This window comes from Numenius arquata, chromosome 9 (genome assembly GCF_964106895.1).
Source record: "Numenius arquata chromosome 9, bNumArq3.hap1.1, whole genome shotgun sequence".
Lineage (NCBI taxonomy): Eukaryota > Metazoa > Chordata > Aves > Charadriiformes > Scolopacidae > Numenius > Numenius arquata.
Genome location: NC_133584.1, coordinates 51,224,860 through 51,342,764, shown reverse-complemented (window position 1 = coordinate 51,342,764; position 117,905 = coordinate 51,224,860). Strand labels below are relative to the sequence as shown.

General features: G+C 41.5%; 3 protein-coding genes across 4 annotated transcripts; all 3 read left to right on the top strand.

The window, feature by feature from the left end:
* The first annotated feature begins 1,305 nt into the window (after nt 1–1,305).
* Nucleotides 1,306–18,451, top strand: MATN3 (matrilin 3). The gene is made up of 8 exons (XM_074153880.1): nt 1,306–1,429; nt 3,843–4,412; nt 8,117–8,239; nt 8,675–8,797; nt 9,947–10,069; nt 11,856–11,978; nt 16,450–16,557; nt 18,396–18,451. Exons 1-8 carry the CDS (start codon nt 1,306–1,308, stop codon nt 18,449–18,451), a joined length of 1,350 nt encoding a protein of 449 aa, XP_074009981.1.
* Nucleotides 18,452–21,805: 3,354 nt separating this feature from the next.
* On the top strand, nt 21,806–64,029 carry WDR35 (WD repeat domain 35). Of its 2 annotated transcripts, XM_074153184.1 has the most exons (28): nt 21,895–21,918; nt 22,630–22,747; nt 23,561–23,632; nt 25,772–25,864; nt 26,959–27,087; nt 27,301–27,434; nt 28,893–29,058; nt 29,155–29,300; nt 31,368–31,493; nt 34,796–34,981; nt 35,597–35,629; nt 36,745–36,805; nt 46,032–46,176; nt 47,418–47,487; nt 48,234–48,287; nt 50,046–50,155; nt 51,699–51,909; nt 52,491–52,571; nt 52,702–52,838; nt 53,310–53,513; nt 55,417–55,563; nt 56,773–56,905; nt 57,860–57,970; nt 59,092–59,256; nt 60,270–60,410; nt 61,236–61,392; nt 62,012–62,252; nt 63,309–64,029. In XM_074153184.1, the coding sequence occupies exons 1-28, from the start codon at nt 21,895–21,897 to the stop codon at nt 63,454–63,456; spliced, it is 3,543 nt and encodes a 1,180-aa protein (XP_074009285.1). In that variant the 3' UTR covers nt 63,457–64,029. The 2 variants fall into 2 exon arrangements, with proteins under 2 accessions (XP_074009286.1, XP_074009285.1); XM_074153185.1 differs by lacking the exon at nt 35,597–35,629 and having other exon boundaries at nt 21,806–21,918.
* A 1,696-nt stretch (nt 64,030–65,725) lies between these two features.
* On the top strand, nt 65,726–68,580 carry TTC32 (tetratricopeptide repeat domain 32). Its single transcript, XM_074153343.1, has 3 exons — nt 65,726–65,994; nt 66,076–66,236; nt 67,364–68,580. The coding sequence occupies exons 1-3, from the start codon at nt 65,876–65,878 to the stop codon at nt 67,489–67,491; spliced, it is 408 nt and encodes a 135-aa protein (XP_074009444.1). The 5' UTR covers nt 65,726–65,875; the 3' UTR covers nt 67,492–68,580.
* Nucleotides 68,581–117,905: the final 49,325 nt, after the last annotated feature.

Here is a 117,905-nt window from a genome sequence, read left to right as displayed (position 1 = left end):
AGTAGGTACCTCCTTCCTGCCCCCGACGCCTTTAAAAATGCCCACTGTTATTATTACCACGCTATCAGTAATAGTTCCTTAGTTTTCTCCGTACCAAAGATGCCCTCTGCGAGGGGACCGTGAACTGCAGTGGTCTGAGAACACCCTGTGCCACCCTTGTGGCAGCGCCTTGTCCTTCCAGTCACTCGAGACACCAGGTGTCTTGGCAGCTTCTGAGGTTTGAGGAACTGCACTGGACCTGGACTCCCAAAGAGAGTCAAAAGACTGCTCCCGCGTTAGCCCTCTGACCATCAGCGGGCACCAAAGGAACCTGGGAGTGTTGGGTATGGGCAGAGAGCTCCAGCCACGGGGTGGGTGAGTCGTAGTTGGCAGCGGCAGGCACCGCTTGAAATCTGCGTGGTGTGTGCGTGTGCTGAAGCTCAGAGCTGCAGCCCCCCGAGGACATAAAAGCCATTGTACTGCACCGGACCCTGTCCTGTGGGGCTCCTCTGCATGAAGGGTGGTGTGTCCTCTAACCTGATTCCACCTGCAGGCTGTGGTGGTGGTGGTGACGACGGTGGCCTCCTCTTCGCAGGCAAGATGATACTTGCTGAAATAAGACTGTACTGCTGGTGGTGTGTGAGGATGAGGTGTTTCTGTTCTACGGGGGCTTCCTCTTCCCATTATGGAGGTGAAGAGCCTAAAGATGGTCCTGCAAAACAACGTGGTGACTGTAGGTTCGGTAAAGGTGTCTTCTGAAAGGCTGTGCTGGAGATGATCCTAGTGGACTGGTGCCTTATACTGTGTTTTCCCTTAGAGCTTGCCCCGGCCTGCCCCAGGATCCTGCTGGCTTTGCGGCGCCGGGGACCAGAGAAAATGCCCTGGGTCTGATTTGCCAACAGGGAGGGCGGTTTCTTGTGCCTTGTTGATGACGCTGTGACCTCTTTCTTCCATTCTTCGCAAACGGGGAAACCTGGAGGTACCCTGGAGATAACGCCTGGAGACCAGAAGTGCCAAGTGAGCCGGAGCTGGATCGACTAATCCCCGTGGAAGGAGAAAAGGCACAGTCCGTATTTCAGCTTCCCTGCCCGGGGGGGTTGAACCCAGCCCTTCACCGTGCGGCGAGTTCCCGAAGCTCAGCTCCGATCCCTACAGCCCTCCCCTCTCTCCGCCGGGGCCGCCAGCCCAGCCCGCGCCTTCCTGGCCGCCGGTCCCGGGGAGGAGGCGGCGGGGGGAGCCGGTGCCGCCCCGGTCCGTCCCCCTCCATCGCTGCCGCCGGCTTTAAAAGCGGCGCGGCGGGCCGGGGGGGGGGGTAGGCGGGCCACCATGGGGCGACCGCTCGCCATCCCCGGCTGCTGCCTGGCCACGGCCGTGGCCCTGCTGCTGCTGCTGCTACCGCCCGCGGCCCGGGGGCTCCCGCCCCGCCGCCCCGGCAGCCCCGCCGCCCCAGGTACCCCCGCGGGGCCGCGTCCCCCCGGGATGCGCTCCGGGACCGTCGCTCCGCGCTTCGCTCGCTGCTGCCGGGCACCGCCGGCCGGGGCTCCGCTCTGGGGGTCTCCTCACCCGCTTGGCTGCACAGTCGGCCGCTGGAATGTTGGGTACCCCCCGGGGGTAACACCCTGCTGTAGCTGCGGGGGGTCCGCGGACCGTTCGCTTGGAGGCAGAAGCACCAACTACTCTCTTTTTTTTAATGCAAAACCGGCCTCGCTAATCTCTGAAACCTAAATAACTCTTCCCTACCTGTGTTCTTTTCTCAAAACATCTCTTTCGGGCTCACAGAAGGATCAGACTGCTGGAAAGTTTCGGGTTTTTCTTCTTTTTCTTTTTTTTTTTTCTTTTTTTTTTTTTTTCCTAATCTAAAATAAGATAATTCTTCTACCTACAAGTCTGGGATCTTGGGTCTGGGTTTTTTTTTTTGTAGGATAAACATTGTGTCTCTTCTTCTTCCTTATCTTCTTTCACATCTTATGCTACCCATGCATCCACAAATATTTCTTCGCCTTTTCTCAGCTTTCCAAAGCCATTCTGCTAAACCCTTATGCAAAACCAGAGTTATGGGATGCATGTAGAATTATATATATAATAATACAATATAATATATATATAATATAGCTGGACAGGATCCTAGATGTACACAGCCCGTTACTCTTCAAACGCAAAATCAACTCTACTGCTGTGTTTCCTGATGGGAGGAAGATCTATCCGTGCAATTTGATTTTTTTTCCTCCCTTCCAACTTGCACAAGAAAAAAAAAAAAAGTTTTTAAATGGATCGGAAAAAAAAATGCTGTTTTTATCTCTACTTTTAAGAGATGTGTGATGAATTATTTTTTCATTTTTCAAATTGGAACGGAATAATGAAAGCCAACTTGATGGCAGCCGTGAAAGGTGTGTCAGGTTCCCAGAAGGGCTCCTCAGGGAGTGTATTCAAAGGGAACAGCTCACGTGTTGCTGTTGAATGCCCTGTTGAGCAGGAACGTCTCTTTTGTAGAAACACTGTGCTTTTGGGCTGTCTGTTTGTCGTAAATGAGCAGTACAAATCCATACCTCGACGGTATCCTCAGTGTCAGGGCAGGGTATCGGGACAGACAGGGGGTACAGATCAGGGGTCCTGCTGTTGCTGTCTTGATTGTTTTCATCTTCCTAGAAGCCATGCTTGTCTCTGATCTGAGCTATGGCTTTTCTGTTCCAGTCTAGATTTCTCTGTCGGTGAGGAATTTTAGAAGCTAGAAATATTTGTGTAAATGTTCATTTTTACATGCAAAATTACTTCATAAATAATAACTTCATTTATTTCACTGAATTTTTCACTGAATTTCACTGAATTTTTTTTTGAGTTGGAAGGGACCATAGAGATCATCTAGTCTAACTCCCCTGCCGAAGCAGGATTGCCCAGAGCGTGTCAGAGCATGTTACTCAGGACTGCATCCAGGCGGGTCTTGAAAATCTCCAGAGAAGGGGACTCCACACCCTCCCTGGGCAGCCTGTTCCAGGGCTCCGTCACCCTCACCGTGAAGAAGTTTTTTCTCATATTTGAGTGGAACCTCCTATGTTCCAACTTGTGCCCGTTGCTCCTCGTCCTCTCACTGGCAACCACTGAAAAGAGTCTGGCTCCCTCCTCCTTCAACCCACCCTTTAGATGCTTATAAGCATTGATAAGGTCTCCCCTCAGCCTTCTCTTCTCCAGGCTAAAGAGTCCCAGCTCTCTCAGCCTTTCTTCATAAGGGAGATGCTCCAATCCTTGAATCATCTCTGATTTTCTCTGCTCTGGAAACCTTTAAACTGTAACAACTTCTACAGAAACCTTTATCACAGTGTCAATTGCATCTTTTTCCTGTTGGCCTTTATTTCTTCTTGTTGTGTACTTTGGATTATGAATTACAAACAAGAAATAATTCCTAATCAGCAATCTATATTGTTTCTATCCTAAAAAATATTGTTAGGATCCATTCACTATGTAATCTAGTCAGTTGTTTTACCTTTTTATTGCTGTAGCTTATAAAAATGGCATTCAGAGGCTTTATGAAAATAAGAAGTAAGTATAAATTATTGCCACACTTCTGTGTTGCTGTTACATGTGAACTACAACCCTTTGTTTCAATGACAGTTAGATATTTTGTGGACTCAGATATGGACCTATCTTTTAATACTTAGAAGTGTTCAATTATTTATTACTTGTCAAAATTAATCTTTAAGAATTTCTAACGCGTTGCTCACTGTAATTTTAAGCCTCTTCCTAAAAAGTCAAGAGTGCCAACATTTATCTGGTGGGAGCAGTTCGCCGTGACGGCTCTCGCTGCCCTCCGGTGCGAGCTCTGGTCCCGTGCAGGAGATAACTGAAGTGTTTTCCTTCCTCCTTGACAGACTCTGCCTGCAAGAACCGGCCCCTAGACCTCGTCTTCATCATCGACAGTTCCCGTAGTGTCCGACCTGAAGAGTTTGAGAAAGTGAAAGTCTTTTTGTCAGAAATGATCGATACCCTGGACGTCGGTGAAAGAACAACCCGTGTGGCAGTCCTGAACTATGCCAGCACTGTCAAGGTAGAGTTTCCCCTCCGGACCTACTTTGATAGAGCATCTATGAAGGAGGCTGTATCTCACATTGAGCCCTTGTCTGCTGGCACGATGACTGGCCTCGCCATCCAAACTGCCATGGATGAAGTCTTCACTGAGGAAATGGGCACCCGGCCAGCAACCTTCAATATCCCCAAGGTGGTCATTGTTGTGACAGATGGACGACCGCAAGACCAGGTTCAAGATGTGGCAGCGAGCGCCCGGGCAGCTGGCATCGAGATCTACGCCGTCGGGGTAGACAGGGCAGACATGCAGTCCCTGAGGATAATGGCCAGCGAACCACTGGATGAACACGTCTTTTATGTGGAGACCTATGGTGTGATCGAAAAGCTGACGTCCAAATTCAGAGAGACTTTCTGTGGTAAGGTGGTCAGTCCAAGAGGGTAGTGTAATTTGGCTCATTTTGGCTTCTCCTGTGGTTCTGCTCCCTGAGAAAGAAGGTTTTCAGAAGTGTTATGTATCACATTTAAATATTTCCTTTGCCACCCGTTGGGCAAACAAGCCAACCCTTTTATTCAGTGGAGGCCAAGTAATGACCTTTCGTTCCGAATAGTGACCTTACCATGCAAGTAACAGACCTGGTTTCAGTGGACTTCCTTGTGCAGTTGGTCCCGTTTAGTGCAAGAGAAAGCAGGGCAACCTGGCTGGCATTCGGCTACGTACATTTACTGACTTGCCGAGAGCGCACGCTGGAGCTGTGCAGTCTGCTCCTTTCTTTTCCCATCTGGCTGGAAGCAGGGAAGGGTGGAAGTGTGGTTCCAAAGAGCTCCTTATAGATTCAGAGTCAGAAAATCGGTGTGGTGGGGGAACTGCCACGCTAGCTTGAGAAATTTGTTGCAGGAGGAAGAAGTGCCTGAACACAACGGCAGGTCATCTCGGGATGGGCTTTCTTTCTGAGCTGCCATTGCTGGACTTTTACATTATTCCAGAGTCGCACCTTTCTGTGTTTCTCTGCACCTTGATTTAGACAGGGAACTGTGGGATGGCTTGAATTAGCTTCGCTCTTCCAGGGAAGACGCTGGATGTATATTTGGTTTGGACTAGAACTCCACTAACGATGCTAGGCCAGTGTGGGTTCTTACTGTCATTTACAGAAAAAAGAAGATCACCTTTCTGGAGTATTTAGAACTGCCTATAGGTAGCTATGACACAGTCCTACTCACAAAAATCAACCAATGACTTTTTGACAGTTAAAAAAGTAGATTTTTCCAGTAAATTTCAAAGGAAATTACTTGTGAAATAATTCTCCAGCAAGTAATGGGTAAAATCAGGTGTAAAGAACATTTAAAGAGAATTAAAATTACAGCCATTGCCTTGGGCACTTGGTTGGCAATGTGTTAGTTTGTTATTTCAGAGCCTTACTAAAAATTGCCACCATACATTTTGAATACATTTAGAGTGAATAGACCTTTTTATTTTCTAGGTATGAAATAAATGTGTAGGACCATCTGTAGGCAGGACGCTTTGCCCAATAATTAACATAGGAAATGCCTTGAGGTTTGGCTCAACATCACGCTGTGTCGCTGATGTGACCACATCCTCTCTCTGGTATCTGGAAGTGGGTCCAAGTGCCCACCTACCTGGACAGGTATGTGAGCTGTGAACATAGCACTAGTTTTCCACCAATGTTCTCGCCAAAGCAAGTCCTTTCATAGCACCAAAGAAAAATCTCTTGTTCTTCAGAGTAAACCTACTGTTTATTGTGCTAAAGCATAGGAATTATTCCCCTATGAAGCTGGAGGATAAACCAAAGTGGGCTCACACATACACACTTCTGAGTTTCCTGCATGCAATTAGCCAGAATCTGTGGGATTCATTGACAAATGTGGGGTAAAGAGAATAGTTTTTCAAAAGGTTCCTACAAACCAAATGAATCTAAGAGGGCCTTGTAAGACAGTGTGGGTAAACTGGGTCTTTTCCAGCTCCAGACTGCTTCTTGGTCAGAAATCTAGACTCACCAGTGACAATCAGGATTTTCTTTGCTTTGGCCAAGGCAAATAAATTTGTTTGTAGGGTGAACTGAAAACAGGAAAACTAATGTTCAGGGGCAGAATAGTTGGCTAAGATCAAGTTCGTGATGCGTTGAGAGCATCATTCAACATGAGACCATCCTGGAGATGGAAAATCTTAGTCTTCAACTGGTATCCAAGTCAGTGGAAGCTTGACTTTCCTACCACAAAAATCTGACCACCTGAATCTGAGCTTCTCAGTTATGGTTGAAAATGTCACCCACAGATTTTTTTCATAAGTCATGGAGATGAATTCTCTTATTCCGGTGTAGCAGAATGAAAAGATGCTGTCTTGGTTTGCGATTGGTTTTTGCCAATGGAAATACAAGGCACTTTCTATCAGACTTAGTAGGGGACATCTAAAACTTCCATGTTTCAGAAAATGGGCAATGTTGCCTTGCCTTCAGAAGTACATGCGAAGATTCCAGCATTCTTGTTTCATAGAATGGTTCGGGTTGGAAGGGACCTTAAAGATCGTCAAGTTCTAACCCCCCTGCCACGGCAGGGACACCTCCCACTAGACCAAGTTGCTCGAAGCCCCATCCAGCCTGGCCTTGAACACCTCCAGGGATGGGACATCCACAACTTCTCATTTCTTATCTCACCACTATTGCTTTGGAGTTTGATCTTACCAGCAGTCAATAACCACATTGTAACTACTCATGTGAATAACATCTCAGGTAATAACAAACTTGTCTTTCCATTTTTCTCTCTTCCTCTTTCATTTTCTCCTTTCTTTCTTTCTTTCTTTCTTTCTTTCTTTCTTTCTTTCTTTCTTTCTTTCTTTCTTTCTTTCTTTCTTTCTTTCTTTCTTTCTTTCTTTCTTTCTTTCTTTCTTTCTTTCTTTCTTTCTTTCTTTCTTTCTTTCTTTCTTTCTTTCTTTCTTTCTTTCTTTCTTTCTTTCTTTCTTTCTTTCTCTTTCTCCTTTCCCACTTTTTTCCTCCACCTTCCCCCCCCCCCCCCCCCCCTTCCCTTTTTCACCTCATCTAAATTTAGTCATCTAAAAATCATCAAAGTTTAAGTGAGTAGCTAGGTTTGCTTTACAGTCTGTGGAGAGAAACAGGGCATCTTGAGGCGACCAAAGAAGCAGCAGATCCAAAGCTAAATACACTCGAGAAAACTTGGTCAGAAGTTAATTAGTTATGTAGTTAGACCATCTGTGAAGGAAACGACTGTAAGCACACACAGTGCATTGCAGAGACAGCCCAGCATTGCGACAGTCATTTTGCTTGCCACACTTCTATCAGCTGCCATCCATCACGCTGCTTTTCATGTCACTGCTTGCTGTTTTCTCAGACTGATGAAGTAGCCTTACTGTCTGCTGGGGATTTAGCTGGTCCCCGAAAATTGAATCCCATTGTAGTTTGTAGTTTCAGCTTCTCTGGACATTATTTCTGTACTGTCCTTCAATGAGGACGTTCATGTGCTTGTAAAGCTACTTTACTGTAGAAACATTTCTCCATATCCTCTTTTAGTCTTGACTGTTTAAACCTGATGGAACAAGGCAGCTGCAGCCCTCACATACCCATCTTGCACTGGTGGGTTTCTTTGCTGGCTGATGCATCTGGACCATCGTTACACAGACACTGTTTTCATCCCTGAGAAGTCAGTGTGTTACCCTGCTGCCTCCGAATCACTTTTCTCTTCCTCCTGGTCTCCTGGGATTATTTGAGCTGGTTGTCTGTAATAGAAAGGGACTGGATACAAAAAGCCAGAAGGTCCTTTTCATTGCCGAGTTCTCATTTCCAGTGTAATGTCACTGAAGGCTTAAAATCTCTCCCTGTTGCACCCTTTTCAATTCATCTTGTCTTTCTGCTACCTCAGGTGGTGAGTTATTTCAGTGCAGTTGTTCCAGTGCCATTTACAACCTCTTTCTTCTGGCTACAGAATGATGCAAAAGATGCCTGTAGCTTTTGGTGACAGTGACACTGCACTGACATTTACTACTCCTAATCCAGCAAACGGTGCAAGATGTACTTTTGTAAGCATAATAAATTATTAATGACTGTTTCTTTCCTTTGGGATTAAATGCCTTTTCTGTAAATGCCCTTTGTAGCTGCAAATGTGTGTGCGCTTGGGACCGATGACTGCGAGCAGGTCTGCGTGAGTAACAGGGGCTCCTACCTTTGTGACTGCTACGAAGGCTACACTCTCAATCCAGATAAGAGAACCTGCTCAGGTATTGCTCCTTTGGTAAATGTTTTCAACTAGAAAAAAAAAAATCACTTTTGAACACCATAATTGCATTTGAGAAGCTACTCGTGTACTTCTGTTGAAACAGCGAACTTCTGTATCTCCTTCAATAATAATAAATCTAATAATAAATAATACATAAAAGTCTGCTGCAGGTAATAGTGAGAAGTAGTTTGATTCCATCACCATCCTTTTTATTATGTCTACAGATCCATGCATTAGGGCCAGATGCCAAAACAAAGTCTTCAGATGTAGATACTGCATAGATATTTTCTCCTACCTCTTATTCTAATTCCTTCAGTTACTATTGCCATATCTGAGCTCATTCCAAATAAAAATATATTGAAAAATGTGAATATGCACTCCATCCCAAACTGCTTTGTATTAACAATGAATCTTTTCTCTAACACGGCTCTTGCAGCTGTGGACATGTGTGCACCTGGAAGGCACGAGTGCGATCAGATCTGTGTGAGTAACAACGGATCCTACGTCTGTGAGTGCTATGAAGGCTACACCCTGAATCCAGATAAGAAGACTTGCTCAGGTAAGAATTAATAATACAGGAAACTCACAGAGACATGTTTTCTCTGAGTTACCCTCATTATTTCTAGTTGAAGAATTGCTTACAGACATCAATTCTTAAAATGAGAAGTCACCTGTAGCCTTTCCCCTTGGTTCCAATAACAATAAAATTGCATTTTTCTTTAAATGTGTTGATTAAAAAAATGCAATTTGGCACTTAGCTACCATTTTATGGTCTTCACAGTACTTCATAAACATCACTTAGTGCCTGGGAGAGGATGAACCTATTTCTTAGATGCCCGCCAGCACTGTGTCTCCACTGGATACTGAGTGCCACGAGTCCATAGAGAACTTAAAACTTGATGATTTTCTCACGTCCTCTCTGTCCCTCCTGTTGAAACTCAGGGTTTTTTACTGCTCCCAACGTTGTGCAGGGCTCTGCTATATAGCAACCACAGGCTTTCACTGGCAGCAGCTTCTTTCCTACTCCTTGAATTGGCACCCTGAAAAGTTTGTCTATTATAAAAAATTTTTCCCCCCAAATACTTCTCTGGATTGTTTCTTTAAATCCAGAAGTTTGAAGCACCAGCCTTAGGGTAGCTATTTTATAACTAGTAAGTGCATCCCTCCCTTTGAGAGCTCATAAGCGTTCTTCTCACTGAAGTTTTCACTCCTTATTTCTGCTTATTTCTGAAGAGACAACATAATCTTCTAGTGCTCCTACTTTTTTGTTTGTTTGTTTTCTTATGAGGTTTTATATCTCTTTGCCACTTAATAGTATTTCTACATATCGTGCCTGGCTTTTTGTGCCTGCTTTCAGCAAGTTAAACTTGGATTCACCATAGTTACTGTTGATACTGCAAGAAACAAGTTCTGCCTGGGCACGTGGCAGGTTATTGCTCATCTCAGTATGGTGTTTTAGCTTCATCCTTACTGGGGATATCCAGGACTGTTAGAATTGCTGATGAAAATCAGAATTGCGTGAGATGTGGTATGGTAATGTCTTGCAGTCCCAGTATCTGCCTCCTCCATTAAATAATTAGTAACTGAATTCAGCTGTCTGCAGCATAATGTAATAATGCAGTAGGGCACTGGTTGAATCCTAATTAAATTGTTTTTAGAAATGTTGAAGCATTAAGAGGTTTCTTTTCTCAAACATGGTTCACCGCAGCCATGGACATGTGCACACCTGGAAGGCACGACTGTGCACAAGTCTGTCTGAGTAATGATGGATCCTACGCCTGTGACTGCTTTGAAGGCTACACTCTGAACCCAGATAAGAAGACTTGCTCAGGTAAGACCTGGTTAAGGAGGTATTGTGTTCAGCTAAAAGCATGTAGCTTTTAAATATCGGGTTAATTTATGTTATTTTTCTGATAAATTATGCAAGAGTTTCTGCACTGAAAACACAGCGCAACTTTATTTCTTTGTGCGTCCAGTAATAATTTGAGACCCATGACTCTTCAACAGTTGTGTGAAGCTTGAAATTGGTATAATTAAAATGCCACGCGGCATTTCCCTGAAGACTTTGCAGCATTTTCACACCCATGGAGCACAAATTGCCATATCCACCTGAGAGAGGAGAAGGATAATATATTTGGTGGGAACATGTGATGTGTAGTACCTCGTCAGAAAACTCTTTAGCAAAGCAGCACAAGGGAATGAGATGAAGGAGAGCAAAGACTCAGCCTGTACCATCATGAGCGTGATCACTCTTTCTGGTGGATGTGCTGGGATTGTAAAAAATACTCCAGCCTTAGAGCTCTAGAGGATGGAGGGAAATATTCTTTCCCAGTTCTGGCCTCATATGGCGAACAGGAACACAGATGTAGCCGGTACTTAAGGATGCATATATAAATATAGAGTACCTACAAATTAATATGCATTCTCTACCATTTTCATTTAATTAGGATTTGAGCTTCACTCATTTCTTTGGATGTCTCACTGATACTTTATTTACACAAAACTCTTTTTTCGACTTTCATCATAATCTCTTTCCTTACCACATTTTGCGTGACAAAGCACTGAACCTAGGCTTCCAGTTCCAGGAGGCTCCCAGGCAAATCTCTCCAGTTAAGTCATAGGTTTCACATCTCCAAGGGGTGAAGCCGAAGGGCCTCAGTATTACTTCCTGCCTAGTTTAGGAGCTGATTCTATAAATACAGTTCCTAAGATTAACTCTCACCTGGCATTATACAGCTGCATTAAAGATCTATGAGGGAATGTGAATTCAGTTAAGCATTTCCTTTGGGAGCCCAATCCTGAACCTCCTTTCATAGCACTGATTCCCCCCTGCACAATCAATTTTCAGATTATTTCCCTAACATGCTTCCTTTTTTTCTCTTTTGAATCTCATTTTGCAATAGGCTGCTGATTTCTCAACCATCCAGCTCTATAATAAAAATAGTTCAGGTCCAGGAGGGGGTCCTTTCTCTATTTCTCTCTTTCTTTCTCTCTCTCTTTCTCTCTCTTAATTTTCTGTCTTGCTTTGCCTGTGCCTGACTGAACCTCCTTACTGCAAAGATATCCAAATATAGGAACTCCTTCTCAGCTTGGCCTTTCAGAGTTGACGTGTTAAATTTGGCAGAAAACATCAGCCTCACACATCAAGTGCCCACTTTGTAACTGGCAGCGGGTGCCACGTCTCTCTTTTTTTTTGCAGCCATGTATACTCTTCTGTTTATGGTCTTTTCACTCCATAGAACAGTGTCTTACCCAACTCAATTAGAGCTGAAATAATGCCAAATACTGTCTTAAAATCCAGATATTTGTTCTCTGAAATTCCTTTGGATAATTATTTTGTAATTGGGTCACTGCTAGTTCAGTTCCTTTTGCAATCTGTTACAATTGCAAAAAAGTGTTGCCAGTGTTCCAAAAATCGTATTAATTTTGTGATGTGGATAGCCAGATAAAAACACACTCTGTATACCCCATACGGGTAATAGCGTGCTGACGTGCGATAAACACATCCTGGTTTGAATCCAAATGAAGGTATGTTTGCAAATGGGAATTACTAACATCAACCAAACTGAGGTTTGGGTATTGATTAATATTCTTCTCTTCTCCGATGCCTTTCTCAGCTGTCGACATGTGTGCACCTGGGAGGCACGACTGCGAGCAGGTCTGCGTGAGAGATGATCTCTTCTACACCTGTGACTGCTACCAAGGCTACACCCTCAACCCAGACAAGAAGACTTGCTCAAGTAAGAGCAGATTGCTGTTCCCTATTCCTCACACCCTCCCCAGCTAAGGATATGTACTGAAATTGCTCTCATTAGCAGGTTAATGTATTTTGATCTGTTTGAGAAACTTTCACATGCATTCAAGTGTTATAAGACAGTGCTATGTCACTCTGCCTTTTCTACTTCAAGCAATATTCAGAGACCTAAAGCACTTTATATGCAACAATGCTAATAACTGCTTACCACTTGGTCTTTCTTTATCATCTTATAACTAAGGCCTTCACTCTATTTAAAAAATATATGCAATATTCAGCAAACCCAGAACCGAGAAATAAATTAAGAGAGAAGAGCTGGGGTTAGTCACGTAGTCACACAGTTTGCAGTACTGTGGAAACTCTGTGCCACTGTGCAGGGGACAGTTTGAGGTGGTGTCCTCCCCTCCAGCCTGAATTTCATGTTGCTTTTTGTTTCTTTAGCTTCTCAGCTAACTTAGTGATATAGTAAAAATGTAATTTTAAAAAAAATGTTTCTTTTCTTTATGGTCTCCTTACTGTAAAGTTATTGTGTGCTGGAAACTTTTCCTAGCATGCCTTTGGAGGTGATCGGGCACTTCACATCTGGTGGGTTTAGGCAGCTGTGGTCAGAATGAGCGTGGACTGTACAAAATAAGGACCAAGGGAGACCCCAGTAAGGCAATTAGGTCATCTCGCTGCACCAAGGCAAGATCAGTTACACACCTCACTAGTTCCTGGTAAGATCCACATAGGATAGGCTCCCAGTATGGAAAAGGATTGCCATTGGGAAGCCTTAAAAAACCTTATCTTTCTTTTGGACAACTTTCTCCAAAATGCACTCTGTAGGAAGTGATGTATGTGCACCAGGAAGCCATGACTGTGAGCAGGTCTGTGTGAGCAATGGTGGATCGTATACCTGCAACTGCTATGAAGGCTTTACCTTAAATCCAGATGAGAAAACATGCTCAAGTAATCATTTAATGTTTGGGTTTTTTTTTTTTCCTGAATGTATCTATTGAAGTACCTCTTTTTAATCTATTATATCCTTTTAATCTGTTTGAGAAACGTTCTATGAACTCACAAACTCCCTGGAAGTATAAACCCTTCTCATTCTTTTCTGCCTGTGTCCACTAATATTTTGAGCTAGTTTGATCCTTCTTGTTTAGTTTTAGCAGTTATTGTATTTAAAACTACAGTTGATTCTTACCTATGACCACACATTTAAGGACTTCACTGTATTTAAAAAAAAAATAATCAGTTATAATCTGCATTTCCTTATGAAATGGGAATAACTGGGGGGAAGTGGCAAGGCAGGGTTCTGGGGCATGAGACACAATTGTGTACCAAAATTTGAAGGATGGTGGGGAGTCAGAGGGAAAGAGAACTGGTGTCAAAGAGCTACTGCAATGCTACACTGTATGTTCTTGTCCACTCCTTGAAGCTGAGTGGGGCACGCATGAACTCACCAACTGCTTTCCCTCCACATGGGCAATAACGGCATCAACTGCTGGCAGAACCTCTGCACCATCTGATGTAGAATCATAAGTAAAGTTGGGTTGGAAAGGACCTCAAGAGGTACCTAGTCTGATCTCTGGTTCAGAGCAGGAATAACTTGCCATCAAGTGGCTAAGGACCCTGTGTAAGAGCAAAGTTATAAAACACGTGGATATAGCCAAACACCATCTGCAAAAATAGTAATTTTTTTGTAGGTCTGGACTTAAAACATAAATGCAGTATAAAAACACAACCCTAGCGTGTTTTGTACGACCTGTTGGGCACCCCAGTGGCAACGGGAGTGTCCAGAACTTTGAATATCAAATACTGGAAGACTCTACATTTCACAGAAGGACTGTAGAAGACTTTATGGTACCCTTCGGTGGTTGCCAAAGTTGGTTGGAAAAGTAATGTCGTTAAAACAGACATAATCCAAGGAGGATCTGTATCTGTCATTGGAGAATTTAAATGCAAACATAAAAAATTAACTGGCAGTTGGTTGGAAACCAACAATGTTGGTGTGATATTTTGAACTGGCCTTCCTCCAGCTGAATGTCGAACAGCTCTTCTTTGTACATCGACCATAAAGCTGGCGGAGTGTTCCAAAAAAGGGAGCTGGACAATTACGGGTTCAGTGGAGTCAAGGAGACAACAGTTTCAACATTGGCTCTAAGACAAATGAATTTCTACACTGCTAGAAATGAATCTGTACATAGATTCTTTCAGTGAAACAATGAATGAACAACCTTTAGAAATGGATATATTTTAGTCATTTTCTATAATTCAAGCAGCCATCAGTTTCCTTGCAAAATCAAAATATCAATGTCATAACACAAAACGAAAAACCAAAACAATTCAGGAAAAAAGAGGAATTGTATCCAGGTATAACATTTCTATTATAATGCTGTTATAATGCTCACATAATTTGTTTAGCATTGATCAGCCAGGCCTTTATATATACACATAGAAGAGTAATTGAATAATCTGCTGCCCTTGCTTTTGCAAGCAATGTAAAAAAACATGTATAAAAAGACAGATACTATATACAGGTAATCCCTCTTGATAACTTGTTGAAAGAGTATGTCATATTTGTAGGCCCTTTTTAAAGGAGGCTCTGGTTTTGGAAGCTCACTGTTCTGGTCTCATACGTACACAGTAATCTCCGTGCAGTAGCTGTGCTTCAGTAGCTATTGATATGTTTGTTCTTAGCCTGCACAAGTGGGGCAGCTTGCCTTAACGCCGATTTTCTTTATGAAGTAGGTGAGGTTAAATTGCCCTTCATGTAGCTATAAACTCACAGCCATCAGCTGATGCCTGAACTTACTATACCACAATGAAATTATCATCTCTCTGAGCTCTTTGTGATCATCCCTGGTTTTGTGGTAGATTATGGAGAAAAAGGAATTCTTAAGGACAGCTGAGACTGGTCCCCTGTAAGTCTGGAAGACTGAGGGCAAGACCTAGGAATAGATTAAATGGAACCACTGTGGAGTATGGCAGTGCTTACTTTCTAAGAGATTGATCACTTCTCTGTTGTACTAACTGGCCCCTCCATTAATATTGCTGTGCCTTTCTACAACATTTTAGATTCATTTGGGCCTGTTTAAATGCTGTTCCCTCCATCCATATTCATGTGACATTGGAATGGACTTGTGTTCACACCTCCTGATGAATCAAAAATGATCCTCCCTGTGCACGTGTATTGCCAATGTCACAAACCAAGATACACATTGTAGGGGATACACATTGATGATTCACCTGAACCTTATTGCTTAGCATTTAAAATTAATACATGTGTTCCTGCTTTCATTTTTGTATTGTTTACCAAGTGGTAAATTCAATTCTTCTAATTCCTTCCCAAGCTGAGACTTAAGTATCTAAATTCCACCTACATCTCAGAAACTGATGCAAACTGACCAATTTCTGACACTGACCAACTCCTTATGTGCCTAAAATCACTATGTGCCTTCCTGCTTGCCTTGCAAAACTGCTGGAGGCTTAACTTTGGACTAAGGCATTCTCCTAAGTGCTGTGTTTCGGAGTGGTGAGTACCCAAAATGCCATTACAATCCAGCTTTGACAGGGCAGAAACCTTGATTTTGGATAGATAGATTTAGATTCTATTTAGATATATTTAGATATGAAGAAGAAATCCTTTACTATGAAAGTGGTGAGGTACTGGAACAGGCTGCCCAGAGAAGTTGTAGATGCCCCATCCCTGGAAGTGCTCAAGGTCAGGCTGGACGGGGCTTTGAGCAACCTGGTCTAGGACATCTAGAAAAACGTCCCTGCCCACGGCAGGGGGTTTGGACTAGTTGACCTTTAAAGATCCCTTCTAACCCAAACTATTCTATGGTGTTATCATTCTTGTGAAGAGAAGCCCAACAAGTTAGTCATGGCCTTAAATACAGCTAATTGAATACATTCTGTTTACAGTGATGCCAGTGTCCTGTGTGGACAGTCTGATGGTCAAAGTACTACTTACAAGACAGAGAACTGGAGTGCAGGTTCTTCTCAGTCTGCATCACAGTCTGCATCACACTCAATTTTCTTCCCAGGGTGCCCTGCCTCTTGGGGTGGGGGATATTCTAGACAAGAGGGAGAGAGAACAGGTGAAGGAAAGAGTCACTTTAGTCTAGCAGTTAGAGTTGATGGGGGAGGCTGGTTGGTCTTTGCCTCTTTTTATATTTTGTCCAATAATGGTCTAATTTAAAGAGTGCAGAGGATGCAGGTAGGCAGATGAGGAACTCCCAGCTCTGGCTCTTCCTCAGTTAGAGTCAAGCTTTTTCTTGCATGTCCTGTTTCTGGACTATGACACTCATATCTCTGGCTGACCACAGACCCCTGTTCATTGCCATTCCTTGTGCCTGACTGCCCTGGGTTGCAGCTTGCTGTAGCCTCACAGCATGAGTTCAACTCCCATTGCAGAATCAAGCATCTTAAATGTTCAAATATTGTCATAAAAGTTCTGTTTTCTCACTTAGGAGCCGTAACGAGCAGTCTCATAACAACTGAAGAATCCTGCAAGTGTGAAGCCATAGCTGCCCTGCAGGACTCAGTGACCTCACGTCTTGAAGCTCTGTCCACAAAATATATCCTTTTTCTTACATGACCTTCTGCATTCAGCTCTTCACTGGTATTTTAGAAGCAGCTGCTTTGATGGTAGCCAGGGAAGAAACACACCTCAAAACAGAATGTATTTTCCTGGTAATTTTAGACGTGTATTGGAGCAAAATCTTGGTTGTTGCAAATACCGTTATGTTTTCACATTTCATGAAGGGCTTTAGTATCAAGATACAGATAAAATGCACATGCCCACGTCACCTAGATGCTATGTTGAACATCAAGCACTTCTCTGTTTGTAATTCTTCCAGATGATTTTACTGTCACAGCAAATGCTTAGTTTTGAACCCTACCATTAGTAGTGTGTGTATGTCCCAAAATTTTCAAGACACCCAAAACAGGCAGTGTGACAACAGTCTGACCATTGCTGCGGTTATTCCTCTGCATCCCAGCTCTGTAGACAGGCACTGTCCCAAGGAATTTTCACGCACCACCTTCTTCTCCGTGAAAATGTGCTAGTCTATTAACATCCAGATGCTGGGATATATTAGAATGGGAGAGCTGTGAGGCAGGGTGCTGAGGCTGGAGGCACTGGGCAAGCCTCGGATCCGAGGGACATCTGAGGTGCAGGCTGGCTGGTGGCGCTGGAATTTGCCGGCTTCATTTGCTGCGCTGCGACGCCTGTGGCAGTGAAGAGAAATGTGGTCAGTCCCTGGATTAGACATTTCACAAACAAGTAGGAGAGAAAAAACAAACAAAAAATGAGAAAGTGGTGAACTCTGTGGTACCACAGCAAACCTGAATGCTAGAATAAATGCCCTCAGATGCCATGGCAGGGACTAATAAATGGACGTTAAAGTTGGGCAAGCTGTGATTCAACATAAGGCACAATTTTCAGAAGTGAGAGCTGTTGATCGCTGTGACAATTTACCAAGATTTTCTTCACTAGAAATTTTTGAGACTCCATGCTTTTTTTTCCTGTAAAAGATGCTCTTGTTCGAGTAGGAATTGATTTAGGGGAGCACTACGTCTGTGGTTGTCATCCTGATCCCAGCAGCTTCGAAATCAAGGAAAAACAGGGTATTTAGAATTAATCAAAGAAGGAGAGCAAAGCAGGACACTACTAAGTTTTATATGTTAACTTATTATACAGATAAAAGAATTTTTCATTTGACCCAAATTTCTGAAAGACAAATGAAAATTTCTGTCAAGGACACAAGACTTCCCCAGTTCTTGAAAAAATTCAGTTATTTTTATAAGGTGTAATTGCAAATCCCTCTTCTTGCAGCGTGCCTGGAGTTCAGTTTATCTGCCTGGGAAAGGTGAAGGGAAGACTCTGATTTTCCTTGGATTATAAAATATAATTCCAAGAGCCTAAGTATTGGATTATAATATATAATTCCAGGAATTGAAGTAGTTAAAACTGAACACCAAGATAATTAAACCTGTCATGTCAATAGTAACACACCCTTCAGAGAACAATCTTTCTGCCTGAAAGATCTAATGTTGAGCAAGAAAATGTGGTGGTTTGAAGTTATGAATATACTTTATTACAGAGAATTGAGGCTTTCTTTCAAAGTTATTCTTTGGTGTGGAATTTGTATCCCTAGCATCCTTCAAGACAACTTGGAAAAAGCAGCAGAGAAAATCACCTCAGCTCTGAACATCACTTGGTCCAACTTCTTCTAAGAAATTAGGGTTGTTGAGATCATTTGGCAAGTTGCTAGACCTTGACAGATCTCTCAAATGTTTTGAAATCCGATTCAAGCATGTATTTACCTCATTTAGAAAACAGACCGTTGAAAATGCAGCAAAGAGAAAGATTATAAATAAACCAAACCTTATATTGCCCTTAACAACCGACCACTAGATGAAGTGTCTGAGAAGCTGCAGGCGTATCAAAGCAGACAGCAGGTTGTCTGAGCTATCATTCTACTTAATTCTAAAATAACCTTTCAGAAGCAATCCTTTTTATTGTGTTCAGCAAGCTTTATTCTGTTGCACAGCTTACAAGGCAGCAGCCGGTTTGTTATTATTGACAAATGTCAAGAAGACTTCAGGAAGACAACAGTCTTGAAAATGCAGTGACCCTGAGGATCTTCATGTACCGTCACTTCATAACCGTAAAGCTACCTATACCTGCTGTGCTTCACTTCGTACTACGAGCAGTACAGCAGGTACTGCTTTTCTGCAGTAACTGTGTTTTTATTCACTTATTTGAAAGTAAATACAGAAAAAAATGAATGGATACAGTATATCACATTATATAAAACTGTGAAATGGCAAGGTAGAGTAAAAAATGTGCCTATGTCATCTGTTCATTAAATGGGAAAGTAATTTGGGGTCTTGTAACTTATTTTAATAAAATGAAGTATGATCAGCACACTGATGTTGGAAGTTTTTTTTGTATACAACTTGAAGTATGTGTGTTATGAAATAGTGTTTAACAAAAAGAAGGGAACAAAACCTCAAAGGAGGCAGAAATGGAAAAAATTCACATAATTAAACAGGATACTATCCCCAAGTCACATAGTTGGAAAAAGAACCATTTCATTTTAAAACCTACAAGTCTTTGTTAATACAGATAAAAGGTTTAATAGTAATTTCAAGTATTAATAACGTTGTTTAACACTCAGAAGGATGAAAGACGTTCTCCAGTTTAAGGTTTTTATCCTGCAAGATTTACTTATGTTATTAGTCAGTCATTCCTGTTGACATACCACGGACTTTACTGGGGCTACTTGTGTCGATTGGGCTTGTAGGACAAAACATACAAGCTAACAAACAATTCAAAAATTTAATTGTTAAAGGAACCCACTCGTTTTGCACACTTGGCATTTGTAATCATCCAAATGCTTTAGAAACTATATTTAAATAAATCTGAAGATGGAATCAAAACTATGATTATTATTCTTCTTTTTTTTTTTATAATTGAAAAATCCAACATATTTTGTAGAGCTTTGCAATATAATTACACAAAATATTTTATCAGTAGCCGGTATGCCAAGGAGATACTATAATGACATCCATGCTTGCTTCATACCCTGCAGATAATAGATACAAACAATTGGAAGGAAAATCAGTGGGCAGAAGTTCAGTTATGTTCATTGCATGTGTGAGTAACACTTCAGATATATCTAGACAGAAATGTTAGGTTAGAATATAATGCTAAATAGCACAGGTGAACATGGAACACAGCTAAAAATGAGACTATAAACTCTCCAAGACTGCTGGATTGGTCTGTGGTTGGTATTTCGTGATATTAATGATATTAATTTGCTATAGTTCAATTAAAGTTAGCGTGGGACAACCTAGCTATGCTACACTTGCTTCTATACAGTGCTGTGTATGCATATATTTTCTGTAAGTCATGGAGTTTTATATCCAGTACTTCTCTTTGCTTACTTTCATGTCCTCTGCTTAGACATGGGTATTATAAAAGGATTTATAGGGCCAGAAGTATGCCTTGGCCTCCGTAATTGGTAAGGATAAACAAGTTGTAAATATAATGCAAGACTTTTCAGCTTCTTGGCAACTGGGAGTGGATGACATCAGTCCCATTTACACTAAGGCCAGTTGTCAGATGAGATGTATAATTTTACATGATAGTGGAAAATTGTCCTGGAGGCCAGATGTGTCTTGCAAGCTGTCAGCTGGGCAGGCTTTGTTCCATGCATTAGGATTCGTAACTCCATTTTACATTAAAAATGATAGTATTTGCATTCAACTCCTCTGAGTAATTATCTTGTCTCACTTTGTGAGCACCAGATGAAATTCCAAGGATATAAGCAATTTCTTAAAAATAGGACACACCAGCATGTTCTATTGATTGAACAGCTTTATTTTAAATAAAGATACACTTGTTGATATGGAGTAAGTAATTATGCTGTTTTAATTATTGGGGCAGTAAAACTTTCAGAGAACTATTATTAAAAGAACTAAATTTAATCTTTTGGATAATATTTTTACATTATTTTTATTCTGCTTAAAATTAGAATATAATAGATCTAATATTTCAGTTGGAAGGGACCTACAACAATCATGTAGTCCAACTGCCTGACCACAGGCATTTTCTAATTATCTTTAGCTATCTTATTCAGCTCTAAGATGCTTACAGGGGTTCAGCCAGCTTTGCTTTACAGTTCCGTCCTATGTGCTTTGAAGTCGGCATCAATCAAAAAGCTGGATGCCCAGTGCTCCTCACTGTTGCATGTTCATGTAGCTTCAATAAAATTACGTGACGATGACCTCTGGCTGGCCCTATTTCTCCACATTTACAGCTAGCTTCTCTGAGCAGAGCGAATGCGCTAAATCTGACAAGACACAGGTTTGAGAACTTGGCTTCATCATAATCTTCGACATTGAACAAATTGCTTGTATTTCAGTGTTTGTGTTGTGGATAATTGCACCGTGGAGTGCCTAACTGCAACGAAATCAAGGGGGATGCCCTTGGAGACACAGCACTTCTTCCCACATCAAGGCAGTGAGTTTTTAGAGCAGGATGCAGAAGACACAGGACAGAATGACAGAACGAGAGGGAATGGCTTCAAGCTCCAACCGGGTAGGTTTAGACTGAACATTAGGAAAGAATTTTTCACAGAAAGAGTGGTCGGGCATTGGAATAGGCTGCCCAAGGAGGTGGTTGAGTCACCATCCCTGGATGTGTTTAAGAGACATTTAGATGTGGTGTTGGGGGATATGGTGTAGGGGAGAACTTTGTAGAGTAGGGTAGATGGTTGGACTCGATGATCCCAAGGGTCTCTTCCAACCTAGACGATTCTATGATTGTCTTCTGTACATTTCCCATGTTCCCCTTTTCTGTCAATCAGCAAAAAAACAGCTTTATTTTGCAGCTAGGTCCAACCGAGCTTGGCGTCAGTGCCGCAGAGCCCCGCTGCTCCCGAAGGCCCCTGCACCCCTCCTGTGGGCACACACCCAGGGCTTGATCCTTCCCCCAGCCCTCAGTGACCAAGAGCTTTATAAGGGCAGACACCGGGCTTGCTAACCCCCTCCGACCCACGGAATCAAGGCGTTATTCATCTGTGTATGTGACTGGCTGACCAGACGTGGCTGTGGGTGCCGACAGCACCCTCCGAAGGAGCGGGAGCAGCGCCGGCCGCCTGGGACCTCGGCCACCGCCGCCATTTACCTCAGGGAGCCCGCGCGCCTCAACCGCCGCCTCGGGGGGCGGGCAGCGCTCGCGCCTGGCCCTACAGGGCGGGTTGCTTCTCCCGCTCCCGGAAGTAGAGCCAACTTCCGGCGGCGGTTGCCAGGGTGACGCGTTTACCAGGGAGGCCGCGCCGGTCCCGCCGCGCCGCCCTGAGGGGAGCAGTGTGGGTCGGTACCCCTTCGCCCGCTCCGCCAGGATGTTCATCTACCTCTGCAAGAAGGTGCTCCCGGGGCACGGAGGAGAGTAGGGGAGGCGGGGGGTTAGGCATCCCTGCAGGCAGGCGAAGGTTCCGCTCCCCTCCCCCCGCACCGCCCCCTCCATCCAGGAGCCTCCGGGAATTGGGAGCGCGGAGGCCTCGGGGCGCTGAGGGGACCCTCAGGGCTCCCTCCGGGCTCCCTCCTGCTGCCCGCGGCTGCTGCGGCTCTGCTGGAGCCGGTGGTACGGCCGTGGGCCTGGTCCTTGCCCAGAGCGCTGCTCAGCTCTGTCCTGCCAGCTCCCCCTCGGCCTGGGCTTGGGGCTTGGGGCTTGGGGTTTCCTTGCTTTTTAACGGCCTCCTAAACAACTGCTCCCCCAGGAGACTTTGGGTGTAGCTCTTCTGCTGGAGACCAGCTCGTGGCAAAGCCCTGTACACTGTGTTATTCCTCTCACCTGTTGCTCGTGGCACTTTCTCTGCACACCTTTGATGATGTCCTGATATTATTTTTTACTACATATGGTAGATTTCCCTTTTCTCAAGTGTTGTGTTGCACAGTTTCACTAGTGCTTGCAATTCTATTTGTCTTGTGTCTCTTTTTGCATGTACTGATCTGTTGGTAGAAATAAGTTTAACTTGTGTGCTATCATAGTTGTCTTTGAGGTGTTCAAATAGAGTATTTTAAAATAAAACATAATTCTCACAACTATGTAGAGATGCAAAATATTTATTTTTCAGATTGCAATCCCTGGTAATGTTCGATTAAAATGTATTTCCTGGAATAAGGATCAAGGTTTCATAGCCTGTGGTGGAGAGGATGGGTTACTGAAAGTTTTGAAATTAGAAACACAGACAGGTAAATGAGCCTTTTGTTTGTTTGTTTGTTTGTTTTTTCTGTTTGTTTTTTGTTTGTTTGTTTAATTAAGAACAAAATCCACCACACTTCAGAGTTCTGAAAGCATAACTTCTTCCACAAGTTACTTGACAATATTGCATGTGTTTTAAATCTGTACATAGATAGTTATGTATTTGCATAAGCGTCGAATGTTCTGTCACTTTCTTTTGAACACTATTTTCCTCCAGCTTGTCTTACCTGGCACACATGTAATTTGTCTACCTGCTGTATCTGCTGAAGTTTTCTTCAGTATTTCTTTTTTTTTTTTTTCCGAGCATACATTCCATTCTTGTACTTTTTGTATAGGCTTCTAGTTTATTTTGGAACTTAGATGTTTCTTGATTTTGTTTGATTTTGAATGTTGTCTACCATCTTCGTTGTTTTAGGGAGAAAGCTGTGTATTTTCTTAAAATATAAATAACGTTCCAACAAAAGTAAAATGTAATATATTTTCAAATTCATTTAAACTTTTTTTCTGCTTGTAATGAAGTGTGATAGCCATGTTTTTTTTGTTGTTGTTGTGTTTGGTTTTGTTGTTTTTTTTCCTGGAAAACTGCTAGACCATAAAAGAGTGTGTGAATTTGGGTGATGGCTGGGAATAGCAAACCCATTGAACTTGAGGAGTGGAAAATTCATCCTGCAGTTACAATTTACAGGCTTTTAGGTGAATAATTTTGTCTGTGTAAATACTGATTAGAGCTGCAGCATTGATAGAGACACAGTAACATGTATGCTTTATTAAGTTGATTTTATAGCTGTTTTTGTTATTTTTAGATGAAGCAAAAATTAAGGGACTTGCAGCTCCCAGCAATCTTTCTGTGAATCAAACTCTTGAAGGTCATAGTGGTAAGTGTCTTTACATTTAATGTACTTTTGATTAGAATAAAAAAATACATGACTTTGTGAAGTTGATTGATAAGAGTAATTTTGCTATAACATTTTATTATAAGGCTGAAATAAAGATTGTCAGTACTCAACTTAGGTATGTAACAGCTTGGCTATCTATTTCTACCAAGTTATCTGATGGAAGACCCACAGTCAGTCTTTCATGATCTGTCAGTGAATTACTGGGTTGAGAATCAAAGTGATGTAGCTCGCCTCCATTCTCCTGGCTGATGTGGTACGTGGGATGTAGAATGTGTGCTCCCCAAACCAAGCTCTGCTCTGCCTGTTACAATTTAATCTTTGCTTATGGATTTTGCAAGGTTAAGTCCGTTAACTTTGACATCACAACCTAACTTGTGTTTTGTATTACCTCAGGTTTTGCTTTTGCCAAATTATTTCGTCCCCAGTCATTACCCTGAGAAGGAAGTATTGATTTCTCTTTAAGTGGATGGTGTTATTGTATGTGTTATATTACAGAGGGACTCTTTTTTTTTTTTTTTTTTTTTTTTTTTTAATTGTGCAGTGCTATTGGTATAGTACTTGTTATCTCTGACTTCACCATGGTTAATCTGGAAGTGCTAATCAGTTGCATGGGACTGGAATATATTTTTAGGTATTTACATAAAAGATCATGATACATTTGCTCCCATACATTTTTTCACACACTGCCTTGGTAAGTGACAGATAAAGAATGCTTTATAACAGAAGAGAAGAGCTAAATTGATGGGCAATTAATGCTGGAGTTGCTGAGTTAAAGAAACAATGATGTTCTAGTGTTTTGTTTTGTTTTGTTTTTAAAAAAAGAGAATAATTTTCTCTTACACTGTATATATACAGTTTTAAACTCTCTACCATTAGCTAAAGTGAGAAGTGAGACTAAAAGCTGCCTTAAGCATTTTTTTCTAGTAATAAGCCTGGGGATTTTTTGATCGTGTCTATGAGATTTGTTTATATGTTACAGCAGCTTTACATTTTCTTCTGCAGAAATTGAAGTTAGTTCAGTAAAGCTGATCTCTCTCTTAAATATATCTTCTTTTCCCCTTTATTGACAAATCACAGAATGTGTATGTATGTAGACTGCAGTATAGTATACAGACAAAGTTTAGAGAGGTTAGAAAACATGCTGGAGAAAGATGGTGTGTGAAAGTAAAAACTGAAGGCAGCGAAATTAGGGAGGAATTAAACTCTCATGATAAATGTTACATGGTCATCATCCATGAACAGTGGGATATGAAGAGAATGCTAAAATCCTTACATTATTTGAAGGCATGGTCTTTTTATGAGAATTTGTAGTTAAAGCCAACAATCAGGTTCTTCTAGGGCTCTGTTAGATATGATTGAAAAAATGAGTTGTGAGGAATTGATTTAGTGAATATTTTGAATGGATGCCTTCAAATTTGAACTACATTGCTATTACCTTCAAAAATATGCAATGTTCAGGATGTCTTTGATTGCATCTGTTGATAAAACTCATGATTGGAATGCTGAAAAATGGAAAGAATACAGAGAAAATGGATGACTAGTGGTGAGGGCATGAAAGTGTGATGCTTGAAGTGGCCAAATTCATATCCAGTGTTGAACTGAGGAAATAAGGTGCCTCTTAGAATCAGTTCCAAGATGTTTCAAGTCAAGTCAAATATTTATGGGTAGGATCCCATATGAGACTTGAGGGTCTGAAGGAATTGTGTGTAGAGTGCTCTTTTTGTTAATTGTGAGGGAGATCTTGTTTTAAAAGTACAGCACTACTGAGAATCAACTACTAAGAGTAAGTAAAAAACAAAACTTCTTACGACTGAAGTTTTATCAGCTTCCCAGACTAATATGTCAGAGGCGGTCAGAAACCACAAAACTGTGATTTGGGTTTTGTGTATTGAAGCAATGTTCTCTAGCAGAATTTGGAGAGGATGTTACTCAAGTGGGTGAATATGGAAGTAAAATGAGTGGTTTAACAGAACTTTGAGAGGAAATGAGTGAAAGATGCCTAAAACTAAATCAAAGTTAGCAGTGCGCATTTCTGAAAAGCTCCAGGTTGATTAAGGGTGTGGTGGTTTTATTAACTTATTTAAATGGTGTAAATAAAAAATGTGTATAATTTTCTAGGTTCTGTGCAAGTGGTGACATGGAATGAACAGTATCAAAAACTGACTACCAGTGATCAAAATGGACTCATCATTGTATGGATGCTGTATAAAGGTATTTTACAAGACAGATTTGAAATGGGATAGTATTTCACGCTGTGAGAAATCCTGTTTCTTTTTTTTTTTTTCAGCAATTTTTACAATTAATTTTCAGACTTTTTATTTTGTATTGCTGTAATTGGCTTTTATTGTTCTTGACCTTTTCATGCATACTTATACTTCTTTGGTACACTTAAATTCATTTGAAAGCCAGAAAACTGCTCAAATTAACCACTTTCCAACACGTGGGGGGGGGGGGAAAGAAAAGAAAGGGTATTCTTTTTTTCCTGGGGATTTTTGTTTAATGAAAAATAGAAACAAATAAAACCTCAGCTTCTCATTTCAGGAATAAAGAATATCACTTCATTAGTCTTTATGCCTGATATGCGGTGGCTACTGTCACATAAATCATCTCTTAGTTTTGGAAAAGAACCAGTAAATTACTTAACTGCCTTTGATAGGAATATGTATTGTTCCCTCCGTTTATGTTTCCTAGTGTATTCTTGTCAGTCTGAACTTAAGTACGCACAGATATCTTCCTGTAGGGCCCCTCTGGACTTTGGCTCCCCTCTCCAATTCCTCATTTGTCAGGTTCTTTTTGGAAATAACTAGCTCACATCTGAACACTGGGTTTCACGATAATTATTGTCTATGTACTTTGGGGGACACTGTAGCGTAGTCTGGCTAGAGTTTTACTGAGAAGGCAGAACACTTTGTTTTTACTTCCTTTCCAAAACTTACTGCTCCTGTAGCTTTTTGTTGTGTATTACAGTGTGGAGTCATATGTAACCTACTATCTCATGTTTACTTACAAGCAGACCATTCTCAGGTTTCTCCATTTCATTGAACACCTAATTTGATTGCTTGGGTAACTTTTATAAACTTTTTGTGTGTCTGTGTTATGTTGTAGGTTTTTTTTTTTTTTTTTTAACAACTTCAGGCATTCATATTGCTAAGAAATGTCATTGTCAACCTATTTGAATATCTTTTTAATTGAGAGTAATTTTACTCTGAACTCAGTGATTAGCATGTAGCATTTTTGAATCCACTAGAGGATTATGAAATCCACTTATGAAACGTGTAACTCAGTTTTTCATTCACTACTAATAGGTGCTTGGTATGAAGAGATGATTAACAACAGAAATAAATCTGTTGTTCGAAGTATGAGCTGGAATGCTGATGGACAAAAGATTTGTATTGTATATGAAGATGGAGCTGTGATTGTTGGATCAGTGGATGGTAAAATTTAAGCCTTTTTTTCAGTATTATGTACATAGTGGCTCTGTTCCTCTAGCTAAATGATAGAATCATAGAATTATAAATACAATTAATAGTTACTCTCTAATTGTTGCTTTGACTTTCTTTAGCTGTTTCAGTTTTTATGTTGGTAACTTGCACCCTATTTTTAATTTTATGGTATGTTTATTAAGTACAATCAATATTCTGTTACAGGTAATCGCATCTGGGGAAAAGACTTGAAAGGTACCCACCTGTGCCACGTGGCCTGGTCCTCTGATAGCCAAGTTTTACTCTTTGGAATGGCAAATGGAGAGATTCACATTTATGACAGCCAGGGAAATTTTATTGTAAGTTCATGGTGGTATAATAAAGGTATTAACTTCAATAGGCATCTAAAAACATCCTTTTAATTTATTTCATGTTTGTTTAGTTGGTGGACTTCAGTACTGAGAATTGGACAAGGTCTTGTGCACAAAGTTTTTATTCAAGATATATGCAGCTGCAGCTTTTTAATATAAATATTTCTTTCTTGGTAGCTAAATGAATAACACATTCGCTAATGCCTTTTTGCCTTGCAATAATTATTGGAAATGTAAAAATATGTATGGTGATACTAATTAAATTAAATGAAGCTCATGTTAAAAATACTAGTGTGCTTTTAGAATAAAGGAGTAGTTTATTTTCCTGTTGCTCCTGTCATTCTTTATTACTTAAGGAATGTTACATGCTCCAGAGAAAACCTGGTAATAAGTGGAAAAAAAGAAGGGAAGTAAATATAATATTGCTGCATTCCTACAAGTTCAGTTTACTTATTTATTTTTATCTGCTTATTTGGAATTTTGGAATATGACTATGACCAAATGCTAAACAGAAGTGCAATGCTGACTTTGAGAAGTGCAATGTAGCTGGAACCATGTTCTTGACTTTTAGATGCTTATTATGGTGAATTTTCTCCTTTTTGCCTTTCCTTCACTAAGAAAGTACCTGTTACCTTTCCCATTTTCTGTTGTCTAACCCCTCACTGGATCTTTCTTTCTTCCTACTGTGTGAGTCATAGGGTTTCTAACATGTGCTGTAAATTACTGAAATTCTTGAAATAAGTTGTTGTCACTCCCCCTGCTTCCTGTCTCTGCCCCAGTAACCTTTTATTGACCCTACACGTGGCTGCGCGATCCCCCTTTCCCTTCCTTCATAAGTTACCTGGTAGCCCTCCTCAAAGTGATCCAGGTGGACTCTTATTTTTCAGAAAAAGCCCTTACCTGTGTTACCAGATGTACAGGGCTAATTATTACAAAAGTAAACACCTTAATTGGTGTTCTAATTTGGACACTTATTTTGTCCGGTTATTATTTTTTTTAATATATATTATTCAAGAGACTCTTATTAAGAAAAAGCTGACAAAAGGTTTCTTTAAAAAAAAAATGCTGTGGCCAGGAATGGTTTGAAATTATTTTTATTTTTGCAAAGTTCCAGTGGGGTTCCTTGTGTGTGTGTGAATGTGTATATGGTGGGTTTTTTGTTTGTTTGTTTTCTTTGTTTTTAAGTTACTTTTCAAAGAGTGAAAATGCCAACATTAAAGTACTTCTTTGTAGTTAAAATACATAGTTTTCGTATGCCTGATCTGGCTTTGGATAAGGAGATTTTTCAAACTCTTAACATTTTAAGAATGTGAAAACTTTTCTTGGGACAGGAAAAAAAATTTTGCATGGACATCTGGTCTTTTGCAAGCTATCAGTAGAAATGTAAATTATTCTTCTAAATAGCATGTTGTAGATGACTTCAAATAATTAACCATTCTTGTCTAGGTGAAAATGAAACTGAGTTGTTTGGTGAACTTGACTGGAGCATTCAGTATTGCTGGAATACATTGGTACCACGGCACAGAAGGCTACATTGAACCAGATTGTCCTTGTCTTGCTGTCTGTTATGACAATGGAAGATGCCAGATAATGAGAGATGAGAATGACCACAGTAGGTACAAAATGTGGGGTGCTGATTACTGAGCTACTCTTGACCCAAAAAGTCTAGTTGTGTTTATATTCTTAATGTTTATTTCTTAAAAACTAGATCCTGTTTTGATTGACACTGGTATGAATATTGTATGTATTCAGTGGAACCACTGTGGAAGCGTATTGGCGGTGGCAGGCTCCCTAAAAGCAACTTCTCAAGATAAAGATGTAAACATTGTGCAGTTCTATACTCCATTTGGTGAGGTAAAAATATTTAATATACTTATGTGACTTAAATGTTTTTGGTTTTGTTTTTTTTTTTCTAATCTTAGTATGTTTTGTCTAATTGGTCATTACTGGTGGAATTTGCATGCCAAAATGTAGGTGTTGAGTGTGTTTAACGTGCTCTAAAGTGTCTAGAATATCCACCTGGATCTGGAAAGATGACACAGGACCAGGTACCCTTTTAGAACATCAAGTTAGTGGCCAGCGTGAAAATCCAAGTGCATCTCATAAAATACTAAATGATGGGATAAGTATAGCATCTAACTTAGAACACCTAACTCAGATAGGTGAGTTCAGACTACAGTCAATAAGGGGGTTGGAACGCTTAGGCAGCAATCTGTGTATCAGATCTGGAAGTACTTGTCTTTCTCCCCTGGCTGTGTAAGAGACCCAGGTGTCTCTAGATCAGGAGTGCAAAATAAGACAGTGAATACTCCCCTCTATTTTTATGGAATCAGTAAAACTAAGTAAGTGGCATCTGGTAACAGTAAAAACAATGGCTTAGAAACCTCAGAAAAGGCCAACTGTTTCTAATCTTCATTTGTCTGTTGGAGATGTTATTTTGTAAATGTGTTTTGAACTACCTGTCTTGTTTATAAAATGTTAGATGTTCAATATTTGAGAGACAACTTCCCTATGTGTTTTTGTTCATGACGCTACCCCTGCCTTGCAAGGTAATTTCAGGTAATTTCACTTTCCCTTCTAGTAATATATCTGGAAATTAGTAAGTTAGTGTTAGGTATCAGAGTGTGAGGAAGTTTGTCCCTTGCACAGAAGAAGTGCTCGTCAGCCGTGAGGGTGACTGTGGTAAGGATGGAGCTGTGAGCTGTGCTGGGAAAGGGGTTTCAGATCCAGCATCATCTGCAGGGGTTTCCTTAGTTGAAAGTATTAAACAGAACCAAAGGTTTTGGTGATAATGTTACATCTCTGGTTGCTAATGTCCTTCAGCACAGGTGTTCTAGATCCTGTCTCTAGTATTTAGAAGTAAATTCTTTAGCTTTTAGAATTGTTTTGTACTAGTTCTGATATTCAGGTACCAACTTAACTTTTTGGAAGATGATATCTTCTGTGAATAATGTGTAACCAATATTTGGACTTGGTATTTACATCTGATCAAAGGCATGAAATAGGTACTAAACTGTGTAAATTCATTGATAACAGTTCATTTAGGCACAAAGCTATGCCCTCAAAAGGAAAGTTAGATATATGCATAAGTGTTCTGCTCAGTAAAAACTTTTTTAAAGCCTAAGATTATGCAGAATCTTACAATAACAGTAGATTAATGTATCCTTTATGCATAAATCTATATTATTTGCAAACAAGAAGCTTCCCACAAACAAGTGCTTTGTGGGACTGAAGTTACAGTTTTTGAAAAAAAACTTTTTTTTTCAATTGTTTGCTTCATTCCTTCAAATTCTACAGCAAAATGAAGTTATAAAAGAAAGATGGAAATGTATTTCCTTGCTCCTCAATTGTAAATGGACATCTAGCTGTCTTTCTTAGGCTTGTCTGAAAGGGAGTAGGGAGGAGGAAAAAGTCCCTTGCCCCACTGCAGGTTATGTACCTCTGCAGCTGATTCATTGTATGCTCTTGACATCGAACAGCTATATGTTTTTATTTGTTTAAACTATCAGCTGTAGTTAAGGATGTTGTACATCAACTGACATACGCTTCCAGCTTCTGAGGCATGCCAGGTATCAGTACTATTGTTGTGTTCACTTTAGTAGTGACTAAAGTCACTAGTGACAGTAGTTTATACTGTCATTCTCCATCTATTATTTATTTTTGTAAGTTTGAACTACCACCAAGTCCTGTTTTTCCTTTTTCTCTGACAAAAAAGAATTGAGGCAGAACACTTCATGGCAATGCATGTTAAATATCTCCTGCTTTGTTTGCATGTGTATCGTAGTTTGGGAGTCATTATGAAGTACTGTAAAGAAGATCTATGTTTGGTTTTCATCAACTATCAAAACTGTTGTTTATGTACTTTAGAGTGGTTTTCCAATGATAAATTCAGAATATTTTCCTTTCTTTGTTTTAAACAAGCATTTGCGCACACTGAAAGTTCCTGGCAAACAGATATCTGCCTTGTCTTGGGAGGGAAGTGGACTGAAAATTGCACTAGCTGTCGATTCTTACATATATTTTGCAAATATTCGTCCAGATTACAAGGTATGTAGTAATGTGACACTTAAATGTATTAATAAGTTTTCTGTTATTTATTCTCTATCTGAATGAGTTGAAAAAGCAGCTTTCTCTAGTATAGAAATCAATGCTTAACTTATGATTACTGTTTGATCAGCACTACTGACTTGAAGTTTTAGTGGAATCTGAGTGTCTGTCTTGCTGATATAATGACTTAGCCATTGTTTTTATAATGAATTTGTGATTTTATTTTCATAATAAGGAAATGTATGCTTTGTTAATATTAACAGAATTGAGCATGAGTCTAAATTTGGTAGTAATTGAGGCTGTCATGTAAGTACGGCTCCAGTGTTTTCCTTGCTGTTTGGTTAAACTGAGTGGGTAAGTGATACAATGGGAATTGTTTGAACCTTGCTTTTACTGTCATTTTTTGGTGGTGAATTATTAGTTTGAACCAGGAGAGCTGTGTAGCAACATGAACAGTAGAAATGAATGTAACCTGATAGGTGTACTTCCTACTTATATTTCAATTCCCAATATACTTTTTACAAGTGTGTATTGTATTCAGCTAATCCTAAAATAATGTTTTTATCTTGTCTACCATACGAGGGGCTTTTTTGTTTGCTTGATTTTTTTTAAAGTTAGGACTATATTTCATTTAAATGTACAGTTTAACAAAAATAGTGATTACTGTCCAGTATACAGTATTGTATATTTTTTTTCTCAGCACAGGATATGCTCTTTAATCATCAGCGTGTAACCACTGTGATTAGAGAGAGCGAGCTTGTGTGTAATGGGAGGAACATACTGCAGCTATACTGAAATGTATTGTTCCACTTGGTTGTGAAAAATAATTGGTACAGGGAGTTACAAACACAAATCTGTTAGGAAGCAATCTCAAATAGTTTGTTGTAAATGTGCTGGAAAAGACTTCGGAAATTTGAGCTGGAAATTAGTCTTGCAGGAAATGCTACCTAATGTTTATTCTGGGAAATGTGTAACAGCTGGAACACAGGCCTATTGCTTTTTTTTACACATGGCCTCATAGATACTGATGAGTTTATTTCAAGATCTGGCAGCGTTTGCAAATGAAAAATATTTTGAAACCTTAGTTTAGCGCTCTTTTTTTTTTTTTTTTTTCCTTTTCCATATTTAAAGTGAAAAAAGATGTGCTCAAATTAATTTATTTCTGCAACAATTAAACTTTTAACCTGTTGGTAGTATCATCAGTTTCCATGTTAAGTATTTTTATGGTGAATGGTATATGTTGTCCTTCAATAAATAATACACATTACTACCGCTATGTTCTTTCTGATAATACCAGTAACTCCCTTTTAGGAAATAGATATTCTAAAAGGTGACAGTCATTAAATTGTAGTGTTTCAAAGCTGTCATTAACTTGGGCCTGATTGGAATTAATGACCTGGAGAAGAAGTGTTAGTATCACATCACCAATCTACTGAATAATCCAGTTCCCTGTATTTTTCAAGTATTACCATAATAAGAGGAATAGGGTGCTAAATTATAATATGACAGTAAAAACTATGAATTGAGCTGATGTTTTTTCAAATAGTTGTAGTTTAAATGGTATCTTTTGGAGTTGTAATGCTAATTTAGAAACTATAGCTCTAGTTACATTTCTTCTAGTGTATATTACCTTGTTCAAATATACACTGAATTTCACTTTATATCCTTGTTATCCGGCATTCTTGGGTCCTTTGCCACATGTTGAAATCAGTTGTAGATTTGACAAACATGATTTACAGTTTACTGACTTGTTACCTCATTATTTACTCCTCTCATATACATATGAGAATATTCAGAATAGTGTAAGTTGAATATTCAGAATAGTGTAAGTTCCAGTTTGCATCTCTGGGAAGGATCCTGTGGGTAGTGCTCTCAGTTGTCAAGAACTACCTTTACTCCAATCTTTTTATTTTTCTTCCTGTATCCAAAAGGAGCTTGATTTTTCTTGAAAATCTAAGTAGACTGTATCAGTTGGGTCGTGGTCATTGGCATGCCTGGTGCCTCACTGAAAGGTAATAGTAAATGAATGAGGTAAAACTTCCAGGGCTAAAAACATGATGGCTGTCCAGTGTGTTACGTTTATCCATGTCCAGCTAATTCCATTATTTATTATATTATTATTTTTTTAACATCTCTACATTGTGTGAAAGCTGGATTTAACTGATTTTATGATTCCCAGAATCATAACGCTTTTTACATCTGCCAATTCCTGTTCCTCTGGCTAAACTCCAGAGCATTGTGTTTCAATTCCCATAGAATTCTACTTGAGTGAAAACCATTGGGTTCTGACAATTTATTACCATTCAGTTTAGACATCTATTCTAAAAGTTCTTTTGATGATACTTGAGTTTATCGTCTTGCTTTCATTCCCTGTAGCATGTGGGAACCCTTCAGGCAAGCTCTCTAACAAGCTTTCTTCTCTTTTCTAGTAAATGCTGATGCAGAGAATTCTGTTAGTTTTTCTACAATTGCATCATCATCCTTAAGTGGTTTGCTTTTTACATCTTGTTTGTCTGTCAGCTTTACCTCCTTTCTGAGATATCTTCTGGTCTGTCAGCTTTACCTCCTTTCTGAGATATCTTCTGGTTCGGCTGTATTAGAAAGGTTTTTCATTATTAATTTCTATAATTTAATTAAATCAGTTGAATGCAATAAAATACGTTTTCATGGATTTCAGAGTGTTTGGATATTCCATTTCTTCTTTGGCCTTTTTGGTCTTTCTCCTACTTGTCACATGAATAATTATATTCTTTTTGGGGGAAGGGAAGGCTTTTGTCATGTTACTAATATGGAAGAGGTGATGTGAGTTATTATAGCGCTCTACTATAATGGCTTGTTTTTATCCGCTTCAGGAGCGGCACTGTTTGAGGTGTTTACTATATTTCCCCTGGGAAATGAACTTTGGGTTTCTGAATCAATAATCATAGAGGAAGCATTTTCATGGCAAAAACCATCATCACAGTGGGTATTTCTGTGGACCTGCTGAACAAGGAAGAAACAAGGGGAAGTGAGATCTTGTCACGTGTTGAGGTTGATCCTCCAGTTCTGACTGTCATAGGTTATTCTGCATAATGGGAAGTCGTCTTTTGCCAAAACTGGCAAAAGTTATGCAAATAACTTATTACCAGAGCTGTGTTCACATACTTTTAATAAATCTGTTCATCACTTGACAGGTAAAGAATATTGAATACTGATTGTGTATATGAAATAAACATTTTCTTTCATAGCTGTGAACAATTTATTATTGAATTCTTTATTATTGAATTTCTGATAGGTTTTATCAAAATTATCTCTCTTGGCAGTGGGGTTACTGTTCCAATACGGTTGTTTATGCGTATACCCGGCCTGATCGTCCAGAATACTGTGTAGTCTTTTGGGACACAAAAAACAATGAGAAGTATGTGAAGTATGTCAAGAGCTTGATTTCCATAACAACTTACGGAGACTTCTGTGTTTTAGCAACTAAAGCAGATGAAAATCAACCTCAGGTAAAGTCTTTCTTTTAGTTTTCACTTGAAATGCTCTGTTCCTCATGTCAGTGCTTTATAGGCAGAATAAGATGAAATTCTAATAAAATTCTGATTCGGTCTCAGAGTGTGTCACTCAGTTGTCATTTGACAGCATGGCACTTTAATGGACCCAATGTTTAATAGCAAAGAACCCCAACAAGCAACAAAGTAACAGCAAAAATTTGCAGAACTGATTAAGTGGCTCTGTATTTTAACTACTTGTAGCCATTAGTAACTTAATGAAAACTGCAGCTTTCAAGATTAATGTTTATTTAGAAATACATAGAACAGTTCTCCAAAGAGAGAAGCTAAAAGCAGGAGAGCATCAGAATGGGAACAAATATTTAATCAGTAAGAAGTGGAGGAAAATATAAGGGAAATTTTTTAGGTGATAGAAATCATGTGTTACTACAAACTGCTCCATTTGTTTGCTTATTTATTTATTTTGATAAAATGCTATGATAAATGATATCATGTGATAAATGTATCCTTTGGTTAATATATGTTCAGTTAGTGTTATGCTAACTGTTACATGTTTTTTCTTACTGCGTTCACTTCTGAATTTTCTATATCACTTGTACGTTGCTTACAAAGGAGGAGCATGAGACGGAGTCAATTGGTGCAATGGTAAAAAAATGCTTCAGTGCCGTTTTGCTTAGTTGTGCAATAAATGGTGTGCTGTCATATGGAGTGGAAATATGGTATACATGGACAAAACCATATGGTGAAATTGAGTACAATAAAATTATATTTTGCTGGGTTTTATTTTTAAAAGAGGAAACACAATAGAGGGACTTAGTGTAACTTGCTTGAGCATAAATAAGAGATTTAATTGTAGCAGCTGAAAATTACAGATAATAAGCATTTTTCAGGTTTTTTTTTAGATGGCTCCAGTGTAATTATTAACACTGTGGGGGGTGAGCTTTTAGGAAATGAAGTGAACGAGCTTGTTCTTTGGGTAACAGTTCATTAGAGTTGCTTTCTGAAAAACAGATTTGTTTTGCAATAGATTTCAGTCATTAGAATTGTGATTTCAAGACGGCAAAATGTACAGCAGTAGCTGATGGGGCAAAAAAGACTAATTTCAGTTGAAAGGTATTGCAAGCAGATGTGATCATCAGTAAGCTTTGAAGAACTTAACGTTGATACCGATAGCATGGCTTGAACTTTCTGCTTTGTTCAAATCGGACAACACAAACTCCCTTGTCCTGGCACCACCCAATGTAGCTCATGTAGCCTCTGTCTCAGATACTGTTACTCCATCACTCCTTGGCAGTCTCTGATCTACTGACTAAGAGTCTCAGAAATATGTAAAAAGGGCATAAAAAAGAAATTGATTAGAATGAATGTTGGGATAACCTACCAGAGAAGAACTAATATAAACACATATCTTGTTTCCATTATGTTTGTATTAATATAGTTTTAAAAGCCAGGTGTGGCTGGTCGTACATCCTGCATACTGTATTTTGTCTGGTAGATTTGCTCCTTTGCTTTAAACAGCTGGTCATATTCCTGTTTTGTGCTTGGCTTCGTTTATAGTGTTAATTGGCAAATACTCATTACTCTCATGCTTATGCTGCTTTATATTTACTGCAGTCACGGTCCCTCTGTTTTCTGTTGCTGATCAGCATTAGATTGTGTAAAATGTGTGTTGAGAGATACACCTTCACAGAAAACCTTGTAGAGTTTACTAATTTACAAAAAATATTGTTGTAATGACATTTGCTTTTATTTTCATACAGTATGTGCTGGTTCTCTGCAATTCTATTGGCACCCCCTTGGACCCAAAATATATCGATATTGGTAAGCGACTTGCAATAGTCTTATTCTGTTGGTTCTTTTCTAGTCTTTATAATTTCTTACACAAGTTTGTTCAGTGAAACAATCACTGTGTGGTAACAGCCCTTGCATCCAAATGTTGTGACCTTCCATTCTGTACGTGGTTGTAACTATGATTTTATATTGGCTTCTCAGTTCTATCTGGACTCTCCCTAAATGTAAAAAACATGTAATTGGGGGTTCCCATGTTTTGAACCGTAATTTTGTTGGTAATGGCCTATTAATTACTGTGTTAATAAAAATAGTGCCTTATAAAATCAGTCCCGTTCCTTCCTTTTAAACACTGGCTATATTTAAATTGATTCTTCCAGTTAATACAAACTATTTACAACAGAATTTTAAAATTTGTTACTTTTTTTTTTTTTCAATTGATGTTCTTGATGATTCTTGTGATCCTTCACAGCAGTGGTAATTCAACTCCTTTTTTAAGAAAATTGTACTTTTTTTTTTTTTTTTTTTTGAAGAGGGTCCTGTTTCTTAGAGCAATTGAAATAGTTTGATCTGTATTTTCATTTCAAAATAACATGTTGCTGCTTCCCAAATATCTTAAAGATCAATTACTCATATTTCAGTGTTGGTAGTATCTTTTCCTTATTATCTTCCTCACAACTGTTTTATCTAAATAGTTTCAGATTATAAATTAAAAATAAAATAAAAAAAAAAGTCAGTGGATTATAACGGAACTGCGAAAATACTCCCAAATCCTAGATAGATCTGAATTCTAGGCTTTCGCTACTGCTTGTTTGCTGCAGGTGTGGTACAGAACATTGCCAAGAAATTGTAAACCACTGTTTTCTGGGAGTTTTGCTAGAGAGTAAAGAACATGATTTTTTTTTTTTCCCTTCAAAGAGATGAGGGAAGTGCAGACAAACTGATAAATTAATCAGCTTCTTGATTAATTTATCCACTTTTGTTTGTTCTGGTTTTTGCTTTATTTTTGTTTGTTATCCAGATAGATCTGAATTTGGATTCAGAATAGACACTGTGTACCCCATTTACAGTTTTCTTTTTGAAGCTTGATTCTTTGATTAACTTTTCTGTTTTGTTGAAAGGCTAAATCATTTTTAATGACGTTTTGGCAAAAATATTTATTTGCTTTGGAATGAGGGGAGGCTGTGTTAGTTAAATGAAAAGTACAGAGTTATTTTTAGAACCTCTTAGCTAAAATAATGGTAAGTAAAAAGTGTAGTTGGCAGTAGGCATTTAATGTGATTCCTCTGCTAGAAAAGTGGGATACACTATACCACTGCTGTGCTCAGTGGTAGAGCACTTTCTGATCACACTGAAATACTTGGGAAAAGTAAATAACTTGTGTGCATGGTTGATACAGCAGAGGAGCATAGCCATATTGGAACAGGTTATGGATAAAACCAGATTGTGTACTGTAAACCTGGAGGAATTCCTCCCTGCTTATTTTATCAATGTAAAGGTGTCTGCTTAATATGTGTATATAGCTTTGGTACTTACATGCTCTGATTCTGCAGAAATTGGGTTTAATTTTTAAAAAAACCCAATCCTTCTCCCTATTCTGGGAATTCTTCTCCCTGTTTGTGCCAAAAAGACATGTAGCTATTATAACAAGAAACCTCATGAACTTTTTTTCATGTAAATTGCCTCCTAGAGCCATTGTTTCATCCTCTCTGCAAAAAGTAACTCTTCTGTCTAAGCTAATCTCATTAGAGAAGTTAGTTCCAAGCCAGAGTGCTAATACTTGATGGTAGTATTAAACAATAAACAGCCATTCGGTGTGATAAAATAGATGGGAAAAGTGTCTAGCAAAATTTTGGTAAGATAGAAATGATGAGGAAAGTAAGGTGAATAACTATAAGACAAGGAAGTAACAATTCACAGAAGAATATAGGTAGGGAAAAGAATAGAAATAGCTGAGACCATAAAAGTGTTTATTTTCCTCAACCAGTGCTACTAAGCAGTTTTATTATATATTAACTAAGTTTGTAAGTGTCACTTTCTAACATTGTTCAGTTTTTCAATGATAGCAGGAGGCAATCAGCCCTATATTGTAGATCATAATTAAAATGAAGAGCATCCTGCTCTGATGAATGAGTTTGAATTCTTTGTCCTATGGAATATGTATGAAATATTGTAGTACTTCTTAGTGTTGTAACTTTCGTTTATGTCAATTTCATGAAGGTTTTGCCACCTCTTACAATAGGGGTAGCATATCAGAATCTTAAGGAATGAAGTGCCCAGGAGATTCAATACCAAGAATTTTACAATGGATGGAGGGGGAAAAAAAAAACCAACAACCCAAAACTGAGCACTGAAGTGAGATGATGTGGTGGGTGGTAGCAGTGTGGGTGAGGTGTCTGCTGTGTCCCCTCTGTCCCGTCCCCCCTCCTGATCAGATGTCTACACTGTATGTGCATATTAGTCTCCTGGACATACTTGACAGGTGGGATTGGAGCCGTGGGAGGAGGATTTAGGGACTTATAGGGAGTAGTTCATCTCGTTTGTACAGTTGACATCTAAAATAAGTTCAGTGAATCATTCCTAAAAAGGGGTCTTTTTGCTCTCCATTGGGTACAAAGAAGCCCAGGGCAACCAGCTCATCTCTGTCAGAGATGTCTAAAATTAAGTGAGACAAATCCCACTCAAACGGTCAAAATTAGCTTTGCATGTACACCTCTAACTGCATTTAACTCTTTTCTTTGCATTTTTTTAATGTTCTGTTTATGTGAGCTTTCTAAATCTATCTGTGACAGTTTTATTTATTTATATTGTAAACAAAGGTATCGGTTTCTTTGTTTCCCTTACTACAACCCACCTCCTACAGCTGTCTGTACACAAGAAAAGAATCTCCTCCAGTGACTGAAAACAGTTAAAGAGAAATGGTGTTTAATTGAAAAATGCTGTTGTTGTTCCAACTGTATTTGAATTGTGCTGAAGAGATTAAACAATCTGGAAAGAGCTTTTCTTCCTTTAGCTTAAGTGAGCTTTCTGCAGTCTGCTTTTGTTCCCTCCAGTGTCAGAGGATCAGTTTAGTGCATAGATTTACAATGCTCTTTCCTAGAGTAAGTTTATTTGTGAAAATGCTCGGCGTTATAGCCTTCAGCCTCATAGATGGGCAAATACTTGAGGTTAGGAATATTTGCATTTTTGAGTCCTGAAAAATTCAAAGATAACAAGCAAGTCTTTCATTGCTTCTTTCATTGCTGTATAGTAAAAACAGCCAAAGATTTTATTTTTTTTTTTAACATATTCATCCAATAAGACTCCTTTAAAGTTAGCCCACCAAACTTACAGAAGGGATTGGAGGTGAAAGTGAAAAGCAAACGCCTGTAAATGCAGCACTTCTGGAACATGTTGCACCGGTTTTATCATGGTTGCTTTCCTTTTCTGTAACCTTTGAAAATACAACTTTCTAGAACAACTTGAAATATTTATAACATAAGGTCATTTTGTATGAGGTGTAGACACTTGTACACAGTCAAGGTCTTAATAGACAGTATATCATGCTGTTTGTCACAGTTGGAGCTTCTTGGCAGTAGAAAGTATAATTGTTCCAGTTTGACAGGGTGCTGAACTTAAGCAGCTGCCTGGCCTTGCTGAGGTCAGTAGAGAGAGAAAACCTTGTAAAAGCTTAAAGGCAGAAGACTTTTCTGTAAGTTCTTTTAAGATTCCAGTTAGGGCATGATTTCTAACAAAATCATTATCCTCGTGTCCTGTTTATAAATGAAAAAAATCAGCTTTAAATCCGTTATCAGGGGAGTGTAACTGGGAAGTGCAATCATTAATAGTTCAAGATATAAGCAGTACTAACATATCTCTTACTCAAGGTAATTGGAGGGGTGTTATTGACTTAGGAAAAACACATTATCTGTCTGAAATTCTTTGTTCCAAAACAGTTTTTCAGGCTATTCTCTTTTAGTAAAGTGATAAATTGTTGCATTGAGTTCTGTCCAGAAAATAAGTTGCTTAGGTAATTTTTATTTTGAACTTTTGTTTTGGACTTGTAAATGCCATCTTTCAGAGTGGTTTAAAAAACACTTAGGTTGTTACTTTAGTTGATTTTCATAAATGCTTATGAAAAATGCTTTCTCATGTAGTAGGATGTTCCTCAGCAGATAAGTAAGTCGCTGTGTGCTCCTGCCTATTCTTAAATGGGTGCTCTTGACTGCCACAAGTCTAAACTATATTTTTTTTGACTGGCTGTAATTACTGAAAATTGAACACACGATATCTTTGTTTTTTACCAGGCTGCCCTTTGTTGGAATATCAATCACCTGGCGCTCTACTGAGCAAAAAGGTTTTGCTCTTTCTTGAGACTCTGGTACCCTGCAGGTCTATTTGGCTTTGACCTGGCAGGAAATTGATAGTGGAGAAAAAAGGTTGCTAATCTAGGGATGTTAAGTAGCTGACAGAGCATTTGAATAATGCATCTGAGAACATCTGTTAAGGCACAATTTGTACAAAATGTCAATTTATAACATTATAAGATTGTTTCAACAAAGTGCTATTAATCTCCTAATGAAAAAGTAATTGTGACAGTGCGCAATGTTTGATTCACCCCCAGGAGATGCAGATCTTAAGTTGTTGGGCTCTGAGCCCATTATGTCATTACCTTTTTAATGCTTGCCTCTGCTAACAATGGCAAAAAAGGATTAATCAGTAATTATCTGGTGAAAAGCTATCACTTCAACTTTCTGTAGACATTGATGGATGGCTACACCTTAAAGCTCTTCATGTTGCTCTTTATTTTCTCCAAGGGCATTTTTCTTCCTGTGCTTCCTGTGCCTTGTTTTTAGTGTCCTTCACAATAGCTAGTGTTTGCTAGCCCATAAATTAATCTTTTCTCTGTTGTCTAGCATTATTATGTTCCATCCTACTTGGGTACAGAAATTAACCGACACAGTTTCTTCTGTTTTCACAGGCTCACGGGTTTTCTGTTAAAGTCCTTTCATGAATAACTAAATATAAAGTACAGAAGGTTAAATATATTGTTATATAATATCTTTTTAATGGAAACACAACAGATGGTATCTGCTAAGAAAATGTCACTCAGGCTGGATTATATCATCTTCTTACACGCGCTTAGGAGCACTGACATAGTGAAGTGTTGAGTTATCTTTCAGGTGTGTCCTAGCACCCAGTGAAGTGAATACAACGGCCTGATCAATGTACAGGTGCATTAAAGGCAGAGTGCTGGAGTCATGCCTAGGTGTCTTGCATCCACCCTGGACGCCTTAAAAAGGATGAGTGAATTATATGTGAAACAGCACTTGAATTGCTGTTACTTAAACTTGATCATTTTACAGTAAACCTTAATTGATTTTTAGTATTTCTACATGTTCTATAAACTGTGGTCATGAGTTGTCCCATGTGCAGTTCAGTTGTCCCTGCTGCTGTCTGATGTTTTCTTCTATTTATGAGCTAACACTTCTAGAGACATTTGAATCAAGCTCTAAAATTAGGTAGATGTTGTTGATCAGAATAAGTTCTTCCCAGTTTCTCAGGAACAGCCTGTAACAAGCTTCTATGAAAACAGCAGTTTAGTCTTGTGTCTGTCAGATCACTTCCTTTCCATCAGATTTAGGTAGGATCATTTGTTCTCTCTCGTGTTTGTATATCCTATTTCATATACTAAAAAGTCTCTCAGCTTTTTCATGCAGTGAAGTAATATAGTCATGCATCAAGTTTGTTCTCCATCTACTATTTTTTAAAGAAGACTAGACGTGAAACCAGGTGTTTTCTAACTGTTTTGAAGTGAGATGGAGTGAGTGTGGATGAAATACAGACATCGCAGAAGGTTTTTCAAAATTCCTGGATATCTAAGAAAAAAAGTTTCCCTCTTTCAGGGAGGAGGAGTGAAGAGAAATTAGGTGAGAAGAGAAAGAAGGGCCAGAGAAAACGTAAAGGGCAGTTGTTTCACATGTTGGCGTTGTTTTGGTGGGATGGTGTATTTAGTCCTTTTCCGTATTTGGTCACTGATAAGTAGGGCACCTGTTTAAATGTTTTCCATACATATTTTCAAGGTCTGAAAATTAAGTATTAAGACATTAATACTGAAATCAGCTATCAGATTGTCTAGCTTTTCCCACTGATTTTGCTAAGAAGTCCATGTTTGTCCTGGAAAGCTGCCATGCAGTGGAAATGCTGAGCAGAGCAGCGTCCAGATCTCTTGCCTCCTTCTGATTTAAGGTGCTTGCTTTTCTGTCTGCTGAATAATCGGAGCATGAATTCTCTGAAGGGCACTGATGCCCAAGTGAGCGACACTTGCTGCTAAAATCAAGGCCACTGTACAAGATGATAATACTTCCCTACACTAAAGGAAACTTAAGTAGTTAAACCAGCTGCCTAGAAAGAGATTCTAGATCTTCCTCAGCCTGAAGGGGTGGAAATGAGCATCTTTCCTTTCCCAGGAAAGGAAAAATCCCTTCCTTCTCTGCCCCAGCATCAGCCCAGACTCGGAGCGGCTGGGGCATCCTTTCCTTGTGTTGAAGCTATGCTGTTACGCAGCCAAGAAGGAAAGCATTTCAGGAGCAGAGCGTAGCCCAGTCATTAAGGCTCTGAGGTGAGAAGGGGCAACAGAATCAAATGGAATAGTTCAGCTGGAAGGGATCTACAACGATCATCTAGTCCAACTGCCTGACCACTTCAGGGCTGACCAGAAGTTAAAGCATGTTATTAACAGCATTGTCCAAATGCCTCTTAAACACTAGCAGACTTAGCACATCGATCACCTCTCTAGGAAGTCTGCTCAATGTTTGACCACCCTCTTGGTAAATAAATGCTTCCTAATGTCCAGTCTAGACTTGGACAGATTATTCTGTTTGCATTTTTTTGTCGTGTTTGCTTGTTTAATGACTGTCCAGTATAAAATGCTAAACCAATTCTAGAAAAAAAAATATCCCTTATGTCCTACTTTTATGCAATTGTTTAAGCTATATAGGCAATTTTGTAAAAGCATTGGTTCCCACAGACAGATACTGCTCTTCCAGATGTGATTTTGAATGGATCTGATCCTGATGATTGTGTCTGTGTGCTCTGTATCCCCCTCCCTGCAATTTCACATTTGGCTGAAATCCAGACATCGTTTAGCCTGCTGTTGCAAAGAAGGGAAGGCCCTGCCCTCCATGCTGGCTGCTCATTCCTGCCCTCTCCAACATTTGTGATTTTCGCTTTAATCCAACTTAAACTAATCTTTTATTTATTTAATTTCGAGCTCAGTTAGATGGATGAACTGATCCATCTTACTCTCTGGTCAAGCTATTGCTAGAGCTGATATAAAAGAAGTGGCAGGGAGATATGTCAGGGGTTGGTATGTAGGGTGTTTTTGACAGAAACAATCGGTTTAGTCTTAGGCACGTTCATGAAATGCCTAATTGTTTGCAGTCCTCTGGATAAAGCATAGATGTGTTGCCATCCTGTTTCTGGATCACAACAGAGCTTATGCGAACATCCTTTTTTCCCAAATTGGGTTACTTTGAGGCGTGCATAAATGAGTAAGTTTAGGCTTCATGGAAGCTGTAGGTCAAATGGGGAGTCACCTGGTGGGTCTGAGGAATGCCCATGACTTTCAGATGTGGGCTTGGTTTAGTGTTGTCTTGGAGTAAAGTGTTTAAACGTTGACTAAACTGAGTCCAAATATGAGGCTTAGTACTAAAATTTTGTGATTTTTAGCAAGAGAAAACATTCCCTCACAGGTCAGGAGATTCTCATGTTCGGTTTTGAAAGGACAAATCCATTGACTGTTATGGCATGTACAGCTGCAAGGTGATAAAAACCCAGAGCAAATACATAGAATTTATTAATGCTGTTAATGAAATGGAGGCAACTGTATCCTTCAGATTTATGTGACTAATTACTGAAATAAATGTGTTATAGTATATGAACTACACCAAGTTGCATATAATGTAAACAACTGTGCTGCTCACATGTTAAGCGTCATCACTAAGCCTTCTTATCCAGTATTTACATTTATACTAAAAAGTATTCTAGAGCCATCAGGTAGCTTATATAATCCTCTTGGTTTCAAAGAAATAAAATCTGTTCAACCAATCTTCCCCCATCTGTCTCTCGTAGCGCTGCTCTTTATGGCAGGCTTATAGCTCCCTCCAGAGTTCTCTTCGGTGCTAAAATACAGAAAAATTGAGATTCGCTGTAAAAGAATCATATTTTGTGCTCCCAGCATGTTATCTGTATGACTGTTTCGCTAACAGGCTGGGCTACACGATTCTTCTGACTTTGCCTGTTTTGTCTGGTAGCATACTGATTTACTTGCAGAACTTGAAAATACTGGGGGATTTATTTAATAGGTTTGTACATTTTTCTATGCCTTTTAATGTGCATTCACTGGTTTTCAGAAAGATGAAATGAATTGTAAAAGGAATAAAGAACAACAATACAATCAAGACTGTATTGTAAAGAATAATGTAATGGTTTGAATGCATATATATTTTTTTTTTTTTTTCTTTATCACTAAACATTGACAGCAAGAATGAGATACTCAATTTATCTGCATATTCTAAATGGGCTTAGGGCTAAAGTAAAGAAAATGTCCTGCCTTCCTACACTGTCATCTTTGGGTGCAATAAAGTAAGACTAAGGTCACATTTTGCTAAATATTTAATTTGCTGCCATGCAGATAAAGAATTGTTATTTGGCCCAGCTATTAACTAAGATACAAACAGCTTTTCTAGGTCTTGTCTAACTCAAAACTTATTGATTGCTTTTAGGTGGTGCTAATCAAAGAATCTCTTCTAGATTGTCATCTTTTGAATAATCTTGCTTTTATTTATATTTGATTAATTACAAAGATGTCAGATATGGAGGCATTTTATAGATCTTGTTAGAGATTTGAGATATTCCTGAACTGGTCATTAACCTGAAAAATTGTCTATGTGTATTTGATGTCTTTTGCATTAGCATGTGGAAATTTGCTGAAATAATTGGGGGAAAAAAAGTATCCCTTTTAAAATCAGAACTTGTAAAGAATTTCTCAGTTCTTCTAAGCAAGGCGCCAAGGGGCAAGAGAAATTTCTTGGTAATTTCTTGGTAAAAACTGCTGCTAGATCGTGTGGTGTGGGTTTTGGGATTTTTGTTTGGTTGTTTGTTTTTTGCTTTTAACCTATGGAGATACGGTTTCATCCATCTAGGAGAAGCTTTACAAATTAGCACGTGGTCCAATACTTGCCACGCTAATTTTTCAACCATTTGGGTTTCATAACAGGGCCGTTGTTTGTCACAATGACCAAAACGCATGTGATAGCAGCTTCAAAAGAAGCATTTTACATCTGGCAGTATCGTGTGGCCAAGAAGCTCACAGCAATGGAAATTAATCAGGTAGCACGGACCAGGAAAGAAGGCAGGGAAAGGTTTGTCTTCAGACTTTGTAATTTTTTTTCCTTTGCATTGGTATCATTGATCAGGGTGGATTCTTCCATGCCTAAAAGATGAACTCCTGTCTTCTCATTTGTCTACTCTGATTTGTTGACTTGCAGGCCTCTAAGATTAAATACTAAAGAATAGTTTTTCATAACAAATGTGTGTTTGTTACCCAAATCTCTTAGACTTTTTTGTATTATTTCCTGTTCAGTGTCTCCATTTGCTTGCTGTGTTCTTCCCTTGCAGAGCTGTCTGTCTTGATGCTTTTTTCCCGCCTCATCCCTTTTTTTCTTCTCCATACTCCTAGTGTCTAGGCACCTATATTCCCTCTGATAACTTTAGCTGTAAGGACATAGTCTCTCCAGCTAGTTCTTCTCTAAGTACTCTTCTATTTGATTGTATATTTGACGTCTAATCCTATATGGACTTTTATCCTCTCAAACTAAACAAGCTGAAGTCAACATCATCTTGCCTCCAAAATATTTCCTTCCCAGGTGTTCATTAGTGGCATTAACTTTTCTGTCACCTCCAGAAACTTGAGACTTTGTTAGGATTTTCTTTTTTGTTATGTTTTCTTTCATAGAGATGCTATAGCATTCTATAAATGTGCCATCTCCTGTCACCATATATCCATAATAAGGAGTAATTATTTGTACGTGGTGTAAAAACTTACATTATTCTAGTGCCTGAATGTCCTGGCCTTGGACAAGATTGTAAATTTGATAGAAATACTGAGAAGGGAAACAGTTGTCATTCAGCATAAATTATGATCTTTAGCATTCTAAAATCTTTCCTAATGCTACTTTTTAAGGCAAAAGAGAAGTTATGGTGAAGTAGTGAATACAGTAACGCATAGGTTTTGTGGATATGAATGTGAAGCTCTTCAGATGTATGGAGAAGAGCCTGAGGAAGTATGGAAGTGCACGTTTGAAAAGAGACAACTGGGGTGGCTGGTGGTTTGCAGGAACTTCTTGTTGCAGAATGAAAGTTTATAGATGATATGGGAATAGATCATCAGAGGCTGTGAAAGTGAAAGGAAGTACCATATCTTTATATCAATATGAAACAGGGTTATCAAAGGGGATAATACTGGAACATAAGAACAGGTATAGCTTTTATTCTCTTTTCCAATTGCAATGGTTTCTTCTTCAAGGACTGAAGATACCTATATGCTGTCAAAAATGATCCTTTCTTTGGACTCACTTTTTCTTCTAACTTTCCTTTTCTATAGGATTTATCATGTTGATGACACCCCTTCAGGATCTGCAGACGGACACCTTGATTACAGCAGAGCTATTGAAGTGAGCGATCATTTTAATTAGTTCATTGTGGTGTCAGTGGTAGCTTGAAAGAGTAGTTAGCATTGCTTTATTTATTTCCATAGCTTTTCATTAGTAGAAATGGCCATACTTAAACTTTCTTTTCTACCTTTTGTTCGTGTTATTTTTCTTCCCTCTGATTAGTGCCTTGTTACTGTGTCATTATGTATTACTGGAAATACACACCAAACTGTAGGGAGCATAGAAAAAGCGTATTGTGGGGTCTAGTATGTAGACACCCGCTGCTATATTGGTGAGCAGCAGCTCCCCTTACTTCAATGAAGTATAAGCTTCTTGGAACTCAATAGCTCTTGTAATGTTCTCTAGTACTTTTGGCCTTTTTCACTTTGTGTGTGTGTGTGCGTGCACGTGTGCTTGCTTCTGTACTTACCGATATACCTGAAATTCATTACAGGCCTCCCAAGTCAGGGATAGTTGCCTTCTTGTGTTTTCTGTTAAACACCTGTTACTTTTTGGGTTTCTTATTTTTCTGGAGGAGGGACAGGAGAAGAAAGGAAACTGTTAATATTATTATTGTCATGATTCCCATAACAAAGGCTACTAATATCATAAACTGTGGATTTGCTGTATACTGACAAGATTTGATAGGCCCTTTTCACATGGATACTTAGCAACATTCTTCTATATTTAAATAAAACTTCTTTCTTTAGCAGGGCATTCTTACAGTTGCATTAAAATTGATATTGGTACCGTTTGTATACTTTCAGGGAACAAGAGATCCAATTTGTGCAATAACAGCATCTGATAAGATACTACTTGTGGTAAGTTACATTATTAAAATAACTCTTAATTGCCTCTTGTGCTGTAGGCAGGAGATTCTTCTGCAATGTGTTCATAACCAGTCCTATATTCAGAAATGCTTTGAAATTATAACTTATACAGATGAAATATCTTTCTAAACATCTTCAAAGATAACTTTAATAGGTTCTTCCATTAACCTGGACTCTTTCTTTAGGGGGGTTAATTTACTAAGTGCTTACAATTTAAGTACAGACTGGTTGCCTTGTTAGTACTTACATGTAGGGTTTGATGAAGTGCAGGTCAGGACTTCATTCTGTAATGTGAGTTCTAGGAAGTCTCTTCCAGTCTGTATTTAAATGCACAAAGATTTGCAAAGTTTGTCTATTTACATATTAATGGTATAATGTCTGATGATACGTAATATGCTATATTCATATTAATACATTTATGGATTATACATATGTATTATGTATGAGTTATTGTATCATGACAAACCGTTGGTGCGGTTTTTTTTTCACTATCTGAAAAGAGTGATTTAATTTAGATGAACAGACACATGGGTGGGCTTTAAAACAAACTAACCAAGAAGAACAAAGATAGAAAAAGAACACTCTTTCTTCATTTCATCCACCCTCCCAAGAAAGAGCTTGAGGTTTTCCTAAATTCCTACTGCAGTGGGTCATGGGGAAAAACGTGAATGAGAAAAGTGTGATGGTCAGTTAGATGACTGTAGGATTCTGTTTGTGCTTGCAGTGTAAGACTGAGAAAATGAAATTAAGAAGATAATTAATCAGTGACTTTGGTTAAAAGGAAGGGAATGAGAGGAAATGTCTTTGAGATTAGATCTGGATAAATGTGCTGAAGCTCAGTGCATATTACAGTGGTTAGGTTTTCTAACACTTCTGACTAAATCTGCTTTTCACCTTATAGGGTATACAGATGGGGAAAAAGTCAAAGATGAAAGGTGATTTATTCTGAGGGTCTTAGGGGTGGCTTTTGGGGAAAAAACCAAACAAAACAACAACTTTGGAGTACCTTAATTTAATATTGACTCATTTCCAGCATAAGGGTTAAACAGTAGATAAAATAGTCCAGATATGTTGTTCAGTCCGCAGAAACACCATGGGAAAATAGTGCCAGTGATCATTTCAGTCCAGGGATGTCAAACTCAGTTTGGGCTGTTGGCCTGATGGTGCCTTGACACAGGGCATGGGTGTGTCATTTGGCAAAATAAAGATAAACCACATCAGTACTTAGATTCATTTACTGTTACTCAAGCTTTTGAATAAGCAGTATATTTTACAGCATTTACTTTTAAAGCTAGCTCAGGTCTTGAAGTAATTGGCGAGACTTGTTAGCCTGCAGACAGCACTACATGAGCACAGTTGTATCCCTTTTCAGACCTGAGCTGGTACTGTCACATGGCCAGTGTGGGACAGGGGATCGTTTCACTTTTCTCCTTTTTTGTTAAGTAGACCGTGTCTGTAGGTTCATGCAGAATTGTCGGGCTCCTGAAACTGTTCAGTGGGTTGAATGTGGACTATGGCTTTTCATTTTAATATCACCGATTTAAGCAGATCTGTAAATTGCAGCCCCTTAAGAAAGTACCTTGTTTAAATAGCAGAATTCGGGACTTTGAGGGTGATGACATTCCCTCTCTCCACTTCTGCTCTGTCACTTATCCAAAAACTCTTTTGTCTAGAAGAGCATATAAATAAACCCTTTTTAAAGAGTTTATTGATGGAAAAATTCTCACAATAAGGAGTATCTTTCTCTAGGGAAGAGAATCCGGCACTATTCAGAGATACAGTCTTCCTAGCGTTGGTATGGTACAGAAGTATACCCTCAACTGTCGCGCATATCAGCTGTCGCTGAATTGCAACTCCAGGTAAGTTACAGATTCACTTCTAATGCAGGTATCCCATTTTAAAATCAACTACTACAATTTGTGAAAATACTAATTCTATGATCCTATAATAACTACGTACTAATTTTGCTTTAATTTAAATTATTAATTTTAGTTGTTGTTAATGGTTGCTCAACCATTTATTTATTACTTATTAATTACACCTGGCCAGTCATCAGATTGCTCTGAGAGACTGTGTTAGTAAAGCTCTCGTGTTTTAAACTAGGGGATGTGTGGGAAGTTTAAGGAAACATACACATTAAAAAAAATCTTTGTTTTATTAGATGAACCAAACATGAGCTTCCTGTGATCATGACATGAACTGACGAAATAATGTCATAACCTGACATTTTATATCTCTAAGGCTTCTTTTTATTTCTGTGTCTTAATGCCTGGAAACTTTTTCATCCCCTGCTAATTTTCCATTGTTACAGTCTGTAGCTGGTGGCAATGCTTCTTGCAAGACTGGTTTTCCTAAGTTTCAGCTGTTGCTTTATTTTTTTTCAAGAGAGAGCCCGAGAGTCCTAGCAGAAAAGGCAAAAATATACTGACTAAAGAGGACTTGTACGACAATTTTAATCACTTCAAAATAACTTTGTAATTTCAAACAAAATTCATAATGCACTTGTAGATCGCTCACCTTTTTAGGTGTAGACCCAAAATAGATTGTTTCACTTAAAAGGCAATGTGATCTAGTCAGTCACATTAATTTTGTTTTGAACCCAAACTGTTTCCTTCCTAAATGACTTTGTGCTAGTGAAAAAGGCTTAGATCCATGACCATTTTGAAGTTAATCTTCTAAATTGCTTTTGAAATTCTAATAGGGATTATGGGTGTCTAAATACTATTCAATATTTAGAAAAGCTTTTAAAATGGCATTGTAGTAAATACAGGCTACTATGATTCACTGAAGATCTATGTAACAGGAAATTTTCAAATGTAACCCCTTAGAAGTTGTATTTTTCCTACACTTTAAAGGACTTCAAAGATTAATTGGATTATATTTAATATTGTCTGGAAAAAACCTAAAGAATACCCTTTGTAGAAATACAAGAAATCCTGTTTTAGAGATTAGCAGTCTACATCACCGCACTGTCTTTTTCAGTTAAGAATCCGCTTCATTGCCTCCTAGTAAATAATGAGAAACAAATCTGTTTGGTTGTTAATTTTAGGCTCTGTCAAGGAAAGTGTGGCAAGTGACAGAACCTGCAATTTACTCAACTTGGTATCTGAAGTACTAAGGATCTTCAAAATGCTGGATGAAAAATGGGCATATTTCACCACCTTTGCAGAGCCAGATCCTGTATGACCAGATGAAAAACATCTTTCTATGTCTCTGGTCTCTCTCTGCTGTGCAGATAAATGAAAACCACACACATCTTGCTGAATCTATGGAATTATACTGGTATTAGATTAGAGGGGAAATTTGGCCTGCATGTGCCAGTGTAAGGAACTATTTCAGATTTACAACTTTGAATAGTATTATTTAGTTGCCTTATTTTTTCTTCCTTTGTTTTTTCTGTAGTCGTGTTGCTATCATAGACCTTTCAGGTGTTTTGACATTCTTTGACTTGGAGGCACGGGCAGTAGACAGTACGGGGCAGCAAGTGATAGGTGAGCAGCTGAAACTGGAACGCAAAGATGTCTGGGATATGAAGTGGGCCAAAGATAACCCGGACTTGTTTGCAATGATGGAGAAAACAAGAATGTATGTTTTCAGAAACCTGGATCCAGAGGTAGATATTAACATACATAAACTACTCGTTTTGCAAATTAGCTTGTAAGTTAATGGCTCTATGCTGAATACTAATATTCTTGTGCTTACTGTTCAATTAGGCAAGTATTTATATAAATAAACTTGCTTTTGGAAACCTCCAAAATCTTGTCAGCTCTAATATGGGAATGTTGTTTAGGAACAAATTAGTGAAATGAACTATCAGTCTTGGAAAGATAAAAATGCTGTCATATTTTTCTTAAATACATAAGATATTTTCAGGAACATACTTTTTGTATGCTTTGGAAAATATAAACACAATTTTAGTAAAGATATTTGTAAAACACAGCTCAGTAGAATTGAAATATTGGCAGGTGTTGCTTTATCTCTTTCTCAGAACTTAGTTATAGAAAACATGAGGATTTTAAATTATGTCCGTGTATATGAAATTGTTAATAATGTTAAAGCTTTTAGTATCTGTTTCCTGTTGGAAATGCAATTAAATCCTAGTTTGGAGAAGAAGTGTCTTTATGTATACATGACAGATTTGGACAGGATTTAATCAGACAGAATACAAATTCATTCCTTTGTAACTTATTTAAGGAACCTATACAAACTTCTGGATATATTTGCAACTTTGAAGATTTAGAAATCAAATCTGTTCTTCTGGATGAAATATTAAAGGTAAGAATAATTAATTTATTTTGTAGGAAAAGTTGGTGTCTGTCTTAATGATTTGAACAGTAGACACCTATGTTGGATGAAAATAAAGGCGACATGGAATAAAATTATGTTTCCTTATCCATTATGTTAGAATCCTGAACATCCTAACAAAGATTACATCATCAATTTTGAGATTCGGTCATTACGAGACAGTCGAGCATTGATTGAAAAAGTTGGCATTGAGGAATCTTCCCAATTCATAGAAGACAATCCACATCCCAGACTTTGGTAAAATCTCTTTATAAACTAACTTTGTTTAATTTAGCACGTAGGATGGAAGGCAACGCTGTGTGTGTCACGGTAGTGGGTATGGGGTACAGGCTCTGGACACCTTTTTGCTCAGTGTTGTAAAAGCCCCAAAACACAGTGCTCCCCACTTACAGGGGCAAATCTAAAGGACACTGCATTGAGACCAGCAACACATTTCTCACAGGACAACCGTAGTACTCAAACCCTGCCCGTTCCTTCCAGACCAGTGTCCGTTTGAACAGCTGAACAAAAGAATATTAGCAGTTATTTGAACGTCTCTCCCTGAGCAAGAACTGGATAGATCACAGAACTTACTGGGGACAAACGTACCACTGAATCACAATACAATTGAAGTAACTTGAACGTCTTTAAATAATGACTAGTTAAATGGATCTTCGTTTAATTTCCTTTATAGCTGCTTTTCCATCTGTCATGTTTGTTTTTCACAAGGCGTCTCCTGGCTGAAGCTGCTCTTCAGAAGCTGGATCTGCAGACTGCTGAACAAGCTTTTGTACGTTGTAAAGATTATCAAGGTATTAAATTTGTGAAGCGTCTAGGCAACCTGCAGAGTGAGTCAATGAAGCAAGCAGAAGTGGCAGCCTACTTCAGCAGATTTGAAGAAGCTGAAAGAATGTATCTGGATATGGACAGAAGGTAATTGCATGTAGTCAAGTCAGCAGCAAATAAAGTAAAAAAAGGCTGGAAAAAAAAATTCTTGCCTTAATAAGGAATGGCTGTTTTAGCACTGAAGACTCTTTACCAGTTTCTGGAAAGACAGAAAGGGCTCAGATGGAGAGAATTTTAACCATAAATAATCAATTCTATATGTAAATCAGCGCATTCCAAATTGTTTGCAAAACCTCAGCTGCTCAAGGTAGTGCTATGTTTCATAGATGTTTTCGCAAGTATTTTGTCAGTATTTCAAGTGGGATTCCAAAAGTACAGACAAACAATCTTAACTAATGTTTAATTTATGTACTGTTGCTCTGAGCTAGTAGCCAAGTACACATTCTTTCCAATTATACATACAAACAACAGAGTTTTTAATGAACTGTAACCTCTGGAGAGACAGAAAAGACTCTGGATGAAATTGTGAACTGATCAATGGAATTTTTGCTCAGGAATGAAAACAAACAAAACAAAATTATAATATTACTGGGAAATATAAATTAACGCTAAGTAATTAGCTAGAGCACTGTCTTTACTGAAAAAGGATAATGAGAAATAATAAGCAGCAGTTGTACAATGTAGCCTGTAGATGGTGGTCAAACACGGAGAAGCATGAATCACTTATGCACATACAAAACTTTTAAGCTTTGATTAATAGAAGCCATTAAAAAAATTAGGGAATGATGGAGAAAAATATATTTCTTCTTTCATGCTGCAAGAATAAGAAACCTTCCTCTTCCCCAGTAAGGAGGACGTGGGGAAGGCAGGAGCTGGGGAGGGATGCACATTAGAGCCTGATAATGGAAAACTTTCTTGCACACAATTAAATTAGCCTACGGAAGTACTCTGGTTTGGAGAGGCGGACTGCCTCACAAGCACTTCAGTTGCACTGCTACACCGATTTTTAGGTATGGCAGATTCCTTTCTAGATGGCTAAAATGGAATTTGGCCATTATAGAACCGCAGAAGTCAGAGACTTTTTCTTTTTTTAACTGGTTTCTTCAACAGTAGAGCATCTTATTCTTCAGCTACAAGAATATGGGTATTCTGTATTGACCTTCTGTGTCTCCTTACCACTACAAAAATCTTGGTAAGGACCTACCATAAATCAGGCTGAAATAAATCTATTTTTCAAATACAATTTTGAATTCTTAGATAGATGCTCTTATTTAGCTGACTGCACTGACTTTCTGTTGCCTTCTTTAATTCACTTGTAAGTTTAGGGCATTTTTAAAAGAAGTATATTTATCTCTACCATTTAATTTCTATGCATCTGCAGAATTATTTCTATATAAAGTAATATAGAATTATCCTATATGGTGGAAAAAACATGCCAGACAGACACATGGTGGGTCATATGTATGCATGAATAATAAAAAGGAAGATTGCTGCTGAGTCCTTTCACCTCCATCCAAAGTCATCTTGAATCTGAAAGAGAAGTCTCTGAAATCTGTTTTATTACATCTCAGCTTTTGCTTCTGTGATTCATATTTCTTGCTGCTTGGCCTTTCCCCTCATCTCCCTTCTGCTTTTAGCCTTTTGCAGCTGCTGCCATCTATTGTAGCAGTCAGCAGTGTAAGATAAAGAATAGTACACAGAATAAGAGGAAACCTGAAGGAGACGCAGTCCAAGTGTCTCACCAGCTGCTTATTTAACTCCTCACACAGGAGTATCGTTAATAGGTGCATATGTATGATATAACCTATGCGCACTCTGAGTAGTTGCTTTTCTGGAATACTGTTTAAATTGTAAACAAGCTATCCGGGATCATTGTGATACCTGTGTTGCAGGTTATGAACATGAAAATACTTTGGATGCTTTTCTCAAGATTTTTGTTAGCTATTTTATTGTCTTTGACTTTTTTCCTGCTGTTTTCTGTTTATATTAGAGATCTTGCCATTGGACTAAGGATAAAACTGGGTGATTGGTTTCGAGTATTGCAACTATTGAAAACTGGCTCAGGTGATTCGGATGATGCCCTTCTTGAACAAGCCCACAATGCTATTGGAGATTATTTTGCAGACCGCCAGAAATGGTATGTTCTGTAAAGGACCTGTAAAGGTTCTGTAAAGAAGGAAATCACAAAGGAAATGATAAAACTTACGAGAAGACTTAATGTATGAGGAGGGACAGACATCAGGAAAGTCGGGATGCAATACATGGAATAATTTTGGAATTATGAGATTTGGCTCACACCTTTATGGTTCCATTGCGCTATGTACCTTTAAACAGAGCTGTTGATCAACTATGTAGAGAATGAAGGTGATAAAAGTCTCAGTTTTGCCAGAAGTCTGTTTGCTTCAGGGAGGGTGAGTGGGCAGAAATATCTATGCAGTTGTATTAGGCTGGATATAGAAAGTATTAAAGAAAAAATCTGTTTAAAAAAAAAGTAGGAGAGAATTATTAAACATCAGTGGATTTCAAAACTAACTGCAAACTTTCTAGAACGCTTAAACCTACAAATATTTGAAAAGGTCCAGAGTTCTGTCTTACCTGAATCTGTCTCCAGCTATTGCCCAAACAGGACACCCAAAGAAGATTTTAAGAACGGTGCACATATGTGATGGTATTTCTCCAGAACACATTTTGCAGTCAGGTACTTACTGAGCCAGAAGTGCTGTCTTCATAGTTAACAACTTAAACAGAAATTTTCTTTCATGAACTTTTGTTGTTGCCTTCTGAGCCCATGTGAACTTTTAGCATCCAGAACACCCTGTCCCTTCCACAGCTTCACGATGTGTTGCAATTACCCAAACTATATTATCACAAAAATCTTGGGTCCCAAAGCAGTTGAAAACTTGTGATTAGATTTTGAAAGCTGATTTTTAGATGCTTTAGGTAACTTCAGAGGATGGTCTTGGAGAACTTAATGCTTGTGTTTTAAAATATGGAGGCACAACAGTGAAGCCCTTTTCTGAAAGTTTACTGTAAGTTGTTGTCCATTGTCAGCCATGATCTGTGCAGATGTGGGAATACAGTTTTCAGATTCCTTGACTTCCTAACCTTACGCTAGTCAGACAATCAATTTTGCTACTACTTCAATATAATGATTTCTGAAAATGTAAGCTTCTAGTGCAGTTTAGAAAAACAGTGAAATTCTAGCTACAAAAGCTCTCTCAAGCAAAGTTACCTATTTAAAATAATGTCATTTTAAATTTACAAATGCAAAAGGCTTACACAATGAGAAGCTTCACTTGTGTTTATGTATCAGAAGCCACCACATATATTTTTTTTTTCTTACTAGGTTAAATGCTGTACAGTATTATGTACAAGGACGAAACCAGGAACGTTTAGCTGAATGTTACTACATGCTAGAGGACTACCAAGGGCTGGAGAATCTCGCTAACTCACTTCCAGAGAATAATAAATTGCTCCCTGTAAGCAGAAAGCACCTTTATTTTTCATTGTCTTATGCTTAACTATTTATTTAAAATTTCCTATCTTGGGAAGGTTAAGAAAGAGAGAAAGAATGCAGTATATGACCTACTCACCTAAGTGTAATGGTGTTACTTTGGTATTGATCTCCAGTATTACTGTTGTTTTCATATTCCATCATTCTTCCTTTCCCATATTGTCCAGGTTCCCCAGAAAGACCTGATTATTCATCACGCTTTATGGCCACATGGCTAAGTCATAATTCACTGCCTCCCCCCAAAAATTGTGGCCTTTCTCTCTAAAATAGCTGTGCTTCACTGAGAAGTCCCTCCTCGTGGCTGGACGCTTAGTTTAGTTTTCTTTTTGTTATCTTGTCTACACTGGGCCCCAAATTCATCCTGGTTACTATCCCTGGTTTAACTTCTTACATGGTAGCTCTGGTGGGAATGGTATTGTATTATGAAAACTGAAGATACTCTGCTGAATGGAGGGAAAGTAGGTAGTATAGCCTGAAATGACCTACTGAGTAATAGCTGATTAATCCAAATAGCTGATTAATCCAAAATGCTTAAAACATGCAAAATGAGCTCATTTAATGCCATTTTCAGTTGTTGAGCAAAGCAAGGTATAGTGCTTTCTTTTTAACAGTGAAGTTAAAATAGTGAAGTTTCTAATAGTGAAGTTTCATAAAATACTCTAAATAGTAAGAACACAGTCCTTCTGATTTGATTTAAAAGAAAAATGTTAAAATATTTTTTTTAATTAATTTAGAAGCAGTGTGTGAAAGTAGCAGACTGTTCTAAAGATTTACAGCAGTGTGTATTGTCTTCAGTGAATCCATGAAGCAAACAACCCGTTCCCCTCAACTCCTTGGAATTAAATTAAGAATAGTATTGCAGCTGGTACACAAAATACTAAACCCCATGAATTTAACATGGTGCTGATGCTTTTTGCAGGATATAGCTTACATGTTTGTAAGAGTGGGGATGTGTGAACAAGCCGTGTCAGCCTTTCTGAAATGCAGTCGGCCAAAGGAGGCGGTAGATACCTGTGTACATCTCAACCAGGTAAAACAGCAGTAGAGAATCTGCTTTACCGATACCAATTTAGCGGTGAGATTTCTATACTAATGCCCAGTTAAATACAAGTCCTTGTTAAGTCTCTGAGGATTTGTCATGATTTCTGGAAAATTCATACTTCAGTGCTTAAGCAGTTATCTGAAATGAGGATTAGACCACTGGAGGGACAAAGCTATATGCAGCAGTGCCACTTCTGTGTGTGTGTGTGTGTGTGTGTGTGTGTGGTAAGTGTGCTCAGCACACAGACACTTGTGACCTTTGTAGAGCCAGGCTGTGCTGCCTCCTGATGGGATGGGAGGAATTCTGGAGAGCTTCTGGCTGCTCATTTTCCACATTCCCCTCCTTCCTTGTACAGATGCAACCTATTTGTGGCTGCGTTAGGATGTAGCTGGAACAGAACTGGTCTGAAAAATGGACTGTATGTTTACAGCTAGAGCTGTTCCCCAGTATGACTCACCTGTTCACACAATAAGACAGAAACTGAGGATGGCCATAAGAAACTTGATGTATGGGAATGGCAGGATTGGCTAGTGCTGTCTTTATGTGAACAATTTCCTAATTTATGGATCTGAAGGGCTATTAGGTATGAGATTCAGCTGAGTTTCTCGGTCCTGCCAAGCTTTTGATCTGGGGCAAATGCAGTAGTTGAACTGTTGAAGATCAGGAAAATTCAGAGACAAAAGGAGGTGTATAGAAGGCTATGTAAAGTGTTAGTCTTTGTGCTTTCAGCTTATGCGCTGAAGTCCTCTTTTGGACATGGTTTTGAGAGTCTGGGTTTTAGAAATATCAGAAGTGTTGAAATCCACATGTCCAGTTATGAGCAGCAATGAAATGATTCTTGCAAAACTCTTACCAAAGCAGAAGCAACTGCTTTGTATGTGGTTTTGGACAGAGGTCCAGCATTTGTTCCACAGGCCTGAGGATCACATGTTTGGCAATGATGTTAGCATTTGTATTCTCTTGCTTTTTACTTTAATTTTATAGTAGCCTGGTTCTAAATGGTGCTAAAGTACTGCACACAAATGTTGCAGACTATTTGTGGATAACCAGCTTGTTCTGAGAATGTATTTGAAAAAATGAGGTTGATAATTGTCTGCTTTCATTTCTAGTGGAATAAAGCTGTGGAGCTGGCTAAAGATCACAATATGAAAGAGATTGGGTCCTTGTTAGCCAGATATGCAAGTCATTTACTGGAAAAGAATAAAATCCTTGATGCTATAGAACTGTATCGTAAAGCCAATTACTTCTTTGAAGCTGCTAAGCTCATGTTCAAGGTATTGCAAGTTTTATTTTTATGTCAAATAACGGGGGTTTTGGACTATCTCTTATTAATTCCATGCTACTTTTATTTTTTTGGGGTTATTTTAGTGCTAAAAATGTCCAGGCTATAAGCAGATGTCATTATAAAGGATATTGCAAAGACTAATCCAGCTCCTAAGTTCAGGTATCTCCATCTGAAATCGTTACCCTGAGCGTCCTCTGTAGCCAGTGGAGAGGAAACTTTCAGGACACGAGCCATCAGATTTAGTTTGAGACTTTCTCTCCAGAATGAGATGAACTGCACCTCAGAAAAGGCCCTGTTGCCCCATATTGCCTAGTAAAAGAGTACGGCAAACCAGCCTGGGTGTGACGTTCACGTTATTTCATGTGTTGTGTGGACTAGTTTTATCTCCTTTATTTTTAAAAATAGCAATGTCATTAACTAGAAGTTAGATTTTGGTATTTCTTCAGTTGGTACCTTCAATTAGAAACTGCTGTGGTGTGCTCTAAGATAAAGATGTTGCTTAGATTTTGTTTGGCTGCAGAGATTTCTGTACATAGCTTATAAAGTCTGTAGGAGTGATATGTAATTTTTACAGCAAATATTTATAGGACTATATATATATATGTTATTTTCAAAAGCCATTCTTCTTTTCTGGGAAAACCACCAGACCTTATTGAAAGCTATGTATTGCTTAAACTTCAGTGTTTAAAAATTGCTATTTTTTAGTTTATTTTTATTTTAAGTCAATAGACTTATAGATGGTTACACTGATTTATCCTTCCCGAGAATCTGGCTTTATATACTTGTTAGCTAAATAAATATAGAATAATGTGCATTCTTCACTTTGACATTTTCATTTATAGTTGTTTGCAGTCTAAATTATTACATTCAAATGCAGAATCACTTTTTGGCATGATTTCCTAGGTTTGTACAAGCATGCAATTGTCCAAGAAAATGAAGCAACTCTTCTAATATATTTGTTTAAAAAAATCTACATTAAATTCCTTGATTTTGTTTTTTAAGATTGCAGACGAAGAGGCGAAGAAAAGGACAAAGCCTTTGCGAGTTAAAAAGCTTTATGTACTATCAGCCTTACTTATAGAACAGTGCCATGAACAAATGCAAAATGCACAAAGGGGAAAAGTTAAAGGAAAAACTTCAGAGGTAGAGCGGTTTGGTTTTTCTTTTTTTCTTTTTTCTTTCTTTTTATTTCTGAATTCTGGTACATGCTACCTAGTTAGAATAAAGAAAGCTATCTTCATGTGAGGCTGTTATGTTAATAATGCTTTTTCCTGCTAAGAACAAAGCTTTCCTTAAAATAAATCTTCCAGGAAAACATATTGTTTAAAACATTATTTTAAAACATTTAGATCACATGTATTAATAGGTATTTTGCTTCCTGAGTTTAATATATTTTTCCTAATGTTTTCACTATAACAATGAAAATCATACTAAGAAACTCCAGACTTTTCTTTTTTTTTTTCCTGTGAGATTCTCATTTTCCTCATTTAGGAGTAAGTATCAATCCTAAAGAGAGATCTGTGCTTCGATTAGGTTATGTTGGCTATGATTTAGCAGTGCGATGGCTCCAGATATGGGGGAAGCAAATGGAAGAATTTATTTATTTTTTTTTCAGCTGATACTTTCATCTTCATATGTACAAATGAAATAGTTTAAACAAAGTTTTAAGAGATCTGGTGTTGAAATGCAATATTAATCCAAGCTATGAACCAGTTTGCAGATGTGCACAGAATTTATTTGTACACATGTATATGATATTTATCTTTGAAAATCTGCACCACATGTTCTGCCTATGCACTGTATAAAATACCTAACAATGTTCACTTTAGGTCCATGTATTTATATTTTCCCTGGTTAACACAGACAGTGGTATAATCACAGAGTACAGAAAAGTTCTTTTCGTACATTCCCATTTCCTGCTGTGTTTCTTTTGTATAAAAATTGCTTGTGATACTGCTTTGTTTTCAGACTGCTTCAGCTTTGGCTGGTTTGCTAGAAGATGATGTTCTTTCTTCAACTAATCGCTTCGCAGACAATGCTTGGCGAGGAGCTGAGGCTTACCATTTTTTCATACTTGCACAAAGACAGCTCTATAAAGGTTCCGTAGATGCAGCACTTAAAACAGGTAGGATTTCATTTTTAACTCTGTAAAGAAACTGTTCTAATTTTACAGACCTGCACAGCACATAATTTCACTTACAGTTGGCACGTTTTTTCTATTCTTGCTTGATCCATGGGTTTTAAAACAAAACCACATAATGAATTGAGTATGGCTGCAGTTAAGATACCTGGAAGATATTTTCTCAGAGACAATGCAACTTAACTTACCAAAAATTACCTGGTTAAATTGGACAATCTGTAGATGAGCTGTTGATTGTTTTGTTTCTTTATTTAGCATGCCTGAATTCCTATCAGACCTCCCTGAAGAGCTTCATAAAAAATTTGTGGGAGTTAGAGAAGCGAATAGTGCCCTATACTTTGTCCAAGTAATGAAGGTCCATTTCAAATACTTCTAAAATGTTTAAAAAAAAAAAGTCTCAAAAAGACACTTTGATTTCTCAGTCAGATCCCTTTATTATGCTTCACAGTCATGTCAATGAAAAGACATTGGTTCATTGTGTCCAACTTGTAAGATTAAATTTTGTCTACTAGTAGCAAATGTTTCATACAGATGCTTGCACTTCTCAGAAGACATGTAGTAATTTCCCTGGGTTTTTTTGTTTTTTGGTTTTTTCATTTCTTAGCTCTTCATTTGCGAGATTATGAAGACATTATCCCTGCAGTTGAAATCTATTCCCTTTTGGCACTCTGTGCATGTGCAAATAGAGCATTTGATATCTGTTCAAAAGCCTTTGTTAAATTAGAATCCCTGGAAACTCTTAAGCCAGAGCAGCGGCAACAGTATGAAGAGCTTGCTCTAGAGATATTCACGAGACATTGTCCCAAGTATAACAAAAAATCTGATCTGGATGACGTTCTCGAGAGGTGGGTTTATATTTATATGATACTGTAATAATACCACCATTTTTTTTTTTCCTGCTATTGTCTGTATTTTGGATTTTGGCAGGTTTTGTGTCACCAAGTTAATTAGGTGCTTTGCTGCTTAAACCATATACTGGGCAAGAGTGATGCAGGTGTTGTCCAGTTTGCAGAAAGGGTAATACAGTACTACTTTATTTGGGAGAATGGACCCTGACTGTATTCGAGGAACTGGGCATAAAGATACAACTTCCACCTCAATTAGAAATATGTGTGGACAGAACAGAGGAGTTTTAGGACCTTTGATAAGGTGTCACGTGCCATTAAAGTAACGTTACTGTTTGCATCACCGTTGTGGTGTGATGCAAATGTCAACTAGTGAATGTTTAATCATTATTAACCAGTAAGTATCTAGTGTTCTGTGTTACCTACATCTATGTGGTGTGAAGATGAATATGTCAAGTGAAAGAATTGGAATATGAAGGGCACGCTCAAGGGGTAAGTCCTTGGAGCGGCTGTACCCACAGTGGTGTCTTTGACATGTTTCCTGCTAACAGCATGGAATTTGCAAGTATGGAAATTGGTTGTGAATCAATTTTCTTTTTACTGAATAGGACTTAAACCTGTCTTCTTTGATTTTTACTACGCAGATGTAGTGAATCTCACCAGTGGCTTTCGTGTTGATGCTTCAGAGGAATAAATGTAATAGTGCAGGTGTCTAATTGGACCTTACCATTATACGGCCTTCACTGCTGCTTTTCACTTAATCTTTTGGATCTGCTGGTGCTGATTTGTTGACTGTGTGGCTGTTGGGGTGTGCATTCTCTTGTGTGAAGATTTACATACTTAATAACTTCTAATCAAGAAGTGTCACACATCTGAACAGAGAAGCTGCATTTTACAGATGAGCATCTCAAGTTTAGGAACTAGCTGTAGACACACAATTAAGTATTTATGCCATTTTGCAAATTTCTACAAAACAAGTCTTTGTTGCTATTTTAAAACCATGTTTTTATTCTTTCAGCTTTATTTACACTTTTTTTTTTTTTTTTTTTTAAATAGTGAAGACGGGAAGCTTCCTGTGTGTGTTGCAACAGGGGAACCTATCCTGGAGTATCGATTCTGGATGTGCAGCCTATGTAAGCACTGCATGAAAGCCAAAGAAGCCAGTAATTATAACTTCTGTCCTCTGTGCCACAGTGCAGCATAGGAGGGTAAAGGACTCTCTATCCTCTGCTATCTGTTACGTCTCCTAAAAATACTCTCTAAAATGTTACCCATGTACTATATTTTAAAATACAACTCGGGTACTGTATAGTAACAGTGCCACTGTTAGAGAAACATTTAAAAAAAACACCCCAAAACTCACTAGAGAAAACTTTACTGGTTCTATTTATGTTAATGGACTCAATTTTTTTTTTTCCACAAAGTTTTAAGGTAAAAGCATTATTTCCTAACTGTAAATTGAGCCTAGTTTCAAAACTAAGCAAATTGAATGTGGGTTCATCTTAATATGTTTTAGTCTGAGCAAGCTCCATTTTTTTTTTTTTTTTTTTTGTAATTCCATAGGAAATTATTGTCTCTTCTCAAAATTCACTATTTTTGGAAGGAAGGAATTCTCGAGTTGAAATAATGCCACAGTAGTTGTGATAATATTGTTGTACAGGCTTTTCTACTACCGTTTTACTGGAGGGAAGGTACCAGTTTAGGCAGACATCTGTGCCGTTTCCTTTTGCCGTGTGTATTTAAACCCAGCGTGGCAATAAAGGGCTTGCCAACCTTCAGCAGTCGGTGCTGCTTCTCTGCATCCAGGGCCATGAGCTTTGGCCACGTCTTCAGACCGTCCAGGAAACCTCCAGGAACCTTCAGACTGGCATCTGCTAACGAGCTACTTCGCTGAAGTAGCTCAGAACCAGCAGCTGCCATCTGCGGAGCAGCATGTGGATATTATCTACCTGGACTTTCAAAAAGCATTCGACACTGTTCCCCATAGAATTCTAGTGGAAAAACTAGCTGCACATGGCCTGGGCGAGCATACGGTCTGCTGGATCAAGCACTGGCTGTCTGGACGGTCCCAAAGAGCGGTGCTCAATGGAGTTAAATCCAGCTGGCGGCCAGTCACAAGTGGGTGTTCCTCAGGGCTCAGTGTTGGGACCATTTCTGTTTAACATCTTCATTGACGACCTTGATAATGACATAGAGTGTATCGTCTGTAAGTTCGCAGATGACACCAAGTTAAGCGGGAGTGTTGATCTGCATGAGGACAGGGAAGCTCTACAGAGAGACTTAGGTGGGATCGATGGGCCAACGTTAATGGTATGAGCTTCAACAAGACCAAGTGCAAGGTCCTGCACTTGGGCCACAACAACCCCATGCATCGGTACAGGCTTGGGGAAGTGTGGCTGGAAAGCTGCCTGGTGGAAAAGGACTTGGGGGTTCTAATTGACAAGCGGCTGAATATGAGCCGGCAGTGTGCCCAGGTGGCCAAGAAAGCCAACGGCATCCTGGCTTGTATTAGAAATAGCGTGACCAGCAGAAGTAGGGAGGTGATTGTGCCCCTGTACTCAGCCCTGGTGAGGCCACACCTCGAGTATTGTGTCCAGTTTTGGGCACCTCAATACAAGAGAGATATCCAGGTGCTGGAGCGAGTGCAGAGGAGGGCAACGAAGCTGGTGAAGGGCCTGGAAAACAAATCATATGAAGAGCAGTTGAAGGAGCTGGGACTGTTTAGTATGAGGAAGAGGAGGCTGAGGGGAGACCTCATCACTCTCTATAACTACTTGAAAGGACACTGTAGAGAGGTTGGTGCTGGTCTCTTCTCACAAACAAATAGCGATAGAACAAGAGGGAATGGCTTCAAGCTCCAACAGGGTAGGTTTAGACTGGACATTAGGAAGAAATTCTTCACAGTAAGAGTGATCAGTCACTGGAACAGGCTGCCCAGGGCGGTGGCTGAGTCACCATCCTTGGATGAGTTTAAGAGCCACTTAGATGTGGTGTTGGGGGATATGGTGTAGGGAAGAACTTTGTAGAGTAGGGTAGATGGTTGGACTTGATGATTCCAAGGGTCTCTTCCAACCTGGATGATTCTATGATTCTACTGCTGAAATTTCCATCACCGTTGTTAGACGCGGAGGTTTAAGGACGCTGTTTTAGCTCACTGTTGTGTTTCACGGCTGGACGTGGGCTCCTGCTCCGCGCCCAGAGCTCTCCCCAGGCCTGGCCGGTGCTGGGCAGCTGCCACCACCCCCCCCCCGATGTCTGCGTCCCTCACCCAGAGGCCTCTTCTGCGGCATCTTTCAGGGCAAGTAACGCCTCGTGCCCAGCCGAGGCCTGGTAAGAAGAGACACCATTTTGTAGGGAAAATATTAAATACTACTAAATACTCTTCTTTTTTTTCCCTCCTGGTATTTGAGCTCCTTTTTCCTTCGTAGAAGGTGGTGCTAGTGACGTCACATCCGGGCTATGCCAGTGATGTCACTCCGGGCGGTGCCAGTGGCGGCACTCCGCGCGCCACCGGCAAGACCCACGGGGGGGGGCGGGTACGAGGCGAAGCCCCTTGTCCCTCCCCTTCACGTGCCCGTGACGTAACGGCCCGCCCTGACGTCACTGCCGGCGCAGCCGCCGCCATGTCGGGGGAGGCGGCGGAGCTGCTGTCGGCGGCGCAGGCGCATCTGTCGGCGCGGCGGCTGTCGGCGGCGGAGGAGCTCTACAGCCGCTTCATCGACCGCGGCCCCGCCGCCGCCGGGTACGTGCCGGGGTGGGGGGGAGCGGGCTAACGGCCGCTCTTTCGCCCTAACGGCCGCTCTCTCTCTCTTCCCCCGCCCAGCGCCGGCCGCGACCTCGCCACGGCCCTCAACAACCGGGGCCAGATCAAGTACTTTCGGGTGGAGTTCGCCGCCGCCATGGAGGACTACACGGCCGCCATCCAATGCCAGCCCGGCTTCGAGGTGCCCTACTACAACCGGGGCCTGGTGCTCTACCGGCTGGGTACGGGCCGACCCGCGGGGCCCCCGCCGCGCCGTCGGTCACGCCAGCGCCGCCTGACCCGGGGCCTTTCCCCCGGGTGACCCGGGGCAGGGTGACCCAGGCGTGCTGCCTGCGAGCCAAGCGGCGGGCCTTGACCCCCCGCCGGCCCCAGCACGGCTGCCCGCCTGCCCCCTCAGCGCGGCCGCAGGTCAGGGAGCGCTCCCGGGGCTGACCGGCAGCCGAGAGCCTCGTTTTATCCCAGGATTCACCCGGAGCTGCAGAGTGACTCCCTCCCATTTACAAATGGAGGGACCTGCCTGGCTCCGGTGGGGAAAGTCGTTACGCACACAATAGGCAGAAATAAATGGTGCAGAGAGAGAGAGATTTTTCACAAGTGATCACAGGATGTTTCAGCTCCGAGTCTGCCCTGTGTATGCAGTTAGAGTCCCTTATTTGCAGATGTGCTGCTGTCTCATCTGAAGTGATGTTATTCAGGGAAAAATAGGGGGATGTTGCAGTTTCAGTTCAGGAAAAATTTGCATTAGGGGTAAAACTAGCTAATTCCAAACATTGCTATTAAACCTAAGGTAAAGCGTTTCTTAAGCAGGTGTAGCCATAGTGAGCGCAGACTCCTGCAGTGGGCTGTCGGTCACCCATCTGAGGAATTTGCTTCCCAAGTTTTGAATATGCCATAAGAAGATGACACCCCTGTTCCTTTTGTTGGCACTTGGCCATTGCAAAGTCAAAACCCAGAAGGGACTAGAGAGAGCAGTAGGAGAACAGAGCCAGACCAAGGGCATGGGCTGGGAAGCAGTCTACTTTCTAGTCTGTGTTCCAGGTTTAAGGCAGTGTGGCTGTTAGTTGCCTGAGTGTGGGCCTTTTGGCTCCTTCCCTTGGAATAAGCTGCCTGAATTGAGCCTTAAGCCCATTTTACGTTCAAAAATAGGCACTTGGGTTCTTGCTCTGAAGACCTTTGGTTCCCACTTGGGCCCCTGGAGAATCCAAATGTAGTGGGTCCAGTAAGTGCAGCTGCTACTTTTTGGTAGTGAAAGTATTAGAAGTCATTCTTCAGTTGTGGTTTGTGAGTTTGAGCAGTTACAGAAAAATAATTCTTTTTTTTTCTTTTTTTTTTTTCTTTCTTGGGACAGGATGCTTTGATGAGGCCATGAAAGATTTCAGGAAGGTACTAGAGTTAAACCCCCAGTTTGAAGATGCTGCATTGAGTCTAAAACAGGCTATTCTTGATAAAGAAGAAAAACAAAAGCGGGGTTATTGAAAATGCAGCTAGGGGTGTGAAAATGTTTTGCTAAGCACTTACGTGATTTGTGTCATTGATGGATGAAGCACAAGATCATTTACATCTGTTATGACCTACTGAAGAAACCTCATTCTTGGGTAAATAAGATAAAAATGGATTACGATTGCTAAATAAACCATTTTTGGATACTGTAAGTGTTGAGGAAAAGCATAATGTTAGATCTACGTGAGACACTCGTGCAGATTTTGTACAGAAGTACTTCATGAAGGGGTTGGAAGATCAGTAACAGCTAATGAAGTCTCATTCTCTTATTACAACTGTTTCTGTACGCTTTCACAGATTGTTTTAAACACTTTATGGGGAAGAAAAATCAAACTATATAAACCATTTAAAGACTTAAGATTGGACCTTGTGAGAAGTACAGTGATTTAATAGTGATAGTGTTTGTCCACATTTAAATGTAAATCAGTTTTAAGCTAAAAGTGCAATTGTTAATTATAAGGTACTACCCTTCAGATGCTGTGGTAACTGGTTTTTCACTTCAGAATGTTTCTGTATTAAGAAACAGTTAACAAAACCAGTGAGATCTTTTTAGGTAACACTGTCTGTACTTTGCAGGATGAACGTGATATAAGAATTCAGTCCTTCCTATATTCATTCACTCCTGGAGGTAGTTTTGCATTACGTAAGCAGGTAGGAACAGAATGTACCCATATTTTGTAATTCCATTGTAAAAGCATTGAACAGATGAATAATTGAGTGAATAAAAATGAACATGGATTTATTTTTTTTTTATCTCATGATTGTAAATTGCTTATGGTAGAGAATGTAGTTGGGCTGTTCACAGTAGGACTTGGGGCTTTCGGCTTTTGATTGAAAAGGTCAATTGCTTGAAAAATACAGCGTGAAATCTGATTGAGCTGGCTGTGAGTACCCAGGCAGCTTCGCTCCTCACGTGGTAGGAGGCACCACTGCTAAAACTGCAAATCATCAGTAAGAAAACAGCCTTGCATGTTCAGAGTAATACAAATTGTAATAAAACAAATACTCTTTGATTGCCCACATGAGCATTAGCAATTTTTTAAAAATATATTATGCTAATGACAGTTCTGCTTCTTGCGTTGAGTTTCTCCCTGGATGATCCTGGAACCTGCAGAAGAGGGCTTACTTTGGGGTAGGTCATGAGAACAGACTTGAGCCTCTCGACACCTTCCCCAGCGGCCGTACTGAGATCAGGGATCGCAACAGCCACCATCAGCAAATCTGGAGCAGGGGGCTGAGAAAATGCTGCAGTTACCTCTCGTGCTTCATGAGACGTGGCAGCAGCAGTTTTGAAGTTACATAAATTTGATACCGGAGTGTAATCACTTACAGCTTGGAAAGCAGGCTGTGATGTAATAACAATGACCATTTTTTTTCGAAAGTTTGATTTTTGGGTTTTTCTGAATATATTTAGCACATGCTTTGCTTCCATTTTTATATCTTAGCGCTCTGTCTCCAAAACAACATTTAAGGATAATTTAAGGACTTGGCGTGTTTCATACCACCTCAGTCTCAAAAACAGAAATCCTACCACCTCTTGGCTGACGGTGAGAAGGTGAACTAGAGCTAAGCCTGTTCCTGACTTACCATGTCAAGAAAATTAAAAAGACAGTATGAACAGTTGAATATAGAATCATAGAATGGTTTGGGTTGGAAGGGACCTTAAAGCCCACTCAGTGCCACCCCCTGCCCTGGGCAGGGACACCTCCCACTAGACCAGGTCGCTCAAAGCCCCATCCAGCCTGGCCTTGACCACCTCCAGGGATGGGGCATCCACAGCTTCTCTGGGCAACCTGTTCCAGTGTCTCACCATCCTCGCAGTAAAGAATTTCTTCTTGATATCTAGGCTAAATCTCTCCTCTTTCAGTTTAAAACCGCTACCCCTTGTCCTATTGCTACACTCCCTGATGAAGAGTCCCTCCCCATCTCTCCTCTAGGCCCCCTTTAGATATTGGAAGGCTGCAGTAGGGTGTCCCTGGAGCCTTCTCTTCTCCAGGCTGAACAACCCCAACTCTTTCAGCCTGTCTTCATAGGATAGGTGTGCCAGCCCTCTCAACATTTTCATGGCCCTCCACTAGATCCATTCCAACAGGTCCATTTCCTTCCTGTGTTGAGGACTCCAGAGCTGGACACAGTATTGCAGGTGGGGTCTCACCAGAGCAGAGTAGAGGGGCAGAATCACCTCCCTTGGCCTACTGGCCATGCTTCTTTTGATGCAGCCCAGGATGTGGTTGGCTTTCTGGGCTGTGAGCGGCACATTGCCGGCTCATGTCGAACTTCTCATCAAGCGACACCCCCAAGTCCTTCTTCTTAGGGCTACTCTCAATCCATTCTCTATCCAATCTGTATTTGAGTTTGGGATTGCCATGACCCACGTGCGGGATCTTGCACTTGGCCGCCTTGAACTTCATGAGGTTTGTACGTGCCCACCTCTCAAGGTGCCGCTGGATGGCATCCCTTCCCTCCAGCGTGTCGGCCACACAGCTTGGTGTCATCATCAAACTTGCTGAGGGTGCACTCAATCCCACTGTCCGTGTCGCCGACAAAGATGTTAAACAGCACTGGTCCCAGTACCCACCCCTGAGGACCACCACTTGTCACTGACTGCCACTTGGACACTGAGCTGTTGACCGCAAGTCTTTTGAGTGTGATCATCCAGCCCATTTCTTATCCACTGAGTTACCCATCTGTCAAATCCGCATCTCTAATTTAGAGACCAGGATGTCATGTGGGAGAGTGTCAAATGCTTTGCACAAGTCCAGGTAGATGATGTCATTTGCTCTCCCCTTATCAACCAATGCTGTAACCCCGTCATAGAAGGCCACCAAATTTGTCAGGCATGATTTACCTTTAGTGAAGCCATGATGGCTGTCACCCATCACCTTCTTATTTTCCATGTGCCTTAGCAGATCCAGGAGGATCTGCTCCATGATGTTGCTGGGCACAGAGGTGAGACTGACTGGCCTGTAGTTCCCCAGGTCTTCCTTTTTTCCCTTTTTAAAAATGAGGGTTATGTTTCCCTTTTTCCAGTCAGTGGGAACTTCACTGGACTGCCACGACTTCTCAAATATGATGGATGGTGGCTTCGCAACTTCATCCACTAGGTCCCTCAGGACCCATGGATAGATTTCACCAGGTCCCATGGACTTGTGTACCTTCAGGTTCCTTACATGGTTTTGTACTTGATCTTCTCCTACAGTGGGTGGTTCCTTGTTCTCCCAGTCCCTGTCTTTGCCTTCTGTGACTTGGGCAATGTGGTTAGACCCTTGGTGGTGAAGACCAAGGCAAAAAAGTCACTGAGGACCTCAGCCTTCTCCAAGTCCCGGGGGAGCAGAAACATGACCTACGATGTTTTACTTCGAGAGGAGTGATTACAGATGTGGTTGTGCACAGAACATTGTTTAAATGACAGAATACAGATAAAAATCAGAAGATTAACAGCAAATAAATGTTTTAGAAAACAAAGATGCGAGTAATAATATCCCTCCCACTTCCCAGCTTGTGTTGTTTTGTGAGTGTTGCTCAATTACTGCTAATGCATTCCTTGTTGGCACAGAAATATCTCACTGGACTGGGAGCAATTTTGTCACAGATTCTCCACAGCATTTCCTTCTCTCTCCAGTAGAAAGATGAACTGTGATGGTGCATTTCGGCAGAATTTGGAATTCTTTCAAGGTAATTTTGGCCAGTAAGGTGCTCACACACATTTTCCCTTTTCGCGTGCGCATGAATCACTTAGTTCTCTGGCTTTACATCACAAGACTAATTGGGGTTTTCAGTCTGAAATGATTAAAAAGCATTGTGTGGTGTTCTTTCACTCAGGCCTGTTGAAAAAGTACAAACCACTGTTATCCATATATTAAAAAAAAAAAAAAATTGGAAGAGGAGGATGTGTTTAGTAACTCCCCTTGTCCTGCAAGGTTTCCTGTTCGTAATCCTTTAAGAATTAAAAATCTAACGGAGAGTAGTAAAATCTTTTTAATGTAGTGTTTCCACATGAAATTCAGACAACCTCTCAGCTTGTAAAAGGAGCAGGGGTTGTGTGCTTTGGATGCGTCGCCGTGCAGAGGTACGGTGGCTTTACACCTTCACTGGGCTTTGAGGGTTGTCTCTGCTTGAAAACTGCAAACCTCTGTAGAGCATCTGGGTCAGTCCTGTCTGCCCGCTCCATCGCCCTTCCTGGTCAAAGTCATGGCGCGGTACCAGCAAGTCCAACAGGTGGTTGCTGCTAATGAACATCGGCTGCCTCTTTACTCTGGCCAGGAATATTTCAGACGTGAATAATTCACAGTCACTTTTCCCCAAGGTTTCCTACCTATAAACCTGCTCTCCAAAAGCCCTTGACTGTTTCCTTCACACAGCCTTCACTGGCTGCCCCTCCGTTTAGTTTGTCCCCCATCGCTGGGATTAATTTGGCAACGAGTAACAGTGTTCTCACCTGATGATGTACCTTTAAACTTCTAAAAAAATGCGTGAATTCCTCAATATATTACAGAATGTGTTTGTTTTTTTTTTTAATTTCAGTGTCTGGAACAACAGCCTCTAAGATCTTACTTGCTCAGAGGCAAAGAATAACGCCATCACTCTCTGCTTTTCCCTTGTACCCTGTTTGTCCTTCTGCTGCAACGCAGGAGGAGGAGTTGTCACACTAAGGCTTTTCCCTGACTTTTGCAGAAAGGTAGGAAACAATGACAAAATCCCAGGTTAGCAGTGCACAGAGCAGTATGAGAAGTGTTTCATATAGCTTTTGTGTGGGGAACAAGGAGAGCCATTCCGAAGGGAAGGCTGCGGCACGTTGAGGGGAAAGGGCGAGGTCATCAAGTGGCCAGAATACGTGCCTCTTCCATGTGCTTTCCCCCTGAGTGGACAACAGAGGTAGGCCAGCATTAAAAACCTGAAAGTCTTTGGCTGTTATGACTGAGGACTGCACTATGCACTGTCCCATTTAGAAGGTAACCTTGGTAAAAAGTAGATAGTAGAAATAACACCTCTGTATCGATCAAGCTCAGCTACGCAGGTCGTGCTCTCCCCTGACTAGCAGAAAGGGAAGGGTTCAGAAAAAGGCATAAATAATGTTCAAACTGAAAGATTGCCAGTAGAAGGATAATATTCTATCTTCTTTTGTGTTAGCAGATTATTGTCGGTCTGCCTAATCCTTTTATAGAGGCAGAGGATGGATCAGTAGAATGGATTCAACCTCAGCCTGTGGGTTTCATGCATGATGGAAGAGCTGGTTGCTTTTCAGGAAAAAAGTTTGCTGTGAGGTCCAATCACAGTAGTGGCTCACCTAGAAGTATGTTGTGATCATTTGAGTTGAACTCTAGTCTGTTTCTGAAGTTTAACTTCAGATTCTAGATTCTGTTTCCAAGAATTTCCTTGTAGGATCCCTTTAGTCCATGAGCAGGGATTGGATGCAGTCCCACAGCATCACTTCCTATAGCCCATGGTGATCAGGTTCTTCATCATTCATGTCTTTGTGTTGCACAATAAGCGTGTGAAATGCACCTGAAGGATATCTTCATCTCCCAGCAAGGAACAGCTAGCCAACCCTGCCCTTGGCATTGCAACAGTATCAAGACAGATTCCCTCTTTTCCTGTGAAAAAGGCTGATCCAAGGTTCAGTGCTTCCCAGGCTTGTATGGGAACTCCTGTGTGCCTGTATCTGTGCCTTTAACGTATCTCTTGCACTATCCTAATTCCTTTTCTCTATGTTGGCTGAACAATGAAGGCTTCTTCATCTATAGTGGTATGACCAGAGTGGTTTCTGAAAGTCTAATCCAAGACTTTAAGCCTGTAGGCCTGAAAACTGAAATCTAGGACATGAGTGCTGAAGTTCCAACTGCAGCAGCTGGGAGGAGGGAGTAATCCCAGGAGAACCTAGATACAGAGGAATATGCCATGCACTAGCTTGGCAAGACACCTTCAAAGCTAAACAATGAATGCCTAACCCTAACAGACTTGTGTGATTGAGTGTAAAAAACATCATCTGCCGTGAACAGCAACCGAAATAGAAGGAGGCAAACGAACAGGTGGAATTTCTCTGGCTTGCCTGTGAGAATATGGGAACCTGAAACGCCTGTGGCAATGGGAATGCATTCTCTCATCTCCTCCCTTTCACTCCCAACATATCGAGCAGAGGAAGGTCACCCCATCTGCTGAGTGGTGGGAGGACGGATATGGAACGCTGCTGGACCCCTCCTCCTGGCTTCCCAGGGCAAAAGGGAAAGATCTGGGATATCCCACTTGCTGCAGAGAAGTTTACCTGAATCTGCTCTGCAAGACTGCAGAGTGAGCGAACCTTAGTGACACACCACTAGACCTGATGTTCATCAGCGTGGAACTAGACCGTGTCCCTGAGCACTGGGAAACGAAGAGCTAACATTTAGTCACCGTGATTTAACCTTCATCCCAGCTTCCAAATTTCAACAGGACTGCTTTTTGTATTAACAGAAAGTTAACCTAAACTGATGAGTTTGTTACTGTTAACATTAAAAGTGGGGAATGTGCTCCTTGGGAAGACGTGTGGGAGCAGAAAGCTCGCTTGGCTCTGCAGTGTTAGCTCCGGACAGCAGAGTGCACTGCTCATACAGCAGAGAGGAAGGCATCCCCCAGGCTGCTGCTGGAGGGGGTCTTGGCATCCCAGCACCTCCCTGATTCCTTTTTACAAAACTTAGTCCTTGGATAGATACAGCTTTAAGACTCCATTTATTCAGCAATCATCACGGGCATGACTGCAGCCTTTGGGAAGCGTGCCACCTATATGCGCTAATCAACGTTATATGCGCTAATTGGCGTGTGTAACCCAGCCAGCCTGCGGGGACAGAGGCTGCACGAGATGTGCAAACCCTCCTGGAACCGCACGTGTGCGCGATATTAGCCCGTATCGGCGTCGGTGCGATTGCCCCCTCCTCGCTGTTGTTGGACACCTACTCCTCCTGCTGACACACCTTCTGTTACAGTGCAGGCACATCCTGAGGGTCATGACAGGTGGTCATGCATCTGGTTTGTCCTTGATCTCTAGAAAATAACCTTTCTAATTTTTATTTTCTTTAAGAAATGTTTTCTGTGGGCACAGAAAAAAAAAAAAAAAAACCGCAACAGATAACTTGTCCTCTGTAATCATGTTAGAGGATCCATCTTCCGTGTTGTGGAGTTAGCCTTTTCCCTATTTGGGCAGGTGAGAGGAAACTGAGGAACTAACAAGTTTCCAAGAACCTCAAGTCAATGCAATGTTATAGACAAAAATCTGCATTAATGACAAAAAAAAAAGTATGCCGTCATGTTGCACGTGGAAGAGGCCTGAAGCAGCAGATTGCTTGGCTCTTTGAAGCCAGTGTTGGTACACCAGATGGCTGCTGTTGCACGTTAGCAAGGAGATGTTGGGCACTTACATTACTTTTAATGTATTTTTATTTGACTTTTCAGATTTGCACTTTACATCACGTGGGAGGATTGGCAGTCACTTTATGAAATATTACAAGAAGCAGCCATCATCAGGGCTGGAATAATTTTAGGGATCTGCAAGTCCGTATTTCAACAGCTGGAAGAAACAAGAAGTGTTATTTTTCAGCCTTGGATTATTTTCTGTTCGGTTTTCTTTCGTAGCCACTTCAGAGAGTCAAGAGGTTACAACATTTACTAATCCTGTGAGCAGTCCCTGCACTTTCCAGTGTTGTGGTGCCATCCTGAGTCCTACCGTCTGGTCTTTTCACTTCAAGCAAGATAGTTCTGGTGGTCACTGAAAGAGGTAGCCCCTGTGTCTAGTTGCATCGTTTAGAAAGCAGCCAGTACAGCAGAGCCTTCAGGCGCTGTTGGAGACACACACAGAGTGAAGTGAGCAGCAAGGCTGGAGCATACAGCTCAATAGCTCTGGTTCTGCAAAGGCAGACAAAGCTAGAGGATAAACGCAAACAGTTTGGGGGATTCGGACCTTTCAAAAGAATTTGGAATATGGTGGTGATTTGTGCTTTAGTGTTCATTTTTTAAAATTTTGGATCCATTTTCTTTCAGCTGAATGGTGGTGACTGCTGGGGGCAGTCCAGTTGAAAACCTGTTGAAATAACATCTGGTTCCAAAACTACAGCCCAACTCCAACATGCCCTGCTCTCCTGCTGGCATCTTCTCCAGAACTGTGCCACCTGTGTTTGGCTTGGCAGGTAGCTTTCCTTCTTCCCTCTCTTATGGACTCAAGCTTAGACCAGGAGACTGCAAATCCTGCCTGTTCCCTAGTTCTTGTCCCAGAACTTATTGTTCTAAGGTCTTGAAGAACAGGGTATGCGTTGCTTGTGCCACAAAGCATGGTGACCTCTAGGTGAGTACACAGGGCCTGGTGTTCTTACCAGATTCACTTTACGTGTGTCATCTTAGATCTGGATCAACAATCCAGACTGGTCCAGCGAGTATGTAGCCCTGGGGACTGGCTGAATGGTGACCTGGAAAGGCCGAGAATGATACACAGTGTATTTGTGTACTTTTCCAAGAACATGTACATGCTGCACAATAGGTGCTAATGTATTAAAGTATGAGCTAAATGTAATGTTATACAGTCTGTGTTCAAGGCATTCCAGATGCCAAAACCAGAGGTCCTAAATCCCTTAAAAATAACATCTCAGGAGTGCTTTGCAATGGCTCTTTTTCTCCTGAACGCTTACCCTTCCTCTCCCTGCTTGAGCTGCACTGTCCTCTGCAGGGGCTGCCGGGCAGTACGTTGGTTGGAGAGCAGGCTGCCACCAAACAGTGCACATACAACTGAGAAGAAGAAAAAGTACCATTTGGTCCTTATCAAATCCCTCTTTGCAGAGCATTGTTTTGTCTTTTCTCCATCTTCTGCAGAAGTTCCAGCTGATTAGACCTAGGCTTGTCTGAACACTTGCATGCAGCACCTTCTAGCTGAACCTGCCTTGAATTTCAAATTTGGTGTCAAAGAAGGCCTCAGGCAGTTTGGTAACTGAGAGGCTGAGACAGGAGAAGTTAAAACCTCACGAGCTGCAGTGAGGCTATGTATCAAAGCTAGACAGAAACTCAATCTAGTGCTAGATGCAGCTGCGCACTTAGGAAGCAGCACAAGCCAGAATTGCATCATGTTCATTTCTAGCAAGTTCACAAGCTGAGCTGCTTATGAAAGGCCAAGTCAAAAAATGATGTGGTTACTTAAGCTGCTGAGGCAGGGGTACTGCCATGGCTTGCATCAGTACACGTGCTAGAGACCACTCAACTGGGTGCACTAGGAGCAAAGCACCCTCAGGTGACTGATTTGGGGTTTTCTTTACTCTTCTTAGACCTGTTAGAGTGGGACAGAACCTCAAAAGTGTAAGACCGAACCCACATGCTTCTGCTTCCCTGCCCATTGAGCTGGCATCTGAGGAGATGGTTGACTGTCTGGGACAGATGGGAGACAACAGAGATGAACTTCATGTGGATATTATGGCATATAAGTTGACTTTTCTGTTCATTTTGAGCTGAAGTGCTATGAATATGATCCTATAAAAAGTCAGAAACACCACATAAAAATCATATTTACATACCAAACTCTTTTGTTTACTCCAGCCAGTCCAATCTCAAAACTGTGTTGCACAGCAGATTTGAGAAAAGAACTAAATTAAAGCTCTGCACCAGTGTAGGCTACTTGGGTTGAATGCTGGCTAGGTCTTAAGTCTACGAGGTGTTTAAATTGGTTATTTTTAAAGTGGTCTTAAGAAGTTCAGAGGATAGGCTCCAGAGTGGGAGGTGAGCCTTTGACTTACCCGTTCCAGTCGATGTGTCAGGGTCCTTACTGCTAGCCTTTTGAAATGGGAAGGGTGTCTCACCCTGGGGCTCAAAGCTACTGGACAGAACTCTGCAACATACTCACTGCCGTTAATCTTGCACCTATTTGAGAGAGCAGATGAACAGATCTAGAAGAAATTAGGGCTTTGCTGATGAGTGCATGGATCATTCAATAACTACTTGCCCATCCACAGTGATGTTCCATCTTGGGGTGCTGTTGAAGTCTAGGGACCCAGTTACCCAACAGTTTTCCAGGTATAACTCAGCATCAGGGCTCTCGTCTTTCAGCTCCACCTCAAGAAACACAGGCTCCACAGGTTGCTTGAGTATTGCCATGTTGGGCTCATAGAATTCCATGAAAGTTTCATCTCAAGAAAGTGTCAGGGGATTTTGTTGTTTAATTGTATTTAAACTTTAAATTTTAAATTCAAACATGTTTGGAATTTTCCTGATTTTCTTAAGAGGACACTTACCTTTGGACACTCTTGAAACTACGTTCAGGGCTTGTCTTATCCTTCTGTACACTGCAGAAAAGGAAATGTTAGTGAGGTTCTTTAGTAGAAAGCAGGGCATGTCTTAACAAGGGAACTTACAGCTGAAGGAGTCACAGAAGTTTAAAAATGGAGGAAGAGAATTTCTTACCTGCAATATTTGATCTTGGTACCATTGTACCAGAGCCAAAGGAAGGTGATGTGGACGGATCACTAGTGAGGGCGCTTAGCACTAGGGTCTCTTTTGCTTGATAGTAGCACAAGACTGATAGTCTATAATAGGAGAAAGGGTAAATTTTGTGTTTGCTTTTACTTTCCAGCAGCCATATCAAAGTGAGCAGTGTCAGTGAGCAGTAGCTCTTACCTGTAGTCTGGATCTCTCGTGATTGTTGGTATACTCTGTCCTGGAAGAGTCTCTTTCTCATAAGATATTTCATTTTCATAAATAATGTGATCACCTTCAAACTGTGCATATGGGAAGCTCATTAAAAATTGAATCTTTTCAGGAGCTGGGGCAGGAGAACAAAAGAGAAAATGCAGGAGAGACAGAGATTTCCAGCAGATGTATCTGCTTCGGCCCTGGGCTTACCCTTACTGAAGTGCCACAGGTAGTGACATGGAACTTGAAGAAGGCATGTTCTTCGTTGTACTCTCTAGGCTTGCAAGAGCTATCCCTTAGTTTGGTTTTACTCATATCAATGGCAGGAATTGTCTTCATTTGGGCAGATATCATTATAGTACCATCTGGTTGGCATACTGAGAAAATCAGAGAGTTGGTTATGAACTCAAGGAAAGAATCACAGATCTTTTTATTGATTGATCACTTGTATAACTTACTTATAAATGCTGAAGAATTAAAATTGCAGCGAACAGAGAACATCTGTAAGGTCTCCATAGTCCTCATTTTCCTTAGGGCAATGTCAAACCTTGCTTTAATTTTCTGAAAGGACACTTCCTGTGAAGGAGGTGACGGAAGAGGTCTCATGTTAAGGCACGTGATTCATATGAACAAAGTTCGGCTCTTTAGCTTGTGCCAGTTGAATACTAAGAAGTCACAAGAGTTAAGTCAGTGTGAAGACTCGAGTCTGATGCAACATGGGGGCAGAATTTTTCTGGTATAAATTAATTGGTCACTGTCACAGAGATAATTTTTGGCTGGTTATTGTAGAATAGTTCAGATGTTTATTACAGCATCAATTTTCCCCTGCCATGTCTTAACATTTCTACAAAATGTTCCTTTAAAAGAGCTTCTTTCATAAAAGCTGTATTGAAATATTGTTTCTGGCTCAGTGCAGATGGGACATTTTGCCTCATCTTACTAAAAATACTGAGTTTGTTTCTGAAGACTTGGTGCATATCTTTTAGAGACAACTTAGCGCTGCAGATTACATAATACATGACATTACCAGAAGGGTCCATGTCCGATACCTCTTGTCTTACTTGCACTGGCTTAGAGTCATTCCCTCTGGAGGTTTTCCAATGCGTTTAATACTGCAGTACTACGAACCATGGCTGTGGCTGTATGAGCAAAGAGCCCTACGTGCTTTAAAGAAGGCATTACTATACCCTTCATGTACCTCATAGATAACTCCCACGGCAAACAGAGGGATTTGCAAGATCAGATGTGTAGAATTGGTAGCTGCAAGATACCCATTGGTAAGCGCAACGTGCCGGCTCAGGGGCTTGCTACCGAGATACAGGTTCCAATACTGGTGCAAGCCAAAAGTAGGGATGGCCAGATACAGGTTTTCTTTATCACAGTAACCAACTGCTTCTGGTATTTCTGTGGGAAGAAGGTGGGATGAAGCGTTAGTGATGAAGAGGGTTTGAGCGATGATATTTGGCCCAGGCAGGGATTTCTCTCACGGGTAAATTTCTCACTGGGGCTGCAGCAGCGCTGTTAGGTGCATACTGGCATCCTCTGCAGGGCTTTGGCTCTGCTGTGGACGTAGCAGCTCACAATCGGAGGGATGGGGAATCCTCATGCTTTATCGCTGGCCTGCCAGCTTGCTTCCAGGGCTGCTCCCTGTTTCAGGAAGGCAAGCTGAGCTATGCATGTAAATATATTTTTTTGGTCAGCCTTCTTTGGGTTGAGCTATTTCAAAGATAAAGCAGGGCAGTGAGGAGACTCTGTCACCTTCGGGGCATCCAAAATCTAAGAAGTTTGAGAAAATACCCATCAGACCACCTGATTGTTTCAATAACCTGCTCTTAGCGGATGATTGTCTCCTTACAGAAATGCTGTCTTTGGAGTTCACAGCAATTTATTTGAGTTCTGCCCTGGACGCAGAATTACATTTGAGGACAAACTGAAACTCGTAGCAATGTCTGAAAGTTTTGCCAGTAGATGTATGTTCAAGTTATGAGGCATCTTGTTCGCTGAGTTTGCAAGCCAACTTCTTTTACACACTAGTTTTTATTGCTCTCAGTGTCTCGAGGGCAGGCTGTCTTGCCAGTATGCAGAAGAGCTGCCATCAGAAAAGCAGCAAGCTGGCCATGATACCAATAATGAGCTATTGAAGGGTGGGGTTTTCCCAAAAGCTCTCATCCTCAGCCTAAAGCCGTTCTCACCGAGCTCAATGAAAATCTGAGCCATGCTGTTGATGCAAAAGAGTTAATATCAGGGGAAAGCTTACCGATATCAGCAATCACACACTCCACCTCTGCAGAATGATAATAGGGTGTCATCTCCGGCCCCACGCTTATAGTGTAGTTAACGAGGAGGGTATATTTTGTTTCATTTCTATTCACATACTGAAAAAGGGAGAAGTGTAAGGCTGCAGTAGCAATAGCTTCCAGCACAGACAGGAATGTATATCCTGAGCAGAACTAAATAATTATTCCAACACCCTCCTCTCCCCTGCAAATAGCTCAGTCTCCAAAAACATCGCTTCGGTTGGCCTAAAACTATTCAGAAATCTGGACTGGATTCAACAGCTCTTTCGGCCAAACATAAATGTGGAGAGTGTAGTGCCTGTTCAGAAAATGGAGGCAGGAGTGAATGCAGTGGTGTTTCCTCTGTAGCCCACTGGTAAAAATTGCTCAGAGAGGGTGATCTGCGTCCAAATCCTTATTCGTTCCTCAGAGTGTGGGCTGAACCCAGGAGAGCGAGGAATCAGCAAGACAGGTGTGAGGAGACGCTATGAGAGATCCCTCTCACTGTCCTCATTTACTTCACGAAAAGTGCCCCCAAAGCAAAACTTGCTGTTCAAATTGAAAGAAATACTTCTGAAAATTTTTGGCTCACTTTGATCCTTAATGCAATTTAACTGTGGTTTGGCTGCAGCCTGAAAACTATTTGCTCAAATTCTGATCCTGTGCCTTCACAATGTTGTTCCTTGTATGAGAAAATAACATCGCGGCTCTCTGTGATTTGGTGGAAACAGTGGTAGAGGTCTTGCAGTTATGCACCCTCCCCAAAATCAGAGGTTGAATTCTCTCTGTGAGTTTATACTTTTTACAAATATTTAGATTAGAAATGGTCTGAAGCTTAACAAAATTACATTTAGAATACCCTGGTCCTGTCTGTACATGCTCGCACGGTGCACAGCCTGTGCCAGGGGTCAAATCGCTCGGCATAAACTGTAAGTTCAGGAATTACTGGATGTTGGTAACTGGCGTCTCAGGATTTCAATAATTGATTTATTTTTTCCAAGACACTCCTGTTTCAAGGGACAGCATTTAATAGAGATTTGACAAACCTCTTCCTGCTGGGCATGCGCTCAGACATTAGCCGTGCTGGCGGACACTAAAGGAAGTCATATTTCATACCATCTAATCACTTGTGATGCTCCATATCTCCCAGAGACTTAGGGAGAGCAAGGTGGGGACATACAAGCCTCTAATCTTAATTCAGATGAGCTCAGGCTCATTGAGACCTTTAAGGTTGAGGAACAGTTGTTGGCTAATAAAATCCAGACTTTTTGGCTCTGAAAAGGGACTGCCCTACCTCCTCCACTCAGCTTCTGAAGTGACCTCCGGTATCTTACCTCCTTTAGAACATATGGATCATCAAAAGAGACTTCCAGGACAAATCCTTTCATTCTGTTAGAGAAGAGAGTTTCATAAATCTTAAACCCATGGTGCTGTGCTTCTCTCAGGGTAAATGGCACATTTCCTATTGCGATTGCCACCAGAGAGACATCGGGAAGAAAGTGTCCAAATGCAACATTAAATAGCCTTTCCTCTGGCAGAGTATCTGTAGGGAGAGAACATCAAATTACTGCTGATGTGGATCAAGTAAAGACGACAGTTGGGGTGGCCTCCCATTCAAGTTCCAGGAAACTTAGCCAACAGCCATCTCTCTAATGGCTCTGATTAATGAGTGTTTGTGTTCTAGTCAGGTCTGAGTACATGAGAATTGCTTCAAGCTGCAGGAGATTAACAACAAATACATACAACTTTATAGCAAGTGGGTTCAGTAACTTTTCTAGAGGTGCCCTATGATGTGCAATGACTTACCTATAAGGATATCTAGAATCTAGTTCAGCCACATAAAATATGGAAAAGCTATCATATTGTATGCCAAAAGGCTTCTTTTTCTTTCTGTATCAGTTATCCAGAGTTTATATCAGTTTCAAAGATGATTAGTGTCTTAATGCATTGGAAAATATAATTAAAAAAGTATTACTGCACCATTGGTTGGCACAATGATTTAAGTATTCTCCCAAGATAACAAATGCAGGCAGCAGTTTTGGGGAGAAAATGCCATCAATGAATGCTGTCCTAAGACAGTTCTGCCCAATGTGATAATTGCACAATGCAACATCTTTATTCTAGGATCCCAGTGCTCACTGGAAAAATCTGGATGTTAGTGTGAAAGAAATGTTCATGTTCTTATCAGCAACTGCTAATTTTCCTTTCATCCCATAGTGACGGGTGACAAATGGTACACCCGCTAAGGCTAAAGGTTTGGTTTTTTTTTTATAATGCCTTTCATCTTGACTTTGTCTGGCAAATTGGAAGTGAGGATTAAGAACATTCTGGTGAATGTAGGTGTGTAGCAGAGGTCAAATGGAGCAATGTATAGCACAACAAAAGCAAGAGATGATTGGTAAAAGTCACGGAGAGGAATGACTTACTGTTGAGAACAGTTGGTATTTGTGGCATGAAAGGTGTGGTGATGGATTTGATGACAGTATACTTCGTGGTTTGCCAATCAGCATCTGTCCACGTGTGCTCCAAGAACAAGTCAATACTGTAAATGACCCCATATACACCGCCAGATATGGCACTCTAGAAAGTAAAATTTGTGATTAAGTCTGTAATTCTCAATAACTCAATAGAGGAATGACTGAATATGGTGAAAATCCTTACACTGGAAAAAGAAAATGGTATTCTAGTACAGTTGGGGATGGATTTTGCTAGGGGAGCTTGTTTGTTTGTTTGCTCGTCCCGTTTGTCTGGTCCATATTTGGCTCAGATACTGCTGAGATTCTCAATAAGGAGGTATCAGGGTGTGAAAAGACGATCTCTTGCTTCTCTCACATTTTGTAATCAGAGATACTTAGTTTCTGAGTAGGTGCTTTCAAAACACAGAGAAGGAGCACCTAGGTCTTCAAATATTTCTTGTATCTAAGAATTTTAAGCAGCCATCAATTGCTGTTTGGAATGATTTGGAATGATCGTGATTTAGAAACATCTTCCATGGTGCAGACCCTCAAATGTGTTAGCATGTGACAGGTTTGTACTAACCTTTAGCTTGCCTCCTTCTGCTCCGATAGGGATAGTTATTCCAATGTGTGTCTCATTATGCTCCAGTAAGTAATTGTTCTCCTCCGGGTTTGCTATGACTCGGCCATCAACTCCCATTAAAATGGTTTTAGACAGAAAGGTGGATTCTTTAACCACTAATGTGGGGATAACTCTTGGCACAGTCCATGTTAGCGTAGTGTCAGTGAAGCTGATGCCATCTGTTGAGTTAGACAGACAGTCCCAGAAGGCCGGGCAATTGGAGTTACCAGTCAGTCTTCACTCTGCAACGGCTGTCCTTCCCTGACTCCTTGTCACTAAGGTACCTTTACGGCTTTCACTAATGAACACCTGCCAGGATATTAGCCAACTGATGGCTATTTTGTCACAGAAACCCCAGTGCTCAAAGTAGGCTTGAATCACCAGTTTGAAATGAGTAATTAATCTATTCAGAATCACTGACAATCATGCTCCCTGCTCTGTTTACTTCTGGTCCCGGGATTTTTGTCTTACTGGCAAAAGGAATGGGACACATCGACCTGTTTGAGCCTTCTTGAAATATTGGCTTCAAGATCGTGACAACTTAAAACATCCTGCTTCCTCATCAGTTGTTCTAACTAATACTGTTCTGTGAGAGACAGAAGGTGCAGCCACTGCTGTTCTTCAGAAAGCCAGGGTAGCTCTGTCTCTCGAGAGGAGTGGACTAGGTGAGTCCCAATGATGCAGAGCTGCATCCCCTTTGTGGGGCTAAATGACAGGGGAGAGCCAAGGCTGTGGGGTTAGTCCAGGGGGGCATCCCTGGCCCTTCTGCAGCAGTTTTACTTGTCTCCAGTTCCCTGCATCTAATGGGGGGAGGGGTTGAGAAACCAGAGACAAGGCACGACACTGCAGCAGAAACACAAGTCATGTAGCATCACAGCAGGGAACGTGTTTGTCTGGGACTGAAGCCACGGACTCTTAGATCATGTTGCTCCGAGGGCAGCTTGTAAACTCTTATAGAGTAGGTCACAGGGAAATGGGGAGGCTGTGTTTTCTACTAAGTCCTAAGGCGGTTATTTTTGGTGAACAAGGAAGAAATCCTTACCGACAGGGCAGGAGACAGTCGTGTCAATCAGGAGAAGCAGCCACCGCTGCCTGTACATGGAAGTGGAAGTCACCATGTTCATATTTACACCACCGACCTGTTGGGTTGCAGGCAGAAAAAGAGAACTGATGTCCTAGAGAGGCAGTGGAACCTGCACAGTTTTGTGTCCGATTGAGAGCGAGAACTTACCACGCTGATGTCAGACTCGTTGGTGTGATAGGGCGCACGGAGGTACACTCGGGAGAGCGTGTTATTGAAGCTGTAGCCCAGCTTTGCTGCATCGCTTACCGTTATTCTCTTTCTCCCTGATGGAGAAACAAACATCAGTTGCCATAGCTGGTATGCAACATTTTGAGTCTGCAAGAGAGAGATGAGCTACATGAGATCTAAGTCTACCAAAGTCTCTTAAAAAACTATGATATTGTAGCATCTATTTTCCTGTTAGAAGCTGAAGTAACTGGAGCGGCTCTGGACCCTACCAGTTCGCTCCGGGCAAGAAACATGCTTGATATTTATATAAAGGTAAGGGATTCTATAGCTCTTTAAGGCATCTTTAGAGATAGTCTTGTAGCAGCCCTGGAAGAAACTTAGACTGGTGGCCTTGAACAAATCCCCTTGGACAAAATGCCTGTGTTGTTAATAAAATGATTGCTATCATGTCTGTCAATTGGTGGAGCAGTCCAGAGGCCATATGACAGACTACCTCTTATAATACATAGCCATTTGTGTCAAAGATAAGAAGAGAGGAATGTCTGTACTGGTCTAGAACAGTCTCCTGAAACGATAACCATTTAGGGGGGTAGTCAAAAGGAAAAATGGGCATAAGGAGCAAGTAAGACATGAGAAAAATAGGACAAGTGTATATATTTCTCCCTAATACTTTCCAGCTCGAATAATTTTCAGCGCAGGGGCTCCTGAGCAGTCTGTAGTTTCTTTGTATTTTGTATGTCTTATTGGACTTCTCTTCAGTCAATTTTTCCAGACTCTCTTTGAGATCAGGCAAGCTTTTAGCAGCCACAACATCTTTTGGCAAGGAGTTTGACAGATTCACTACCCATTGTGTGAAGAACCACCTACCTTTGTTTGTCTTGAACTCAGTTTCCACTAATGTAACAAGCATATGGCTCTGTTCTCCCACCTAAATGTCTTTTTGCAGTCTAGAGCTCTAAGAAAACTTGAGAGGTTTCGCAGTACTTGGTGGCATCTTTGCCATCCCCCTTTTTTTTGACAGAGATGGAGCTGTGCCCCAAGAATGACTCACAAGATTAGTGAGAAGAGGCAGGCTGGGAACTGTTAGGAAAGATTCCCCTTAATACCTCTGGCAGTGCTGACATCCAGGCCACGGTGTAGTCATTTGAAACTGCAGGGACATCTGTCCTCACCGACACCTGGGGACACAGAGGAGATTCTTTGGGAACAAACAAATCTTCAGCATTATTACAGGCACGGGGAGCAGAGAGAGGTCTTTCAGGTTTCTTCTCCGGTGTCTGTCGGGATTTAGTAATTTGCATTCACCGGAGGTAATTAAAGTGTTTCCAAAAAGGTTCTCAGTAGTGGTAATTTCTGTGGCCTTAAAATGAAGGTTAAAGCCATGGCAATTATGGTGGTGCATGTAGAGTAGAGAGATTACTTTGTGTATAACCAGGTAAATCCAAAGTCCTGTTTCCTATCTGGTAAGCTGTAGACTAGATCCCACTCTGGAGACTTTCAAAGGCATCTGGGTCTCTCCACTGGAGATACAGGGAAGCAGACTATTGGCTTTGACAGGACTGGGTCCCTCTTCCCATGCAGGCTGAACACCTGATACCTAAGGTAGATGCTACAGTGTAAATCTTACCAGCATCTGCTGCAGAGTGAGGCGAGTTCTGGACACTGAGTTGGGAGTTAGTGTGTGCCCCAGATGTCTGTACCATGGTTTAAGTGTGTTGCAGCACCCAGACTTGACTGCACAGCCTCAAGTCCTAGCAGGAGAAATATGCTTTCTTCATCCTGCCTGCAGTAGGTGTGGACAAAAGGCAGTGAAGTTTGTTTTTTCCAGTGCCTTATTTCTCCGTTGGTGTGTAGATGCTGCACAGCCAAATCCTGCCACCCAGACGGAGGCAGGTTCTGTCTCACAGTGGTGTCCTGTGAGTTGTGTGACGCAGCAGGGGTGCAACTCTGCAAACTCTAGGTTTTATTATTTCAAAGATAAGGATGAGATTCTCACTTTATAACATAAAGGTACTCTCGTGACCTAAACAGGTTGGCCTGGCTGCTGATTTTCTTGCAGTGGCTTGACTTACATCATCTGTGAAGTTCAGTGAATTTCACTGCCTTCAAAATACCTATGACGTGTAAATGTGTTGCTAATAAGCATCTACAGTTACACACTTTGCTGAATATCAGCAGGTGGCTATTAGGCCTGGTACAGAGTGTAAAATCAACTTCTGATGGGAACTTGTGGCGGTTGTTGTGCCTGGCAGGGAGCTTGGATGTAGCTTCTCCTTCAGTGGGAAAGCTTTTACCTCCATGTAGTTTTCTTCACACACAATTTCTCTTGAAGCCCAGGAAGAGTAGGAGCAGTACATAGGGTAGGTGTAGGTCACAGCTGCCCTCATGCTTGAAAATGAGGAGACCTTGATGTTCACAGTCAGTGAAAACAGCTCATCTGCCTGGGAAGAACAACAGGCAATTCAGCAGGTAGTATGGAAAGTCCCAGGAGAGGCTGCATGGGACTGTCCAGCCCAGTGTCCTGTTTCTGAGAGTGCTTTAGTAGTGACGGTTCCTCCAACATACCAGCCTGTCTTTGGTGTGTGTGCAGAGGCTTCCTGAGCCAGAGACATTGCCTCAGTACTTAGAGCCTTTGCCTCAGATCACACCTCAGCACTGTTCTTGCTGCAGTATTAAGGAGCAGCTAGTCAGGGGAAGATCTGACCTCCCTTACCATATGGTTCACGTGCCTCCCATTCATGACTGCTGTGTGCCTCCTCATGGAGAGAAAGTACTGGAGCTTTTAGTTTGATGTAGGTAGTTCAGTTCTATCTTAAAGATGCTGTTTAGTGTCTATCATCTTGACTAGCTTAAATAAGAGCTCCTTTTGGTCCTTCACTTCTCAAGGAGCTACATATGAAGCCATGGACTGTGCTTCTATCTGACATGGATGTGTGTTTTTCTACAGAAAAAGGCAAAAGCTTTCCAGAGAAATTTCCAGTCTGGAAATCCTGGTTGTTGCACAGCACGCTGTACACCCCCTGTTCTTGTTAGCGTAACCTCTGCCCATAAAGTTTTACCTTATTTTTTCTGTGGGGCTTCCAGGACCAACCAGACTAAACACGGACAGGCAATGAAGTTTCTACTCCGATATGTTCTGTTTCTAAGTACATTTCATCTCAGCTAACATTTAGAAATTAGAAATCCAGGCTACGCTTTTACACATGTTTTAGGAAGGGGTGAATCACCTTCCAGAGATGCCTGTTTCTCTCCATTGACTATTGTGGAAGCGTAAACAACTAGTTTAGACTAGACATTATCTTTTAGATGGCTAAAGTTACGTGAGACAAATCTGGGTCTAATAGATGTGTGTGATCTACGTTCCTAGGCATGTGTTAACAGGCACATTACCACACAAATTAAGCCAGGAAATGATCTGCCAGAATCACACTGCAAATGTTGCTTTTTCAAGCAGATGCCTACTTCTTTCCAGAGAGGCTTTCAAGAAACTCTCTGGCAAATCAGCAGCTACAAGGATATGCCTGAGAACTGGCAGCTAGTCAGCAGCATTAGGCTAAGTGTCATTTCATGGAGAGAGGAAATCCCATGTCAGTCACACTGAGCAAACCTCTCACTGGAGAGCCATTGCCTATTCATTTCCACACACCACCAACACTAACTCCTTGAGTTCGCTATTTCTTGAGTCCTCAAAACATGCCATTAGAATGCCATATCATATCTCAATCTTGTCTTTTTGGAGAGGATGTACTGTCTGAGTTGTTTTCACGCCTGTCTCCGGGTCTTACCTCGTTGGCCACGTGACAGCCAAGCACTGACGCACGGAAGACGGGGTTGCCCCACACGTCTTCTGACAGGACATAGCCACAGCGAGATGCCAGTTTCTCATCCAGCAGAACGGCACCAGCGTGAGGATCTACAGAAAAAGGGAAGGACGTGTAGGATGGAAATCTCAGGGCAAGTCACGAGGGCAGAGTGGTGCTGAGGGCCCCTCTCGCAGCTCGCCTCTGGAAAGAGGTTCAGCTGGGTTGGGTGCTCTCCAGCGATGTGTGTTGTGAAGGAGCTGGCGAAGCTCTTCTGGTATGTGCTAGAGTGCATGAAACAGTCTGGCACGTCTCAAGCTCACCCACATTATGTTCACTTTTTTATCTTCACCATTTTTTTGCCTCCTCAAGCTTGTGCCACAGCCCCCTCGAAGCACTGTTATGGAAAGTTTCTTTGAGGCATCACATACTTTTCTCCCTCCCTGATTTTTCTCTCTAGAAAACAGTTATGGGCTATTAAGCCTGTCCATTTTGAAAAACCCTCAAGTTGTGATAATCTGCCCCTCACTCTAGTCAAAGGATGCAGTCACGAACCTATTTTGGATGGACACGTCTACAAATTGGTCAGATTTGCTGCTCATCTCTGCTCAGCAACGTTCTGTGTGCTGTTAAACCTAGGGGGGGAGCCAAGTTAACAGGCACGATGGGAGCTGGCTGTGCTCAGCTCTTGATGGTGGTGAAGTTAATAACGTAATATTCTGTTAATTATCTGCCCTCTGGTTAAGGTACTATTTTAGTCTTGGGTTAGACACAAGAATTTGTACAAATAGATAGGGTTTAACTAGTTGCCATTGTAATTTCTAGATTTGCCTGTCATCTTTATATGTCACCCAGTGCTAATAACTGCCGTTTCAGTAGATGTATTCTTGCAGCCAGGATAGACTAAGGAGATAAGCGAGAAGAATTTTGGAAGAAGAGGGAATAGCTTTTATGAGACCAACTGATAGAGCTGGAAGAAACAAACAACCTTTCTGTGCCTGAAGGCTGGTCTGTTTTTTTCCAGCGATATCAGTTGTTCTCATAAATGCTATCACTTCTCCCCACACCCTTGCTGTACTTGACTTTTTCAGTTCTGCCTCCAAATCAATTGCAAAAACCCAAAACCCTGAAAAAAGTGGACTGATGTCAACAGAAAGAAATCTGGTTTGGGGTGAAATCACACACTTTGTTCAATCTGATGTGTACATTTTCTGGTTTTCATTTCGGTTAAGTAGATTTTTGTTTTCCTCAGCAAAATGGAAACCCTTTGTTCAATCTGAAATAGGGTATTTGACTGCCATTGTGGTGTTAAATAAAAAGGAAATTAAAAAAAAAAAAAAGTCCTTTAATTGCTGCAGCACTCACTCAGCACTCGTTGACAGTGTGTTTTCTGGGTATTATCCAGCCTACACTGCTTTTGTCATTTGTGCTGTCCAGGACATATCCAAGCTGCAATGTCGTCTTTGTTTTCCTCGGTAGACATGTAAGAGCTCAGCAGAGGAAAGAATGGAAGCCAAATGTCAGTCCTTCCTCCTCAGACCATCCTTTCTCCTTTCCCCAGTGTTAGTTGTCAGGGGCAAAGGGGACTGTGGCTATAGATACAAACACCAAATTGAGGTGCGAGAGGCCAGGTATAGGTGGCAAGGATGTTCTGCAAGGTCTTTGGGGTCAGTTATTAATTATCATGTAGATGGCAGCAGCATCCAGATCACAGACGCTGTGACCACTTAGGTGATTCCCCAGCCTTCACGGTACTCAGGGCAGCCACTTGTGACTCACCATTGATTTCCAGCTGGAAAAACTTTCCCTGGAGCAAGAGCTTGTTCAGTTTCATCCAAAAAATCCTGGACTGGCAACGGCTCTCTACAAAACCTGGTGGGAGCACGTATAGAGCAGATGAGCAGTGGGACAGGAGGGCAGAGAAGAGTTCTCATCCTTGCCTCTCCCCACTATCCTTTTATCATGTTTCACCAACCTGCGGGAGCCATCTGCCTCCCTTGTCCCAGCCAGAAGAGCAAGAAAAGCAGCCAGGTCCTGCAGTGTAAGTACAGGAGCAAATCATGGGGTGAACAGAGAAAACAGAGATCAAGAAGGAAAATGAACGAGGCAGCAACCAAAGTCTCATTACCTGCATAGCGAGTAACCTACAGCCTCCATCTGTCCCCAGAGACAGGTGCATGGGCAGCAAAGCCCTCCTCCCTTTGAAGTAAAGCTGACCCAGCTGTGGAGGGGGAACTTGGTCAGACCCAGGAGGAAAGCTACAGCTGACCTTTTACAACAGAGGCTGTGCTGTCTTCTCCAAACCTTGTGTGTGAATCAGGACAGGCCGGTGGCTTCTGTTGTGCAGGGACGCTTGGGCTGGATCCTGTGGTGCCCTCCAACGTTATCTGAGCTCCCGGCAGTGGGAGGCAGCCGTCCTCTCCCTGGGAGGGCAGAGCACCCTCCTGCCAGGTATTTACAAGGTCAGATGCTGCTGCTGAGTCTAATTTTAATGAGTGCAGCAGAGGGTGCTCGGTGCTTTCCATCAACCCCTGGGAAGCAATCTCATTCCTTACAAGCCAGTTGGGTAGTTTTGGCTTCAGGTCTTAGGAGCACATGAACCATTTCCCCAGAGGTATTTTAATTTGGTCTACACAGGAAATACATTTTTGTTTCTGTGAAATGTCCCAGTGACCCAGCCATGCCAGAGATAACAGCAGTTCTTTGGCAGCTACACGTTTTTCTTTTGTGGATCCAGTTAGGTTGCCCTTTGATTTGTTTGATTATTGGAGAGTGTTTTGGTGAAAACATCTTGTTTTTAGAAGTGCTCTGATATCTCTGGATCGGTCAGACCATGTGCAGGTCTGTACATTGCCAAACGTATTGCCTGGGAATAGAAAGTCATTGCTCCTGGTGGGAGCTGGGGCTCTGGAACTGCAGGTGGCCTGGGAAGCAGAAAGGCTGAGAGGTTGGGTGAGCTAAAAATACAGCTTGTGTGGCACGGGTGAAATACAGTGGGGTAAGAAGTACAGGACATTTAGGTTAGAATCATATAATCATAGAATCGTCTAGGTTGGAAGGAACCTTTAAGATCATTGAGTCCAACCATCAACCTAGCATTGTCAAGTTATTACCACAAAACCATGTCCCTCAGCACCATGTCTGCCCGTCTTTTAAATACCTCCAGGGATGGCGACTCCACTGCTTCTCTGGGCAGCCTGTTCCAATGCTTGATAACCCTTTCAGTGAAGAAGTTTTTTCTAATACCCAATCTAAACCTCCACCTGTGTGACTTGAGGCCACTTCTTCTTGTCCTATTGCCTGTTACTTGGGAAAAGAGATGACACCCATCTCAGTACAGCCTCCTTTCAGGGCATTGTGACATTTTAGCCATTGAAACCCAGGGCTCAATCTCCTTTTGGTCCCTGCTTTGGGGCATCACCCAGCCATTCTTACTTTACTTTGGTTCACATGCATGAGCAGAGCTGTGCTGTAGAAATCAGATTGATTTTACAGTATAGTTCACATCATTTTGGGATAAACAAGAGCCAGTGGGCACGTCCACTTGCAGGACACAGTGCAATCAGTGTAATTTCCTCCTCTGTCTCTCTTTCTCCCTCTGTCTCTCTTTCTCAGAGGACCTCTGCAACAGCGGCAGAGACCACACCACTGCTCTACCAGACAGGGACAGGGAGCAGGGAGCCAGTGACACGCTTGTGTGAGGGCTCTGGAGCGGAGCCCCGGGGCTTTAGCAATCTCCTAATTAATGTCCTTTGGCCACAAGACCCTTTCTCATTCAGTGGGAGCCAAAGTCCAGCTTCTGTAGCAAACTTCTCATGAGCCCACGCAGGACTCGCTGCATGATCCTGGCCTGTGTTAACTCTGTGTCCCCAGACTCGGAGTGACTCTTCATTAAATCCAGCTGGGGCTGGAATTCAGCTGGAAATGGCGGTACTCAGATACCACAGTGATGAGTGTGGTGTAACAATGAGATTTTGAATTTTGAGTGAAAACTTCAGTATATTTGGATAGCAAACAGTTCCAATTTTGATAAGCCACTTCCAAGAGCCATGTAGCATCTCTCTGAGATACTGAGAGTCAAGGTCTGAGGGAGCCATGTTTGAGAGAGCGTGATTGCAATTTATTAATGAACAGCCAACCATCAGGACAGGTACATGACTGCAATTAGCTGCCGTCTTTGCACAACTCAGAGCATTGCGATTACTCTCTTTCTGGCATGAATCGTGGTTCTAAATGTGGCAGAAATGACTTTGGACGTGGCATAGCAATTGTGGTCAGTGTGCGATAGCCAGCTTTTGGCCTCGTTGACAACCAAGCAAAGCAAAGCAAGTCCAGGTCAAATGCTTTTGGCTTCCAAGGACCGCTTAAGTGCTGCAGAAAACGTTGTTAGCGTTGGGCGGCTGGAAGCATCGGCTGCTTGTGGTCCCTAAAGTCCCTCTGGTACTCATTATAAAGGTAGGGAGGATAAGCTTGTGCATTCCAGGTTATTACATTTGTCTACTCAGTTTTCCTTGTTGTTTTGGCTGTGTAAGAGCACCCATCTTAATGTTCTTGTAGGGTAATCAACAGCTGCTGTGTTTCGACGTTGAGGTGATGGCATTCTGTGGTGGATGAGATGATTCATGGCTTGGGTTCTTTCGAGCTGAAAGGTACCGTATGAATGTAATGTTTTGGTTTCTCTTTTTTTTTTTTTTTTTTTCCTGCATGGCTCTGGAACTGGGTTTTGTATTATATAATGTGATTGAAAGTTTAAAACTGGCCACTTGGAGCAGCACACATGTAGCACCTCTCCCAGTGAGACTTGCTTTTAGTGGTGGAAAAAGGCTCCAGCCCTTTGAGTCATGATGTTTGTCTTTCTGTTGTTCTGTGGCACTAAACACCCGTGGGTTACCTGAATGCTACAAAAAAAGACTTTTTCCTTTTTCTGTCACAAGTCTTTTAATTATAACTTCATTTTTCCAACTGGTTAAAATGCAGGGAAGGTTTTTTCTTGGTTGGGTTTGTTTTTTTTTTTGTTTGTTTGTTTGTTTTTTGTTTTTGTTTTTTTTTTTTTACCAGGTCCCATGTGATAATCTTAAGTAAGCCTCATAGTTTGACACTTAGTCTGAGTGTGGGATAGAGTAAAACGGCACCCATTATTGGACAAAATATAACTAGTGGACAATGGGAAAGAAAAGGGGGTGAAGTCTGGTTTTAATGTACCAAAAGCCGAATCTTTGCTTATATAGAGTTGGGAGAAGCCAAGATAAGGGATCCCTGCTCTCCTTGTCCTCTTGCATCTGCAGGACTGGTAAATCTGAAATAAAGATAGAATTGTTGGTATGTCAGTATTTCTAAACCTAGAAATAGTTGCCCAGGAGGGTGATCTAAGATGTGACAACCAACTAGAGGGAACCACTAGGAAAATCTTACAAGAAGAAGGTGCTAGAGGAGATGCTTCTTCATAGGAAGAGCTATGCTTTGTAGTAAGCTGAGAGTTAGATATCCAGGTTGTGGGTCCAGTGGGTGAGGAACGGGAATGATGCTGACCTCTGAGACACGTTTTCTCAGGGGGTGTGTGAGACACGGAAAGTTGCAAGCAACTTCCGCCTGCAGGGAAGCCTCCTGTCCTGGAAGGGGCTTGACCACCTTGACATGGACGTGTGCCTGAGCTCTGCTCCCACCTGCTTGCACCAGGAGTTTGTCAGTGTATTCAAAGGGCTTTTAAATCCCCAGGGGAAAACAAAAAAGTGTATAAAGATAGTTCTCGTTTCACTTCATATCACACCACAAGATAACCTCACTGATGCTACTAAAATGCTCTGTTTTCGTTTGCACTCGTCGCGTCTCAGAGGCCTGAGGCCTTACTGTCGTGTGCAAAGAAAATACACCCTGTAACGAACAACTATAGAATAATTGGCTCAAAGAGGCAATTTCTTCCTATCCCCATGAGCTAGCAGTTGGCTTATGCCCTGGACTGAGAGGGTTTACATTCCTCGTTTGTTATTATAAAACTATTGTTATTATTATTATTGTCTGTATAATGTGTGTTTAGAAAGTGTCCTTGTGTTTATGCCATTTTTATCTTTAAAATGTGCCACACTCAAATTCATATGAATTCCAAAAAGCAACATTTGCTATCACCGCAGGCCCCTAACTCCTTAAAGCGGTGGAAAAAGCACAAATAAGCAGACCTGTATAACGATGGGCTTTTAATTTTTTTTTTTTTTTTAATGTGCTATTGGTGTTAATTTCTGTGTGCCTGTAATGTTTGTGTTCACTGTAACCGAACAATAGAACTTTGTTTTTGTTCTTTGTGTAAATTAAAAACATCTGTTCTCTTTATACGAAAAGTTGTTTTTTAAAAGAAGCTGGTCTGATCTAACTAAATACCAATGCTGTGTCCACAATGAGTTACTATTAATATTTGGGAAAGGCAACCATCCAAAGCAAGTGTAATGTCAAATCACTGGCGGGAGTGCATATTTATTGCTCGGAGTGACAGATAAAAATGCAGAGGTTACAAAAACAAAATTCTTGTGGATGACTAATGATGCATATATATGCCCCCGATGCCCCATCACCACATTTACAATTGGCAGCGTGTTCCCCGCCACCTCCTGCTCCCCAGGATTAATCGGCAAGAGACTGGTAGCTTGGCACCCTCCCTGGAGGAGCGACGCTGCTCCCACCTTCCCTCCGGCAGACCCTGCATGGAGTGACCTTCGGGGTGTTCTGGAATCTCATCCATCTATTTAATTTGTCTGACTTTTCCCCCACCTCGCTCTGGTATTTGACTGCATGGGTTTATTTTCTGCTGAAGGCACGTGACATTTTTTCCCCTGCAGGTGGAGGAAGCGGAGCATCCACTGCGTGTTCCTGCAGTGCCTGTGATGCTGGCACGATGGTAGTCTTCAGAGTTGTCTATAAAGCCCTGGTACGAAGGAGTTGGCAGCCCAAGCTGGGGGTCCGTCCTCTTTCCCGTGAGGAGCAGCCCTGCATTCAGCTGCAGTCTTCCTGAAGTAGTTGGAGGCTATTGCAGAGAAATAAATATACTTTCTGTCGTGAGCACCGGTGGCAGAACTGGGGTCTGAGAGGTTCAGCGCTCTCCCTGCCCAGGTGGCTGGCTGTGTAGCCTTGTCAGTAATGTACCTGAGCACCTCAGAGATGATGACATCATCCTCATGGGCAGGCATCTTGGGACAGAAAGGCATCTAATTAACATTTCTTGATCGTAGAATCATAGAATCGTTTAGGTTGGAAGGGACCTTTAAGATCATCGAGTCCAACCATCGACCTAACACTGCCAAAACCACCACTAAATCGTGTTCCTAAGCACCACGTCTGCATGTCTTTCAAATACCTTCAGGGAGGGAAATTCAAGCACTTCCTGAGCAGCCTGTTCCAATGTTTGATAACCCTTTTGGTGAAGAATTTTTTCCTAATATCCAATCTAAACCTCCCCTGGCACAACTTGAGGCCATTTCCTCTTGTCCTATCACTTGTGGGAGAAGAGACCAGCCACCACTTCTCTACAACCTCCTTTCAGGTAGTTATAGAGAGTGATAAGGTCTCCCTTCGGCCTCCTTTTCTCCAGACTAAACAACCCCAGCTCACTTGATGAACAGCCTGATTCAAGAAAGTATCTGTATTGATTGCAGCAGTTAAGCCTTTGCTTAAATCTCATTTATGTCGGTAAGATTTAAACATAAATAAATCCTTTCCAGATCCTGGGCATGCAGAGCCCAGACCTGCTTCCTCCCTTCCTGCTACCTCTAGTGCCCTGTGCCAAGGGTGCCCGGCCTTTCACTGGTGAGAAACAAGAAAAAAAGCTTGGCGGTGTTAAAAAATTAGGTATTTTGTTGATATGCTTATCGCAGGCAGTGCCATAAGTGATATTGACCCATTACGAGCGTATCTTCACTGCTCCCTCTTAAGATACCCCATCCTTTTGTCTCCTTCCCCTCTCCTGTTCTCCTGCAGAGGGACCCTGTGCTCCTTGCTTTCCCATACCCTTTTCCCTGACTATCCCTGATACCCGTATTATTCCTCTCCATCTCTTTCCGCAGCATCTCTGCTTCCTAAGGCAGCGTCCCCCCATCCCACTCCCGACAGGTACCCACACGGGCTCCGGCTGCGGCTGCCTCCCACGGAGCCTGGCTATCATCAGCCCGTTGGTGGTATTTCGCCTCCGTCTCAGGCACCAACCGCCTCCTCCAAGATCCAGCTGAGTGCAGAACTTGCTGAGTCACATTTTCACCACAAAAAAAAACCGCTCATGTGCTTCCCGGGAGTCACGCAGTTATAGGCACGGCTTGGCCGGAGAGGAGCAGACAGCTCTCGCCCTGAAGCGCATCCAGGAATGCTGGCAAGAAGTCACTTTTTATTTCCTATCTCGGGTTACCGCAGCACGGGTTAGGACTACAAAAGCTTGAAATCCCTGGCAAGCTAACGCTGTACATCTGTCTGAGATGACGGCCAGCGTGGACAACCGTGGGCTTCGGCCCATGACCAGTATGAAGCACTTTGTTCCTTGCTGAGCAGCTGTCATTAACAGTGATCTGTGAGGTTTCTTCCCGATTTCACTCGATGGTTTGCACGGCTGCTCTCTTCGCTGGTGAGATCTCAACGCTTGCCTGTTTGGCTGTGGAGGTGATCTGCTGCTCGGCCTCACTGGCTAACTATTCTTGTTTTTTCACTATTTGGGGGGGACACATGCTCTTTCCATCAGCCTGATGAGCCACGGCCCCCCACATCCCCTCGGCTGGGGGCAGGCGCAGGGACGACTCCATTTCTTTCATCTGTAAAATGGGACCAGCGCTGACTCCCCGGACGGTTACGAGGGATTAGCAACGAATGCTTGCAGGGTGACTTGGGAGGGGCTAGAATTCACCAGGCTCGGCCTCCCCCTGAGTGGAGGGCTGTTTGGGAAAATGGTCCCTGGACTCACTGTCTCAAATTGTTGGCCTCAGTATGGGTAGAAATTGGTGAAATAAATTGGCGCTGCACTAGAGGAATTTGGTCTTTGTGTTTCGTGGGACCTGTCAGACTTCCCTTCTTCTCAGCAGGACCTGGTCTTCATGGTCCCCAGCAAGGTGTGAAGCCGCCCATGTTGTCCTCTTTTGTTCCCTTACCAGTTTGGTTGCTGTCAAAACCAACTTTGATGCTAATTGTCCCAGCTCATCCAGGTTGATCTTACGCATGATACTGCCGTCACCTGCAGTAGGTAGGACAGCAGCTGCCTTGGCTGGCCGTATTTCAAAGAGTAGCGTTAAGAGCAATAGCCGTCCGCAGTTCTGAGGGTCTTTTGCCCCTTCTTTGCTCTCCTGGCAGTGCAGCCAAGGTGCGGCTGGGACCCTCGAGCAGAGTGGCAGTGCCACAGCAGCAGGGCTGCCTCTCAGCTGGCCGGGGCGACCGTCCATGGGGTGGGCTCAGGTGGGCTGCAAGGCAAGCAGCTGGGTGCCGGAGGGTCCCACACAGGGCTGGGCTCCACGTCTGCGGCAGGTGAGGGGCAGCTTTGCTGCAGAAATAGCATCCGCAGGAGGCAGTGTGGGTGCGGGGCTGCTGGCATCAGACCCTGCGCAGATGCTGCTTTTCCAACCCCTTTCCAAATGCCTTTAGACCTCCCTGGGCCACCACAGACACAACTGCAGATTTTCACCCATGCTTTCCTGTCCCTGGTGCACTTGTGCTTTTTTTGCCTGTTCCCATTAGGTGTCTCCCTTTTCCTCCTTATGAACAAGCTGGAGATGTGTGTGTATTCCAGCGGCAATCACCCCTCACACACTGGTCTGAGCTGGGGCTCCCAGTGGGGCACTGCGGCTCGGGGACCCCCTTTCCCTTCAGGGCTAAATTTATGGCTCAGGCCACGTTGCCAGATTTTGATCCAGAATCTTTGCACAAGAAATTTCCTTGGAGGGGCGATGAAGGAGGATCCTGCTGCCAGCCCCACTGTGCAGGGTTGTGTGTCCCCCTTTTTCCCACCTCCCAGGCTGCTGCAGTGTGCTCCTCGGGGCTCTTCACAGTTCGGGCTGGTGAGCATCCCTGGTTGAGGCGCTGGATATGTTTGCGGGCAGTGACAAAAAGCTAACTACCCAGACAAGTTATTTCGCAGCTCCAGCAAAAACACCTCCGTGGAGCCTGGATTTCCTGTTAGCAGGAAAGCAGGGAAGAGGGGCTTAGAGAAGGACTGTTGTCTTGCTGCAGGTACTATATGCTGTCCCTGTTTGGGACCTAGGATGTTCCCCTGACGCATGAAGAAAACACATGCAAAGAGGGATGCCTGACAGCAAGGTCACGCACAAAGGTGCCTGCCCCCTCCCCAAATCCTGATGTGAAATGATGGCAGTGATATTCCTGAGCCTTCGTTGGGGGAGAAAAAGGCCCTTTCAGCAACGATATGGCTGTGAGGCTTTTGTCTCTCTGTAGCTGATTTCTGACCCTGCCTCTGCTCTGATCAGTTTGGATCCCTGTGTAGCCCTTGTGGCATCCCATGGATCTGTTTAAAATTATTCAAGCTTTGTGCATCTTGACACTGGACACAAGTTTCTGCAGTTTCAATATTAATTGGTGCTCAAAATATAGCAGGCTGTGAAGGCAATAGCAGTGCAGCACCCTGCATGCGGTGTCATTCACAGAGATCATCCCCTCGCTGCCATGGCTTTCTCCTCATCCACAAATCACCTTTCATGGGGATTTATATGGCACAAAAAGTTTTATAGCTGATTGAATTCTTTTATTCTTAGTTCACATGCAATGCTGAAGTGGCACCACTGGCACTCCTGCAACTTAAAAATGTAGGTCGTCTTGTCACCCTTTTGTAGAGAGGGGGATTTAATCTTGAAACTAAGATACTATCCTAAGATTTAGGTGCTGGAGTGGAACATCTTTACAGAAGACTTAAAAATTTTATTTTGATTTTTATTTATTTATTAATTCTTGGTGTGGGCTCCTGTTGTTATTTAAACAACATATAGCATCTGGTCTCTGTGGCTTGGGTGACATATCAGAGGTCACACAGCAGAGACAGAAACAGCCCAGCTCTCCTGCCTCTGATCTCTGTGCTCAAACTTTTGGAACTGCTTCCTCCATCACAGAGCAACGCTAATGTCCCCAGGCAAGAGAAGTAACCTAGCTGTAGCCAGGCAGGGAATGCAAGAGGAATGCAAGGTGACTGAGAAGCTGGTTGGACTGCTGGGCTCAGGGGTGAGTGGTTTATGAGCTGACGTCTGGCTGGTGGTCAGCGCTGAGTGGCGTTCCTCAGCTGTCAGTACTGGGATAGACAGTGTTCAACACCTCCATCAGTGCTCCAGGGGATGGGAGGGGATTGCAGGCACCTCAGTGGGTGATGCCAAGCTGAGGGGAGTACTGAGTGTGCTGGAGATCTGACTGCCGTTCAGAGAGACATGCCCAGGTGAAGAAATGGGCCTACGGGAACCTCAGGAATCTCAATGAAAAGGAATGCAAAATCTCGCATCTGGGATGGAGTAACCCCCTGCACCAGTACTGACTGGGGACTGACTGCTAGGGTGCAGCTTTGCAGAAAAGGATCTAGGGGTCCTGGTGGACACCAAATGGGACAGAAGTCCACAGTGTGGCAATGATTCCACTGTGCACTGGGCTGTATCAGCCAAAGTGTGGCCAGCAGGTTGGGGGAAATGAATATTCCTTTCTGTTTGTCACTTGCTGGAGTACTGTGTCCAGTTTTGGCCCCTTGGTACAAGAATGACATAGACAAACTCAAATGAGTTCAGTCAAGGCCACTGAGCTGGTCAGGTGCTGGAGCACATGAGGTAGGAGGACAAGCTGAGAGATCTTGGTTTGCTTTGTTTGAGGAACAGGGGCAGAGGGGATATCTCACTGTTGTGTTCATCTGCCTGAAGGATAGTTGCAGAGAAGATAGTATAGGACAGGAGGCAATAGTCAAAATCTACAGCAAGGGAAATCCTGACTGAATATAAAGAAAAAAACTTCACAAGCAGTTGTTAACCACTGGCATAATTGCTGAGAGAGGCTGTGCAAGCTCCATCCCTGAAGATTTTCAAAACATGACTGAACAAGGCCTTGAGCAACCTGATCTAACTCTGAAACTCTGAGCAGAAGTTTTGACCAGATGACTTCCAGAGGTCCCTTCCAACCTAATTTATTCCACGGCTCTACAATAGCTGGATATCTTCAGTATAATTCCTGCTGTATTCCCCAGTGAACTGAACTGAATCCTTTGTCAGTATTGTTTTCACAGGCACACCTTTCATAACCACCACATATATCACAAAAGAGAAAAAGAAAAAAAGTCCAACACTGAGAGGAAAAAATGAAGCAAAATAACATGCAAGAGCTACACAAAACCTCCAGTGTCTCAGAGCTGCTGGTTGCTGCTAGTGTTGGCATGAGAGGGAGCATAAAGTGGATTAAGTGCAAGGACAAACAATCTGAGGCATTCTGCTAGCAGAGCCTCCTGTCATCCTCCTGCTTCTCAACATGACGGTGATCCAAACCGTGAAGAGTCTTGGATGAGGTTCCAAGCGCTGAATCACTTTGACTCCACTCCCTCCCCTGCAATGATCACACACAGAAAACAGACATGACTGAGAGAGACTCAGGCCAGTTTATAAAAGGAAAGTCACTTTTCAACACAACCCTCCACGAAAAGGGATTGTTTGGTTTTGTCACTTAACAAACACCCCAATGGCCTGATGAGAAACACACTTGTCAAGCTGAGTTTCCTTCCTCAGGCTTGAGGAAGGTGGGTTTAAGAAACTGTAGTTACTGCAAGAAGGTGTGGTAGCCTTGGGAAGGGATCTGTCCCTTGATGGCCTTCCTCCCCCATGGCCCCCAGTCATGTTCCCGTACCACGATGCTGCAAACAAGAGACAAACATATCTTCCCTGCTGCCAAAAAAGTGCATTGTCAAGGTAATTTCTATACGGCATTAAACCTTTTGTATTAGGAGAATATGAAAGCTACGAAGTGAAACTCTCACAATGATGTAATATTAACCCTATTCTCTCATTGGTATGAATGAGGATATGCCCTAACCAGCATTAGCTCCTGTGTGCATGGGAAATAGACCCTGTGCTAGATGAATCTGGTAATGCAGCAAATGGTTAGTTAATGGGCGTTTGGGCGAAGAGTCTCCGGGCATATCTGTATTGTTATTTTAAACTGTTCCAGGGCACAGGTCGCTTGCACACCTCTGCTATGGAAAAATTTGTGCTCTTCAAATTTCCCAGGTAAAGTGTGAGCGTTGGCACAGTCAGGTAGGAGATCTGCAGTGAGGGCTAAGAGCATGTAATGGTATAGGTACAACCAGAGGAAGCTGAAGTTCACTAGTGTAAATGCATTTCTGTGCTTGGCTCCTAGCTGTACTCATCTCTCATCCTCGACTTTGATCATGTCTTCCTTGACCTCCACCTTCCCACCAGCCTGTTTCAGCTCTGCTTGCTCCCATCTCACCATGTGTCTCTGCCCTGTGTGTTCTCCATTGGTCCTGTTTTCCCTCTGCTCCGCGTCTTTGCCGTGTCCTGTCCCTTGGATGTGGTTTAGATCACCTCCTCAACTTATAGGCTTTCCTCGTACTCTTCACTCATGATCTTGCTTCACCTCTTAACACACTCATGACTCCTGTGGTGTCTGACCCCATTTTACCTTCATTTTCACCACTGAATCCAGGCCGACCAAACTAGTAGGCAGCTCCGTGTTGCTACAGTAAAGCTGTTTTCCTCAGGCTGCAAATCAGAGAAACACTTCAGTATGTCCTCAAATCTATTCCCCTCGGTGTGCTTAAGCACGTTCTCCTGTTGCCCCGAGCAAGGAGGATGCCTGCTGCTGAGCGAGGCGGGATTGCCTCGTGAGTTGATTTAGGCTCCTGAGCAATGTGGAACAGTTCAGAGCCTGGGCAGGACTGATGTTAAATCACGGATGAAAACAGCAATCTGTCAGCAACGTTTTTCCTGTTGTTGTTGTGGCCCAGACAGTTGTGCTGCTGAAAGGCCAAAAGTGACATATGTGAAGAAAAGAGACCAATAAATAGAGGTCAAGGGGAATATTCAGTATACTGTAATCTAAGTAGAAAAACACAGGAAAAAAAGCGGGATAGGCTTTACGAGGGTGAGCCTAGTATATGCTGAGGGATAACCCATCCTAGAAATTGGTGATGTGGCACGATCTGGGGAAAACAGCTTTGGGAGCAGCCATGTCTAAAGCTGGAATTAACACTAGCTCAGTCAAAGTTGCCCTTACTTGCACTTAGTATCATATTGAATCCAAGATCTGCATCAAAACTGTTTCAGCTGTGTTGGCCAGACTTTGAGACCTTGATAATCATTGTTTCCTTCTTTGCACCTCTGGAGCTGGCCTTTTCTTGTTTGAGGTTGTTTTCCTTTGCTCTTGCACGATTTGCCCTTTCCTCGTCCCCCCCCTAAAAACAGCATAAAAAAAAATGTCAAAGCAATTTTTTGAGAAGTTTGAGAATATTCTCCATGCTGGAGTGAGCCCATGTGAAGCTGCAGCAGCTCAGTTCCCTTGGCAAGGGAGAAATCACTATAATTACTGGCCATGGTCCCCCGTCTCTGGGATTTGGGCAGCTTCAGGCAATGACAGGTAGTTAGCAGCTCCGTGGTTAGCCAGAGCAGTTTCAAGCAGTAATTACAACCATTTCTCACTCCTCTCACCTAGAGGAACCCAACTGCTACTTCCTCCTGCCTTGCTCCCTTCAAAGCCTTTGCTTGGGCATCACCATTTTGAAGTTCTACTCATTACGCACATACCAGATAATCCTGCTCTAACAAGCCAAGCCCATAGACTCCAGAAGGACTCCTCCTGCGCTTCAACTTAGGTGTGTTTACACGCAGTGCTTGACCGGGCTTTACCTTGGGTTGCCACCACAGAGATTGATGGGAAATCTGTTCAGAGGGTAAAAAAAATAATGAAGCATATGTCTAGCAGGATTTCATTCCAGGTTTAAATTATATAAACACTCTTCTAATAAGCATCTTTGGCAAAATCCATGACCTAGCTGTGCCACTTTTTCTTGCAGTACTTTTATTCCTGGATCCATCCTGCTGAGCTGTAGGAAATATCTTGAAGCACCTAAGTAAGCACCTCCTCAGGTCGCAGTCCCACAGTAGTCCACAGAGAGAGGTCAGCTCCTCTGGACATCGCATCCCGTCTTAGCTCAGCTCTGCTCTGGAACTGGAGGGTTCTTCTGGGACCATACTGGGAATTTACAGTGACTCGGCTCCACAACTAGCCTCGGTTAAGTCCCTAAGGCTGGGGGCAGAAGGGGTTGCCCTCAGGTCTTAGTGTCTAAGAACCACCTATAAGATTATTATTAAGTGCACCCAAGCCTCCCCCTGACCTTGAGCTGGTTGTTCCAGGTTTCTGAGCCGGTCCTGCTCCTGCTGCAGCTCCTCGCGTGGGTCCTGAACGAGAGCCACGGGCTGGAGCGGGGCTGCGGGTGGCTGCAGCCGTCTGTGCCCAGAGCTGTGAGATCAGAGTCTGAGCATCCACATTCTCCACGCGGATGATTTTGCACTACACGTACGAAACAGATTATTTTCAGTGAAGAATCATGTATCACGCAGCAAGTTAAAAAGGCAAAAGTCTTGCCCTTCAGGAATTAATTTCTAGCTATGGAAAATAACAGATAACACGTCTCCACAACAAAAAAGCAGAAAACAACCTCAAGAGTTAAATCTGATGAATACAAAATACTGCATGAACTATAACTCAAGATATTCACTACGTTCGTTGAAGTCTCTCTCACGCAGCATTTTAAAAGGCATTAACATTTTTTAAAGCAATCTTTTCCCAGCTCTTCTGTATTAATAACTATTTACATAATAAGTTATTGTAAAAGATATATACATAACATACTTCTTTGAAGATATGCACTGGATAACTTGGAATAAATCCTACCTCATTTAATACAGATTTTCTGAGACGTGTAGAAAAATGAGAGTCCTGAAAAACCTGGAAAGAATTCAAATCTGATGAAAAACAAAAATATTATATATGATTAAATTTTCCAACCAGCTTTAATAAATACACCGATATTTAAAACAGAGCAAAACAGAGTAGTGAGGTATGTCAACATTTTTCAAGGCTTCTAATCATTTTTCAGAATATGAATACTGCAAATTTATATCCAATTATCATTGTTCCTTTTTCTTCTAAAAATGACTGTAAAGTAGTTGAAAAGGTAAAACAGTATCAGAACATGCTGTTAAAAGGTACTGGAACACCTAAATCCTCTTAACTACAAACAAAGTAAAATGAGGATTACTATAATGATCAAATGATTTAAAAACTAAACTAAACACAACAAGAAAAAGAATTTTTTTTATAGCAGGGAAGTGAAAAGCTAAAATACCAACATTTTCTATATCAGATTGAGATTTGTTAATAAGATCAATAATACTTTTGCCTTTTTAGTTGATATCACATGTAAAATATTCTAAAATCTCTATTTTTAAAACAATCCTGATTTTTGGGCCATGTCAACATTTGAACATATTTTCTGCATGCAGAATTCAGATCTTCATTTGGTGAATGCAAGTTTTTAAGATGCAGTTCCCGAAGTTCTGGAAATATTTCATTATCTATTTCAGAGCACTCTTTCTAGACTGTCACTCATGCTTTTTAAATTTAAACAGAGTTGAAGTAGGGAAATTAAAGCAAAACAGAAAAGAAACTGAAACATGAGTCTGCTCAGCTGCGGCACAGCCTGTCTGTTTAAGGAGATCTGAACACTAATCTCATTGTTGATTTACATCAGATTCCTTTAACTTTTGTCCGAGTCTTTACTGAAGCTGTTCAAATCAGTTTGTAAATGTAGATTGAAGGAGCAATTTATACCATTATCTTGACAGGCAGCTCAATCAGGATAATTCATTGAAAATATCTATTTAAAACTCATCGTAGAGGCAGAGCATTTAATGCTTTCCTTTTTCAAATAAGTAAGGATCATTTACTAAGGAAATGCGAAATTGAAACACTTTTTTTTTTAGTTTTATTTTCTAGAAAACAGATGTACTTAAGGTCTTACTAGCTTTCTTTGCATTGATGTGATAATGCATGATGCTTTCCAAGTCATGAATTAGCCTTTCTAAGGAATCTATAAAAATTATTTGCAAATTGTAAAGTTCAAATTTTTGATAAATAAATATTTACCAAGTTAAAGTAAGAGAAACAGTGTCCAGAAAAACAGAGATTTATTATGACTTTAAAACACAGGCCCCAATTCAGCAAATCAATTTAACATGTAGTTAAGCAGATGAACAATTCCCTTAAATTAAATGTATAATGAGCTCTGTCACTGCAATGAAGCTCAGACATCTAAACCAGGAATCTCTCCAGCCATTAATAAGTAAGATGCTCACTTTCAGAGACCTGCTTTCCCACATGCTTCAAATTTAGGTCCTGGGTAGGACCGCAGGTTATCTGAACTGGCTTTTACCTATTAACTTCAGGGATAGATTTTTCCTGATGATTTTACTGCTCGGGAGGCCTTATTTGCAATTCTCAGTCTTCTGAGATCTCCTCATCACCTTGTAGCATCAAGAAGGGCCAGTAGGCTTGCAGCCTCTGATACCATGGTAGGATCCCTAAACTTCGTGCAAACTGGACCTTTTGCAGGGATGCAGCTTTTGCCAAACTTTGAAGGCTGCTCTCTAGTCAAAATATGAGGGGCTGGCAGTGAGATGCAGGAAGAGTTTTTATGGAAGATGCTAGGGAAGAGCAGAAGGCTGCTAAAAGGAACTTCTCTATCGTGGCATGAAAGGAAAACCCTGATTGTTTGGAAAACCTTGACTGACTAAGAGGACACAATTCTTCTTTATAGAAAGTGCCCAAATGTTTTGCAGATAAGAGTCCTAGGAAGGAGCTAATGTGTTGTTATTTTAATAACAAAACTAAGACACTGAAAACTTTTTTTTTTTTCCTAGTACCACAGAGGCAGACAGTGGTAGAAAGACCTCTGAGCTCTGGTTCTATACTGCTACCACTGGGACTCAGTGTTCTCATTGCTTCTTCTTCTCCTGTGGAGTTATTGACATATTTATATCTCGTAATAAATAGAAACCTATGATATTTTAAAATATACTAGGGGAGAAAGGAGAAGCAGAGCATGTTAGTCTGAAACTGCCGTTTCAGTAAGAACATCTTAATCTTTCTGTTTTGCACATGAAAACGGTGTAAAGGTTAATGAAAAAAAGTGAAGGCACAAGGAAAATACTTTGAAAGCAGACATTTTCATAAATGCATAGACAACTAGACAGATGGCAAAGCAGAGGATTTTGGGGGGCAAGAGGCTCTCCTCATGCCCAGGGGGACGCCTGGCTCCTGCAAATTTCCCTGGGGCTGCACTAAACACCTTTACTCTGGAAGCTTAGCCTATTTCCAGAGGAAGTTTTAAGCAGATAAGGGCTGTTTAAATCTTTTCGATTTAAAGGGTTGCTGTTGAGCACAGAATGAAAATGATGAGTTTTCCAAACAGCAAGATACAATGACAGAAATTGCACAGCAGCACTGAAGAATAAATACACGCGTTTTGGGCTGATAAGCATCGGGGTACAAACCGAGTACAAAGATAATTTATATTTGTTTTGCTTTGGCTATTATGAACTTTGATGATTTTCATCCTAATTTAATAGCACAATAAATCATTTTTATGAACGTCATGCTCTTTAATTGCTTCCTTGTTAAAATGTGAGCTAATTGTCCTTGGTCTTGGAATAAAACTTCAGGGCAAATAAAATACTGTTCTGAATAACCCAAGTCTCTTAAGTTCAACAAAGTTGCAGCAAAGTGCAAATGTCAGAACAGCCTGCTGTTGTGTTCCGCGCTGGAAATGATAAAAAAAGAAAAACACTGCTGTGTGTTAGCCATTGCTGTTGGGTAAAGGGCTGCGGCTGAAGAAATTCTAGTGCTAAAACTTATTAACCTCTGACCACCTCTGCCTTTTCTGGCCCTAGCAATGACTAACGCTGAAATCCCACTTATCTAGGCAGGCCTGAGCACCCGCCTTGACCATGGTAGTGCTATATCCTCTCGCAAACATAGCGCTTTCTGTAGAGAAAGGGCTTTGCTGCTCCAAAACTCATATGCCTGCTCCTTGGGAATGACACCAAAGAATACCTTATAAATGAAGTATGCTTCCCATTAGGGATTACAGCATCATTTGATCAAAGTCCACTGGAAATAGCTCTTGGCAGTGTAGACGTTCTCTGTAACTCTTCACTCGCTTGAGTCTGATTGGCAAAGTTGGGGAAAGCAAAGCTGACTTGAGGGCTGGAGGAGAAAAGGACACAACAGGAGTTTTATTGTTGTTTTTGTTGCCTTTCTCCTTGTTTTAAGGAACGACTCTGTGAAATTGGTTTTTCGGATGCAAAGAAAACATTGGCAATGGGCTCATTCCTCTACAGAGTTGATCATGCCCTACATGCTGGCTCAACTTGTAAAAAGTAATGCAATACAGGCATCGCTTAAAATTAAACAATTTTTTGGCAACTTTGGTGAAATATATTGTCATTGGTTGTAGAGCACCGACACACTTGATAGAGTTAAAGAATGTTTGGAAGACTCCAAGCTCTCTCTGGTTTGAGTTTAATGAAATCTGGGCAATCAAAATGTCTACCTGGCAGCTCACAAGAGACACTTCATGTTCATTATTTTGTAGTTAAAGTATCTATCTGCCCTGATGTGCAAGGCTACAAATTTGTATACATTTTTATATAGTCTATTTCCATTGTAAATTACCCATAAATTAGATACAGACTTTTAGGCACCTCTGAGGGGTTTTTCAATCTCTATTTTGGTATTAGGGATAGATGTTGTTGAGTTTTGTATATTGGTTCCTCTCTTGAGAAGATCAATGCTTGCAGTTGGGACAGAAACAGCACTCCACTGCCTCTTCTTCCCATTCTATGGGCTATAAATCATAACATTTAAAAAGATGAAATACTCGTGAAGTGCCATTATTTGTGGCTTTTGATTGAAGACTGCAGAGCATCTGATAAATGTAAATTGATCCTGACAAAACAGCAATGATTTATTATGCAGCTAAACAAATCCTCCATAGAGATGGCAAAACATAAGTGATAGGATTTGTAAAAGCCTCCATAACCTATAGTACCTTCTCCCCAAATACATTGTAAGCATGGTTCTAGTCAAATAGGTTTCAGTCAGTTGCACACGAATCTATAATGCTTTTAAGACCAAAGGCAGAGACAGATGCGGCAGAGACAGATGCAGCAGAGAGCAGATCCCTCTCTTCTGCCATATAGTTGTGCCTGACACTTCACTGGTTGTACTTCAATGCAAGAAAAGTCATTTCACTGGCTTCATTGGACTTTGTCGTGATCCCAGGTGATGGTACCTAGCTAGTTTGGACACAGAAAAGCATATGCATTCAGTTTCCCCATCAATGGAGAAGGTGAAGTCCTGTTTCCAGCTTCCTCCCCCTACTTGGAAATTGTCTCATTGTTGGTGTATGGGCTGTTCCATTTTTTTGTTTAAAAAAAAGCTGTAAAAATATGGCTCCTACAAAGCACCACAGACAATGGAGGATAGGAGTGCTTTCCTGCTAAAGCAGGTCCTAGAAGAATTTCTCTGAGAGGTCTTCAGGCTTGTCTCACCCCTTTTCTCTCCAGACACACATGTTCCAGTTCATTTTAATTTTATTTCCTTTTTGTGAGTGTAATGTGCAGATTATGCAGCTTTTTGCTTATTAAATGGATTTTTATAGTTTAAATATCTCATGTCTGTGTATATAATGGTCCCAACATGTTTATGACAGGTTATGTCATTGGTTCCCTTCTTAGGGGAACTAACAAAGCTTCTCCATTAGCTTAAGAGGCCTGGGAATTTTGTGCATCCTGTTCTTGTTGCCGTATGTCAGTGCTGGGCAGATTGCCATTATACCTCTGTGCATAATTCACTGGTTAAGAACATGTGAGTATGTCTCCCTCTAATGTGTGGCTCCAACAACAACCTGCTCGTTCCTCAAAGCCAACGAAGGCAGCCTTGCCAATTCCTGTGATTTTATTGTGAGTCTCTTGACATTTGGTGTGTGCCTTAAAAAACACAGCTCCTGGAGTTAAGATGAATGCATAAGAACCTCAGCTTTCATTTGAAAAATAACATAAAATAACATATTCGGAGCCTTCCTGTTGTGAAAGTGTTTGGAAGTGGACCCCAGCGGTTAAAACCCTAGAAAGTGAATGCGATCAACCCCAAATGTGTTATTAAAATCATATATTGTGGTGTGATTTTTATTTAAAGACAAGTTCACGAGTATGGGAACCTGTCTGTAACTTTTGGATGGCTCAAGCTGGCAATGTAAGAGACTCTATTCCTGTTCAAGTGCTGTGCTTTGCTGCTTTTGATGCTGAAATTCCCATGCTTGATTCACAATGACAAATGCAGTGCTGATCTGCGCGCTGCTCGGGATTTGTCTCATCTGCAGCCAGCAGCCTGGGGCCAGCCTGTGGAACTGAAATCCAGGTATGTTGCACTTAGTCAAGGACAGCTCTGCTTTAGTTCGTTCGCTTGGAAGAAAGATCAGACCTGTGCAGGTGCTAAGCGAATTCCTCCCCAGTTACATCTGCGTGGTTCGGAGAGACCTCAGCTCCTTCGGTCTCGGCTCCAGAAGCCACACAGCCATGTTAATGCAGCAACGCTCTCCGGTTAATACATCCTGCTTTTCAGCGTGGTAGTTAGTTTGGGCGCTCGGCTGCGCTAATACGGCTCTACAACTTCCAGACAGAAGCTGGGTTGCATCTGGCCAGCTTGGAATTTGGGGCAGAGCGCATTGGCCTGTCCGCACCACTATAAGTAGACTTATCTTAACAATGCTCGGGCAATTGCTTCTTCAGGGTAAACTGCCAAAAAGAGGCCCTTTGCGACTGAAGCCGAAGGCTGTGCTTTCTAGCACTTCGTACCCGCAAATGTTTTGCAACCACCGTGTTCATAGATGTGCAAAGCAACCACCGTGTTCATAGATGTGCAAAAACGGAGCATCCCAGGCTGGATTTGCAGGTTACATGTTGGACTTGCAAATATCCACCCATCCATGTAACTGTAAGAATCCTCTTACCTGGGCAGGAGTTTATGAAGATCACGGTCCTTTCATCAGAAATTGGCACTTGTAGCAACTTCAGCACTGGCTTGATGATACTTACCCCTCCATGTCCCAATATTCTTCATCTTGCTGCCTTTTTCTGTCCTTTTCCTCCTTGGGTTGAGCCAACACCTGCGGTCCCATATGGGCAAATTTGGCAGGTCCAGGGGATGGATAACAAGCTCTGGAATATATTTTTCCAACTGTGTCATCTGGCTTATAGGAGAACTCTGGCTTAGCTGTACTGCCAGTACTGGAACGACTCTGGAGCCGTCTCCTAGTCAAATGGTTGTAGAGCTGGCTGGCTTGCTTTGTTTTCCTGGACAGTGTATTGTATTTTTTTTTTTTTTTAATATATATATTTTTTATTCCCTTTTCACTGTGAGAAATGTGGTCCATATGAAACATCTGACACTAAAGCCTTGTTTTAAATTCCTTCTGCAGTCTAAGTGCTAGGTCTATTAGGATAAAGGCAAGTCATTTTCCAGTGTCTGTGTATGTTCTCATTGTAGCTGGGAAGGGAATTCTAGGAACTACCTGTGTCTTTGTTTGCAAACTTCCAAATCTGAGCTCTAAGAATGAGAGTAAATTTCCTCGCTTGCAAAACCACAGCTGTGGTTAGTTTCTTGCGAACATTAATAACTCCTGTGCACATTGTCCACATTTTGCAACCACATTTTGAAACCACTGCGTGTTTTTCGGAGGACAGCTGCTCGAGGGAAGCCTCTCTTGCTACCAAATGCTGGCACTTTGTTGTAAAGGTCTGCACTCCATTTAAAGAGTAGAAATACAACAAAACTGGTGGCCCAGCACTACAAAAATCAACAACCAAATAAATCAACTAGCTGTTATTGATCTTAATTCTTCCCTCCCCCCCCCCCCCCAATGGTATCGGACTTCAGCATTCCTTGGGCTGAAGGGAATGAGGAGTTCATTTTTGAGTACTTGCCATAGTGCATATGTCAGTGTTTGCCACTGACTTTCCCTCATCGCAGCCATCTGCAACCCTCCTGAACAAAATCATGTGCAGCGTTGTGTTTAATGTTCCTGAAAGAAAAGGGAACATGTAATAATTATTTTAAAATAAACACCAAGGGGACAAGTACTGTGTTCTTTGGCTTAATTCATACATGGATGAAATCATTTTTCTAAACGGGCCTGCCAATGTCTTGTTTCAAAGTCTGAGCCTTGGAGGAGGCCTGCGATCGCTGAATGAAGTGTCGGCCATCCCTCCCTCCTCCCACCGCGCCCCCCGGCAGCCCAGCGAGCCACCAACCACAGCCACCACAGCACCATGGCCACGGCTAGCAGCCGTGAAGTATCTGCTCGGGATGAAAACATAGCAGGGGCGATAAGCGCGAGAGAGCGCCTGGGTGCTGCCCTCGCACTGGCTGCAGGCCTTGCCTCCATTTCTGTGTGGAACAAACACACATGCTAATGGCACGCGTGTGCTCATCACGCACCCTGCTGCATGGCTCCTTCCTTCCTTCCTTCCTTCCTTCCTTCCTTCCTTCCTTCCTTTCTCTTTCTTCCTTTCTTCCTTCCTTCCTTCCTTCCTTTCTTTCTTCCTTCCTTCCTTCCTTTCTTTCTCTTCTTTCCTTCCTTTCTTCCTTTCTTTCTTTCTTTCTTTCTTTCTTTCTTTCTTTCTTTCTTTCTTTCTTCCTTCCTTCCTTCCTTCCTTCCTTCCTTCCTTCCTTCCTTCCTTCCTTCCTTCCTTCCTTCCTGTCTTCCTTTTTTCCTTCCTTCCTTTTTCCTTCCTTCCTTCCTTCCTTCCTTTCTTCCTTCCTTCCTTCCTTTCTTTCTTTCTTTCTTTCTTTCTTTCTTTCTTTCTTTCTTTCTTCCTTTCTTCCTTTCTTCCTTTCTTCCTTTCTTCCTTTCTTCCTTCCTTCCTTTCTTTCTTTCTTCCTTTCTTTCTTCCTTCCTTTCTTCCTTCCTTCCTTCCTTCCTTCCTGTCTTCCTGTCTTCCTTCCTTCCTTCCTTTCTTTCTTTCTTTCTTTCTTTCTTTCTTTCTTTCTTTCTTTCTTTCTTTCTCCTTTCTTCCTTTCTTCCTTTCTTCCTTTCTTCCTTTCTTCCTTTCTTCCTTTCTTTCTTCCTTCCTTTCTTCCTTCCTTCCTTCCTTCCTTCCTGTCTTCCTTTTTTCCTTCCTTCCTTCCTTTCTTCCTTTCTCTCTTTCTTTCTTTCTTTCTTTCTTTCTTTCTTTCTTTCTTTCTTTCTTTCTTTCTTTCTTTCTTTCTTTCTTTCTTCCTTTCTTCTTTTCTTCCTTTCTTCCTTTCTTCCTTCCTTCCTGTCTTCCTTTTTTCCTTCCTTCCTTCCTTTCTTCCTTCCTTCCTTTCTTTCTTTCTTCCTTTCTTCCTTTCTTCCTTTCTTCCTTTCTTTCTTCCTTCCTTCCTTCCTGTCTTCCTTTTTTCCTTCCTTCCTTCCTTCCTTCCTTCCTTCCTTTCTTTCTTTCTTTCTTTCTTTCTTTCTTTCTTTCTTTCTTTCTTTCTTTCTTTCTTCTTCTTCTTCCTTCCTTCCTTCCTTCCTTCCTTCCTTCCTTCCTTCCTTCCTTCCTTCCTTCCTTTCTTTCTTTCTCTCTTTCTTTCTTTCTTTCTTTCTTTCTTCCTTCCTTCCTTTCTTCCTTTCTTCCTTTCTTCCTTTCCCTCCCTTTTTTTCATCTGCCTCCCTTTTGTTCAACACCTTCTGATATCCCCAAAGGCACCCAGACAGCGCAGTGCCGGTGGCATGGAGAAGGTACCTGAGATCATCACGTAGCATAGGCTATGCTGAAAATCACAAGTCCTCCTGGCTCTAAGCCCACGCGAGATGGGGCCATGATGCTGAACACATGAAGATGCTGGGATGCCCGTGGGTTATTCATGACCCCCTGAGGTCTGGCATGGTGAAGTTCAGGATAATGTCTAGCTTGCTTACATGTATTTCAAATGTTTTTGGGTTTTTTTTTTGTTTGTTTTTAAGCTGATGGACACATGAAGAATTGGCATTTGTGAGTGTGATCATGTGCAATCGCAGGAGTCCGGACGTGATGACCTCTGCAGTGTCCTGCCCAGGCCTTTGCTCCTGTGCTGCCAATGTTGGGGACAGAGGATGAGGGACTTGGCAAGGGCATTTACCACGTCTTGGCAGTCATTGTCCAGTTTAATTTTTAATTACCTCCGAGGCCAGTCTCAAGATATTACCAAAGCCCTCCAAGGGAGTTGCGTCAGCCTGTATTCAGAAATCACAGTGAAAACTCAAACTTTGTTTTGGCATTCGTTCTGAGGAACACTTTTAAACTTTAGTATAATTTAGATGAGACTCTGCAACTGACTTGTGAAGTTTTTTTTATTTCCAAATAATTATTTGATTTCTCTGAAATGGTGACCGTCTTGCCAAACAGAACATGGTACGTAAACTGTTTATTTGTTGTTTATAGAAAAATCTGCAAAACCTTCTTCCATGCAGGGGACCAATGCAGGACTCCGTAATTCCCCACTTACTTAGAAATAATTGAAAGAAGTGGGCTTCATCTTGTTTGTCCACACAAGGCTGACTTTCCCCTATTAGCACCACTGCTTTAGCGCAGAACCAGAGTGAGGAGCGTTCGCAGACAAATGGCCCTGCGCTCCTAGACAGCACAGAGTTAGAATATAAACGCTTCAAAGACGTCGCAGCACCAAGATACTAATCCAACGAGCAACATCCTGGACAGATGTCTGCTCTCTAATTGCTTGCCTGCCTGTTAGCACCAGCAGGTGACGATCCCACCGCCGGGCTGAGCGTGCCCCTGTGTGTGTGAGTCTGCGGGGCGGCACGTGTGAAGGAGGATGCTGCCATTTCGATGCACGGTAGCGTTCGATGAAACGCCTCGTTTCCCCTAATGAGGGACCTGGTCAATCACAACAGGTTGAGCTCTGTCTACCTAGTCTTAGCCATGTTCGTCGGTGGCTAGGGAGGAAATTGTTACTCCCTGGCCCGAGTGAAATGAGTCATGAAAGAAGCCAAGATGCTGGCTAGAGATCCTGTGTGAGTTTGATACAATGTTCACTATGTCTTGGAAGAGCTATTTTAAGAAGAATTTGGCCAGAATCCTCGACTTTTGATTATTCTTTTTTCCTTCTCCTTGCATTTTACTGTTTCCCTGTAGCATGTTCTAAACGTTGTGTCTTGATTTATATCTGTAAATAAATCTCCTTATTTATGAAGATGTAATGTCCCTGGGGTCCAGGAGGCCCCAGCCATTCCATGTAACTGAAAGAGACGTTACCTAAGTGGACCATGAATCAGAAGTGGGGCAGGCGGGGAGAACTATTTTTACCAACCCGCTTGACTTGCAAGGAGGTCTGCCCAACAGGCAAGTGGGGGCAGCTGGCTGGGGGGACTGGGAAGGTGCTAGGAATTACACCCTGGGGGTCTCATTTCTGAGCGTTACAAGGTGCTTGGGCTGTGCTGGATTGCAGACCAGGGGAAGGAAGCAGGAGAGACGGTGGGAAGGCTTTGCGTGTGCTATCATCTAAGCAACAGCCAGGGCATTCTTGACAGAGGAAGAAAGGTAGAGACTGGTGGCAGCTGCTAAGGTGAATAAGTCACTTTTTGTTGCTCGCTCGCCAGCAGCAACCTGATAGTACATTTGTAGCAGTTTAAGTTATGAGGGTCACGGGGGAATTACGATGCAGCTTCTCTTTGAAAAGCATCTCCTCAGAGGCTTCACTCCCATTCCTCTGCTGCCCTTCTGATGCCATGAAATAAAGCCTCGTGTTAATGATGCCACTTCTGGCTAGTGTCCACTGGCACGTTACCTTTTCAGTCCATATGTCTGGGTGGGAAGCTTAAAGATGATTTCTGCTTCTCTTGGGAGGAAAAGTCCACCTTTTTCTGGTTTGAGAGGTGTGATGTGATCTGCAGCAATTCCATGTTGTGAGGACTGCAGGTGTCTGTCACCTGACCTTACTCTGTATTTATGGGCCTTTTTTGGTAGGGTAGAAACTTGTCCTAATATGAGTATAATTTCCATTGCCTTCACTTCGAGATTTCACAGACTAGGGATCAAAAGGTTTTTCTTGCTTATTTGTCGTGGGGTTTTTTGTGGTTTTTTTTTTTTTTTTATTTTATTTTGTTTTTTAGATTGGGCTTTGTTTTTCAGGGAATTGTTTTACTCATTTATCTTGGTAATAATACTCTGCTAGGCCTTCTCAGTGAACTGAAGAAAAAGAATGGCTTTATGTACTTCTACAGATAATTTTCAGAGCCTGTTGGTGGTGGTATGGTCCTGGACTATGGTTAGAAAAGTAACTGTCTTGGAAATGGTGTCTTCTCACTCAAAATACCTGCTCTGGATTGTTTCTGAGTTTAAGTCATTACTCTCGGTGATTACTAAAGATAATGTATTTATTTTAGGGAACTAACAAATGTTCTACCAGCATGTTCTCTTTGACAACATTTTAATCGACTTTTTCCTTAAAAAACTCTAGCTTCATGGGAAGATTGGGTCTTCCACATCAAAAAATGCAAAGATTTGAGTAAGACCAGGAAGTACTGCAGGTGAAAAATGTCATTAGAAAGTTCTATTTCAGGCCACCCTAATGTTCTTGCTTTCTCATATGGGCCTGACCTCCATCTCTGTGTCCTTCTGTAGCCTCAAGGTTCCCACCTCGCACTGCTTCCCTTTGCCACAGGAGGAAATTACAGTGCTTTGGGAGATACAATCCAACCAACTATTACCGTGAAAGAAACAGCATAACTTTTCAAAATTAAAATATTTGTTTATCAGGTTTTTTTCCCCAAAAAGGCAACACTTCTGCAAAAAGGGAGAAAAGCACTGGCATAGGTAGGAGGCTGACTGAATTCCTCAACATGTCACTTCAACACACTTATCAGCTTAGTAATGATGACAATGTCTTATTACTAGTAGTGAGGTAAGTGGCAGAAAGCAGCCAATACAGTTATCAACTCCCTTGAGGAGTTTGGAGAGTGACAAAGAAGAAAAATCATCTTTCGTCTTGCACAGAGACCAAATATGATATGTAATCGCAGAAAAAAAGAGCACACAACAAGCCAGTCTTTGTCAGCTGTCTAATTATAGCTACAGCAAAATAAATAGCCAGCAACATGCAGTCCTCATTAAATCTGCTGTGCACAGGAATTATTGTTAAGGTCCAGAGAAGCCACGACAGTGAGGGACTGGATAGAAATCAAGCAGAGGAAAAATGATTTGCGGAGAGGAACCACTCTATGGTCCCCAATTTTTGGGGACTGAGGAACTGAAACACGAATATTAGGAGGACCTGTCTTTTGTTTCAGCAGTTCAGTTTGTGAGTCACCCAGGGATGCTAAGGACAATTATTCAGCCACTCTCCGCGATACTTTTGAAGTGACTTTCTGCTGAAAACTTTTCTTCCCACCTTTTTATGATTGTGTTTTCCCTTGCTTTGGCCTCTTTTATGTTGTTTTGTTCACTGGTAGGAGATGGGGCTGCTACTCATGACAAAACATATGAAAAAAACCCAGCACCTTCCTGGCATTAAATACAAAAGAATGCTGGTTGCATGTGGGCAGCTGCAACCAGAGGAACAGCACTGAAAACAGCAGGTAAATGCACGATAAATCGACTAAAATGTCTGGGAGATGTTCGGGTGGCAATATTTGAGGAGGACTCAGAGACTCTTTGAAAACACACTGAAATCCAAGGTACAGAACTTTTGGGTAGCTATTTTTGAAATATACGAACAGTACGTTTGCTTTTCCTTCTTTCCACGTCTGTTCTCTCTTAGGATTCTCCTGTGGAGAAAATCCCTTCCTGAACTCTTTGCTATAATCATCCGTCTTCTGCTTCACTTGTGATCATGTGCAAACCAGACCCACAAGCTATATTAATGGTTTGATACAGTAGCAATAGCTGAATGATACGGGAATAGATCACATCAGCATTTTTCTCCTGAAACAGTTCTCTGGGGAATCATGAGTTTAAAAAAGTAATGAAAACTTCTGCAGAAAAACACACCCCATGTTTTCCTTGGGCTTGGGTATGTTTAAAAGCAACCTGAAAATTCCCCTGAATTTTTCTACAAGGAGTAAATGACTGTTTGCAGGCAGCAGCCACCAGGACGGAGAGCTCTTGCTGTGTAACAGGAGCAGACGGCGCGGGGAGGCTGCTGTCAAGTGGCGAAGGGAAACGAGCTCCTCTCTGCTCCTGCCTCCCTCACCTCCACCTCCCTTCCAGCCCTGCCAGGTCAACAGTGAGGATTGCAGGGAATGGCTCCATCCGCTGTCATCTT

Excerpts from the sequence above, each read along its gene's own strand:
- MATN3 (XM_074153880.1), top strand. The coding sequence starts at position 1,306 with ATGGGGCGACCGCTCGCCATCCCCGGCTGCTGCCTGGCCACGGCCGTG. Across the intron at positions 1,430-3,842 it reads CGGCAGCCCCGCCGCCCCAG|ACTCTGCCTGCAAGAACCGG; the intron begins GTACCCCCGCGG and ends CCTCCTTGACAG. Across the intron at positions 4,413-8,116 it reads ATTCAGAGAGACTTTCTGTG|CTGCAAATGTGTGTGCGCTT; the intron begins GTAAGGTGGTCA and ends TGCCCTTTGTAG.
- WDR35 (XM_074153184.1), top strand. The coding sequence starts at position 21,895 with ATGTTCATCTACCTCTGCAAGAAG. Across the intron at positions 23,633-25,771 it reads AACTCTTGAAGGTCATAGTG|GTTCTGTGCAAGTGGTGACA; the intron begins GTAAGTGTCTTT and ends ATAATTTTCTAG. Across the intron at positions 56,906-57,859 it reads AGAATAATAAATTGCTCCCT|GATATAGCTTACATGTTTGT; the intron begins GTAAGCAGAAAG and ends TGCTTTTTGCAG.
- TTC32 (XM_074153343.1), top strand. The coding sequence starts at position 65,876 with ATGTCGGGGGAGGCGGCGGAGCTGCTGTCGGCGGCGCAGGCGCATCTG. Across the intron at positions 65,995-66,075 it reads CGCGGCCCCGCCGCCGCCGG|CGCCGGCCGCGACCTCGCCA; the intron begins GTACGTGCCGGG and ends TCCCCCGCCCAG. Across the intron at positions 66,237-67,363 it reads CCTGGTGCTCTACCGGCTGG|GATGCTTTGATGAGGCCATG; the intron begins GTACGGGCCGAC and ends TTCTTGGGACAG.